The following is a 144,179-nucleotide window of genomic DNA, read 5'->3' on the forward strand; positions in this document are numbered from 1 at the left end:
GCATTTGACCCATTTTGCATTAAGTTTTGCATATGATGTGAGGAAAATGTCCAGACTTATTCTTTTGCATGTGGACATCTAGTTGTCCCAGCACCATTTGTTGAAATTTCCCCATTGAATGGTCTCATCATTTTGTCTAAACCAATTGACAATAGATATGTGGTTTTATTTCTGGATTCTTAATCCTATTTCATTATTCAATTTGTCTATCCTTATATTTATACTACATTGTCTTGACTAACGTAGCTTTGTAGTAAGATTTGAAATCCAGAAGTGTGAGACTTCCAACTTTTTTCTTTTTTTTCTGGATCACTTGTATTTCTATATAAATTTTTGGATTAACTTGCCTATTTCTGTGAAAAAAGGCAACTGGGATTCTGATAGGAATTGCCTTGAATTTGTAGATCAGTTTAGGAAATATTGCTGTCAAGTCTTTCAATCCATAAACAAAGAATATCTTTCGAACTATTTAGGTCTTTAATTACTTTCTAAGTTGTTTTGTAGTTTTCAGTGAACAAGTCTTACACTAATTTTATTCAATTTATTTCTACGTAGTTTATCTTTTTGTTGCTATAGTAAATGGAATTATTTTCTTAACTTAATATTTGCATTGTTCATTGCCAGAGTATAAAATACAATTGAGTTTGTATAATGATCTTGTTTCTTGCAAACTTGCTGACCTCATTTATTAGCTCTAACATTTTGTTTGCTTGTTTGTCTGTTTTGCAGATTCCTGCAGATTTTCTATTTAGAAGACCGTGTCATCCACAAATACAATTTTACTCTTTCCTTTCTAATCTAGGTGCCTTTATTCATTTTTCTTACCAATTGTTTTGGCTATAACCTTCAATACAATGTTGAATAGAAATGGTGAGAGTAGATCTATTTATCTTGCTCCTGATCTTAGGTGGAAAAGTTTTCAATCTTTCACCTTTAAGTATGATCTTAGTTCTGGACTTTTTGTAGATGCCCTTTACCAGGTTGAAGAAAGTCCCTCAACTCTTAGTTTGTTGAGTGTTTTTATTGTAACAGAGTGTTGGATTTTGTCAAATGTTTTTTCTCACCTATTGAGATGATCGTGTGGTTTTATTCTTTATTCTATTACTGTGGTGTATTACACTGATTGATTTTTGTATGTCCAATGAAACTTGTATTCCTGGGGTAAATTCCATTTGTTCATAGTGTTTGATTCCTTTGAATATGTTACTAGATTCAGTTTGCTAGTAGTTTATTGAGGTTTTTACACCTATATTTATAAGGGATATTGTTCTGTAATTTTCTTTTCTTGCTATGTCATTGTCCACCTTTAGTATCAATATGACACTGGCATCATAGAACTGATTGGGAAGTGTTCTTTTATCTTTCACTTTTTTAAGACTTTCTGGAGGGAGGAGTCAAGATGGCAGAATAGGAGGAGGCAAATTTGCCTCTCCTCACAAGTACATCAAGAATACATCTACAAATGGAACAGTTCTCACAGAGGACCTGCTGAACACTAGTGGAAGATCTCAGACACCTAAAAGTACAAGAAAAATTCCCACACAACTGGGTGGGATGAAAGAAAGAAAAAAAAGAAAAGAGGAAATGGGAAGGGACCAGCACCCCTGGTGGGGAAGTGAAAGTGAGGAGAGGTCCCCACACTCAGAAAAGCCCATTCACAGCAGGGAATTCAGCTGGGACAGCAAAGGACCTTCAGGGGATTGGAGGGGAACACAGCAACCGGTCTGTGGAAGGCAGGACAAAGTAAGAACTGCACATATGGTCCATGCCACAGCCCTGCACACCCCCCAGCCTAAGTCATGTGTCTCCTGGTGCGGAGGGGTGCTGGGTGCTGGAAAGTAGTATTTGGAGAGTGGACCCAGGGAGAGGACAGCTGTTGGCTGTGGAGAGACAGCCTGAAGGGACAGGAGTAAGGAGTTCCACAACCAAGAAAGTTTTTGGAAGAAGCCGGGGCCACTATCGAAGCAAGGTGCCATTGTTGAGTGGCATGTAAGGGGTGGGGCCGCTATTGCAACCCCCTCCTCCACCCACTAGCCCCACGGGCATGGGGAGGGGCACCCATCTGAGCAGCCTCGCCCACCCCTCAAGCCAAGGCCTCCTCTGACTGCACAGGCTCTGGCAGGCTTGCACGTGCCGCCCATGCCAAAGCCTCCTCCAGAATCAGACCTGGGCACCCCAGTCTGAGACGGGAAGCCACCAGTGCTGTCAGGGGCTGAGTGCTAAAGTGTGGGGTTATGAGAGCAGATCCAAGGAGAGGACCACTGTTGGCTGTGCAGAGACAACCTGAGGGGATGGGAGTGAGGGGCTCCACAGCTGGGAATGCTCCTAGAGGAAACGTGTTCTGCCTTGGAAGCGAGGTGCCATTGTTGAGTGGTGTGCAAGGGGCAGGGCCACCACTGTGACCCCCCTTCCTGACCTACCAGCCCCTGCCTTCGCGGGCACTGAGAGGCACTCCCAATGGAGTGAGTGCTCCCCAGTATGTTGCAACTTCCTGCCAGTCTGTCGCAGGCATTTCATACACACCCCAGTTGTGCCCACCTTATCCCTCCCCAGCCTGAGTGAGTACGTGCCCCAATCAGCTGCTGCTTTCGACACCTCTTGCCTGGGTGGGGAACAGAGGCCTGAGGGTGGTGCACATGCAGAGGTGGGGCCAAAGCCAAAGCTGAGCCCCAGGGGCTGTGCCACTAAGGAAGAGGAACTGAAATCTCTCTCTGCAGCTGCACAAGCCATGGATTAAATCCCCATGACCTGCTTGGTAAACCCTGTGTCTGTGGAATACTTGAATAGACAACAAGTGCTCCCACAACTGACACTGGTCTAGCTTTAGCAGCTGTGGATTTTGGGGACAAGTACACATGGGAGTTGGGTGAGGTTAGAGTCTGCGCTGCCCCCACAGTGCTCATAACAGTTCCAGAGACCTAGAGGTACTGAAGGGCCACCAGTGGATGCAAGGGTTAGCTGTGGCTCATTGTGGGTGCAAGGATATTGACAGCAGAGGCCTCAGGAAAATATTATTATTACTATTATTATTTTGTTTTGTTTTGTTTCATTTTGTTCTGTTTCCTTTCGTTCTGTTGTTGGTTTGGGGTTTTTTTTAGTTTTAAATTTTTATTTATTTTTCTTTATTTTAAAAAATTTTTATTAGATTTTTATTTTTCTATTTTTACTTTACTTTTTTGTTGTTTTGTGTTTTGTTCTTGTTTTTGTTTTCAGTCTTTGTTTTATTTTTTGCTTTTTTGGATCATTTTCTGTGTTTGTTTTATGTTTTCTGTATTTTAGTTTGCTTCTTGTTTTTGTTTTGTTTTTGGTTTTGTTAATTTTGTTTTTATTGCTTGTTTTGGTTTTGGGGTTCCTCTGTTTGTTTGGCTGTTCTCTTGTTTTTTGTTTTCTTTGCGTTTTTTGTTGTTTTTGTTGTTGTTTGATTTTGCTGTTACCATAGGTCTTGGGTTTTGTTTACCTGTTTGTTTTCTTTCTTTTTTTTTTTTTCTTTTCTTTTTGGCCACACCATGCAGCTTTCCGGGTCTTGGTTCCCTGGCCAGAGGTTGGGCCTGAGCCTCCAGGGTAAGAGCACTGAGTCCAAGATGCTGGACCTCCAGAGAATTCTCAGCCCCAGGGAATATTAATTGGTGTGCGCTCTACCAGAGGTCTCCTTCTCAACACCAAGACCTGGCTCCACCCAACTGCCTACAGGTTCCAGTGCTGGACACCTCATGCCAAACAACCAGCAAGAAAGGAACACAGCCCCACCCATCAGCAGACAGGCTGCCTAAAGTCATACTAAGCTCACAGACACCCCAAAACACACCACCTGATGCGACCCTGCCCTTCAGAGGGACAAGACTCAGCTCCCCCCCCCATAGCACAGGCACCAGTCCCTCCCACCAGCAAGCCTACACCAGCCCCTGGACCAACCCCACCCACAAGGGGGCAGACACCAGAAGCAAGAACTGCAACCCTGCAGCCTGCAGAAAGGAGACCACAAAAACAGTAAATTAGGCAAAATAAGATGACAGAGAAATATGGTGCAGACAAAGGAGCAAGGTAAAAATCCACAAGACCAAATAAATGAAGAGGAAATAAGCCATCTACCTGAAAAAGAATTCAGAGTAATGATAGTAAAGATGATCCAAGATCTCTGAAATAGAAAGGAGGCATGGATTGAGAAGACACAAGAAATGTTTAACAAGGACCTAGAAGAACTAAAGAAAAACAGTGATGAATAACCCAATAACTGAAAAGAAAAATACACTAGAAGGAATCAATAGCAGAATAATTGAGGCGGAAGAATGGATTAGTGATCTGAAACATAGAATGGTGGAAATAACTGCCATAGAGCAGAATAAAGAAAAAAGAATGAAAAGAAATGAGGACAGTCTCAGAGACCTCTGGGACAACTAAACACACCAACATTCGAATTATAGGGGTCCCAGAAGAAGAATAAGAGAAGGAGAAGGCATCTGAGAAAATATTTGAAGAGATTATAGTTGAAATCTTCTCTAACATGGGAAAGGAGATAGTCACCCAAGTCCAGGAAGCACAGAGAGTCCCATACAGGATAAACCAAGGAGAAACACATCAAGACACATATTAATCAAACTAACAAAAATTAAATACAAAGAAAAAATATTAAGAGCAGCAAGGGAAAAGCAACAAGGGAATCCCTATAAGGTTATCAGCTAATTTTTCAGAAGAAACTCTGTAGGCCAGAAGGAAGTGGCAAGATATATTTAAGTGATAAAAGGGAAAAACATACAACCAAGATGACTCTACCCATCAAGGATTTCATTCAGATTGGATGGAAAAATCAAAAGTTTTACAGACAAGGAAAAGCTAAGAGAATTAAGCACCAACAAACCAGCTTTACAGCAAATGCTAAAGGAACTTTTCTAGGTGAGAAACACAAGAGAAGAAAAAGACCTACAAAAACAAACCCAAAACAATTAAGAAAATGGTAATAGGAACATACATATTGATAATTAATTAAATGTAAGTGTATTAAATGCTCCAACCAAAATAGACTGGCTGAATGGATACAAAAACAAGACCTGTATATATGCTGTCTACAAGAGACACACTTCAGACCTAAGGACACAAAGAGACTGAAAGTGAGGGGGTGGAAAAAGCTATTCCATGCAAATGGAAAACAAAAGAAAGCTGGGGTAGAAATATTCATATCGGACAAAATAGACTTTAAAATAAAGACCATTACAAGAGACAAGAAAGGACATGACATAATGATCAAGGAATCAATCCAAGAAGAAGATATAACAATAGTAAATATGTATGCACCCAACATAGGATCACCTCAATACATAAGGGAAATGCTAGCAGCCATAAGGGAGAAATCAACAATAACACAATAATAGCAGGGGACATTAACACCCCACTTACACTAAAGGACAGGTTATCCAGACAGAAAATTAATAAGGAAACACAAGCCTTAAATGACATATTAGACCAGGTAGTCTTAATTGAAATTTATAAGACATACCATCTGAAAGCAGCAGAATACACTTTCTTCTCAAGTGCACACAGAACATTCTCCAGGATAGATCACATCTTGTCTCACAAATCAAGCCTTGGTAAATTTAAGAAAATTGAAATCGTATCAAGCATATTTTCCAACTACAATGCTATGAGGTTAGAAATCAATTACAGGAAAAAAACTGTAAAACATACAAACACAGGGCGGCTAAACAATATGCTACCAAATAACCAATAGATCACTGAAGAAATCAAAGAGGAAATCAAAAAATACCTAGAAACAAATGACAAAGAAAACACAGCAACCCAAAACCTAAGGGATGCAGCAAAAACAGTTCTAAGAGGAAAGTTTATAGTAATACAATCCCACCTGAAGAAACAAACAAACAAAAAATTACAAATAAAAAACCTAACCTTACACCTAAAACATGTAGAGAAAGAAGAGCAAACAAAACCCAACGTTAGCAGAAGGAAAGAAATCATAAAGATCAGAGCAGAAATGAATGAAATATAATTGAAGAAAACAATAGCAAAGATCAATGAAACTACAAGCTGGTTCTTTGAGAAGATAAACAAAATTGATAAACTTTTAGCCAGACTCATCAAGAAAAAAAGGGAGAGGGCTCAAATCAATCAAATTAGAAATGAAAAAGGAGAAGTTACAACTGACACCACAGAAATACAAGGCATCATAAGAGACTACTACAAGCAACTCTATGCTAATAAAATGGACAACCTGGAAGAAATAGACAAATTCTTAGAAAGGTACAACCTTCCAAAACTGAACCAGGAAGAAATAGAAAATATGAACAAACCAATAACAAGTAATGAAATTGAACCTGTGATTAAAAATCTTCCAGCAAACAAAGTCCAGGACCAGAGGGCTTCACAGGGGAATTCTGTCAAAAATTTAGAGAAGAGCTAACACCTATCCTTCTCAAACTCTTCCAAAAAATTGCAGAGGGAGGAACACTCCCAAGCTCATTCTACAAGGCCACCACCCTGATACCAAAACCAGACAAAGGTATCACACAAAAAAATGAAAATTACAGGCCGATATCACTGATGAACATAGATGCAAAAATCCTCAACAAAATACTAGCAAACAGAATCCAACAACACATTAAAAGTATCATACACTATGATCAAGTGGGATTTATCCCAGGGATGCAAGGATTCCTCAATGTATGCAAATCAATCAATGTGATACACCATATTAACAAACTGAAGAATAAAAACCATATGATCATCTCAATAGATGCAGAAAAAGCTTTAAACAAAATTCAACACCCATTTATGATAAAAACTCTCCAGAAAGTGGGCATAGAGTCAACCTACCTCAACAGAATAAAGGCCATATATGACAAACCCATAGCAAACATTATTCTCAATGGTGAAAACCTGAAACAGTTTCCTCTAAGATCAGGAACAAGACAAGGATGTCCACTCTCACCACTTTTATTCAACATAATTTTGGAAGTCCTAGCCATGGCAATCAGAGAAGAAAAGGAAATAAAAGGGATCCAAATTGGAAAAGAAGAAGTAAAACTGTCACCATTTGCAGATGACATGATACTATACATAGAAAATCCTAAAGATGCCACCAGAAAACTACTAGAGCTAATTGAATTTGTTAAAGTTGCAGGATACAAAATTAATACACAGAAATTGCTTGTATTCTTATACACTAACAATGAAAGATCAAAAAGAGAAATTAAGGAAATAATCCCATTTGCCATTGCAACAAATAGAATAAATTACCTAGGGATAAACCTACCTAAGGAGGCAAAAGACCTGTACTCAGAAATCTATAAGACACTGATGAAGGAAATCAATGATGACAAAGACAGATGGAGAGATCTACCATGTTCTTGGATGGGAAGAATCAGCATTGTGAAAATGACTATACTACCCAAAGCAGTCTACAGATTCAATGCAATCCCTATCAAATTACCAATGGCATTCTTCACAGAACTGAACAAAAACTTTCACAATTTATATGGAAACACAAGAGACCCCAAATAGCCAAAGCAACCTTGAGAAAGAAAAACGGAGATGGAGGATTCAGGCTCCCTGACTTCAGATTATACTATAAAGCTACAGTAATCAAGACAGTATGGCACTGACACAAAAACAGAAATATAGATCAATGGAACAGGTTAGAAAGCCCAGAGATAAACACATGCACCTATGGTCACCTAATCTATGACAAACGAGGAAAGAATATAAAATGGAGAAAAGACAGTCTCTTTAATAAGTGATGCTGGGAAAACTGGACAGCAACATGTAAAAGAATGAAATTAGAACATTCCGTAACACCATATACAAAAATAAGCTCAAAATGGATTAAAGACCTAAATGTAAGGCCAGATACTATAAAACTCTTAGAGGAAAACATAGGCAGAACACTCTTTGACATAAATTACAGCGAAATCTGTTTTGACCCACCTCCTAGAGTAATGAAAATAAAAACAAAAATAAACAAATGGGACCTAATGAAACTTAAAAGCTATTGCACAGCAAAGGAAACTATAAACAAGACAAAAAGACAGCCCTCAGAATTAGAGAAAATATTTGCAAACAAAGCAACTGAGAAAGGATTAATCTCCAAAATATACAAACAGCACATGCAGCTCAATATCAAAAAAATCAACAACCTATTCAAAAAATGGCAGAAGACCTAAATAGACATTTCTCCAAAGAAGACATACAGATGGCCAACAAATACATGAAAAGATGCTCAACATCACTAATCATTAGAGAAATGCAAATCAAAACTACAATGAGGTGTCACCTCACACCAGTCAGAATGGCCATCATCAAAAGATCTACAAACAGTAAATGCTGGAGAGGGTGTGGAGAAAAAGGAACCCTCTTACACAGTTGTGGGGAATATAAATTGATACAGTCACTATGGAGAACAGTATGGAGGTTCCTTAAAAACCTAAAAATAGAACTGCCATATGACCCAGCCATCCCACTCCTGGGCATATACCCTGAGAAAACCATAATTCAAAAATATACATGCACCCCAATGTTCATAGTAGCACTATTTACAATAGCCAGGACATGGAAGCAACCTAAATGTCCACCAACAGAGGAATGGATAAAGAAGATGTGGTACATATATACAATGGAATATTACTTGGCCATAAAAAGGAATGAAATTGTGCAATTTGCAGAAGCATGAATGGACTAGAGACTGTCATACAGAGTGAAGTAAGTCAGAAAGAGAAAAACAAATATCATATAATATTGCTTATATGTGAACCCCAGAAAAATGATACAGATGAACTTATTTGCAAAGCAGAAATAGAGACACAGATGTAGAGAATGGACTATGGATACCAGTGGGGGAAGGGGGTGGAATGAATTAGGAGATTGGGATTAAGATATCTACACTACTATATATAAAATAGATAACTAATGAGAACCTACTATACAGCACAGGGAACTCTATTCAATGCTCTGTGGTGACCTAAATGGGAAGGAAATCCAAAATAGAGGGGATATATGTATACGTATAGCTGATTCACTTTGCTGTACAGCAGAATCTAACACAACATTGTAAAGCAACTATACTCCAATAAAAATTAATTTAAAAAAATAGTTTCTGAAGGATTGGTGTTTATTCTTCCTTAAATATTTGATAGAATTTGACAGTGAAGTCATCTGGTCCTGGACTTTTTTTGTGGGGATTTTTTCTGAAATACTACTTCCATCTTCTTATTTCTTATAGGTCTATTCTACTTCTTGATTTGGTTTTGGCAGTCTGTGTTTTTCAAGGAATTTGCCCGTTTCATCTAAATTATCTAAATGTTGGCATAAAAGTCTTCATAGTATTCCTTTATATGCCTTTTTTATTTCTGTAAGATTATCAGTAGTTTGGAATTTGATTATATAAGTTTTAAATCTAGAAACAAAACACTGAGATATTTGTCACTTATTTATCAAGAAGAGTCATGAGATACAAAGACCTCTCTGGCAGAATCCAGGGGAGAGTAATAGTAATAATAACATATACAACTAATACTGAACACCAACAAGAATTGACATCCAGAAGGGACTTTACTCCAGTGGATGAGCATGGCAGCAGGAATTTCTAGGCACCAACACAATATAATGTGGGAGTTTAGTCTGTTTTCAAGTAGCATTTTTGATAATGATTGAGAGCATAGTAAGTGTCTGAGTAGAAGTTAAGTAGGGGCTTAGATTCTGGTCCAGACTGGGAACTTAGAATATATGCTTCTTCACTTGTAGCACTTAATGCAAGACAGAACAGCATTCAGAACTGCAACTGAGGTGAAATCACTGAGCAAGAAATCATATGAAATATAGCCTATGGGAACAGAAAGAGATGAGAAACTGGGTTCAAAATCCAGGCTCTACTAGAGGATGCAAAATTAAATTAGCAGTGTCTCTGTAACAAAAAGGATTCTCTAAGCTTAAAGATGTTATAAGCAGCAGGAAGCCAGACTCTTAGAATTGAGATCAGAGGAAGAAACTGTTAAAGAAAAAAAAAAAAAAAAGAGGTTTGGGCCTCATTTTAAAGAGTAGACTCCTTGGCCAACAGGGGCCCTTGGTTATAACAAATGTCTCTAAACTCACCTTCCTTTTTCAGTTACCATGGAGATGGTAGTTGTAAAGACAGTCTATCCTTCTGTCATGGATCAGGACCTCTATGTGCCACTAACATTTAATCAAACCTTTTTTCTCTCCCATCTTAAAACAAACAGCAAATAAACTTTATTAGACTACTCACATAATCTTCCACCTACAGTTCCTAGCTTCTCTACCCCACCATGGCCAAACTTCCTGAAGTAATTTCCTGCCTCCAGTTCTTTCTCATATATTTACTTTAGCCTATTTCAATCTTGCTTTCACTTCCCTCTTCCCAACTCCACTGAAATAGTCCTTCCCAATAATCTTATTGCTGCTAAATGCAGTGAACACTTTAGGTTTTCCTTTTCCTGGGTATCTTTTCAGAATCTCCTTGGTTACCACACCCTTCTTATTGAAGAATTCCCTTGTGTTCTCCTACTTTTCTTGTCATTCTTCTTCAGTTTCTTTTACCATTTCCTCCTCCTCTGACCTTTAAAGATGAACTTGCTCAGGGTTTGATTCTAGAATCTCTTTTCTCATCATGCTTCAATCTCTTCTAGGAACTGTATGACTTTAATTATTATCTACATACCAGTGACTCAAAAATGTATACCTCTCACCTCACCTTGCTTTTGACTACCATACCTGGACTTCTTACAATTTTCTCAACCACATCTAGAAGTGAATCATTCATTTTTCACTCTAATGTTTCACTTCTCTTCCAATGTTTACTACCTGAGTAAGTAGCAGGGCCATTTACCAAATTATTCATTCAAGAAACCACTTCCTTTCTCTTCCTTTCCATTTTTCCAACCAACTGCAAAGTTCTGTCTAAACATCATAGGTATTTTTTCAAATCTTTCCATTTCTATCTTTCATACCACCTCCCTAGACTAAGAAGCTATTATCTCACACCTACGTTACTGAAGTACCCTTATTACCAAGTCTCCTCACATCCACTTTTGTCCCCTTCAATCCATTTTCCAGAAAGCTTTTAGAGTAATCTTTTGGAACTGCAAATACCCGTCTGTAATACTCCTACTTAAAACCCTTCAGTCTTTTTCATTACACTTAGGACAAAGATCAAAAGTCATAATACAGTCTATGAGGTCCTGCACTATCTGCCTCTACCTACATCTTCCATCTTGTCCAGACCCATCTTTCTCTTAAATTAGTTTAGCCACAATGACCTTCTTTCAGTTCTTCAAAAATGTCACTACTTTCTGCCACGAGGACTTTGGACCTGCAGGGAGGCACACTCTCCTCTCTCCACTTACACACACACACACATTCCCTTTTAAGCCTCAGTTAAAATCGTCACTTCCTCAGCAAAATCTCCGATTTCCCAGACTAGGTGTGTCCTCCCATCACAGCCTCTCAGTGTGCCGTACTTTTCTGAATAGTGCCTATCTTAGCTCTAAATCGATTACTCATGTATGTTTTCGTGCATTTGTCTGTCTCCATTGCACGATAAGATTCAATATGCTTGTAAGATTTATGTTTGCCTTGTTCATAACTATATCCCCAGCAACCAGAAGAAATCCTGGCCCACAATTGTCTCCCAAAAAATATCTAATTATTAAACAAATGAATAGTTAAGAAGAATGAGTCCATTTGTAGTCCTATTTGTGCTTGGGTGCTTTCCATTAGTTTGACTAATTCAAACTCCACCTGCTAGAGGGAAGAAGACTCCTTACTATTCTAGACATAGAATAGGGCTATCTCAAGAAAGGTGGAAGGATGAGTATCTCTAAAACTAGGCAGGGCTGAGATTTCCAAATTGAGAATCTCCGTGACCAGAGGAAAAGAGGACAAGAGAAGACAAAGGCTGGCATATAGTATTCTTTGTTTTTCTCCTAAATGAGGAAATAGCTGGCACTGAGCACATGAGGTGAAGGGAAACCGAACATGACTTTGAATTAATAGGCAAACTAACTAACAATATATGAACACCTTAATGTGTATATAGACCAGGCAATAAACTATAATGGTGTTTGCTATGCTTGAGAAAGAATGTCATTATCTGTGAGGAAGAACAGTGTTGGAAACCAAGTGATGTTAGAAAAGGAAACTGGCAGGCATGCTGCAGTTCACTTAGAATCTGAATCAAAGATTCATCCAGCGGAGCTCAGGAACAAAAAGCATTTTTCTATGAGAACCTCTTCAAATGAAGAGCTTCCCTATAAGTTCTTTGCCTTTTCTCCTTGTGTGTGACTTTGGGATTTGGACTGCAGATTAATCTAAAGGTTTTGTCTGTTATAAGTGTCTGACTCAGAGTAATTCATCTATGTTCGGCCATTTTCCTGACTTTACTCTTATTAGGAACTAATCTCAGGAGTCCTATTTGCTCTTCTCTGAACCTGATTTCAGCTTTTTCCTTTCTCTTACTCTGAGAGCTGGTTTAGAACTTGCCTCACTATGCCATGGAGATAGGAGAATACTTTTAAGAGATCATTCTTTTGTTCACACAGTTCCCATTGTCTAGCAGATCCTTATCCTTCATTTAACCTACCTGGGAAAGTTACTTTAAAAAAATCAGAAGTTCAAGATTGTATTTTCCAATTAAGAATTCCAAGAACTCCTTAAGGCAGAATAAATTGCTTCTTCTTCCATATACTTATAGTACAATATAATTCTATGTGTTACTGTACTTGTGGCATCATACTGGTTACTCCTTAAGTCACTGTCTGGATTGCCCTCTAAATCTGATTTGCTTGAGGACAAGGATAGTAATTCTTATTTTTCATTGTAATATATATCTTCCAGCCTGTGGTAAGAATTAAGAGACAAAATATGAGATATAAAAAATTTAGCATGATGCATTCCACATATTTTCTCTGGGGAGGGAGAATTTAAGACAAGAATTTGGACAGAAGTATCTAGGAACATATTCTCTTTTAAAAAAAATCTCACAGTTAATTCACAAGTACCTATTTATCCCCAACCAGGTAACCATCAGTGAGCCAAGAGATATGAGGGATAAAAGCATTAAGAAGCTGTGTTCCATAATGGTTATAAATGCTGGTTAAAATGAATAATTATACCACCATTCATTATCTTTATTTAAACCATCTCTATTTACTAAGAAATTAATTTTAAGAAAACATTATTCATCATAAAATGTATTTAAAGAAATATTTTCAGTGTTATCCAACCAGGTTAAATGTGCTTTGGTCACCTACCTTAGAAAAACAAAAGTAATACATTTTGCTCTACCATATAATATTGGGACTTCCAAGCTCTGGGCTCCAGTCTCCCCCATGTAAGATGCTGAGATTAGTTATGTCTGAGATCCTTTCCCCTTAAACATTCTTTTGCAATATTCTGCTGAACACTCTTTTTTTTTTTAACATCTTTATTGGAGTATAATTGCTTTACAATGGTATGTTAGTTTCTGCTTTATAACAAATTGAATCAGCTATACATATACATATATCCCCATATCTCCTCCCTCTTGTGTCTCCCTCCCACCCTCACTATCCCATCCCTCTAAGTGGTCACAAAGAACCAAGCTGATCTCCCTGTGCTATGCGGCTGCTTCCCACTAGCTATCTATTTTACATTTGGTAGTATATATATGTCCATGCCACTCTCTCACTTCGTACCAGCTTACTCTTCCCCCTCCCCATGTCCTCACGTCCATTCTCAACGTCTGCATCTTTATTCCCGTCCTGCCCCTAGGTTCTTCAGAACCTTTTTTTTTTTTTTAGATTCCATATATGTGTTAGCATACGGTATTTGTTTTTCGCTTTCTGACTTACTTCACTCTGCATTACAGAATCTAGGTCCATCCAACTCACTACAAATAACTCAATTTTGTTTCTTATTATGGCTGAGTAATATTCCATTATATATGTGTCACACCTTCTTTATCCATTCGTCTGTCGATGGACACTTAGGTTGCTTCCATGTCCTGGCTATTGTAAACAGAGCTGCGATGAACATTGTGGTACATGACTCTTTTTGAATTATGGTTTTCTCAGGGTATATGCCCAGTAGGGGGATTGCTGGGTCATATGGTAGTTCTATTTTTAGTTCTTTAAGGAACCTCCATACTGTTCTCCATAGTGGCTGTATCAATTTACATTCCCACCAACAGTGCAAGAGGGTTCCCTTTTCTCCACACCCTCTCCAGCATTTATTGTTTGTAGATTTTTTGATGATGGCCATTCTGACTGGTGTGAGGTGATTCCTCATTGTAGTTTTGATTTGCATTTCTCTAATGATTAGTGATGCTGAGCATCCTTTCATGTGTTTGTTGGCAATCTGTACATCTTCTTTGGACAAATGTCTATTTAGGTCTTCTGCCCAATTTTGGATTGGGTTATTTGTTTTTTAGATATTGAGCTGCATGTGCTGCTTGTAAATTTTGGAGATTAATCCTTTGTCAGTTGCTTCATTTGCAAATATTTTCTCCCATTCTGAGGGTTGTCTTTTCATCTTGTTTATGGTTTCCTTTGCTGTGCAAAAGCTTTTAAGTTTCATTAGGTCCCATTTGTTTATTTTTGTTTTTATTTTCATTACTCTAGGAGGTGGGTCAAAAAGGATCTTGCTGTGATTTATGTCATAGAGGGTTCTGCCTATGTTTTCCTCTAAGAGTTTTATGGTGTCTGGCCTTACATTTAGGTCTTTAATATATTTTGAGTTTATTTTTGTGTATGGTGTTAGGCAGTGTTCTAATTTCATTCTTCTACATGTAGCTGTCCAGTTTTCCCAGCACCACTTATTGAAGAGGCTGTCTTTTCTCCATTGCATAGTCTTGCCTTCTTTATCAAAGATGAGGTGACCATATGTGCATGGGTTTATCTCTGGGCTTTCTATCCTGTTCCATTGATCTATACTTCTGTTTTTGTGCCAGTACCATACTGTCTTGATTACTGTAGCTTTGTAGTATAGTCTGAAGTCCAGGACCCTGATTCCTCCAGCTCCGTTTTTCTTTCTCAAGATTGCTTTGGCTATTCGGGGTCTTTTGTGACTCCATACAAATAATGAATTTTTTTGTTCTAGTTCTGTGAAAAATGCCTTTGGTAGTTTAATAAGTATTACATTGAATCTGTAGATTGCTTTGGGTAGTATAGTCATTTTCACAATGTTGATTGTTCCAATCCAAGAACATGGTATATCTCTCCATCTGTTTGTATCATCTTTAATTTCTTTCATCAGTGTCCTATAGTTTTCTGCATACAAGTCTTTTGTCTCCTTAGGTAGGTTTATTCCTAAGTATTTTATTCTTTTTGTTGCAATGGTAAATGGGAGTGTTTTCTTAATTTCTCTTTCAGATTTTTCATTATTAGTGTATAGGAATGCAAGTAATTTCTGTGCATTAATTTTGTATCCTGCTACTTTACCAAAATCATTGATTAGCTCTAGTGTTTTTCTGGTAGTGTCTTTAGGATTCTCTAGGTATAGTATCATGTCATCTGCAAACAGTGACAACTTTACTTTTTCTTTTCCGATTTGGATTCCTTTTATTTCTTTTTCTTCTCTGATTGCTGTGGCTAAAACTTCCAAAACTATGTTGAATAACAGTGGTGGGAGTGGGCAACCTTGTCTTTTTCCTGATCTTAGTGGAAATGGTTTCAGTTTTTCACCATTGAGAATGATGTTGACTGTGGGTTTGTCATATATGGCCTTTATTATGTTGAGGTAAGTTCCCTCTATGCCTACTTTCTGGAGGGTTTGTAACATAAATCGGTGTTGAATTTTGTTGAAAGCTTTTTCTGCATCTCTTGAGATGATCATATTGTTTTTATTCTTCAGTTTGTTAATACGGTGTCTCACATTGATTTGTGTGTATTGAAGAATGCTTGCATTCCTGGGATAAATCCCACTTGATCATGGTGTATGATCCTTTTAATGTGCTGTTGGATTCTGTTTGCTAGTATTTTGTTGAGAATGCTTGCATCTATGTTCATCAGTGATATTGGCCTGTTGTTTTCTTTCTTTGTGACATCTTTGTCTGGTTTTGGTATCAGGGTGATGGTGGCCTCGTAGAATGAGTTTGGGAGTGTTCCTCCCTCTGCTATATTTTGGAAGAATCTGAGAAGAAAATGTATTAGCTCTTCTCTAAATATTTGATAGAATTCACCTGTGAAGCCATCTGGTCCTGGGCTTTTGTTTGTTGGAAATTTTTAAATGATAGTCTCAATTTCAGTGCTTGTGATTGGTCTGTTTATATTTTCTATTTCTTCCTGGTTCAGTCTCGGAAGTTTGTGCTTTTCTGGAATTTGTCCATTTCTTCAAGGCTGTCCATTTTATTGACATATAGTTGCTTGTAGTAATCTCTCATGATCCTTTGTATTTCTGCAGTGTCAGTTGTTACTTCTCCTTTTTCATTTCTAACATTATTGATTTGAGTCTTCCCCCTTCTTTTCTTGATGAGTCTGGCTAATGGTTTATCAATTTTGTTTATCCTCTCAAAGAACCAGCTTTTAGTTTTATTAATCTTTGCTATTGTTTCCTTCGTTTCTTTTTCATTTATTTCTGATATGATCTTTATGATTTCTTTCCTTCTGCTAACTTTGGGGGTTTTTTTGTTCTTCTTTCTCTAATGAACACTTTCTTATAAGCTATTTGTAGCATGCAAAAATCATCATAAAGAAAAGATAATTCAAGGTTCTTGTCATACGTTTTCAGACCCAATGTAATACTGAACACAATAATGGATCCACAGTAGCCTCACAAAAAAATCATTGATTTAAATTATGAAATCATCACTGCTTTGTTTAACTTAGAATGGTTACTCTTTTTTCTCAGTAAATCTATTTTGTGTGTGTGTGTGTCCTAGTTTATTATTCCTTTTCTTCCATTTATATAGTAGTGACTTTCTGCTTACCCACAATATGTCACTTCCCTCTCCTTGACTGAGCAATCTCCTCTCCTTTTGGTGGATTCCAGGAAGTCTTTTTGGGTGGCTAAACAAATTTAAGAATTTATATAAGCCTTCATCAAACCAGCAAAAGAATTTGTCTCATTCTAACTGGTGACCTGAAGAGTTGAATGGAAAACAAAGTCATTTAAATATGCTTGCTTGGACAACCCATTTTGCTCAGTCTTGGCTGTTTCACAATGCTACCTTGTCAACAATAAATTTCCTTTCATTTCGCACCACGATATTTTTCAAGATTTCACTGTGAGAAATCTTCTATGTTGTCAATACAGTAAGTAACGGATGAAGTTAGATATTGAACAATTCGGTTTTATTAACTAAATTCTTGATGAACTTAATACACTTAGAGAACCTCAGTGAAAAGAGCAGTGATTTAGGGAGAAAATGCCATTATCATAATGAGATTTCTTCCTTTGACACAAACCATTAGGTGGAATCAATATTTATGAAGCTTTTATCCTGACTTGTATAATTTGTAACTCCTGCCTGTGTATGACTTTTTAGCTCAGCTGTTCTTAAGTCCACTAAGTACTATAACAGGATGAACTCAGAATTATTGCCGCTACTGGAAGCTTTGCTAGGAAATGTGAGTCGAGAGGAAAAGAGTCCCTGGAAATTGGGGGATGGAGAAACAATCAATTTTGTTGACTGCTGAGATTCAACTTCATACTTAGCTTTGTTATGAGACATCTTCATCAAGCACCCCTTACATCCCATGAACAGATTAATGTCTCTGGGGAGGGAAAATTTAAGACAAGAACTGGGACAGTAGTATCTAGGAACATATTCTCTTTTTTAAAAAAATCTCACAGTTTTTTCACAAGTACCTATTTATCCCCAACCATGTAACCATCAGTGAGCCAAGAGACATGAGGGATAAAATCATTCAAGAAGCTGTGTTCCATAATGGTAAGAACCTATTACTAAGATTCAGAATGCCTAAGTTCAATCTATGATTCACCACTTGTAAATGTCATGATAATTGGTGAGTCCTGATTTCTTTATCTTCTTCCTCATCCGCTGTTCTTCCCAGTATTTCAAGCTGATGGTACAATCAACAACTCTTCATTGTCTGTGGAGTATTATATACATGTGATTGACCCACACCCAAGCCCTCTGGAGTTGTAGTTTTCTGTGTAGCCAGACATAGAATAGTATGGGACATACTCATTTAGGTCCAACTTGGTGAAGGATATATTTCAGAAGAGAGACTTAGCTGATGACTTTAAAATGAAATCTAGTAGAGCTCCTGAAACAGCCTTCATCCAGTGAAAGAGATTTGAAAAATAATTATGTTGGCTTTCTTGGCCTTGATTGGGAAAACTCTGAAGCATGTTCTTCGCCATCATCCCAAATTCCCTAGTAGATTATAGTCCAGTTGTCCACAATGGTATCTTGCTTGATAACATACTCTATCGGCTTTCTTCCCTTCCTAGGCTCACTTCTTCTCTCCCCATCTGTCTCTTCTGGCATTTCCTCCCCAATAAACTACCTGTACTTGAATCCTTGTCTCAACGTATGCTTCTGCAGACAGCAAATTAAGACACCTCTAATAAAATATAATATTCACATATTGTTTTTAACCTCAAAACTCCATTGTACAGAAACTCAACAAACACAAGATATGTGTATATCGCTTACCTTTTCCCTCACTTACCATATAAGACAAAGAAAAAACTACATTGCTGTAAAAACATAAAGAGCACAAATTAACTTCAGAGACATATTCAACCTGCTCACTGATTTCATCATCTATAGATTAGGTAAAATGATGATTTAACTCTAGCACATTTACAATTTGCAAATAATCTATTTGGGCTAGTAGACATTTGGTGCTATCTAAAATATCCATCAGCATATTTGGTCCGTGCCAAATGGCTTTGGACAGGATCAAATAGTTCTACAAATATAAGGACATTTTGGCATAGACCAAATATCTAATGGATCAAATGTCTTATGGACATTTTGGACAGGACCAAATGTCCTGCAAGGATCTACTTGTCACGTATTTTGTTAGTTTATATCTATTCTTGTTTTATCTTGTATGCAATTCAGAAACATACAATAGCCACTAGACTCCATTGCAGTTTCAGAAATTGCCTAAAGCACCATGGAGATATTGATCATAGTTCAAAAGACCTGCTTTGGGGTTCTTTAGCTGCTTGAGCACCAAATAGTCCCCTCCAGTAAACATGGGGAAATTTCATGCTTGTAGTTGCTGCAGATTTCTCATTAACTAATTCCCTAAAGAAGCTTTGCTTCACCTCTGGCAGACCTTTCCTCTCCAGCACATGAGAGATGGGCTGCTGACAGGAACGAGAGTGCAACCCATGAAATTAAATGAACGAGAGACTCATAGGAATTACGTGAAGAGAAAGAATCAGCAATCTTCACTTCCCAGTTTAATTAGCTAATGAATGCCTGGACAGGCACTGAGTCATTTATTGAGGCAGAATTCTGTTCTGACCACTCTGTGTGAATACAGAATCATAGATTCTTGGAACCTGAGCTTGCTTTGAATGCTAAGCTTGACATTGAAGGCTCTCCATATCTAGCCTCAAACTATCCCTATAGTCTAGCCTCAACCTATCCCTATAGTCGCCTTGCTGACTACATTTACTCCATATTCTAGTATACTGTGTTTTAGCCTGAGTACTTTAGAAAAGAAAACCTGAGGCAAAATTACATGCAGATGTTTTATTGGAGGGTACTGAAGGGTGACAGAATATGCCACCTTAAAATATACCATTTTGACATAAGGATTATTTTGAGCTAAAGACACCTGAAAATAAATCGGGTGAAAGGGCACTGTGACCTCCTCTTTTTCTTCCTGAAAGTAGGAGATAAACCCACTTATGGAACATGCCCTCCTAATACCAAGAGGAAAGTAGCATTCTCAGCACTGAGAGAAATCTATAAAAATAAACCTTGTTAAACTACACTTATCTTTCTGGTCACTTTTCTACCCAATGAACTATCCTAGTTCTAGCCCCACTACCTTGCCACATTTTCACGATTTACTACTCTTTGCCCAATTCAGTATATATATGCTTTCAAATCTAGCTGCTTTATTGGGTCTTCAGTTACTTATGAGGGCTCTCTGTCATGTAAAACTCATATTAAATTCACTTTTGTGCTTTTCTCCTGTTAATCTGTTTATGTAAATTTAATTCTGAGCCGCAGCCAAAAACCCTAAGAGGTTTAGAGGTACCATTTGCCTCCTGAATGGTACAAAGGAGCACGATATGAAAAGGGAAAGTAAGGCATGGAAAGAGGGAAACCAAATACAGAGTAATGTGCTGCTGTGCTGGCCACAGTCTCCGATTACTCACCTGAGTCCTGCAGGATATATCTGGACTCTCTTCAAGGGATCACTGCACCTCAAAGGAGTCCTTGGTGGATTGGTAGGGCAAGGGGTTCTCTGTTACCTCCATCTCATCTCTTGTATCTTATTGGTCTACTCCATGGAGCGCTCCCTCTCCTGAACATTCAGGCTGTGTTATTCCCCAAGGTTTCCAGTAGGGAAGCTAGAGCCTCCTCAACTTCATTTCACCAGTAAGCCATGGCAGTTGTTTCTCCCTGTTAATCAGTATGAAACCGAGCGGGGCCTTGTGAGGCTCCTGGGCACAGAGGCCCTTTTGTCCCCCCATTTCTTGTAGGCAAGACTTCAGCCTCCGTGACCTTCCCTGAGTTCCAAAGTGCAGATTCGAACAGTTGCTTTCAAGGTAGGAACAGCCAAGAAACCACCTGAGGCAAGATTAAAAGGACCAGAGAAGCTCATCAAGATTAGGAGACTGCCCACCTGAGATGACATTTAGGGAGTACAGGCCCTGCTCACACCTTAATCTTGTCAGCAACCCCACCCTCAAACTATTGCTATAAAACCCTTCACCAAATCCACCCAGGTGAGGACATGTAGTTTTTGAGGGCAGGAACCCACTGTGTCCCCCTTTGCCTGGCAAAGAAATAAAGCTATTCTCTTCTGCTTCACCCAAACCTCTGTCTCCCAGATTAGATTCTGCAATGGTGTACAGAGGCTGAGATTTCGGCCTCAAGTACCTTATGCAGGGGGTCATTCATTTGTGTTTGTGGGAGAAGTAGAAAGAGTTGGACCTTTATCATCATGGGAATGACAAGAGCTACTACTAAAATCTCTGTGGCTTGGAAGCAAGTGCTAGGGCCAGGGATAGAGGTAAAGAGGAGCCACATGAAGATGTTCCAGGGCTTCCCTGGTGGCGCAGTGGTTGACAATCTGCCTGCCAATGCAGGGAACACGGGTTCGAGCCCTGGTCTGGGAAGATCCCACATGCCGCGGGGCAACTGGGCCCGTGAGCCACAACTACTGAGCCTGCGCGTCTGGAGCCTGTGCTCCGCAACAAGAAAGGCCGCGATAGTGAGACGCCCACGCACCGCGATGAAGAGTGGCCCCCGCTTGCCGCAACTGGAGAAAGCCCTCGCACAGAAACGAAGACCCAACACAGCCAAAAATAAAAATAAATAAATAAATAAAAATTAAAAAAAAAAAAAAAAGATGTTCCAAGTAACAGGGCAGCTTGAATTGCAACATGGACCCACTACAGAACACTCTCTTGTACAGGGCCACATGCAAAACGTGCAGCCTCTAAGTCACAGTTAAAGGTCACAGTAGTATTACCATTTGCTATAAATGTTACCCCCAAAATTTAAAGGGGCTCACACGTGCTATATCTCTTTTTGTCATGTAGGAGTTGCAAGAGGCAAAATCATATTTATTACTTTCATTTAAAGCAATCACAATCTTGCCATTACTGAGAATTAGGGTTGAATACTTCTTTGTTGGAGGAGGCTTTCTTGTGCATTGCAGCATGTTTAGTTGTTTCCATGGCTTCTACCCACTTTAGTTATTTCCCTGACTTCTACCCCTGATGCCCACTAGATGCTACCCACTCACCTTGATTTTTGAAAACCAAAAATGTCTCCAGACATTGCCAAATGTCTCTCGGGGGCAAAAATTTTCCCCGGTTGATAACCATTGCTTTAGAAGGAAGGACTCAGTGTGCCCCAGATCACCAGACCCAAAACACATGACTCCTGAATCTTTGTAGGGTTTCTTTCCACATTCTGGCATATACGTGTCTTACTAAAGTATTGAGAATACTTGTTCACTCTTGCTTACCAGGCCAATTAGAATGATTAGAATGATGTCATCTATAGAGTAGACCATTGGGGTATTCTGTAGAATGTGAGAACGACCATCATGGTCAAGACACTTGAGGACTAGATTCCAAAAGAGTATTACAGTTAACATAACCATGGAAAGGCAAACTGTGCTTGATCTTCTATGCTAAATGGATCGTTAATTTGATAAGAGCACACCAAATGTCAGAGACTGGGTTAATAAAGATAATAATCAGCTATTGGGAGTCAATTCTCAATGGGTATCCCACATATCTGCGTAACTTGTAAGCAGAGACACTGACTTTCTTTTTTTTTTTTTAACATCTTTATTGGAGTATAATTGCTTTTCATTGTTGTGTTAGTTGCTGCTGTATAACAAAGTGAATCAGCCATACATATACATATATCCCCATATCTCCTCCCTCTTGCATCTCCCTCCCACCGTCCCTATCCCATCCCTCCAGGTGGTCACAAAGCATGACTTTCTTTATTCTAAACTATCTTTCAAAGGATGATTGTATAGTAAACAGCCTTGGAAGATAGAGAAAGCATCCCCTTTCAGAGCCAACAGTAGGTGTATTTACAGTCCAGTATAAGAAAGACAGTATCTCCCATCAAGGCAAAGGTCAACCAGGCTTACTTCCCATTATAAAAGATTCAGGATCCTTAAGCTTGAGGTTCCTTTCCTATAATACACCCCATTGAGTGTGAAGGAATCACCTGGTTGTCTTTGTATCATCCTGTGTGAACTGGGGTTTGGGGAACTGGGGCAAATATTGATACTCTGTCTACTGCTATTTCTGTAAATAATACACTATTTTTGTCTCTAACCCAGGAATCTCCTATTTTCTGCCAGTGTCCAAGAAACTGTGACAGGCTAACTTATTAGCTTGCAAGTGGAGTAAAATCTCACACTTCCCAGTTCTTGATGTCTGGTAGGATAGCAATAATTGGAGTTATAATCTGGTTAAGGTTACAGCAGTCTCCCATCATCTGCCATGACCCATGGTTTTTACAGAGGTCAGACAAATTAATGGATCAGAAAAATGCTGGTGGCTAATATTGCTACATCTTTTAGATATTTGATGGTGGCTCAAATCTCTTCAATTCCTTTGGAATGTGATACTGTTTCTTACTTATTGTTTTTGGGGTGATGCTATAAGAAACTGATTTAAAATTTTTTATTCTTTAATTGTTGCTAGTATATAAAAATACAATTGATTTTTGTATATTGACGTTGTACTCTATGCCTTTGTTAAATGTATTACTTCCAATAGTTGCTTTGCTTCTAAATAGTTTCTTTGTAAACAATCAAATCAAATATAAATAAAGCTGACTTTTTTTCCAATCTGAGTGAACTTTATTTTCTATCCTTCTTATTTCACTGTGTAGTGTTGCACAGTAAAATGTTGAATAAAAATAGGGAGAATTGATATCCTTTCACTGTTCCCAACTTAGGAGAAAACAGTGCAATATTTCACCAAACTCTTTATTTTTTTCTTCTTTATTTTTCATAGATACCTTTTACAACATTGAGGAAGCTTCCTTCTATTTCTGGTCTGGTAAGAGTTGATTTTCTTAAAATTATTAATTGCTGTTCCATTTTGTCAAAATTGTTTTTGATCATTTCTATTGAGATGATCAAGCTGTTGAATTACAGTGACTGATTTTTAAATATAAAATTAATTTTACATTCCTGGGAGTAGCCTCCATTGGTGTTTATGTGTTATTCCTTTTGTATATTTCTATTGATTTACTAATATTTTGTTGAGAAATTTTGCATCTAACTTCATCAGGGATATTGGTCTATATTGCTCTTTTCATATAATATCTCTATCAGGTTTTGTATTCAGTGCTATGCAAGACACATAAAATAAATTGGGTCATGTTTTCTCCTCCTGGCTTATTCAAGTCTTTCCACACCTAAACCTCATAGCACTTTAATTGCATTTTTGCATCCATTAGTTTGTGCTTCTGTTGTCATGAATCTTACTTTTACACACTTTATAAACACTACCTTATAATGATTTTTTTTTTTTTTTTTGCTTTAAACAATAAATTGTCTTTTAGGGAAACAAAGAAAAAAAAGAAAAGAAGTTAGTCTTCAGAAAACCTATCCTCACATTTAGATCTTCTTTCTTTCCTTTAAATCTGAAATTCCATTTGTTATCCTTTCCTTCAGCCTCTTGAACTTCTTTTAGTATTTCTTGCAGTGTAGATATGGTGGTTACAAATTTTCTGAGCTTTCATTTTTCAGAAAATATCTTTATTTTATTTTTATTTTTGAAGGACAATTTTGTAAGGTATTGAATACTCATTTGACAGATATTTGTTGTTGTTATCACTTTACAGTCGTAATTTTATTATTTTCTGGCCTGTATTTTCTCTGGTTAGAAGTCAGGCAATATTTATATAATTTTTCCCTTGTAGAAAATATGCCATTTTTCTTTAGATGCTTTGAAAATTTTCTGTTCCTTTGTGGTTTTCGTCCATTTTGACTAGAGTGGTCTAAGTGCTTTTTCTGTGTATTTCTCCTTCTTGGGGTTTCCTGAGCTTCTTGGACCTGTAGACTGAGGTTTTGAAATAAAATCTGGGAAACTTTCAACCATTATTTTCTCAAGGGTTGTTTTTTTTTCCTGCCTCATTATCTTTCTCTCCTCTCCTGGGTCCTCATGTACCTGTGTTATAAACAGTATGGTATTATTCCACTGGTACCTGAGGCTCTTTTTAAAAAAAATCTGCTTTCTGTTTTTTCATATGAAATAATTTCTATTCATCTGCTCTCAAGTTCACTGAGTCTGTATGTGCCATCTCCAAAATATTATTAAGTCCATCAGTGCTTTTTTTTCACTTCATATTGTACTTTTTGTTTCCAGGATTTCCATTTATGTTTTTGGTTTTCATCTGCTAAAATTCTATATCTGTTCACTGTTTTTTGTGTAATTTCTATTTCGCTGAGAGTTTCTAGTCGTTTATTCATTATGACCATATATCTTGCTTTAAGTCCCTAAAAATATTTCTAATAACAGCTGAAAATAGCCTCCTAATGTCCTTGCCTGCTAAATTTAACATCTGGGTCATCTTGGTGTTTGTCCCCTCTGATTGCTTTTTTCTTGATTATTCATCACATTTTCCTACTCCTTTACATGTCTAGTAATTTTTGGGGGGAAAACTTTTTTTTTCCTGAATATTTTGAATGATACTTTGTAAGGAGTCTGGATTAAATTGCCTTTTTTTTTTTAATGATTGTTGAGTTTTGTCTTGGCAGGCAGTTATTTGCTAGAAGCTCTTCTTCTGTCAAAGCTTGGTTTTAGGCTGTGTTAGGTTAGCTACAGAATATCCTTCGAAAGTAGGCTATCCACAAAACTTATGGCCTCTTTGGTAGTTTACCTGAATACCAGACATGTTAATGAGGTCTCTCCACTCTGAGTGGGTCTTTAACATTTCCCAGCATCTAGTGCCCTCTAGAGTGGCCATTCCATCCTCCATTCTGTGGAAACTGCTTTCTGTTAGGCCTCATAGGGTTTCAGCTGGCAGATATGCAGTGCAGGCTTTGACAAAGGACTTGGGAACTCCTGTGTGCAGCTCCTGCTTCTTCAGTCCCCTACCCCAAAAGTTCTAATTGTATCAGCAGCCCTGTACTCTATTTTATGCCTCCCCAGAGAGACTCTGCTTGGACTCCACTCCCTTTATAAAAGTTGGAAAATTGTCCAAGCTACAAAGTTAATAAGAGCATGGGAGCTCACTTCATGTATTTCTCTTCTCTCAGGGATCATACTCCCTAATGCCCAGGACTTGTCAACATTGCCACATACATTTTCTCCAGCTTTATACTTGTTTATGGATGGAGGACATGTTTGGAACTATTTATCCTAGCAAGAAGTGCAAGTATAAATATGCTTTTAAATTTTGAATTATGAAATATGTAATATTTTGTACGTAAAGAAAAAAAATGGAAAATATCACCACACACAGACCAAGGTCAACATTTTCCATATTTGTCTCAAATATGTGGCTTTTCAAAGAACTGAAACTTTACAGATATAATTGAAACATACTTTTTTTGTTATTTATTGCTATATAATATACCACTCTACAGCTTCTTAGCTTTAAATAGTAATATTCATTTCTTTGTTCAATATTCAACAAATTGGCTCAGGTCAGTGAGGACAGCTTACCTCTGTCCCACCTGGCTTCATCTGGAATGTCTCAGCTGGGTTTTGAAGATCCATATCCAAAATGCTTGGCAATCCTCTTGGTGTTGGCTGTCAATTGGGAGCTCCACTAGGGGTTCAGGCTGGGGATCTTTATTCCCTTACAGATAGCCTCTCCACATGGCTAGTTGAGCTTCTCACTGCAAGGAGATATTAGGATAGTCAGATTTCTTACAAGGCACCTTACTTCTTTCAGAGCATCAAAACAGAAATTGCCTAGTCTTCTTAATGCCAGAGCTTTCAAGTTTCAGAATATTACTTCTGCTGCGTTTTACTGGTCAATGTAGTAACAGATCCAGCCCAGATTCAATGCGAGGAGAATTAGACTCTATGTTTTGATGGAGCTCTACAACATCATAGTGCAAGAGGGCATGTGTGATAGGAATCAATATTGTGGTCAATTTTGCAAATGTAATCTACTACTCACAGTTTCCTGCATCCCTTATTCTTTCCCCTTCTCCCACCACTCAGAGGTAGCCACTGTAATCAATGTGTAAACTTCTCATTCATATTTTTATATCTTTAATACAGCTCTCTCTAGAACTGAACAGCTTTCATACTTCAAGCATTCTCCACATAGAGCCAAGCAAAATATTGAAAAATCTCATAAATGTGTTATAGGACAGGAATTCCCTAGATGTGTTTACCCAAGAATCTACTAAGACCATTACACTGCTGACAGCTTGAGTTACACAGGTTCATCCTGTTTCCTTCTCTCAATTTGAATTTATAGTCCTGCCCTTTTAGTTATAGGTATCATGGGGAAAATAACATGTGGAAAGAAGATTCCTAAATTATGGGTCTCCTGGAGAAAAACTGACTATGTGGTTCATCTTTAAGAGTGGATTCCAATCTTTTCTAGGTTGAAGATCTCCTTTTAATTAAGACCTTCCTCCATACATAGTATTTTTTAGTCACCTTTGGTTGAAAAAAATACATACTCACAGAAAGTTATGCTGATCTTAGTAACATTTGTAAATAAATTTTTGTATATGAATCACAAATGCACTTGAGTTCATTTAAAAAATAGAAATATGGGGCTTCCCTGGTGGCGCAGTGGATAAGACTCTGTGCTCCCAATGCAGGCGGCCTGGGTTCAATCCCTGGTCAGGGAACTAGAGCCCACATACATGCTGCAACTAAGAGGTTGCATGCTGCAACTAAGGGGCCGGCAAGCCACAGCTAAGGAGCCTGCCTGCTGCAACTAAGACCCAGTGCAACCAAATAAATAAATAAATATCAAAAAAAAAAGAGAGAGTGGGAATGATTTAAAAAAAAAAATAGAAATATGCTTTATGAGAGATTTATAATTTATGCAATTTGCAGATAATTCCTAATATATATATATATATATATATATATATATAAATTAGTGGAACTTATGAAAGTAACTCCAGAATACAAGGTATTTGTCCTCCAGAGGTTAGAAACCTTTTACCATAGCTCACACTGCTGAATCTTGCTTTAGCTCTGTATTAGATCATGATCCTTCTTGCACAAGTCAGAACCTATGCCAGTGTGCTTAATATCCCTGGATATGAAGCCTGTTGACATCCTACCTTAGTCCCTGCCAAGTCTCTTGGATGAGAATCCCTTGCTCTGGCTCCATAAAGACTCACTTTCTTCATTACTGTCTCTTGCCTGCACTCTCGTGGTAGTCATGAAAAATCTCCCAAATGACAGTGGTATCCATACTTATTTTTTATTTTCCTTATTTTTTCACACTGGAAATGTATTTAAATGTAACAAATAAATGCCTTGTAAACAAAAGTTAGACTTCAGGACATGGTGGTATATAAGCTAACGTTTCCTCTTGGCAAAATGAGATTTCTGTCTTTTTAACCCAGTTGTTTCTCTAATTTTTTTTTAATGATGTCTACTATCTAGTAAGGTCTAGATTTTTTTCTTAAAACTCATTTTTGAAAAAAACATTAAAAAAATTTACTTTAAAAAATATTGTTTGATCAGCACGGTCATGATCTGCTTTAATACTTCTTTACCAAATGCTTTATTCAACAATGTATTCAATACATATTTGTGAACAGCTATTATGTGCCAACACTATTCTATGTACTTAGGATACAGTAAAAATTCACATAGGCAAAGTTCCAATCCTCTTACTAGACTGGACAGACATAATACATAAACATATAAACAAATAATATCTGAGGGAATAACTGATTTGGAGAGAAAAAAAAGACAAGATATGGAATGACAGGGATTGGATTACTATTTCAGATAAGGTCAGGAAATGTCTCTCTGAGAAGGTGGCATTTGAATAGATACTTGAATGAAACTGGGGGAGCACATCATGAGGTTGTTTGGCAAGGGGTCGGGTGGGGTGAAGGCTTTCCAGGAAGAGGGATCAGTTAAGTGAAAGGTCCTGTCGCAAGAATATGCACGGCCTAGGAGGAAAATCAAGGAGGAAGGGCAAGATGTCAGGGTGAGAGAAGACCAGTGAGTTAGGGTACAAGAGGAAGGAAATGAAATCAGAGTGGTAGGGGTGATTCTAGTAGATTATGTTAAGCACTTTGGATTGTATTCTAAAGATGAGATGCCACTAGAGATTTAAGTGCAAAGGAGTGACATTCTCTGACACGTATTATAAAATGTAGGTGATTCTGAAGATATAGAGAACAATCTAGAGATTACCAGTGGGGGGGTGAGGGGCTACATAGGGGTGGGGAATTAAGAGCTACAAACTATTAGGTATACAATAAGCTGCAAGGATATATTGTACAACAGGGGGAATATAGCCAATATTTATAATAACTATAAACGGAGTATAACCTATAAGAATTGTGAATCACTACATTGTAGACCTGTAACTTACATAATATTGTACATAAACTATAACTCAATAAAAAAATTAAAAATTGACTGATATTTCAATGGGAGTGTGGCTTTAGTGGGTTTTCAGGAGAGAATGAATTATATACATATGTTCAATCCACCATCTTTACTGAAACACCCTCATTCATTTTTTAAACTTTGTAATCTGGTTACTGGCTCTCAACTCTACAATTGCTCTTTCCTTGTAAATAACCTAGATGTCAAATCAAAAGTCCTCTTTTCCAGTCCTTGTTGCCCTAATTTTTTTCAACAGTATTTGACACCACAGCCAATTAAACCTTCGAATGAATATGAAACATATGCAGTAGGATACATGAATATGGAACTCATGGGAGAGTTTGTGATGAAAATATAAATTTTGGAGTTGTCAGAATATTAGGCTGAACCATATTAATTGTCAGTCAAAATGGTTCCATACTTCATTTACCCAAGAGTTAATAATTAAAGCAAAGAGACTGAATGAATTACCCAAAGTAGTAAGAATAGTTAGGAAGGAATAGTTTGAGAACTGAAGTGCTGTCTGAAACACTCCAGCATTTAAAGGTCTAGGAAGGGACTTCCCTGGCGGTCCAGTGGTTAGGACACCGTGCTTCCACTGCAGGGGGCTCGGGTTTGATTCCTGGTCCAGGAACTAAGATCCTGCATGCCTTATGGCGTGGCCACCAAAAAAATAAATAAATAAAGTAAAGGTCTAGGAAATTGGGAGGAACCCCCAAAGAATGTGATATAGGAGTGTGTGTGTGTGTGTGTGTGTGTGTGTGTGTGTGTGTGTTTAGTTTTGGTGTACATTCTAGGGGTGGTCAGTTGCCTAACTAGGAACACAAACTGCAGGTGTTGTAACCTAGGATTTTACCAGAAGGCTACACTCTAAAGAAAATTATGAGAACTTAAGCTAGTTTTTAAAATCTTAGATTAATAACAGAACTTTTATAGCATAATTTAATGAATATTAGAAATGCATTTAAAATCGGGGGCATTTGAAATGTGTAGATATGTGGATTGACTGAAATATTTTAAAGAAATTCCCCACTCTTGTTTGAAGAGGGTATAAGAACCAAGAGAGCCTTTCAGCCATTAATCTGTGCAACGATACCCAACGCAAGATTCCAAAATAATGTCTGTGTTTGCACAAATCTTTTATGGACTGTGTAGTTAGAGCCTATAAAAGGATAAGGAATTGGGACTGTATTAAGTTTTCAGAGCAGGTTTTATGACTTTGTACCTATTTGCTAATAAACATGTATATATATGAATTTGGACATACTGTTTTTGTAACCTAGTAGAAACAATTTGGGTGGAGTTGCTAGCCTATAACTATCTCCAATAACTGGCAGGTACCACTATCCAGAAGAACCCTCAAAATAAGCTTTCATTGGCTTGGATCATTTTTGAACAAAGTGGCTAGTGGTGTAGAACTGTCTTGGGAGCTAAATGAGATAAGCAAAAATACAAAAACCAAAACAAAAAATGTTTCAAGAAGATGAATAGAATCATATTTATTACATGGTAATAGTTAGCCAATAAGAGGAGGGCTGAGAATTGACCACTGGATTTGGCAATATGTAGGTCATCGTTAATTCTAATAAAAACAGCTGTTTTTGGAGCGGTGAGGCTAAAAAGTATGATTGGAATAGGTTCAAGAAAGAATGAGAGACTAGGAAGTGGAGATCATATGAATAGATGAATATGGCTTATGATCTTATGAAGATCGTAAGAAATGTAGATATTTTTAAGGAAAACAAAGCAATGACCCTTTGGCATATCTTAACCATATTAGTCAGAGTCTAGGCAAGAAACAGAAATCACACACAAAACGGTTTAACTGGAAAGAATAAAATGCAGGGACTACTTACAAAGGCGTGGGTATGGTTAGGGGAACAGCAGTGAAGCCATTACTATCCTAGGCCTGAAGGGGCACTGGAAAGAAATGGTATTATTAGAGACCCATGAGAGCTGGAACAATGGGAAGGAGGGCTCTAGACAGGCATTGTAGTCAGAGGGGCACAGTATGACCAAAATTTTGGCCTAGCATAAAGGAAAGGAGTGTAATACACACCCTGATATTTCTCTCCTCCCTTTTTTGATCTTCTGCCAGAGCTGTGTGTTGGTCTAACTCAAAAGGAAGAAGCCACAGGGCAAGGAGGCCCTGGTGATATATTCATAAATGTCAGCCTCCGAGGGCAGAGCATGACAGAGCAGTGAAGACAATGGGTTTTGGGGAGGGAAACAGACAATACTGCTATTACAAATATTCTCTATGACCACAGGAAGTTAAAAAAAAAAAGTCACAGGAGGCAGGCAAGTTAAAAATCCTCACAAAACTACCTTTCTAATAGTACTTCCTTTCTATTTACACATTTAATTTACTGGGTGTTCTTTCTGCCTAGTAATAGGGTTGTCTAACCTTTTCTTAAAATGGTCCAAGAGTAAATATTTTATAATTTGAGTCCTAAGAGGCAAAATTGAAAATATTATGTTGTATTTCTATAACCACTTAAATGTAATCATTTAAACACATAAAAAGCAGTCTTTCAAATCCAGTGAGCTGGATTTGGCCTATGGGCCACGGTTTGCCACCCTCTGGCCTAGAAAATCTTTCTTAATTTTTCTCTGGCCTTAGGCAATGTCAAGTCCAAATAAAACCTCCTACATGTGGCCTCTCATACTGTGACTCTGAGCTGTGAGTGACAGAAAATCAACTTTTACTAGTTTAAGATAGTAAAATTACTAGCTTAAATTGAGAGGATGCTGGGGGTAAATCCCAGAATCCAGAGCAGCAGGAATCCCAGCTGCTCCAGGGACCAGCTGGTTTGCTATGGTGGTAACATCAGAACACACCCCCTTCATCTCTGTGTCTTCTTATCTTTGCTCGTGTCTTCAGTTTGGCTTCACTGTCTACTAGGAAGAGCAAACCCTCCCCACAAGAAATAGAACGCTTATTTGTCCTTCTTTATATAATAACCCCAGAGAAGTATTCTGCTTGACCTGTCTTGGTCACACACCCATCCTTAGATGAATGTATGTGGATGAGAGAGGAAGCTTGTGGATGGTGGAAAGGTTCTTCGGTTGTACAAGCTTGTGAGAGGAGGGCCCTCCTGAGGAGGGCTTCCCATAGGGAGGGAGAATTCTGTTGCCAGGAGATGCAGACAGGAGATGCTGTCTATTTCGGGGAGATAAGAATGTCACAATTATAGACCAATGTGTGACATGCCAGAAGAGAGAGATGTCTGACACACGTTGTTACCACCCTCAGAACCTAAAATCACACTTGGTAGACATTCATGCATTTCTGATGAATGAATGACTCAGTTCCCCCGGCTGGTTGTGAGCACTCTCGTCTCCTAACTGGCCCAGATTTTGATCAGCTGCTCTTTAGTTCTGTACGTTGTAGTAGAGGTTTTTTTTAACGCCCATGTATTATCTTTCCTCTAATCCCAGGAGGCAAAGAGTGCCCGAGAGAGAGCCAGTCTCACAGCAAAGCATCCTGTGGAAACAGCTCACAGCATGGGGACTACACCGGCGACAGTAACGACTGTGTTCTGGGGAACCCGTGCGGCCTTTTTGAGGAAGCCTTCAGGACACAAAGCCCCCCACCGACAGACGCGACCCTCCGTCGGGAGGGAGGCAGGGCGCGGGGGCGGGGGCACCGCCGGGCCCCAGCCTCGGGCGCGCGTCACTCGGCACAAAGGAGACAGCAGGGAGGCGGCCGCGGGAGCCGATCTGCACTCGCCAGCCACTCGCAATTGCGGTTACAGACCTGCAGTTCCCCTCCCCCTCCCCCTCCCCCTCCCCCTCCCCACCCGGGCCCGCCCGCCCGCCCGCCGGCCTTTCTGTCTCCTCTCTCCCTCCGTACTGGCCGGCCCGGGTCCATTTCCGGGCTCTGGGTATTTGGTATCGATCAGGGCCGGGGGCGCGGGAGCAGGTGGCTGCGGCGGGGCAGCTGGGCCGCCAGCCTGCTGCGCCGGGGCCCGTCTCCCGCCGCCTTTGTCGCCAGTCCCTGCCCGGCGGCCCGCTCTGTCCTCCGGGCCCGCGCGCGCTGCCGGCCGGACTTGGCGCCGGGTCGGGCGCTGCTGCTGCTCCTGCTGCGCGCCGGGCCGAGCTCGGTGCCGACGGCCGCCGGGAAGCGGGAGGCGAAGGGCCGTCCGGAGCCCGGGCCAACATGGCTGAAGTCAGCATCGACCAATCCAAGCTGCCGGGAGTCAAGGAAGGTAGGGACCGGGCCGTGGAGCGCGCGCCGGGGCCCCTCCGGCTCCCAGCCCAGCGTCCCTCCCGGCGGGGGCGTCGTCTCGGCGGCCCCAGCGGCGCTCGCTCGGCGCTCAGCTGGTGCCGGCCCGCCCTGGCCGGGAGGGAATTGAATTCAGGCTCTGCTGTGGGACCTTGGGCAAGTCACTTTCGTTCTGAGCCTCAGTTTTCTCCTACGAAAGGAGACTGTGGGAGAGAGGTCAGCACCACCCTCATCAAAAGTGGTTGTGCAAAGGTTCTCGGGAAGAGAAATGCCCTTAGTGAATGCTCCAGAGCTGGGTACATCTGACTTATTTCTGTTCCTAGAAATTCAGGCCCAGCCTGGCTAACTTGAAGGCTAGGAAGTGGGGAGGGGTTGACGTTCAGTTCCTTGTGGAACCTTTGTTTTGAAACTTGACTCTTTCCCTCCTTCTGTCTACTTTTCCTAGCCCTGCGTCTGGCTGGCTGACTTTCCCACCTTCCTCCAGGTTTAAAAGTTTAGTCTGGGCACTGCCCAGCGCGAGCAGCGGATGGGAAGCTGCTATAAATAAGCATTTTCTCATAAAAAGCACTAAGCGAGGGGGAGCAGGGGACTCACTGTGACCTTGATTTTTACTGGCTCCGTATACTGAGGTCCAGAAAAATCAAGATTGATTAGTATTGGTCTGGCTTGGCTTCTAGCAAGTATCCCACTGACTTCTTGTTCCTCGTCTTCATCCAGACCTAGTATTTTTTTTTTTTTTTTTCAGCTGAGATCTTGGGTGCTGGATTGCCTTAATCTTTAGTGATCTTTGGCCGTTATTTTGACCCTGGGAAGCATGGAAGTCCCAGAGTGCTCTCCGGGCTTGCAGAGATTGTCTTTGTAGTGGATGTTATTTGTTTCAGCTGACTCTTGTGGTCTTAGTTGTCTTGGGAATATGGAGTTGAAAATAAGAATCTTTGCTTTCTTGGAACTGCGTGTTTCATTGCCAACCTGATTTGATTCAAAGGGGCTTGTGGGTGCTCAGGCTGACCCCAGAATTCGAAGAAAGCTTGACTGCTTTATGTCCCAGAGTTCCGAACACTAGGAGACAGTGTTGCTGATTTTATGTAGAATTTTTAATCGGGCTGGGCCTGTCCTGTTGTTCCTGAAGGATGTTAGAGCTTAGGCCTGAGATTTTTATCAAATAGTATTTTTCAACCTTTCAGTTCCTAACCTGGCTTTGGTGAAGATTCTGGCATTCATATGTAAATGAACTTTTCTTAACACTGTCAAGTCTGGAGCCTGAATGATAGGAAAGGCAAATTTACACTTTGAAAGTCCAGGTCTTTGAGATTGTCCTTAACCTTTCTGGTAAGAGAGAGAGAGAGGGAGAGGGAGAGAGAGAGAGAGAGAGAGAGAGTGTGTGTGTGTGTGTGTGTGTGTGTGTGTTGGATGTCTCTAGAGAAAAAGTGATCCTTGTGTAGTGTGTAGTGCTTCCTTGGGGGTGGGTGAGGAGTAGGATGAGAATTGGAGTTCAAACACAACCTTAATATGTAAAGTATTAGTCATGTAGTGCTAAGATTTTACCCAGCTCCCTGTATGTCCGTGACCTGAAACAAACTTGAAACTCACTTTCTGTGCATGCATTTATATTACTCTTAGGTCTTCTGGTTTCTAACCAAGACATGAATGGTTTATTCTAGTATATTCTTTCTTAAGGGTTTCAACAAACACTTTCCATCTGTAAATGCAAAATTTTTCCATTGCTAAACTCCGGAGTTTAACACATTTGGATTGCTTTTATTTTGCACAACATGGTGTTTGGCAGTCGGGTTTACATGATGTGGAAAAGTGGTAAGGAAATTTATGTGGCTGTTTCATTAAGTTAGAATTAAGTATTGATTTACTTTGAAGGTGGTCCGAAATTGTTGAGATTATTGTCTTTGTAAGCATCTGATTTTTCTAGTTCAAAGATCATCAGAGGAAGTGATACACTATACTAGGAATGTGCTAATGGTGGTGTGGTTTTTGATCTGGGAAGTATTCACATCGAATAAAGTGTATCTTTCCCTAATATAACTCTTAATTATGGCCAGTTGCTCCGTAATGATGTTTCTGGACCCTAATTAAAGAAAATAAAGTTGGTGTCCATGATTGGGTAAAACATACACAGACATTGAGACTTCTTAATACTGAAACTCCAACTCAGTTTGAAAAGAAAGTTTAGTAATAATTTGCTTAATATTCTGGCACAGATTTTTAAACTCCAGTTTTAAAAATCTGTCTTCTCTACTTCTCCTATCAATCTAAACCTTTATATACAATTACAATTTGGGATCATGGGGTAGATTCCAATAGAGATTGAGAAGAATAATGCTGTGGATGTCTGTCCCTTCCCACTGCCCTTTTCTTTAGGAGGGGATGGGGAACCCTGGGACTTTTGTTGTGAACTTCTCAACAGAGGTCATGGGTAGCAGCTGACATCAGGGAAAGAGACTATTTGAAAACTTGTTTTTTCTAGGTTAAAATCGAATGCTTGCTTATTTAGTTTTAAGATGGCCAAAGATATTCATCATTTGGACAGACCTTTGAAAAAAATAACTACAGCAGTATTTTTACGTTGGGAAATCTCTCTTAAAATAGGAGACAAAGGGACATGCGTGAGTTCTTATGCAGTGAAAAGAATTAAGTCTAACTAAATGTCAACACACATTATTATTTCTGGTTTAAAAACATATTTGGAACATCTGAATACTTTTTGTAATGGAAATACTGTTACCATTGTTTAGTAGTAATGCTTTATTTCTTCTGAAACGTTTGAGGTTCTCTGCAACAAGATTTGAAAAAATTCTCAGCCACTTTTTTATCAGTAGATGTGTAACTCAAATGCATCATGCAATTTGTGAATGCTAGACAAAGGTATTCTCAAATAGACAAAGGTTCCAACAATATTCCGAAAGTTTTTTAGTTTAGATCAGAGCTTCCCCCCCGCCAAAAAAAAGAGCACTTTTCATTAGTTAACAAGCTTAGAGTTTTGGTAAATTTTAGCTTCTACTCTGAATCTTCTTTCTGAAACTGCAATCCAGACTCCCCACTTTTTTTTGCTCTCTCCAGTCTGATTCCCATCTCTCTACTTAGTTTTAATTGCTCACCAATCACTAATCTTGCCCTTTCCCCCATCTAACAGAGGTTTCACATTATCTTCAAGTTTTGGTCTGAGTGCTGTAGCCTGTCCATCAAAGAAAAGCCATTTCTAGACCCTTTAAAGTTTATTAACTCCTTTGCAGTTTTTTAGTCATTAGTGTTTTCCCACTTCTAGCCATTGAGCACTTGTGTATCAACCCTCCCATCTTCTACCAGGGCTAACCTTTTTTCTTTCCTTTCAGCAGTAAGAAATTTTATTATGTGTTATATATCCTTACTGTCCTTCAACTGGAAGTTTCCACCGTCTCCAAAGTTATTTAACTCTGTGTGTGTGCAGGCACGTGTGCACCTGAGTGCAGTCATGATTAGCATCTGAAATTGGTGCACTTGGTAGAGACATTTCTTGAAATAAAGGTAGCTAGCTATTCTCAGAGCAAATCCTTTTTCTTTAGTGAAAGACAAAAGTTAATACAGTTTCAGAAATATGCCTAGAAAGCACTGATTCATTTTAGGTCCAGGACACCCCAGTGGCATAATGGGGTAAATTAAATTAATGGCATAAATCCAGAACTTTAAGGGGAAAGATAAAAAATTATATCTGGTGCAGTAAGTTAACCAAGTAGTCCCAGAGATCTAAAGCATATCACACGCACACTAGGTATCTAATGTGATGTTGATCTCTGAGAGGTGCATTATCTGGCTCCAGGGCAAACTCACTTTCGGTTTTCTTGAAAATTCCACAGCAGTTTTTTGTTGTTGTTGTTATTGTCTTTTAATGAGACCACGGCTAGATCTTGAGTTAGGAGGTTTGTGTCTTCTTTTCTTTACCCTCATCTGGCTTCAGGTCTTTCACATAGCCAGCAAAGAAAGATTCAGCAAATATTTGAATGTGTGAATGAATGAATGAGTAAATCATGAATACTAGATGCTCCCTTTTAGTTTAGGAATCCTATCTCTGGCATAATTTCATATTCCTTCTCAGAGCATAAGCTCTTTTTTTTGTATTTTATTTTATAAATTTATTTTTTTTAATTTATTTTTGGCCGTGTTGGGTCTTTGTTGCTGCGTGCAGGCTCTCTGTGGTTGCAGCGAGCGGGGGCTACTCTTTGTTGCTGTGCGCGGGCTTCTCATTGCAGCGGCTTCTCTTGTTGTGGAGCACGGGCTCTAGGCGCACGGGCTTCAGTAGTTGTGGCAGGCGGGCTCAGTAGTTGTGGTGCACGGGCTTAGTTGCTCCATGGCGAGTGGGACCTTCCCGGACCAGGACTCGACCCGTGTCCCCTGCATTAGCAGGCGGATTCTTAACCACTGTGCTACCAGGAAGGTCCTCAGAGCATAAGCTCTTCAAGGGCAGAGATAATGCCTTTTAACCATGGGCATCATGTATCTTAGTGCCACTATTAAATTTATAAAAAATTTTAATCTATTTTTCTAATTTTTTTTTCTTCTCTGATCTTTGCTGTGGTGGAGAGGCAGTCCTGTAGAGTTCAACGAGTTGTTGTAAAGAACCCTTGAAATTCCATACGTGCACCCAGAATGCCTCTCATATAAGGGAAAAAAACATCTTTCAGTTTATTGCTATGTGCAGGTATGCAGTACCTTCTTAAATGAATCAGTGATTTTTAAAAAATGAAATTAGCTGTTAATTGTAAAATAAAGATTATCTTAATGATTTGAGAAATGCCCTTTTTTTTTTTTTTTTTTAAACTAACAACTACATAAAGGACAACTTCTCCCTTGTGGGAAACTGTAAAGTTAATTGCCATTTTAAAAAAAGGATCTCAGAGTAGAAAGTATTAAAAACCACTGATCTAGGCCAGCCAGATTAGAGCCAGGATGGGAAAGTGAGTTGTATCAAACCGCTGAGGCTAAGTATCTAAAAATTGTCACATGGGGCCTAGAATTAGAAAAGTTCAAAACCGAGTATTCACACAGGTCAGTCTTCCCTGCTCTCTCCTTTCCCACCTTCCCCTTCCTTTCCTGTCTCCTCCCTTCCTCTCTCTTCCTTTGTTCCCTCTCCCTCTTCTTCTCTTTCTTTTAAATTATTCTGTAGATGCCTAAGAATCATTCCTCATGTATTTCATTAATACTGTCATTTAAAACAGTGGATAAAAATAATGAATGACAAAACAATTCCAGAGATTTTTCTCAACTTATTTTAGGGATAATGTTTGATATGAATGTTAATGAGTTAACATAGGTTTCATTTTATTTTTTAATTGAAAGCTTTTGTTTTTTTAGGTTTTTATTTCGATTCAGCAAATGAATTACTGGGTGAACTACAGGAGGTCATACTCCTGCCTCAGTGTTTTTTTCTACCTAGAAAATGCATTTCTTCTCTGGTACACTCAGCTGAAGGGGCTAATGTTTAGAGGCTTGGACATTTTAAGAAGTTTAAACATATTAGGGAAATAAAGAAAGCCATAGGCCATTGTCTTTTCTCTAGTTCTTTTCAGGAACATAGGAGTTTTGATTGAGATAAATGAATTTTTGCCTCAGTAACAAAAAGCAGTGTGATACCACAAAACTTAAGTAAACTCTGCTTGAAATTCCAGTTCTCTAAGTACAGGAGTGTATTTTAAAGTTAACTACCCTGACCTATAAGGGGAAAAAATAAACCTTATCACAGCTACATTTGCAGTTTCAGATGTAGCCACTGGAAGGGCTGTTGGATTAATGTTTTTAATTGATGACCTATTTAAAAGTGTCCTGTGCTTCAAACCTGTAAAATTAGGATACCCTATATCCTAAATAAGATCTACAAAGGATCATTGGTCTTATATACCTTGGGGATTATTTAGACTATTTATTCCCAGAAGTTTGAATTTAGAAACCAGTACAAAAGAGTTCCTAGATACTACTTTTAAAAGGACACGACAAACACGCATACTCAAAAGAACTATTTTTTTGGTCATTATTATCATTAAAACACATAAACACACACACATTAAGATATGTAGGTCTTCACATGATAGTTGGTAACCATACACTGACATAAAAGCATTGAAAACTTTCTGATAAACCAGAACCAATGTAAAACCAGTCTTGCTTGTTCTATATCAGTGTTTTTTTCTTTTTAGTCAAATTCATTGATGTATAATTCACGTACAGTAAAAACTCATCCTTCTTAGTATGTAGTTCTGAGTTTTGACAAATGTATAGTCTTGTACCCACCACAGCAATCAAGATACAGAACAGTTAACATAACCCCCAGACTGTTCCACCCTTTTCCCCACCTCCACCAACCGCTGATGTGTTTTCTGTCCCTATAGTTTGGCCTTTACAAAAATGTCATATACATGGGATCATCCAATAAGTTGCTTTTTGAGTTTGGCTTCTTTCGCTTAGCATAATACATCTGATATCATGTGTGTATCAGTAATTTTGTTCTTTTTTATTGTTGAGTTCCGGTGTGTGGCTGTACCACCTTTTGCTTATCCATTCACTGGTTGACGAACATTGGGGTGTTTTCACTTTTGGTGGTTATAAATAGTCTCTGTAAACATTTCTATACAGGTTTTTTTTGAGGTGAACATGTTTTCATTTCTCTTGGGTAAGCACCTAGGGTAGGATTACTGGGTCATATGGTGAATGTATGTTTAGCTTTATAAGAAACTGCCAAACTTTTTCAAAGTGGCCTGTACCATTTTGCATTCCCACAAGCAATGTATGTGAGCTCCAATTGCTCTGCATCCTTGTCTGCACTTTACATTGTCAAGATATATTTTTTTAAATTTTTAACTATTTTTTTAAGGGTTTAAATTCTGGTTTTGTTGTTTCGTAGCTGTGTGATCTGAATTTTAACAGTGTAATATTATCTTATGTGGCTTTAACTTGCATTTCTCTAATGACTAATGATTGGAGCCTCTTTTCTTGTGCTTATTTCCTATTCTCATATCGTTTGTCAAAGGAGTGTGTGTTCTAAGCTTTGCCTTTAAAAAAAAAAATCAGACTGTTTTCTTTTTATTGAGTTTTGAGGGTTCTTTACATATTCTGAATTCAAGTCTTTTATCAGATAAATATTTTGAAGATGTCGGTGGTCTTTAAACCTTGGTGCAACATTAGGATGATGTGGGGAGCTTTGCTATAAACATATTCCTGCCCTACTTGATATCAGCTGAATCTCTTGGAGATGGTCCCAGGAATCTGTAGTTTTTTATACCTAGATTATACTCTTGGACTTACAATGGACATTTGGAACATATGACTAAGAATACTGTGGCCACCCTAATGCAGGAATTGATCCTATCCTACTCTGATTTTTTAAGCTTTTGCAATGGCAACTCATTTCTTTATCAGGGTTAAAGAATGGGCAGCATTTTTTTTTTCCTTTTAGTAATTGAAATTAGTTCCTCTAAGATAGGGGTTTGCAAACTATGGCCTATGGGCCACCGCTTGTTTTTATACCAGTGAGCTAAAGATAGTCTTTACATTTTTTAATGATTAAAAAAAAAGAGGAAGAAGAATGTTTTGTGACAGGTAAAAATGGTATGAAATTCAAATTTCAATGCCTAAAGTTTTATTGGCACATAACTTTGCTCATTTGTTTACATATTGTCTGTGGCTGCATTCATGCTGTGAAGGCTGAGATGAGTGAGTCATTATAACAGAGACTATGATTAGCAAAGATTAAATTCTTTACTATCTGGTACTTTGTGGAAAAACAATAATTTCTTTGGGACCATTTCAGTGAAACCATTTAAAAAACTTCCCTATTTAATCTTTTTTGATATTTCAGTTATCAGTATGAACATTTATCAAAACTTTTCTTTAATTATAGTGGTGCGCTGTTGGGGACTATTATTGGCTGAACTCATGTAGCATGTTTTATTTTTGTAGTGACTTTTAAAAATACAGGCTTACATCCTGATTTTTATTTTACTTTTTTTTAAGAAAAAATGTGCTCTGCATATAAATTTCTAGGGACTTCACAATTGATTATCAAGGTAGAACTCTTATGTAAAGTAAGAATAATCCATATGCCAGTTCTGAGTAAGGATCTGTGGGGCTTTCATGAGTGAAGTGCGTGAGTAAACAAGTTCAACTTCTAAAAAGTTTGCTTATGATTCTTAGCTCGTTACTTGTTACTGGCTCTCTTCAAAACATGTTACGAACATTTGCGTGAACGAAGTGTCACTTTGTCTTCTTGGAAACTTGTATCAGAAGTACCTAGGTTGATTTACCACTAAACTTTGAAGGCTTAGTGTGTGATGAGCATTTCTAGTCCTGATACAGCTTCTCAGTGACCAAACACCAGGGGAGTCCCCACTGGACTTTTTTGGCTTTTATTTTTCTAATGAGTCATAAAGACTGAGTCACTTTCCATTAACATTACTCCAGGACTTTTAACTGCATATAGTAAAAGCACGAATGACTTACAAGGATATCTTTCCCTCTTCATTGCCTCCCCATCAACAAATTTTTTTGCCTGTTGACTATAGAGAGGAGTCCATGATCCACTTTAGGTATTATATTCACTAATTTTTGAGTAGCACTTCCCACCAAATACTTTAAAATATTAGCTTTGTCTTTCATATTATGAAATTTGGCAAAATACGGAATGTTAGGGTTGGCAAATACTTTCAAAACGTTTTTATTGTCTAGATGGGAAACCAGAAGTAGAGGAAGAGAAACAAGAGACTTGATTAAGATTCATATCCTCTCATCTGCACGTTGAGTTTGGCCTGACATCTGCCAGCAGCTATTTTGGAAAGGACTGTGCACTCTCAGTGTCTGCATTTACAGATCACTTTCTGGCTTTGCTTACAAACGGTTCCTTATCCTGTCAGTGATTGCTGGATTCTAACTTGCCATGTCTGCTTCTGTTGTTTTCCCAGTTTTCCATGGTCAGACCTCATTATTTGCAATTGAGCTTTAGTGTACCCATGAAGCATTTCTTCTTTTCTTTTCCCCTTGTAGTTACCCCATTAAAACTCCACAGAGCTAATGTTTGAAAGATCATTTTGGCTATGTGTGTATATTGGAGGGGACAAGCTGGAGGTTTAGAAAATGGTTAGGGGGCTATTATTGATAGACTCCAGTTTACTGTGCTTTTAACATCCCCGAATTCCAGGAACTTGGTTGCAGTGGCGCTCAAGCTCCCCAAATTAAGATAATTACTGAGGCTTAAAGGCAGCGCTGCCAAATAATTTATAGGCCAAACCCAGACACTTTGCGAGTAAAAAGGGTGATTCTAATAATTTTACCAGAATAGGTGTATGCTGGTGACCACACGACTGCAAGAGACATTGCTGAAATACCACAGGCAGTTGGATATGATGACTAAGCGAGCGCCCTGTTAAAAAACCCTTTCTAGATATGAAATGTAAAGTTTTTGTTGACACTTAAAACCTGAAGGGTACCTGTTTCCCGTAGACTGTCTTGAGATTCTTAATGTGTTCTCTATTTCATAATTGATTACTAAGTGAAGTCTGCTCAGTTGGAGGTAGTAGGAATAATTAAGATTTCATTTAGCTCTTCATATGTGGGTTTCCGAAAATTCTACTTTTAATTAGTTAGTTTTCTTTTTGTTTCCTGTTTATTGGTTCTCCCCATTTATTCCCCCTGAATGTGGAGAATGGGTGTTGAAAAGATTTGTGCAGTTGAAGGGAGGTAAGAAATGCACACATTTCTGATTCCTACTTACTTGTCAGTATGTAATATAACTATCATTTTCTTCATCTTAAATAGAGTAGGAGGCTACCATTTTACTCTGTACATTTCTGCTGTGTATCTTTTCAGTAATTGAGCTCCTCCTAGAATTATTTTGCAGTATTTGCTCTTGTTTACTGATACATTAAATAATTTGTCCAGATTGAAAGCAAGCTTGTATAAAATTTAACTTAAGCAGACTGACTTCTTTGGAAAGGGGAAGTACTTTGAACCTGGACTTGTTAAGCCTTGGTTTCACATCTCATCTTTCCTACTCATTTGATGTAAGGACTCAGAGAAAACACTCAGTATCTCTAAGCTTCAGTTTCCTTATCTGTTTATTGGAGATAATATTTACTATGTCTAATATGTGGACTTTCCATGAGAGTTAATTGAAGAAATGGATATGAAAGTATTTTGAAAAATGCGGTGTTATACATTCAGCCTCAGTGATATTACTGTTCAAGTTACCCTATAATACTCCAACTTTTCCTTTTTCCAGACCATTGTTATTTGAGCCCTAATCCTCTCCATGGTATTTCCTTCTATACTATCCAAATATAGTGTATTTCTATCCTCTCATCCTCTCACCACCTCCCCAGGCCCAGCTCAAATGCTGATTCTCTGCTAAGTCTACCCTGTTTCTTTCCTGTGTATCTCTTTAACTTACTTCCTTAAGCAACATGTCTCATCCTCTGTATTGGTCTGCAAGCTCTCTATCAAGACAAGACTGGTAGCTGACTGATCTCAGTACTTCTTGGGGATCCTTACACATAGGAGATACTCCAGAAAACTTGTCAGAGTATCTGACAGCTTATGTTCAGTGGGCAGACGGACCTGAGCTAACTGAACTAATTGACACTAGAATAAGAGCTATGATGGTTTGCATGAATTCACTGGGATAGGAATAGAGGATTAGAAGCAATCACTTTTACTTTTTGTTGCATGAAATTTCCCCATCTATCAAATGTCTGTAGGGGACTGATTGGTGTTAAGGTTAACTCAAGGCCAAAAGACATAGTAGGCTCCTTTGGAAGCAATGATCTTACCTGTTTATGGATTGATTTTAGTTAAGTAAGACCCTGTTCAAGTGTGTACATTTTCCAGGATTGTGATATGGTATCATTTTGTTGCTGTTACTAAAAGATCCAATTAGTTTCTTAGATGGTGTTGGATTCTATTCAGAATTTTTACGTTTACTGTTTTCTCCTTTAGAGTTATTTTTAGGTAAAGGGGTCAAAGTTCTTAAAAAGTTTTAACTAAACAGGTCGCATGTAACATGTATTTTTTAAGTTCTTGATTATAGAGTTCCTGATTGTGAAGAATCTGAATACTTTGAGTTGGAAACGAAAAACATGAATGTACAGATTATAAACCTGGTATGGTTTATGATCAAGAGAGGGTGGGAAAGCGTGAGCAAAAGAGCTCAAGAATTTTTGCTTTGGGGGTGGATATGTTTAATTCATACTTATTTAGGATGGTTTTCTAAATTAGGGCATACTGTTTAGTCTCTTTCAGCTTCATATGGTGTATCAGAAGTTAACACTGTTTTAAAAACATGCAGTGCTACAAAAACCAATTTATACTTCTAGGTAGATGTAGCAGTTTTTTAAAATCATCAACATGACTTTGAATTCTTAAAAAACAAGTGAGACAAGTGAATCAATCCTCTAGAGCAGAAAGGTATTTGGACAGCTTGTCTTCCTGTTCACAGATGCAGGCTGCCCCTGATTTTCTTTCACTTCCTCTTCAGGGGAATTACATGATAACCAAATATACTATAGGATAAACAAATATACTATAGGATAACCAAATATACTATAGGATAACCAAATATACTATAGGATAACCAAATATACTATAGGGTAACCAAATATACTATAGGGTAACCAAATATACTATAGGGTAACCAAATATACTATAGGGTAACCAAATATACTATAGGGTAACCAAATATACTATAGGATAACCAAATATACTATAGGATAACCAAATATACTATACTGAAGGCAGTTTCAGTAACAATACATGGAGAAATCCAAGGCATTTAGACCACATTCTAGTTGAACTTAAATTTGGTGATCTTCAAGAAGACTTCTGAATATTGAGGGTGTTCGCTTTCCCAGGCTGTACTCTGTTCATCTGGCCCCAGGTTAACCTTTTAGTAAATAGTACGGTCCACAGTTGCGTCCATCGGACAGTAAATGAATGATAACATGGTCTCATTTTACCATGACACTGAAGGCTCTGTGAGAACTGCTAGTTGAGACAGGATAAGTCTACCTTTTTATAAGTCACTAGATTGAACAAAAGGTTATTTTAAGATTTATTGGTGGTGAAGGCTACTATACATAAAATATGATGGATAAAAGCAGATGTTTGCCATTTTGTACGGTAGAACTAGTAAAACCAACAACAGCAATGAAGAAAGCAATATTTGGTACAGGAGAAAGTTAGCATAACAGTCGTCCTGTATGGATGGTCTTTTACATAGCTGTGGTTATGACGTTTTAGATGATGTGCTTGTATCCAGGAGACAAATATATATTACTTATACTGAATCAACTAAATTTCATACTACCCTATATCTAAGTTGGAGGAGCTCTTAAAAATAATTTGGACTGTTTCCTTATAGATCAAGACACTGAGGTTCTGATTTGGAAAGTGACTTGTCAAAGGTCACTTGGTGAGCTGCTGACAGAGCCAGAACTAAAATTCTGACTGGTATCTGGAATGAAGAACTGGGCTGTTTGTACTTCAACCTGTTTGTTCCTTATATGCTACAATAAGGCCATTATATTTCTATAAATTGGGAAAGAGATATCTACATTTCTCATAGGAAGATACCAAAGTGCCATGTGGATTTGGCAGAAAGCTTTTACTAGCGTATTCAAGGAACAGAAATTAGGAAAATTCATCTGATTTTAGGCATGCTGTATTTTAAATTTACATGTTAATATTTTGTTTAGGTTTTGATGGCTTAACTTCTTCTCAACAGTCTACTCTTCTACCATTGTTGATGGTGATACTTTGATGATTCTTCTATTTTAGTAAACTATAATTACATGACTTTCACATAGAATTCTACTTTGCTTTCTAATCCTGGACGTTCAACTGAAAAAAGTTTGGAGTGGTGGAGCTTATTAAACATTCTAGACACATTGATTTCCTTTTAACTCAGGCCCACAATGCGTATGTATAGGAAACATGTTCTCCCTCATGAGAAAACATGAAGTTAGAAAGAGCTATTGAAATGTAGTCAACTGTTGATTATATTGTAATTCCTTGCCAGGAAACATTTCCATACATTCATAAGAGGAAGTAGTGATTGCTTATTCCATTATAGATTCTATACTACAGAAGTGATAGATCTGTGTTAATCAGGGACTTAGTGAGACCTGACTAAAAGAAGTACTTAATAGAAAATAACTAACTATAAGAATTCATTAACTCTGATGATGCCAGTAGTAATTGGAAGTTCCGTTTATTGAACTTCCTTTTACTGAGTGACAGATGTTTTCTTTGGCCCTTCACTTACCTAATTTAGTCCTCACAACATTTATCCTCATTTTGCAGATGAGGAACCTGAGGCTCAAAGAGATCAAATAACTTGCCTAAGATCTTTTAGCCAATAAGAAAGCAATATTTGAATCCTGATCTGTATAGCTCCAAAGTTGTTTTTTCTTCTCTGAAATACTCTTTAAACATTAGGCAAAATCCAAATCAGAACCATGATGCCATTTTATGTACTCTGTTCACTTTTGTATCGTTGAAGAAATCTCAGCTTCGTTCTTATTGGAGTTTATTACTAAACTTCAGTTTTTGCTTCTCTCTTCCCATAGCACTAACTGAGTGTCCAGCCTTCTTTGGTAATAGAGAACCATCAAAAGTTCACATCTAACTTAAATACCACTAAGGTGAATACAGGTTTCCTTCTCAAAAAGAAAAGAAATAAAGTAAAGTTCATCCCCTCTGATGAACTATATGGAGAACCAAAGTGGTTGACAGAATCCCTTCTTAAAATCGATGCACAACTCCCTGTTATCTGCTTAGGAAGTTTCTGGCTATGCTTTGGAACACAGGCTTGTTTTTTCCAGTTTTCTGTTGGGTCATTACCTTCTTCTGTATAGAGTATTTCTAGGAGACGAAATCTGCTTTTAATGTAAGCCTGCTTGTAAGAGAATTCTCCTGGTCTTCTGGGGAGGCATTCCCCTAGTAAGTGTAAAAACTGAGTTGATCCTAGGAATGTACCCATGATCTCAAGATACCTTTTAGAAAAACACAATCTAGTCAGTAAACGTGACCAATTATTGAGCATATGGCAGCATATCAGAGTAGAATTCCAGAAATCTCAAGACTTGTCCATTTATTTTATGTCCATACTTTCAGATTTACATTATCCAAGATTACTGGAAATGAGTGTAGAGTTCTGACAAATGGTTACCACAGTGGAACTGTGAGTGTTGCAATTTGCTTTATGGGAACAAGATTGTAAGAGAATATTTTTCCCATGCCAACTTATCCCATGAGCAATTTTTTAAGTTTGTTTTTTTTTAAATTTTGAGTATTACTGTACTCTCAATCTTTTGAAATTGAAATGAGTTTACTAATCCTAATAAGAAAGAAAGTGCTAGCTAAAGTATCTACTTGCAGAAGAGAAGTTGAAAGTTCAAAGATAAATAGAACTTGCAGTAGCTAGTACTTAAGGAAACTTGTCATATGAAGCCAATAAACCAAAATGGTTTTTCTTCCCTTGGTGTAAACTTGTACTTAAGTTGGCTTGATGTGATCTTTTGGGTTTTAATGGGCATGACTGGGTTTATCCTACAGAGGTTTAAGGAGATGGGTGGCTTTTCTTTCTAGGCTAAGGCAAACAGAGAAACCAAACCATTTGAGGGCTGCCAAACCATTTGAGGGCTTAAGTGCCAGGAAAAGTGCCATTCAAATAGAGGAACAGAAGGTTGGAGTTCTTTAGGGATACATGGGGTGAAAATAAAAGAAATAAATTTTTACTACCAGGATATTCATAGTGGAAAATTACTTTGAAAAAATTGTCTGCTACTGCTTGTCTAAGGGTATTTACCCTTTTGAGGACTCCTGTGGTTATCAGTGGTCTATTGTTTTCTACATAGAAGGTTTATCTCCGTCAGAATATTTTGTGAGTACTTTTTTTAAAAAAGAAAATTTCCTGCAATGCTTAAGTACTTACAGTTGTTATTATTACTCTCATATTACAGGGGAGCAAATATAAGTGATATTAATTTGTTCAAGATTATTCATCTAGTGAGTGTTAGAGCTAGGATTAGAATCTAGGTAAGCGTACTCTTGGTTATACCGTAGTGCCTCTGTATGCAGTAAGTATTCACTGAATATCTCATTACCAATGCTCTGTGCAGTGTACTACACAATTCTAACACTGTTTAAGAGTTTCATTTTTTCCTAAGTGTAATTTTGATAGTCATCTTTCTATGTTTAATTATGAAATTTTATAAATCTATTTAGAAATCAACTGAATCATTTTAAAGCAGGAGTGCTTCCTTTTTAATCATTTTTATGATAGTAAGAGTAATTATGTATTTAGCTGCTGTGTAAATTCATATATTCCTGAATTGTTCTGAAGTGGAACACCCATGTAGAATGTAATTGTTCTTTAAGGAAGGCACCAAAGACAGTACATTTAGGAGAAGGCTCCTCTGATTATGATCAGTTTAATTTTACAAGCCAGTTGAAATTCACAAATGCATAATTTGCTAATGAGAATCCACAGTTCTTTGGTAAATGATCTGTAAGGTATTAGAGATCTGGTAGGTTATTCAGTAGTAGTTGTATTTCACAGAATCGAATTCCCTTAACTATATTGAATTAACAGCTCACTTTCCCTTCCAAGAGGATATTTGTTCACTTTGTTTCTGTGACTGTATCTGCACAGTGGTTACTTGATAGATGTACAACAAGTCTTAATTCTTTTCAACTGGCTGAGGTTAGCAAAACTACCACCACCTTAAGGCTGAGGAAAAAGAAGCATAGGAGAAATAATGCACTCTGAAGTTAAATCAGTAGCTACTACAAGACTAAAAATATATTCAGGACCCTTGGTTGTCCATACTGGCAAAGCGAGTTATATCTGTTGGTTAAAATATAAATATGCATTCTCTCTCTCTCACACACACACACGATTAAAATGGTTTTAAATGCTGCTGAGTGGTCCGGTTGTCTAAATTGACACTGTCCTTTCTGTCATACTGTGATTATTGTTTAGGGCAGTGTGGTCCAACAGAACTTTTGTGAAGGTGGACATACTCTGTATCCCTCACTGTCCAAAATGGTAAGCACTAGCCCCATAAGGCTATTTAGCACTGAAAATGTTTTTAGTGAGACTGAGGAACTGAATTTTTATAATTTAATTTTGGTTAATTTAAAGAAATAGCTATGTGTGACTAGTGGCTACCATATATAGTGTGAAAAAAATTTTTGTGACCCTAGTGGATAGAATAATGATGGATGGATAGAATATACAGATTTGGTTCAGTTTAGGGCAGTCTTTTCTAATGCCTGTTCCATCCAACATTGGACCATGTGAATGCACCTCACTTGGGGTTTTGGAGAGTTGTAATTTTTCTTGGGTAACTTTTTTCTTCTGTTACTGCCAACACAAAAAGGTTTGGCTTCAAAGCACCAGTCCATAAAGTTTATGCCTGTAGCCCAGGAAGCTTGTGAGGTTGTTTGTGTTTGTGGGTATTTTTAATCATTTATGAAAACTTGAGTCAGTTATTTCCTAATGGAAAGTCTTATCTCTATCCAGCAGTTCTACCAGGATGAGTAAAAACTGCTGTTTCCACCCTGCTACCTTCCTTCCCTTTTTCAGTATTCCTCTCACCCTCAGTCTTTTACCCTGTCAGATGGAAATTTCTGACCTAGCCATTTTCACTTTTCCAATAAGTTACCCAGTTACTCTGTGGTCTCTGATAATGATGCAGATGGTCTGTGATATTAAAGTAGTACTTCTGATTTGAGGACTTATCTCAGCGTTTTCAAAACCCACTTGCCTGCAATCTAGTGTGTCTGTGGTTAGCTATATCTCCTTGCCAAACAAGTGGTTTGGGTTACTGGGGCTTTCATTTAACTTTGAATTGGGGGCATTAGGGGAAAAAAAAAGCTCAGGAACCTATTTTGATAAATTGCATCAGAGTTAAATGTTGGGATTAAATCAGTTGTTTTGCTTTTTAAAATGTCTCCTTAGTGAGCTCAGTCTTGTTCTTTTGTTGAAGGTGTGTGCATATGTTTGTGTGTATGTAGACACATGTTTAAAACTCATGCTTGAACTATTGAGGAGTACATTATATAACTCAGTGTTTCCTACTTAAGTTCCAACATGGTGGCTGAACTTGCTTTCGTGTTTGGTACTAGTAAGACATTTCTCTCCAGTCAGGAACTGGTGTTATTTCTCCTTTACAATAATGAGAACTGAACAGCTTTCCATATTTCCCTGATTGCTTTGGTTCTCAGGAAGATCAGATGCAAATTTGGGGTCTTACGTAGACTTTGTTTTTGTTAGCATACATTTTTCCTTAAAAACAAACAAACAAACAAAAAAACTTATTCTCTAACCTTAAGGAAACAGTATAATTAAATTGAATCCATAAACATTGCTACTGCAACTTATTTTTTCCTGTGGTAAATATTTGCTGCTTCACTGTTTAGATGCTTAAATTAGATTAAAAACATGTATTTTTTTATTATAAAATATTATACAAGGGATTATAAATAATAAGATTCCATTTCATGGTAGATAAATTGGAAAATATAGAAATGTTTTAGAAGGAAAATAAGCTACATTATAGTCCTACAGTACATGATCAATGTTAGGATTTTGATGTTTATCTTTTCTAGTATTTTCTAAATAAAATTTAACTTGAAAAATCAAGTATTTCAGCTATAGTCAGTGTACACTATAGAAAGGCTCAGAAATCAGCCCTGGGCTCTGCCCATATCATGGCGAGTACCTTCAGGACTTCACCTGTGCATAGCCCATATAATATGCCATGTGGATGGTCACCTATCGTGTGTATGAAACAGCAGACCGAAGAGTGCCAGTGGTTTGTACAAAACACCCACATACACTGTAGGGAATGTGAGTGCACTCTGAGGCTGGAACTAGGACCAGGGATGATATCTATAGATTGGCAGGTTTCGTCCTGCCACAGACCATTTTATAGTTACCCGAAAGGGAACTGTGTTGAAAGGAAGTGGGCTTCCTGTGGTTAAATATTTATGAGGAGTCCAGATGATTATTTGGACAGGATAAAGCTGGACTTAACAACTACTCAGACCCTTTCTGATAATCAATTTCTATAATTTTAAGAAAGTGATGAATCAGCACCTTTTTATGAAGAGTGACTGAAATTTAGAAATATTTGAGGAAACTTGGGAACCCAACCTGTCATCCAGGGCCTTTATTATTTTCAGAGGTATTTTGGATTAAAGCCTCTTGATGCTCTAAGACATTTTGGACTTCTAACCAAGGTGGTGACTTTAGCAGATCAGATATTTGGTAGAACTTTGCAGAAAATCCTGGGTTATACTGTTCTGGTCTTTGTGGAGCTTTTTATGAAAAGGGTAGCTTTCTATCGTTTTGTAATGTTGATGGAAGGATAATTAACCCTGAAAATGTCTTTCTGTTACTAGATTTCTCAGGACTTTTCTCTCCTCCCACTTTTATTTTATTTATTTTTTTGGTTCTGTCATCCTTGACTTGTTTTTCATTCACCTTATACTTAATTTATTAACATTTTCTAATTTTCAGGACTATTTGGCAGCCTGCAACTATAGAGGACTTCTGAGGACATGAGACAGTTTTATCAAACAAATAGCTCAGGGGACTAGCTCCAGATTCTGAAAATTCATGCCAGCACCTTAGCACACAGTGCATTCTGCTTTAAAATGCCACATACATCCTATGTACCCTGTCAGGCTGTTTAGCTTAATAAGCATGTCGTCATGTATACAGACATTTTTCATAGCCCTGGGGTCTAATCTTAGAAATGCCATATATTTAACTATGTGATCCTTGGCATGTTATTCTAACTTTCAGAGCCATTTTGAGTGATGTACTTAATTGTCATCTAAAGGAACCAAGAATTGACCACCTGCCTGAGTGTACAACTTTTCTAGGTGTTCTAGGAGTCTATCAGGTAATTATCCTTTCCATTATAATACATCTGAAATTTGGGGTGTTGGGAACAGAAACCCTTTACTGTCATTTAAGGCATTGTGGGTAGATGTGCAGCTTCTTAGCTTCGTTTAGGTAAGCTGGAGAATGTGGAAATGCAAGATTTCATGGTGCATCATTTATACTAGTCATCATTTTTCTCAGGAGCCCTCCTTTCCACAAGGATTTATTTGAAAGTCATCATCCCAGGCATTGAGATAAATATTGGAGAGAAAATGATCCATAAGATTTTTCCTACCTTTCAGGATCTTGAATGTATAATGGGGAAACAAATGAGTACATGTATTTATATGATTAGTTCTCCAGTGTTATATTTACTACATGTTGTGAAATCACTGGGGGGAAAAAAAGCATAAGTAAATCTGCTGGGTGTGTGAGAGTATCAGTTGTGATGGTTTTGGTTCTGTGTCCTATAGGATTGGATTAATAGAGAAGTAACATTTGAATGAGGTTTCTGAAGGTTGATTATGAATTTTTTAGAGAGTACAGAGGAACCGCTGGCAGGTAGAAAAGGGTTCTTATGCCCATCATCTGTGTAATGGTGACTAAACTTCCCTCAGACTTGCAAGACTCCCCCATTCTCTGTGTTTCACGCCCACACCAACCACCCAAGAAAAACATAAACCAAAACCAATAACCATAAAAATCCCCAAACAATTGAAACAGTGGTTAATGATACTTAATGCCCCAATCATTTGTGCAATATGTGGAATGAAAGCCTTTGTCTTTCACAAAGGAATTGCAGAAGTCTGTGTGTACTTTGTGGGTAGTTTAGTAAGGGGGGATAATTATACTAAGGACGATAAATACAGGAAGGTGGATCTGATTTAATTATTTTATAGATCTCTGCTCAGAAGCCTCTTCTATCTCCCAGACGGATGGAGTAACCATAGTATATTGGAAAGAACAGGACATTTGGAGACTTGATCAGAAAAGTAGCCCTCCCATTGGCTACTTTAACTAGGAACAAAGTAAATGAGTATAGAACACCTGTGTTGTTTACCTCTTTAGCATCAGCCAAAATGAGGTGCCACTCTATTTCCTCTGTCGTACTGTACTTCAGTTTTGTTCATTTCAACAAGATGGAAATTATAGACACTAAAAGTCAGAGAAGGATCAAAGGTTACCTTTCAGTTACCCTTTATCCCTAATAAATTAATTGCTCAAACATTACTTGGGTATTATTCTCATTGTTTTCAGCTTTCTGCCTGAAAGTGGGAAATTTCAGTTGTCAGAGGGACCAGGGGCTCCAAGCTGTGTTTGTTGTTTTGGGGCTCATAATTGGGGCAGGTGGTTAGGAGAGTGTCTCCATTCCATAGCTGAGCATCTCTAAGAAGCTCCCACTGATGGTGGTGGTGATGGGGTTGGAGACTGGTTTTGGTGTTGGTATTAGTGGTGGTGATGTTGATGTCATCTTAGTCCCTGTATATAAACTTTGCTGGGGCTGAGAATGTGGAAGATTTGGCATTAGGATGAGGTCTATTCACAGTTTACCTGCATCCCATTTCTCTTCTACTGATGCAGTTTTATTAAAGCTTTTAATAAAGGGAAGAGACTTCTTTAATCGATTAGAGAGACATTTCTCTTGTAGGGTGGCAGACAAAGGCTTAGGGGTTTTACCTATGTTATCATTTCTTAGTTAAAATTGTCTTTAACAACTCTGAGACACATTAGTCTGAATTCATTAATACTCTCTTACCAAAGGGAAGAAAAGCCATTGATTTTGGATGGAGATGGGGGAAAGTGGTTAGATCCCAAAGGGAGATTTTCCTTGGACTTTCCCACTGCAGTTACTACCTAGGGTTTTTCTTATAGGTCATCTATGAAATACTGTGCAAAATTTTTTTGTCCTTGCTTTTCAGAAGTGAACACAGGCCAACCATGATAGCTAGAGACTTCTTCTTGGGAGATAGTGAGACAAAGTAAACTATGTCCATTTTTATTGCTCTGTTTTAGGACCTGGAACCCACCTTCTGAACACATGTACCACCCTTACCTAAATTTTATTTCATCCTCAATTTCAAAGAACCTAATGCATATTTGTCTTATTTTAATTAGTATTTAATAATATCACTCTTTTCTGACATACTTAAACATAGACCCATTTCTTCTAGGAGTTCTTTGAGCAGAAATATTGGAGGCCAGAAGAGTTCAGGTTGGTTTGCAGTTCATTTGCTCATTTGTTGGGTTATCTTGGTCAAGCCAGTTTATTTCTCTGAGCCTAGTTTCCTCATAAATAAAATGAGGATATTGATAAAACCTTTAGACCCTCAGACAGTTAGGAGGAATAAGTGTGAAAGTGCATTGTAATCTACAAAGTATTATATCAATGTCAATTGCACTTGCCTGTCCTTACCAAACTTTTCAAGACAAAATGTGTGTCTGGAACATCTTCCTCATTCATAGAGGGCGTTTCCATGTGTACAGAACAAAAGAAAGTAAGCATAAACCCAGCTCTCGAAGCAGTGAGTATGTATTCCATCTGCTACTAATAGCATTTACACTAAAACAGAATAATTCACAAAATTATACCAGAACGTAAAAGGCAGTACAGACACAGTTGAAAGAAATAGTTTCTAGTGAATGCATTAGTAATCCAGGCATTTTTATGTGGGAGGACGCTTGCTAAGTTTTCATAGCAATTTATTTTCAGAAAGTTTGGGGATGTGGGTAAAAAAATGACAAAACAGGAATGACTTCTTCACTCATCTTCTAGTTTGTATAGAGTTAATTGGTCCCTCTGCTAAGAACGCTTACCACTTCTGCCCTAGGAGTTTTAACCTTTCTTTGAGGTTGGTTTTGTACGTTAACTTCTTTAAGGTTTCCTGATACAGCTCTGCCAAGTCACCCCCACTCCTTACACCTACCCCCAGTTCATAACAAGCACAACTGCTCCACTTTTATGCCTTCAAGGAATTTTCTATAGGTCTTTATAACCTTTATTAAATTTTAAATTATGCTTATTTACCTTTCTGTCAACTCCACCTCCTTGATGGCTTGTAAATGACTTATTCCTCCTAATAATAGAATTCAGCAAATGTTTGTTGAATAACTGTGTTTACTAGGTGCATACTATGCCATTTGTTTATTTAGGGGGGTCCACAGATGAATGAGAATCATCTTTCTCTTCAAGGAAAATAGGTGGGAGATATATAAATCCTACTTCCCATTCCTGAGACTTGCTTGCCTTAATATAAACTAATCCACTGTATATATGTACATATCTGGATTTTAAAAATCACTAAAGCTCCGTTCTTTTCACAGGAAAGGGAGAGGTTTCTAGTTTTTATTTGAAGGTCTGAAAAATTTTACAAGTCTCTGTGATGCTGTCATTAACGACAGAGCTTAATTCTATTCATAACATTGTTTTCCTCCTGTCTGTGGAACTCTGTTCTTTGACTTTATTGACCAGTATTTCTTCATTTTTTCTATTAATGAGCATCTCCTGAAGTCCTACTTTATGCTACATCCAGCACTAACTGTGTGGAAGGTGTAGAGATTGCAGGGCTGGATGGGAATGGAGAATGATGGGGTTGGCTTAATGACAAGAAGATAACCTGAGATTAGGGTGAATGAAAGTGAACATAGGAGGGAAAAAGTTTGAGAAGTGGCAGGATAATAGCCCAGGGTCCAGTAGTTCCTCTTAAATGTGCCTGCCTGGAAACGTAGTGAGATGAGTTTATGCTGTTTAGTCTCAGTACTGTTTATAGCTGTTTGCTTCAAAGTAGAGTGGATTAGAGGAGGAGCAAAGCTCCTGGCTTTGAACTTGTCCTGGCTGAGAATTGTTTTCTGTAATTCCCAAACTGGTTACTGATTTGCAAGGTGGCTGGAGGTGTGACTTTCCCAGCTTGCATTAGATTAGCGTTGCAAAGAATACAGAGGCTGACTTTGAAAGCAACTAGAGTGGATGCATAGGAAATTATGGATTAAGTAAGTAATATCTCTGCATAAATGAGACGATACATTTGGAAGTTTTTAGTAAACTTTGAAGGGCTAAATCTGTGTATTGACAATACAACCCTGTGCATGTATGAGTGTGTGTACATCTTTGTAGTCATGGAAGATCTTCTAGGTTCTTTTCTAGCGCAGACCTTACCCATATTTTGTGGGTACCAATTCAGCCTCTACTGTAATAAGATTCAGGGTCAAATCACAATAATTAAATATACTTCAGCCTTGCTTTTTACATATTAAGAAATGATTAAAAAGAGTCGTTATTAAGGTAATCATAAATTCATAAATTCCTTGGTGTATTATGATATGTCAAATGTGTCATCATGTTTATGGTTTATATGTGCTGCTGATGAAATAAAGATGTGAATTTTAAAAGTTTTTATATTTAGCTGTAGAATTTAAGTGCAGTATATGTAAAACATTACAAAAAGCACAGAAAATATAGAAACCCAGGAACCTATCACCTAAATTTAATAGATGCTAATATTTTGCCTCACTTCCTTCAGTCTTCTCTAGTTTGTTTGTAAAGCAGTGGAACAGCATATATATGGTAAAGGCACACCTGCCCCTTTGCTTGTGTCTCTAGGGGTCACTATGTCAGTGCCAGATATTAAAAACATATATTTTTAGTACAGGTATATGTATCCATAAACATTATATTTTTAATGTCATGCTGACTGAAATAAAAAACATGAAATTATTGCAGTTATTCACATGGTTATCCACATGGAAAACTGTAGTAATTTTATAATTTTTATTTTATTCAGCATAATATTAAAAGCATATAGAATATATTGTTTTGGCATACCTTTCTGCTCTAATAACATAAATTGAAGTGGCTTTTAAACTTTTTTAAATATTCATTCTGAATATTTGTTTTCTATGAACTAAATCCATACATGTCTTAGACATTTAATTAATTAATGTTAACCAGCTAAGTGTTTTAGAGAATGCATGTTGGTCAGTATAGAATATCTTCTTTCAGTCTGTTCCGACTGTGGTTTACCAGAGTCCAGGAGGGCTGGTTGTCAGGAGCAGAAACAGCTCTTGCTTGCTGAGAAACTGACTCCCAGCCTTGCCACCGGCAAACTATGTATATAGCCTTAATAAGCCCTTTCTTCCTTCTGGCCCTTATTTTCCTCACCTATTAAATAAGAGGTTTAACTAGCTCTTCTTGAAAGCACTTTCATTCTGTGAAATATTGGGGAACTTTGACCTCGGCCTCAAGTTGTTAGAATTTGCTGAGAATATATTGGATGTAAAAGAACAGGACTTTCTATTGAAATTGCTGGTTTTGTAGTTGCATTTGAGCCAGGGCTAAGTAGGTCATATTCGGTTTAATATGATTTTGGGGCAGAAATGATTTTTCCATCTTAAAACCTTTTCAGAGTAATCTTGACGTCTCCAAGCTCTGCCTGCTTTTTAGTTGCATTATCTCTCAGCGAGGGACAGGGCTGTGTGAATGTGTATGTGAACATACATAAATGCTAAGAATGACAAAGGAATGTCTTTTCATTCTGTTTTAATTAAATGTCTTCACAGACAAAGTCAGAGCTGCAGAAAGAAATCTGTAAACTCTGGTAAGCCCTAGAGGACAGTTTCATGAGTCCTACACATTGTAATAGTCTGAGGCTTTGGGAACTTTCCTCTTTAATGTGAGGTACATGTTTGGAATAGAGTAAGGATATATCACCTAAACTGCACGTCCTTAAAACAAACAAAACAGCATTTTTCATGATAAGAGTCCTTCATATGTATGTTTGTTTTAAGAAGCAGAAGTTTAAATTACAGTTTGGGGTGGAATGGACCTTTAAGACTATCTCTTCTTATTTGTGTCTAAGAAAGTAGTCCAGGAAACGCTCTTGCCTGGCTCTCCAGATGGAGGCAAAGTTAGGGGCATATGCCTGGTACCCTGCAAGGTTCCCACTGTGTTTTGGTTTGCAGGCTCTCTTTAGGCAGCTCTATATTTAGAGAGACCTAGAGAACCAGTTCTAACTCGTGTCTGAGGGTGTGGACCCATTGAAGAATGTGACTACACTTAAAGTAGAGATCTGCTCCTGCCTAAGGGACTAATAAAGGTGTGTTTTTCCTTAAGAGCACCAGGATACACATAAGTCTCTGGGAAAGGATCCTCTGAATCCCAGATGGCTTAACTCCTCTGACCATGCAAAAATTCAGATTTTTCTCAGCTGCAGTATGTGAAACATTCTTGTCTCTTATTATTACAGCAGTCCTTGCCCTCTTTTTATAGAAGTGGATTAGAATTTCTGGGCCTCTGGGTTCTGATTCTGTGATTAATTTCCTTAGGCTAGGGACCTAACCATTATTTTGTGACAGCTTGTTCTTGGCCCTGAGCAGGTACTATGTGGGTTTTTGTGGATGAAGACTTTATACTAACTAGTCACTGTTTTGTGCATTGCGAGTTATAAAGTTGGTCATCCTAAAGTATTAGGATGGAGTCTTTGAAGTCCTGAACAAGATCTTTTTCTTTTTATGTTAAAGTCTACTAATGAGGCTTCCTGTCTGCTCTTCTCCCTCATCCTCTGCAGTGTGCCGAGATTTTGCTGTCCTGGAGGACCACACCCTGGCCCACAGCCTGCAGGAACAAGAGAGTGAGTAATAGCCCTCTGCGTGCTCCTTCAGTTTTCTTTTCTAGTGGTAGCTTGAGGCAGATTCCTCAGGGTGAGGCAGGGAGAAAAGAGAGTCATCGGGCTATATCACCCACCCATCCTGAGAGATCTGTCTAGGCAAATGACACCTCAGTGAAGAATGAAATTCTGGGTGTTTTGAAGTCAGATAGCTGCTAGGGATGAGAAGGCTGTTGGGTGTATCGGAGGAAAAGAGGGACTTGAACCATTTCCTTTGCCTTAGTGCTGTAGGAGGGAGATAGTGGTTATACATGCATCGGGGGCGTGTGGAAGGCTGGCAGAGGGATGGGTTCCTTCCCCTAGGAGTCCTGAACATCTTTTCCCAGGCGAGGGCAGTGTCTAGATTGTAGATTTTTCTGAATTTTTATGTATGTACTCATGAAAAGTAAATCTAAGTTATATGTGTTATACAGAAGTACGTAAGTATGGCTTTGTAATTTGTGAATCATTAATTCGTGTGTCAATATAAAAATTCAGTATTGAAATAGTATTTTATAAATAAGGTGGCAACTTGTGGAGCAGAAAGAACACTGGCCCTGGTTTTAGATTATTTCAGTAGAAGTCCTGGCACTGCCACTATTTTATCTTGTGCCCAACACAAATTACTTAACCTTTCTGATTCTCTTTTTCTGCAATGAAAAGATGAAAATAATAACCCCTGTGCTGAGTATTATATAGCGTTACTTAGAGCATAAGATGAAATGATGGATGTGAAGCCCTTTTTAATGGAAAGGCTCTTCTTAAGTTTATTCTCAGGTTTATCATTAATAAGCCAAAGCCTTATAATTCCTCTCTCCAATTTTACTATCCAGTTGAGCATCATTTGGCATCGAATGTTCAGCGGAACCGTTTGGTCCAGCATGATCTCCAGGTGGCTAAGCAGCTTCAAGAGGAAGATCTGAAAGCTCAGGCTCAGCTGCAGAAGCGCTACAAAGACCTGTGAGGACTTGGGGATTGGGAGGGCATCATGCCCGGACTGGTTTTCTCTGTGGTGTCAGCAACCAGGGCAGGGAAGAGGACTCTCCCTCCATCTGTTCCTCTGATTCCTTTCACTATTAGATTACAAATCCTACAGTGACTATCCCATAGTTTCCTTTGAATTAAAAAAATTGTCTTTGTTGTTGGAATACTTTACTAGGTTTTGGGACATGTGGTTTCTGGTGTGGACTCAGCACTCTTCACTGATGACTTTGAGTCATTTGGTCCACCTCTCTGACTCAGTTTTCCTTACCTGTACAGGGGGGAGATGATCTCTGTCCCCTTTGCCTCCTGGGCTTTTGTGGGGAATCCAGTGAAATACTGGATGTCAAAGAACTTTATGAGGTCTGTTGGGTTCCTTTATTGTTTCCTAGCAGTGTTTGCTACTCCTATTTTCCTCGAACCCCTGGCTTTTCTTTTTTTGTGGCTGCGCCGCACAGCTTGCGGGGTCTTAGTTCCCCGACCAGGGATCAAACCTGTGCCCCAGCAGTAAAAGCACCACGTCCTAACCACTGGACCACAGGGAAGTCCCAAACCCCTTGCTTTTTTTTTTTTTGTTTGTTTGTTTGTTTGTTTTTTAACCCCTTGCTTTTTAAGTAGAGGCAGAATCTTTTGGAAAGCTCTGAATCGTACCCGTAGTTCTCTTCATAACTTCAGTGTCTGACCAAAGTTATTTCTCTGTCTCCTCCTAAATGGAGAGATCATGTCTAAAGTCTCTTCCAGCAAAATGACTTTTTATTCTTTTTAATGTCTTAAAGGCTCACAGAGTACATTTCTTCTATGAGAGAGGCTCCTATACCTAAATCTCTAATGGTGGATTTAACCACAAAATTGTTTTGAGGAGGAAGGGGTAAAGGAGGAAGTGAAGGGACCCTTCTATTTACTTTAGTTGTCATGTTTAAATAAACAGGATAGCCTATTATTTTTGCTGCCTTTGAGGAAGGGTTTTGCTATTTTATTATTTTCAGAGAGGACTTCATTCATGATTTTATTCAGCTTCCTTATTTTGTACATAAACATTCTTACTGGCTCTTGCTAATAACTCTGCCACCATGAAAGGCACCAGAGAGCACAGATATGAATAAAACATAGCCATTGCCTTTAAGGGACTCAGGGAAAAAAAACTCTGAGCGTTTGCCAAAGCGACACACAAATTTGTGAAGCATTCCATATTTTTAAAACTAGATTAATAAACACTTTTTGGTAAGTTTAAAAAAAAAAAGTAAGTGAATGAAAAGAAGGTATGGAAATAAAAAATGAGTAGATTTTTATTTTCAATTCTGTGGTTTGAATGGTTCAGAATCCTTGAATGTTAGACCTGTAATATGAAGTCATTAAGTCCAAAAACTTTTATAGCTGATAAGACGACATAAGAGGGCATGATTCACTGGTTAACAGTGGCAGGACTGGAAATCAGGTCTCCAGGCATCTTGTCCAGTGATTTTTCTACTGATTCTAAAAAAGCTTGCCATTTCTGCTTCTGGCCTGTGCTCTCTGTCTTGTATTCCCTTCCTCCCTTTCTGTCCTGTATGTGCGTTATACACATACATACATACCCCCATGTGCTCACACATCTACTTTCATCTACACCTATTTCCAAACATGTTGAAAGTGACCAGTTCTTTATACAAATGAGAATAGTCTTCATCCCCTCAGTTTTGTTAGAATAGAATGTATGGATTTCGATTCCTCCAGAGAAGTTAGGCTATTGCCCCCCACACCCAACACTTTTCAGTTACAAGAGACTGCCATTAAACATGGAATATACAACCAAGACTAGATTAACTGAGTACTTTAAGTTCAACTGGCAGGGGGAGAATAAGAGGAAATATTTGTGTAGCAAACGAACTGCATACATAAACCACAACTGTAATTTTGCTCCAGCATCTTTTAAGATAGTGAACTCTAAACATGCCTGTATCTCTCTCCTAGTTAGCAGTTAGATAGTGAACTCTAAACATGCCTGTATCTCTCTCCTAGTTAGCGGTTAGATAGTGAACTCTAAACATGCCTGTATCTCTCTCCTAGTTGCACTTAAAGGTTGTAAAGGCTGTGTAAAGGCTGGCTCCCCAGCACTGTCACACTCTAGAGTTATAAGCTGCCCAGTGACTTTTCTTAAAATCTGCAACCAGAAGACTTGTGTACCTGTAGCCATCTCTGAGAGATCCAAACCCCATTTTCTGTTGGAACCACTGTTTCATAGGTGCTGTTTTAAAGGATCTATTTCTCCCACCAAAATGATTTGTCTTGTTTCTCCCACCAAAATGTACTGTGGGCTTCCGAGTGCAGGATGGAGATTTGTTTATTTTCGTATCCTCAGTGTTGAGCGTGGTGCCTGGATGATAGCAGGTGTTGTTTGAATCTTTTTGAATGCACAAATGCCAAAACAAAACAAAACTGTGGTAGCAGCAGTATTACAACATTTGGGTTTTTTAGTGGCCAGAGTATTAAGAAAGCTGGCATCAGCCACTGAGGTTTCTCCTGGGACCTAAAGCTAGGGAATATACATTGGGTTTTTTTCCCCCCTTTTTAAAAGTTTTATTGAAACTGAAAAAAAATGCCTCTAATTAAAAAATTTATAAAAATCATTTTAAAGTCATACCACCACCTTTAGGTGGCCACAGTATTATTGACATTTTAGTGAACTCACTCCCAATTTTTTTCTGCATACTCTGTACGTATTAGGTTATTTGTGGACCTTATTCTCATAGTATACATCTCCTTTGAGGGAACATGCCTGTCTCTGTAAAGCGACCCCAGTAGGGTGAGGTGATATGGTAGTATAGAAAAAGCCTGGAGCTTTCCACTGTAGTGTCTGGGTATTGCATTTTGATTCTACCACTTATTTTCTCTGCAATCTTAGGGAAATGATTCCACTACTCTGGGCCTCAAGTTTTTTCATCTGTAGGATATGACAATACCAACCTCTTTGCATCATTATTGTGAAGATTAAGTGAGATAAAAATATGCACTGGCTCATAGTGAGTATTCAGGAAATTGTGTTTAGGAAAAAGTCACTCCTTATGTTCTTTATTCATGTTGTTTTCACCTTTGTGTTTTAGTGAACAACAAGACTGTGAAATTGCTCAGGAGATTCAGGAGAAGCTGGCTATTGAGGCCGAGAGACGACGCATTCAGGAGAAGAAGGATGAGGTACAACTTAGTGAATGCCCCCCCACCCCACAGGGGAGGACTGCTGAGCTCCAGAGCTGTGACTTTCTGTATTCACGGGCTCACTGTAGGGTTGCTGGGTGGGCAGCAAAACTCTCCCCTTTTGGGGTGCATAGTCCAAGTGTCGCCCTCCATGAACCACTGTTTATTGCCCTTTGACCAGTTATTTAAGTGGTGCAGTCTTAAAAGATGATAATGGATAATTTGACGTAAATTGTGAATTCGTTTCCGTAGGGCTGCTGTAACAAATTACCACAAACGTGGCTTAAAACAATAGAACTTTATTCTCTCACAGTTCTGAAGGCTGCAAATCGAAATTAAGATGTTCGCAGGGCCATGCTACCTATTAGGAAAGACCCTTCTTTGCCTCCTCCTAGCTTCTGGTGGCTCTTGGCTGTCTGGCATTCCTTGGCTTGTAGTTGCATCGTGTCAGTCTCTACCTTTATTGTCACATGGCCTTCTTCCCTGTATCTTTTTGTCCTTTTGTTTTCTTATAAGGACACCAGTCATTGGATTGAGGACCCACCGTAATCCAGTATGATCTCCTCTTAATTATATCTGCAAAGATCCTATTTCCGAATAAGATCATGTTCTGAAGTTCTTGGTATAAATGAATTTTTAAGGGACGCTTCAGCTCAGTACTGGGTGTCTGTCTGCGGGTTATTCCCACAACTTTAGGGAGAGCAGACCTTGAGTGTAGCCTGAACAGGAGTCAGGGACTGTTCATTGCTCTCATTCTTTTTTGTTAATGGTTTCACTCTCCTGTGATACGCTGCCTCAACACAATGATCTGTTTGATTCTGTATATATTTTTAAACTGTGTTGTTTTTAAAGCTGAAAATGGCTAAAATTAGCAGTAGTATATGGTTTGTGAGAAGACTTGAATTTGCACTTAATGATCACTTGCTTTTGTGTTATGTTTTCAGCATTTCAGACGGTTCCTTTTCAATTTGCATTGATTCTCTGCTTTTTTTACACCTATTGTGCTGTTCTTGGCCATTGTCTTGATTAATAAGGAAAAAATGATTTATTATTTTTGATAGTAGAACAACCATATCGTATTTTGCATACTCAGAAATACTTTTCAGGGTTAAAGGGGGTGCTGTTAATAAGTACATAAACTGGGACTCTCCTGGGCAAACTGGCACATACGATCACCCTATTAAATAGATACAATCAGGGTTATCAGTGAACCAGCCTGCATCTCCTGTTCCTACACTGAGCCATCCTTGTTCCTCTGGAACACCTTGTTCAATGCCAGGTGAGTGTGAGACGCCTGGTGTGAGTGTATTTAGCTATTTCTTTAAGAAACAAACCATGATTACGTGATGATCAGAGTTGTAAGTAGGAATTAAGGATTCCTTTTCATCCTTCCTGTTGGCAACACAGGAGCTCTTTCTTACTACAGGATGTGTTGCATCTCTATAGTCAAGACTGCCTTGGAGATGAAACTGGCAACTGAAAGAAGGGATTATGTTTTGTAGACAGGAAAGCTTCTATTTTAAAAATCACAGAGTAATGAAGTTGGCTTCTTATAAATGCTACTGGTGTCCTGTAATTACCCCCCCCCACCCCATTTGGGGAAAAACGGTATTCGGGAAACCAAAATACTTTATTTTACGCATGTGGAATCTAAATAGCAATCACAATAATCTCATTGTTATACTATATAAAGTGTGTAGTGTAGTGAATAGCTGCATTTTTCAGATGAAGAAATTAAGTCTTGAAGAAGTAAATTACTGGTCCCAAGCTACAATAAGATGCCAGAGAAATGTCTGTACAGTTCAGTCTCCTGACTGACTGCCTCTGACCTGGATATACTGTGACACAACATAGAACACAGAGACTTTGGAGTTAGACTATCCTGGGTTTGAATCTTACCCATTTAACTTTTAGCTGAGACTTTCAGCATCTCACTTAACCATGTAGAACCTCAGGTTCCAAATTGAAGAAGTCAATGATAACTCCACACTTACCCCAAAGGGCTGTTGTGAAGTTTAAATAAAATTATGTATAAAAAGTCTCTGCCACATATTAAATTAATAGTTGCTCTTTCCTTTTTGCTTCCTTGCCAGGTGTTTTCCCCACCATTCTGCCCCTTACAACAACTCTGATTTCTCTTATAGGGAGATAAGCGTGAAATTAGAAAGGGGAAACAATACACAGGCTTAGGTGTGTTCTAGTATGGTCTGATCTGAGGGATCTTCAGGAGTTTATGCCTTTACTGCCCTCCTACTACATTGCCTTCCACTACTGTTTGACCTACTGAAATGTTCCCCCTTCCCCAGTGCAGTGGAATGAGAGATGAGAAATCCAGTTGTGGACGTTTAGTGAGACTAGCCTTTAAAAAACTGCTTTCAGACTTTTTTTGACTTTTCACTGATGCCTTAGATTAGATGGCTGTCCTGCCAAGATGTTCTTCTGTTGTAGAAAAATGTGACTTCCAGCTGACTAGTATGTTGTTATATTAAGTAAACAAAATCTGCATTAGTAAAGTTTGATGTTGAAGGATGTATGATAATGCTTATTTATTTTAGTCCAGGGTGCCTAATAGGGGAAACTAAGACAACTGTGCTAATTTTTCTGGCCAACTTTGCATTGCCTGTTACTCGTCAACTATCTGAATTCTCCCCCTCCTCACCCCGCCCCGTGCTCTTCTGCTTCCTTGTAGAGTCTGCTTAGCTAATGAGTTCTTACTGAACGGCAAGGCTGTGGAAAATTCCTCTCTGGATTTTCACCCAAATCTCTTTTAGAGATTTTTGGGGTCAACTCTCTTGGGTAGTTCATAGTCCCCCAAAACAACCAGATGTAGAATCCAAGGCCCCTTTCCTCTTGGGACAGATTTTTTTCTGAACAACATTGTTCATGAGTAGAGTTATATGACTTTGTGGGGGTGAATTAGCATGTCTAGCTTTGTTATGGTATAATTTTGTTGTGTTTTTTAACAGAGCACAGATGTAAGGAAGGTAGCATTTCCACTGGGGAGACAGATGTAGAAAAGTTTAAAAAAGGTCTTTTGTATTCTTACCAGCATTGTGGCCTCTCCCTCCTTCCTTTCCCTCCCTCTTTTCTCTCTTTCCCTCTTCCTTCCTTCCTTCCTCTTGGTGCCCTGTTGAAGGGGCTTGTAGCCTTTGGTAATACTGGACTGTATGAGTTTGTGATTAATATGGGGGGATTAATTTTATTGGGATCTTTCTCTTTGGTCACAGCTTTAGCATTTGTCAGTGTTGTTTAATGAAGCCAAGAAATGTGTGTTTGGTTGATTTAACTCAGTTATTCTTAAATAAAACTCTTAACTAATTGTGCGTGAATGTATACATATGTGTGTCTTTGAACCTAGGTCCAAATATATGTGAATGTGAAACTATTTTAGCGAAAACCTTTTTTTTTTTTTTTTTTTGCGTAAATAAACAGTAGCATGGCCAACCATGTTATGAAAAGTCTGTGGCACTAGTCCAACAATTTGGAGCCATTTATAATGTGAACTGTTCAGGGATAAACTTAGTAACCAATTTACATTAAAAATTAATCTAGTGTGAGCCATGGTACTTTTTCATAGCATTCTTAAGGTCATTAGAAATTTGTGTTCTAAAAAAATATTTATATAAGTGGTAATATCTAGAGAATAGCTCAGATAATAATAATTTTAGCAATTGAAATTTTTTCCTATGTTTTGGCACTTTAGAAATAGGTTTATACATATATAGCCAGACAGGGGGAGTGAGTGGGTGGCTTCTGGTTGAGAAAATTCTTCTCTCTTTTTATCCTAGTTATATTGATGTTTTTATAACAATGGAATTGGTGTTACCCTCTTATTCTGGTCTTATAGAGTAACCCTTTTGGGTTTATTCCTGCTTTGAGTTCCCTACTGAGTTAGATGTTAATATATTAATTGCTAGTTAATAAAAGAAATTTAGCAATCTAATGGAATGGCTTCCTTTTTTTTGTTCTTCTGACAGTCATTTGACAATCACATTTTCAGATCTCCTTTAGATTGTCTTTATACCCAAGATTTTCTCATTTTGAATCCCAGTACTATTGTATGATAGAGGTGAAAACTTTAAGGGGGAAGTAACCCTGATATAAAATCAAATAAACCATAAAAATACCCTAAGGGATCCAGCACCACAGTTCAGTAATTTGTCTTCTACTTGAGAAAGATGCTCGGGGTTCCTCTGGGTTCCATTGCACCTCGTTTGTATGAATGCTTCTCTTAGAGCACTCATCTTTGCGTGTCTTACATTAGGTTAATCATTTTTCTTCTAGCACTTAATAGATAGGAACATTAACGATATTGACCACGTATCTTGTTTCCCTATAGGAGGTCTCTAGCAGAATGTTTGACCCATTGAAGGGAATCAGTAAATCTATGTTTCTCTTAAAATAACTTTCCTCTAGCATTCCAGGGATCCTTACCTGTGCCCTTACTTATGCTCACAGCTTCCAGTTTTCCAGAGTTGAGTGTTATTTCAATAAATGTATTTACTAGAAAGTCTTCTATGCAACAGAGTTGTTTCTACATATTAACCCAAAGTAAGTCTACCTGATTAATTAAAAAATAATTGAATGTGACTTCAAAAGGGCTTATGAGTTCTTTTAGATTTTTTTCCCCCAAGTTATGTTTTATTGAACACTAGTTTCATAAGGTTTATATTTTTTTATGTAACAAAAAGGCATCCGTCACAAAATAAATTTGGAAATTCCTGGGTTACAGGAAGATAACAGGTTACTTTTCTTTTATCAAAGTGTCAAAATGAGCTAATGTGTTTAAAGAGTTAGATATAATACATGTTTTCTATTGAATGCTTTCTGGTTTTTTTGGAGAAACTTTTGATACCAGTGTTCTCAGAAACAGAGCTTGGGAAATGCTGTTCTAGACTAACCTTTAACAGGAAGGAAGCTGAAGACTAAGGAGGTTGTTTATGTCAGGGGTGACTAAGCTGCATCCAAGCATTGTGACTAATAATTGCCATCTTCAGCTTGTTTCAGGGGAATTTTTTTATATTGAAATCACCTAACTAAACCCATTGTGCAGTAATGTTGGAAAGCAGGGAAGAAAACTGACTTGGGCTAAACCACGGTTTATAATACAGCAGCAATTTTCCTTTCCCTCCTTTATCCTTTCCCTCCTCAAGTCTAGCTAGCTGTTCTTGTTCTTCTCAGACAGAAGAAGCTTACTCAGAAAAGAGCTGAGAGGTTAGAAGAGCAAAAGGTTTGGGTGCTAAGGTGCATGACACATTATGATTATTATTATTCTACTTGGTTAAGAGCCCTCCTTTTGACTAGCTAACGCATTGTACAAAAGGGGCATCACCTTAGTTTCTCTATGGTTCATCTTTGGCTCTTCACATTGAGAAGGCTTATTACTATGTATTCATTAGGACTAAATTCAATAGCAGCAAAGCAACTATGAAGTCCCTGGAGTACAGTTGAATAATTTCTACTGGCAGTTGGACCTGGTAATTTTCCTTTATATTTTTATTCAGTTATATCAAGGGAAACTTTTTGTTTTCAGTAAAACAAACCACTTAGGAAAATGAGTGTTGGGTGCTTAGTAAACATGACAACTCAGGGAAGTGTTTACATTTTTCTTCCTACTTTTACAATAAAATAAATAGGGATTTGGGAAACTCTGTAACAGATGTTACTTTGGGGAGAATAAATTATCTTGTCACGCCTCTCTCTTTTCCTAACTGACTGGTATATTGCTTTGCAAGACATCAAATACAATGAACCTGGCACAGGGGATGGCACCTGGTAACACTCCCAGATTTATTAAAATGGTGCATTAGGGTGTCAAGACATTTGACTTTAAGGTTGAGTAGTTCAGACCTTTTATTTTACAGATAAAGAATTCAGGCCCAAAGAAATCCATTTTAGTAGTTAATGTTTCTCTCCCAGTGTCTCTAAAGCATCTCTGACTTGAACTGGAAGGGAAAAAGAAAATCATCATATTCTTTAGGTTTAGGGGATTTTTTTCCATCAAAGTATTAGATATTCAGATTTCTTTGCATGAAAATTATACTTGTGTTTTAAGTGGGTTTGTGTTCTTTACCTTTCATTCTGAGCTGCAGTATTTTGTGAGTGCTTTTACATGGTTTACTTATCAATATATATGTATATATTTTACAGACTTATGAGAAATTTCCAGCATAGAAATCAGTTAAAGGATATATGTTAATAGTATATTTATAAGTTTGAATTTAGGCATGTACTTAACATAAAGTCAGATTTGTAAGGCTTTTTTTTTGTGAACATTAAAAGCCAAGTATATGGATAACATTTGCTAATTAACCTAGCCTTAGTATCCAACTTATTTCTACACTGATATAAGAGAAATTGAGTCATTCAGATGAATTTTATTTGCCTTGCAGTCTTAGTATATTCTTCACTTTGACTTATTCAGAAAATTGCAAAAAGAAGAATAGTGATTAATTCTTGCCTCAAAATTTGCACCATTTACATCTGAGCACATCTTATATTCCTCATTGTACATATAAGGAAGTTAGCCCCTCAAACTACCTATGGCTGTTATTACCGTTTGCATCGGTGAGTATTGTTGCCGTATTTGTAAGATCTTTAAGAATCTGATGATGGCTAGGGATCTTCTTTCCAAAAAAGTGTACGTGAACAAAGTCTATGTGCTATTTTATTGGGCCTTTCATAGAAATAATCTTTAAATTCAGAACATTGTCACTTTCTAGCGCAAAACCTTTAGGAACCCCTCATCCCTTACACTACAGACGCCAGACTTCTTAAGATTGTCTGTAAAGGGCGCCTATGACCCAGGTGAGGTTTTTTAGCCTCACCTTTCTCTGTAACACCCCACATCCAGTGTTCTAATTGGACTATTGGTTGTTCCCTAGATTGACGCCCATTAAAATATTTATAACTTTGCTGATGTTGTTCTCTGTTCTTCCCTTGCCTGTTGGAATCCAGTTCTTTGTTCAAAACCTAACATTAATGCAAAGCCTTGAACTAATCCGTTTGAGTAGAAATAATATTCCCTCTTTTGTGCTCCCATAGACATTTTACCCTCTTTTTTGAGGCATTTATAATTTAGTTGTATTGCAGTTATTTGTATATACCTTTGTTTTCATGGGGGGCGGTAATCGTTTAGGGGACGCAGTCAGAATGTTATTATTCGTCACTCAGTAACTGCTAAAAACTTGCCTGGAGATAGAGCAGAGAGGAGACAGGAGGAAGACTGTTTTCTCTTTTTTATTGATAGTTAAGACAGTGGTCCTCTAATGCAAAGCTAAATCAGAATCAACTGAAAAATTCTTTTAAAAACGTTTTTAAATTACATTGTAAATACAGTTTATAAAAGTTTAGAGATTATGGTACTCTTCCTCATTCAGACTTAGTGAATCATCATCTTGGAAAAAGGGCCCATAAATATGTATTTAAAAAATTCTGTTCTATAACCAGCTTTAGGAACATTACATTTGAATGTCTTCAAGTTGAGTTAGATTTAAACTCAATTAAAAAAACCTTTCCCTCTCATCTGGATCTTGTGCCCTTCCTATTGAGCAATCATCTGTGGCATTTGGACAGAATGAGCTTAACAGCAGAACGTCTAGAGAGCCTAGCTGGAGGCAGAGCCACAAAAGCCTGGCAGTGGAATGTCAGACCATTGACCTGTAGGGTCACTGTATGGAGTTTGTTCATTCTCTGGTCATATTTATTTCCCTTTTCTTTGTATTTGCAGGACATAGCTCGACTCTTGCAAGAAAAAGAGTTACAGGAAGAGAAAAAGCGAAAAAAACACTTTCCAGAGTCCCCTGGAGCCAATGCTTATGGTGATAGTTACTATTATGAAGATGGAGGTAAGTTCTTACATCATGACCTACTCTATCCTTAGACTCAGTTGCAAGACACCCCTTTAAATTTGTCTGTAAAGTGACCCTAGGGCCCCTTTAGATTTGTGGTGGAATTTTATCTTATCTAATAAATTCATCTGTTCTTTAGTTGGATGACCAGAGCCATTTTTATGGCTGTTAACACTTGAATATAGTTTAGGAAAATTTGGCATGCATTCTTTTGCACTGTTGCTACTTGGAATGTTGTATTACATTCTAAGCACATAAACTGGGGTGTGGAAAAGTGACATATGAGTCTCTGGGCTTGATCTTTCTCAAGGAAATCTGGGCAGTACTGTTTGAAGCAGCAAAGTGGCACAAATAATAAAGGAGGTACAGGATTTATCAGTTACTGGATACCAAAGCTTTTTTTCCATGCTTCTTATCTTTTAAACCTAGGCCAATGGGTTAGCCTGCTGATGACAAAATTGAATTTTAAGATTCTCTGTTCATTTTTTGCTCTTGATGCTTTCTTTGCTATTTGATTACCATATAGAAAAATTTCTGAGATAGAGAGATCCCTTCTCTAGTGCTTGCTTTTGCAATGTGGTGGTGGTGGTGATGGTGTGGTGGTGGCACTTGTGGTGGTGGTGATTCTTTATCTTAAAAGTGTGTTGGGAAATGAGTATTGGCAAATATTGTTCAGTCCTTTTTAAAGATCTGTCAAAGGAAAGACATTTCCTATAGTTTTTAGTGTCAGTATTTATTGTAGTTCAGCTTGGAGACCATACTTAGGATACCAGCTAAATAAAATCTAAAAGCAGCTTCTAGAGAGTAAAGATTTTAAGGTCAGTAATCCCCAAGTTCCTTGAAAATTAATTGTCAATTGCTTTTCTATAATTTCATTATAAAAGGTAAGTAGGTATTTGTCTTTGATGAGTAGAATGAAAGATACATATATGTAGGTGATAGGATTATTATAGTTTGAGTCTTGCAGTCACATTGTTCTAAATCTATCCTAATCAGTAGAGCTCAGCTTTATAACACAATCAGTAAGCAGGTTGATTCTCTACTTATTGCTTGGTGTGCTGTTCTTCCATATGTAAAATGCTCAGCTCTTTTTTGATAGCCATTTTTCTTATGCTGGTTTTTCTAATCAAATGTGATACATCATTTAAAAAGAAAAATTATTGCCGTATTTTTCTGTACTAGAGGTCAGAAGGTAAAGAGTTACTCGTCAGCTTTAATTAAAATCTTAGAAATGTGGTCTGGCATAAAACATTAGGGTGGTAAGTAAATTAAGTACACTAAAGTACTAATTTTAGCATTCCTCTATTAAAACCTTATACTAACTTGAATTGGGACTCAAACCTGGTGGTTTTGACCAGAGTGCTGACATACTGATTCATCTCTCTAGACTGTGTTAAGAATTCAGTGGATTTTCAGGGACACCTAAAATTTTTACAAATCTCTATTTAACTGCTTTTGTAAAGTTATGGAGAATGGCATATATGCTACTTTTTTGGAGCTGGGGGCGGATTGGTTAGAGAAAACAGTGACCTTCTGAGAATGTGCCTGTAAAGTACTGTTGGAATTTCTCTTCAGTTGTGTTGTTGTCGGGAGACGATGTATCGCTGAACACGTGATCTTCATTTATATGCCTTTGAGTTAGACTAAGTTGAGTTCCACAGAAACCATATTGCAGTCCAGCTCACATTTACAAAGCAGCCTTATGTTCTTTGCAGTGGTCCTTTCCCAACACATAAGGGATATTCTTTAATTGTACTTCTTTGCGTGCAATATGATTTTTGTCTGTCTTATAATAATCACAGCAAATCATTACAGAAGTGGTCGTTTTAGCTTTCATTTTACTTAAACTTTAATAAATTAACCTTTTAAGAATAATCATTTATAGATTTTCTACAAATCTTAAATTATCCAAAACATCTGTCAGATTTATATCGATTGAAATGGTATATCTTATTCATTTATGAATCCATGTTTTTTTTTCAAAGCCACTTACCTGTATTGCAAGCATATTAGAGACTTTAAGTCATGGTCTTTGGAGTCATTAGACCTTGATTCACGTTTCATCCATTCCTTAGAAAAATTGTAATGTTAAGGAAGTTGTCTACTGTAATCACTCTAAGCCTTTTTCTCATCTCTAAAATGGAGATTCTAAAAATAAATCCTTCACATGGATGTTGAGAAGATTAAACAATGTAATTTTTCTGAAGACTTATAAACTCTAAAGTACTATTATTTATACATATATTAATGTAATGTGTGTACTACATAGTATTTTGTCTATTTAAACAAAAATCATTTTATTTTGAAAGACAAACATGGAAGCACACAAATCAAATGTTTGCATACATATATATGCAAACATATATATATATGCAAACATATGTGTGGGTGTATACATATGTATACATATATACATATATATGCATGTATGTATTGGCTATAAGGAAATTAATTATATTTGCCAAATAACTTGGTCTCAAGAAACATAAAAGTCTCAGTCCTTAACTGGACTGGGTTTTAAAGGATTCAGACAGATTCCTCCACCGCTGTCTTTTTTTTTTTTTCTTTCCCAGGTTTAAAGATATCACAAGTGATCACAATAAATATTTTTTCCTCTCAACTCTGTGAAAACGTAGTGACAGCTCTGTTCTAATTCTTGCAACACACTTCCCTAAAGTAAAACTACTAATATTTGTTAACTTTTTAGAAAGAAGTAAAAATAAAAAACAAAACAGTCATAACTTGACACATCCATGTTGAAAACAAAACCTTTCTTGTCTCTTTTTGGGCTTAAAGGCAGACTTCACTCCTGCAATTTTCTGTGGGAACATAGGTATTAACACTAAACCATTGTCTCCTAGTTGTGGTCACCATTTATGTAGCTGGTCAGTATTATGTTAATTCACGGCAGTAGTGAATTGATTCTTTCTCAGCTGTCAAGATACTCCTAAAATAACAGTTTGGTTAAAAGAGTAGATACTTTATTTTATTACAGAGAGTAATTGTTCTGTTTCACTTCTGCTTTTGTAAAAAATAAGTTTTACCATAAATTATGAAGATAAATACCTCTACAGGCTTTTTAGAAGACAGATTTTAATTTAGATGTCATCTCTGAGGCAAATGTTCTTTTCTTCTGGAAAGCTCAAGAGGAAACAATTTGGAGTTTTTAGTGGAAGCTTATGGCATAAGAGATACATTTAACACATCTCCCCTACCTCTGTTCCTTCACCATAACACACTTTAACAAAAACAAAACAAGCAAACAAAACCCCTAATAACTAAGGAAATTTATGGTCGTTTATTTTTTCTACATCCCACCCAATTACAGTAGCTGTTTCAAAAGCAGTTCAGCAAGTGACTAATTCCAACAGGGAATCTTGGCTATCTTAGCAATTTTCCACAGAATTAGGATTTCTTTTTGTTACTTCCCAATTAAAGTAAAAGTCTTAGAAAATGTTAAAATAAATATGCTCTTGCAATGTGCATTGTTAACTTACTTCCTTTGTTTTCACAGTTTGCTTGTTCTTAAATGAGACCTGACAAAAAAACACCCATCTGTGTGCTGTTTCTGCAGTTTGTGTTAAACTTAGGGACTTGTATATTTAGCACATATTGTATTTTTATAGCCAGAAAACAATATCATAAAGTTTTTTGAAATGTATTTAGGAAGTGACTCTTTTTTTATGTATTCTGTTATGGCATCTCTTTTTAATTTTTTTCCTCTGAAGAATTTCAAGTAAGATTAGGAACAGAGTTATCCGAAGATAATACGGTCATTTACTCACTTAAAATTCTCCTTTACTCCCTCTTCTTCCACACTGAACTGTAACATGGCTGGGAGTGTTGGCTTTGGCCACCTATGGGGAGAGGACAGAGGAACATGAAAATCTGTGGATCATCACTCTAGTGGACTAAGTAGAAATTAGCAATATTCTGACATAGATTTATTGTTATTTCCAATAAGAATATTTGAAAGTCTCTGACTGGAATCACAAAGTTAGTTCTTTTTCTGTTTTATAAGACTCCTTCAACTCTCACTTTTCCCCCATATACTAGTTCCAAATTGGTTTTATAAATAGAATTAAACATTTAATGACTAGAAATTTTGTTATTGGCAAATATTAAAGTATGTGTTAACTCTTCGCTAATCATGATCAAGCTCTTCTTTCGGATTTACTTTTTTTCACTTACTTTCATTTTAGTTTTTTACCTTTCTTGCTATGTACCCAGAATCCTTCATGTATGCATGGACCATTCCAGCAAATTGCTCATCTCTTCGTTTCAGATTGTTAAGTTGAAAAAGTAATCTTCTTCATTTTAAAATATGTTAAACTTGGGCCCTGCCTCTGTCCTGTAGTGAGTTCATACTCTCATTAAGTTAACTTGCATTTCTATTTTTCACACTCCTCCACCTCCGCTCAGACCAGCCACGGTCAAGGAGGGCAAGGGAGTTGGGTTCTGGATTCTCAAAGTCTTATAGACCCCAAAGTGAGGAAAAGACTGTGAAGCAGAGAAAGGAGAAATCGAAACATCCACAGGAGAACTTGGAAGAACTGGAAGAGCATTGTTCATCAGAGAAACCTCTTTCATCCTCTAGCTTGGGTAAAGTGAGGGACGATCCCCAAATTAACACTGAGCAGCCTGAAAGGAAACAATCTGGTCACGAGAGGCCCCGAAGACCTCCTCTCCCCAAGATCAGTGGTGAGGTGTTTCTGAGCACTGAATCGGAAGACTGGGAGACTAACCATAGCCATCGAACTCGGAATTGGGAAAAACAGTCCAGGCACCAAGACCAACTTTCTCCCGAGGCCTCACAGAAAGCGGGGCTTCACTGCAAGGAAGCTGTATATAGAAGCGACCATGGGCAAGGTGAGCACAGAGAGAGGAAGCACAGGCCCAGGGCTCCTCCCTTCTCAGAGAGCGAGGAACGGCACCAACTCCGTGACGCAGGTAATAAAGGGCAGCCTCGTTGGAAGTTCTGGTATCATGTATATACATACAAACAAATGTATTTAATAAGCATCGTAAACAACCTGTCCTTTCTCTCTGGTTTGTGCTCCTGGCTTGGAAATAAATCCTGGAGCCAAATATTACAAAAAGGTATTTACTTAATCTCAAATCTCTGCCTTCTAAGAGAATACACTCATTCCTTACAACATTCTTCCAGCTCCAGATTGCAGTGGAGGTACCCATCCCAGATACAATTTTTAATTTGCCAAGACCATATATCAGAGATTCTGATACCAAATCAATGCTCTTGAGTTTCTGGTTTTGATTCAGTGAACCCAGAAGGTTTAGTAACACCACCTTCATAGTATTTGCCTAACTAGAAGACCTGCGGGGCTGGAAGTACTGGATTTTCTTGACCTCATCTTTCCCATGTGTAAAGTGAGAGATGGGATAGGCAGTCTCTTAAGATAGCGTTTTTCAAATAGTGAGCCTCAAGTTTGTTTTCATCAGAATCAGCTGGGCTATTTCCTAAAAATTCAGATTTCTGGGTCTTACATATGTTATCATCTCTGGAGTGCAGCATGGCAATTCGGGTTTGTTTTAGACCAGGAGGTGATTCTTATGTACTTAAAGTTTGAAAACAATTGCCTTGAGTTCCTTCCTGTGCTTTAACCATCTTCAACTCTAACTCTACAATTGGTGTTCTGAAGTGCCAATATGAGGTAAGTTCTTGGTACTTACATAAGAACGAGGTGAACATTAGTCTTAAGCCTCAAATTTCTGGCATCCATGAGGCCTAACTCTGAAGTCCGTCACTGACATAGCAATGGTTCTCTCTATTCTTGTCTGGAAACTGCCGCTGTGATGTCTTCCGTGTGACTGTACCACTGCAAGTCATAGTACTGCCCTGTCTGGTGTTTTAAGTAGACCACACTCATCTCCCTAGTTCTGTTTTGCTCTTACGGAAGTTTTACAGAGACGCGAGGATTATTGGGAAAAAAGTACCAAGGAGATGACCGTTCTTACTTACTTCCATTACTGTTGCCCAGCCAACCTCTACTCCTGGTCTGGAAAGTGGTTTCTAGATTACAGGTTCAGGTTGATTCTTTTGGTTCTTCCTTTCATGTTATCTCTTTCTATCACGTTAGTCCTTTAAGTTTTTAAAGGACTTGGTGATAAAGAAAATGAAAATTCAGTTCAGCAAGCCAGATGAGTGTCTGCCACAAATATTCTTGCCTCAGGCTTTATGTTTGGGGATGGATGCTTGGATCTGAGCCTCAGAAGTTTCATGAGTCAAGCCAAAAAGATGGATATGAAGACAAACAATTGCAAATTTGATATACTTTTAACAAAGAGCTGTGGGGCAGTAGAGGAGGAAGTGATAAAATCTACCTGGAGGAGGCTTTATGAGTAAGTTACACTGGATCCAGATTTAGAAAGACATGTTGGAGTCCAAAAGATACTGGGGAGGAATGGTGATTACATCGACCTCCACATTTCTGACTCTGTGACTCCAACCTTCTAAGTGTGCTCTGAGGGCTGGTTAAATCTTTATGGCTTTTAGTATACTTGAGGGTATCTTAAACAGGCTTAGAAAGGGTGGAACTAATATGAAACAAACACTGACTCACAGGCCCTAGTACTGGAGTTGTAGGCAAATGTTTTGTTTCTTTTATTTTAATAGCATAAGGGTTTAAAAACAGTGTGACTAGGCAGCTACTAAAATGGCTACAACATAGCTGCCAGCGTCTGTCATTTTATATTCAACTTACTTTGCAAACTTTACCTACGTGGGCCCTGTAGGCGGCTGAATTTGCGATGCCCCTCCCCCCCAGCTACCCAGAATAAGTCAGAAGATACATTAAAATATAATTATTAGATACTGGTGTCTATTCTTGCTGTTGTGAAAGCACAGTTCTTAAAGTTGTTAGCATAGGACAAAGTTGTATTTAACTTAATAATGAAGAAACTGGCAGGACAACAGAGAGCCAGTTCTAAGAGCATTGATCTGAAGGACATGGTTTTATAATCAGTTGAAAATGGAATACAGAATAAAATTGCTAAATTAAATATAAGATTGGTTAATTTTCTAAAGGGCAGTAAATCCATACCACCTTTGAGGGTAAACATCTCTGTTGAGCTATTAAATTACAACAGCTTATTAATTTTCTGCCAGTCAACTTCTAACCTCTCAGAGCCATTAAACACCATTCTGCTATGATATTCCCCAAGTGTCAGAATGGCTTATTACAAAATACTGTTGAATGGTATCAGGATCCATGTGTCATCATATTACCATATTCCATAGTTTGGGATAAGTTTATCTTGAGTACAAGTACTTTTAACAGTTTTATTTTATCAGAATTTCTTGAAAGGTAAGCTTTGTTTGTGTTCATTGAGGGAGGTTCTTGTGTCCTCAGACTGGAGAATGATGAACAGAGAAAGATAAGCAAGAATTTGATTAAGAAATGAACGTGGAACTCTTGAAAGTATGGTTCACCTGGTGTTTTGAAAGCTAGTTTCCAAATTATGTTTAGGTTTCCACAGTGAAGGCAGCCATTTTGGTAATTTCTTTGAATTAACTATGTTTAATAACATTTTAGAGCATCTCTGTTTTCTATAATGACAACCTTACACTGTACTATCTGAAGTTCCTCATTACATACTTACAAAAGCTCTTTTCACCTTTGCTATGGAGTATACTGCATTTAATGGGCAGTCCTGTCAGTCCAGAAATCTAGTATTCCAGGCTGTAGAAATTGTCTACTTATGAGGCATGCAAGTTCCAAAGATATATCAAGAGTTCAAATAAACTCTTCTTTTTCCCTCTAAATATTTGACCTAGAGAGATATTACCTCAAAATATAGCTGTTTGTTTTTATTGGGGTATAGTTGACATATAACATTATATTACTTTCAAGTGTATATTTGTATATATTGCAAAATGATCACCACAATAAGTCTAGTTAACATCCGTCACCATACATAATTACAAATTTTTTTTCTTGTGTTGAGAACTTTTAGGATCTATCCTCTTAGCAACTTTCAGATATGCAATGCAGTACTTATAGTCTCCATGCTATACATTGCATCCCCGTGACTTACTTATTTTATAACTGGAAGTTTGTGTCTTATGACTCTCATCACCCATTTTGCCCACCCCCTACTCTGGCAACCACAAATCTATTCTTTGTATCTCTGAGCTCAGGATTTTTTATTTTGTTTTAGATTCCACATATAAGTGAAATCGTACAGTATTTGCCTTTCTCTTTCCGATTTATTTCACCTATCGTGGTGCCCTCAGGGTCCACCCCTCTTGTCATAAATGGCAAGATTTAATTCTTTTTTATGGCTGAATAATATTCCTGTGTGTGTGTGTGTGTGTGTGTGTATGTAACATTTTCTTTATCCATTCATCCATCAATGGACACTTAGGTTGTTTCCATGTCTTGGCTATTGTAAATAATAATAATGCAGTAAGCACAGGGTGCATATATCTTTTCAAGTTTGTGTTTTCATTTCCTTCAGATAAATTCCCAGAAGTGAAAGTACTGGATTGTATGGTAGTTCTAACTTTTTTAAATTTTTTGAGGGACTTTTGAACTGTGTTTCATAGTGGCTGTACCAATTTACATTCCCACCAACAGTGCACAGGGGTTTCCTTTTCTTCACATCCTTGCCAACACTTATTTCTTGTCTTTTTGATAATAGTTATTCTAGCCGGCGTGAGGTGTGATACCTCACTGTGGTTTTGATTTGCATTTCCCTGATGATTAGTGATGTTCACCTTTTCGTATGTGGTGGCCATCTGTATGTCTTCTTTGGAAAAACGTCTATTCAGATCCTCTGCCCATATTTTTAATCAGATTGTGTTTTTGCTGTTGAGTTGTATGAGTTCTTTATATATTTTGGATGTTAGCTCCTTATCAGATATGTGATTAGTGAATGTTTTCTCCCATTCTGTAGGTTGCCTTTTTATTTTGTTGATGGTTTCCTTTGCTGTGAAGAAGATTTTAGTTTGTTGTAGTCCCACTTGCTTATTTTTGTTTTTGTTGAGTTTACTTTTGGTGTCAAATCCAAAAAATCATCTCCAAAACCAGTGTCAAGAAGCTTACTGCCTATGTTTTCTTCTAGGAGTTTTGTTGTTGTGGGTCTTATGTTCAAGTCTTTAAACCATTTTGAATTAATTTTTGTGTATGGTATAGGTTGGTGGTCAAATTTCACTCTTTTGCATGTGGCTGTCCAGTTTTCCCAGCACTATTTACTGAAGAGACTGTCCTTTCTCCATTGTGTATTCTTGTCTTCTTTGCCATAAATTAATTGAACATATACGCATGGGCTTATTTCTGGGCTCTCTGTTTTGTTCCATCGATCTGTATGTCATTCTCTCTCTCTCTCTTTTTTTTTTTTTTCCTTGGCCATGCTGCGTGGCTTGCGGGATCTTAGTTCCCTGACCAGGGATTGAACCCGAGCCCTTGGCAGTGAAAACGCGGAGTCCTAACCAGTGCACCGCCAGGGAATTCCCATGTGTAATTCTCTTTTTAACTGCCAAGAAGTCACACTCTTAACACCTTTCAAACCAAATAAGACTCCTTGTTTGACTATTTCATTTGAATGCCTTCCAAGCATCTTTGATTGGTATTAAAACAAAATATTTTCTCAGTTAATTTTGTGGTGTAGAGTAGGAGGCATAGTAGTGGAGAAAGTTTAGTTCTCCAAATCTGAGCATATTTCCATTGTACTTCTTTTCCCAGATGGCAAAATTGAAAGAGCAGGGCATAAGTGTGATCTCCCCTGTCGTCCTCAGCTAGGCTTTGGGTTGCTCGTGGAAGTGCCATTTCTGTAGAAGGGCATATGGTATAGCAACCTATCTTGTCCACTGACTTTTCCCAATGCCAACCTCCCTATCTAATTTTACTTATTTTTCCCTGAAATCTTCCCTTCTAGTTATGACTAAGCTAATCATAACTCAAGGAGTTTTATCTACTCTTGGGAGTGAGTATACCACTGTTTCCTGACTGTCCCAGACCACTCAGAAACCTGCGTTAAAACCAGCCCAGCTTAGCATAAGATTCAGTAGCTCTAGAGATAATGTGAAGTTGAAGTAGATTCTGTATTCTGGGTAATCAGGTGCTAATAGACCTGAAGGTAAGAAAGCCAGGTTTAATAGTCTTTATTTGTGGAAAGGCAGATGAGTTTGTGGCTTTTGGATTTACCACAAAGCTAGGTTTAAAGTTCAAAAAGAGGCTTCACCAGATAATTTAAACTCTTCATTTGCCCAGAATTTAGTTGTATTTTTTTCTTTCCTTTTTCCTCTTTTGTTTAAAGCAAGTGAATCATGTGCTGAGGCATTTTGATAAAAATTATTTTCATGTACAGTTAATTTGATGGACATAATACACCAAACTAGTAGTTCTAATGGTAATTGCAATTAAGAATCAACTGGTAAGATTTAAAATAAACTAACAAAGGCCAGATCTCACCCAGGCTACTTATATTGGAATCTCAGGGGTTTGGATCAAAAATTTTCATGTGTATATAAAGTACTCCAAGTGATTCTAATATATAGACATGATTGAGAACCTCTAATGTAAAGAAATAGGCAACTAGGAGTAAATTTTCTTTCTCCCTTTAGTAATCCATTTACTGAGAGTCACTATTCCAGATGGTTAATCTTATTCACTGCATTAAAATTTTTTATTATTTTTGAATGTAATACAGTCACATTTTTGAATAATTGTAATTTATAAAGGATACAAAGAAGGATACCCACAATTTTAGAATAACCATTAGCATTTACCACTTAATTGAAAGTTATAAAAAGAATATATGCTGCTTATAAAATTTCAAAGTAAAAAGCCAAAATTCTCTACCAGTCCCCGTGTTCCTTTCTCCTCAGAACAATAGAACTCTAAGGTCATTGTGCCCTCTGACATTTCACTTATGTTACATCTTCCCTAAAATTTAGCAACATTAAGCTGATCAGAGCTATGGGAAAGCTCTAAAGCAAGTGGGTTTGGAGGCCATAAGAGCAGAAGCCACGGCAGGGCCACAGATTGGTTAATAGGGACTGTCACATAACTCCCAGGTGACGCTGTTTCTGTTCCCTCTGAAGTAAGGTGTGCAGGGCCAAGGTAGAAAGATGGAAAGCCTCTCACCTCCTCCAGCCTTGACAGTTTAGTCTCTTTAAAACTCCTAATAACTTGCTTTTCTCTAAATTCTTTTTATTTCAGGGACTTAATCTTTTTTCACTTCCTGTTTTGCAAAAGTCTCACTTATAGTTCCTTGTATGATTTTCTACTGCTGGAGAAGCTATGTGAGAGGGCAGTTTTTACCAAGCAGGTTTGGGTGGGTAACTTTGTTTTAAATGTGTGGATTACCTGTATCACCTCTTGCATGCCTAGGGGAAACAATTATTTCCAGCACACCCTACGTTGAATTTTAGAGTGGAGGCAGTATTGTCACTGTTAGATACTGAAGAAGAATTTCTTTATCATAAATTTTGCAACTTTTCAGAAAACACACTCAGTAGCCTTACTGCACTGAGTTTTTTCTAGGAACGAAGCCCAGAGTGATGAAAGAAGCGGTCTCTACTCCATCACGAGTGACCAACAGGAATCAGGAATGGTATGATGCTGAAATTGCCAGAAAACTGCAAGAAGAAGAAATTTTGGTGAGCAAACTTTAATACAGAATTTTAGATGAATTAGTGGGTTTTTGGTGAATTGAATCAATCTTGATATTATATAACAGACATTATAGTCCTCTCTCTGTCAAGAAACTGATACCTTTTTTATGGGTGGGAAAATCAAGACAATAGGAATAACGTGTCCAGTTGTACTCACTGCGTAAGCATTAGCAACAGAATTCCATATCCCTGTCTCTCCTTTATTGAGTTCTGATAATTCTCTAAGAATCCACTGTAGAATTTGATAAAAATAGACCCTGCTCTGGCTAACAAAAGTATACCAACTGATTATCATCTTCAGGGGTGTTAATCACCACTAGTTTCAAATACCAATTTATTTTTATGTAAGATTTTTTTTTTAAATGAACAACATAGATTCCAATTAAATTATACTTTTTTGTATTTTCTATACCATAGGCTACCCAGGTGGACATGAGAGCAGCTCAGGTAGCTCAGGATGAGGTGAGTTCGTGTTAGTTAATTTGTTTAGCCAATATTCTTTGGAAATATCCCAGTTTTTATCCCAATTTATCCCAATTTTCTACCTGCAACTTTGCAGTCAATGATATTGACTGGATTTTGTTTAGGAAATCGCTAGACTTCTAATGGCTGAAGAAAAGAAAGCTTACAAGAAAGCCAGGGAACGGGAGAAATCCTCTGTGGACAAAAGAAAGCATGACCCCGAGTGGAAGGTAGGGTCTGTCTGTTTGTTTTTAATTAGAAATACAATTAGAACTGAATTGGGGAGTCCTCTTTTAGGGTAAGCTCACAAATATATTTAGGGTATACAAATTATCTGTATCGCATATGTGAATCTGACTTGTAAAAGTTGATTCACCATGAAAAATCATATTGAATTCTTGAAAGTAACTATGTAAAAAGTTACTGCTAAGGTTGAAAAACTCATTTCCTTCATTTTAAGACCAACTGAGATGCAGGTAGGTGCCTCTGGCCATGAGCAATCTTAGTTTTACTATGCTTGCCTTACAGGAGAATGTAGTGTTTTCACTTGCTCTTAAATTTCCACAGTACCCTTCTCTTCTTCTCTCAACTTTCCCTGTTTGCGTATATTGTCCTTCCTCCTTGATCATGTGCCAGCTGTCTCTTGTTTCCTCTGACATCACTTGACCCATGGCAGACTGACGGCCATTCTTATCACCAGCAATCATTGCTTATGAAACCCTCTAGCATGAGCTTGAACTGTAAGCATCTCCTCGTTAATCAGAAATAGTAGACAAAATAGTCAGCGACTGCTGTTCATTCTCCTGTAATCTAATTGTTGTATATGGTGATTGCAAGTTTAGTTGAACAGATCTTACTCATTAGCTACTGTGTGCAAAGGACCACTCTGGACTTACAGGGAAAGACAAAGATAGATTTTCCCCAGAATAATGTGTAATGTAGAGAGGAAGACAAACTATAGACAGCTAACAAATACACGGTCAAGCTGGCCGAAAAATGCAAAAGAGGAGCGGGGGTGAGAATTCATATAGTAAAGGCTTTTAGGGAGGGAGTTTGTACCAGGCTGGAAGGATGCAGCCAGGGTGTGTGTCCATGATATGGTTGATGTTTAGCACTGTTCTTCCCCTCCCCCCTTCCCTCCCTCTCTCAAACAAAATCCTCCCTTGGGTCTCTGATCCTGCCACAGTCTCAGCATGTTTTGAGGAAAACAAAGACAGAGAAAGCATGATAACAGTATCGCTCTACTATTGCCTGTTGCTCAGCTACCTAGTTGTGAGTCTGAAAGCAGATGAAAATATTATTTGCATGTTAATTATTTAATTTATCTCCCTCCTGTACACTCTTAGTAATTCAGGATTTTTCCTAACAGACGTATTTCATTTTGGTGGAAGGGTTCCCAAATGCTTCTGTTACGTAAATTAAGCCATAAGTAGTTGACCAGGAGTTACTCAGGTTCTTTGTTAACTATGAGGGAGTAGGTATTTTTAAAGATTGCAAATCAGGAAAGGAAGAAGGGGTAGACCACATTTCTAGCAGTATCAGGACTTCTGTCATTTCTAGATTCTGTAACTGGTGCTGAAATTGTTTCTCTCCTGGAAAAGTTGGCATGAATATGCCTTAGTTTCTGAGCTTGAAAATTAGCATCCCTAAGTCAGATGTTCAGAAATAAGCTTAAGAGCATGAAGCTAGATTCCACAGACTCTGGGAGTCCGCCAGTTCTGTTACTGAACCAAACTTGGGTCCGCTCACCCATGTGCAGTAAAGCCACTCTACTGACATCGGGTTGTGGGGAAGGAAAGTGCAGCGTTTACTGTAAGGCTTCATACTAGTAGTCTGGGACTGCTAGTACTCAAGAAGCCCGAACTCCCCGGTGGGTTTCAAGAAAGCATTTTTAGAAGGCCTGGGGGCTGTGTGCTCATGGTCATCAAGAAGTTAACATCTTCCATTTGGCGGGGGTTTTCACATCTGTAAGACCACTCAGGAAATATGCACCAGATACTATTACCTAGGTACTTCAGAGAGGAGCTAAGGCAGAGAATATGGGGGAGGGCGTCTGTCCCTGGAAGGCCCGATAGGGTCCTGATCAGTTACAGTTCTCGTCAGCTGCTGTGCAGCTGTTTTGTTAATAATGGGTGGCCAAGCGCATCTCTATGGGGGATCGTGTTTGTGTGTGTTTAGCCCACTCATCTGGCTGTACTGAAAACCTGCAACACACTTTCATGATGATATTTTTTTTTTGTCTCCGAGTGGCTGTATTTAAAAATATTTTAAGTTGCTCAACTGGATGTAAGTAACCTGAAATTACTAAAGGAGAGTTTCACATCATTTAGATAATTAATAAATCTAATCTTTCTCTGTTTGTTTGCTGTTTTCCATATGTGTGTGTGTTTTTCTTTTCTTGTTTTTCCCCCATAGCCCAAGACAGCGAAATCAGCATACTCAAAGTCAAAAGACAGTGATGAACCTCACCATTCTAAGAATGATAGGCCAGCACGGTAAGATGACACCTGAAAAGGGGAGTGAGGAACTTGACCTTGGGGTGAGTAAGGAGATGTTGGCTGCCTGAAAAGAGCATTTGTTCCTTGGAGAGGAGATCCAGAAATCTGCAGTTGTAAGGTGGTATCAAGTCTTGCAGGGTTATTTTCAAGCTTTGTTTTCAGTTTTTAATTGGGTTGAACAAGTCAAATCAGGAGGACGGAGAATTTTACAGAAGCTGAGGTATAGAAGGAAAGATGTACTTTTGGTTAGGACCAAGTTCTTGTCTCTGGAGTCACTGAATTGACTGCCCTCAGCTAGGAAGGGAAGAGATTAACCATTTTCCTAAGTAAAATCTCAGGTTTTAAATTTTTACTGAGTTTCATGGTCACATTAGTGTGTGCATGACATTTACATACACCTAAATTCATTTCTATGTGAGTCTCAATGTCCTAGGCAAACACTCATTTGAGTCATTGCAGATTGTTCTAAATCCCACTAGATCAAATAGCTGTGGCTATGCTATGTATACTTTCTGACTTCTCTCAAGCAGTCTTGGGTCATGGTTATGGAGTGTCTGCTGTTTTTCCACTGCAGATTCTCAACATTTAAGTCTCTGGGGAAGCAACCTTTATTTTTTCTTTATTTCTTTCTGCTGCTTTTCAAAGGGAAATTGATTGGAAGAGGAAGAGAGAACATTAAATAGAAAAAGACAAAAGTAACACTAAATCTAATATTTTGAAAACTCTAAATTATTGAAACTGTGTATTTTGGTCCTGATTATTAATAATATATTTATTAATTATTAAAACATAAGTTTTATCACACTGAAAAATATACACTGTTGTTGCCACTCATTGCTCACACTTAAACTACCAGACTTGTTTCCTTAAAGAGAATATAGTGTCCTTAAAATGCCATACTCTACTTTTAAATCCGTGGGCTTTCAGAAGATAAATACCTTTCAGAAAATTATATCAGGTTGTAAAGCTTTTAGGGCAACAGTAGTGTAGTTTGTCTAATTGTATAAAATTGGTTCCTCTTCCAGCTTTTAGTTATGCACATGCCAAATGCCTTTTAAAGCAAATTTTAGAACTACATACTTCAGCTTTATTTACATCCCTGCAACAGCCAAGTAAAATAAGAAGTAACTAAACTGTTCTCAGTAGGTAAATAGGTGTGGCATATTATGCTTTTTTTAATAAAGGGAATTAAAATCACCTTTAGAGTTAGTTATTTTGCAGTCTTCAAAGTCCTTGGGCTTTTTAGAACACCAGTAACTTTGACAGCATATGATAGAACAGTCTGGAATGTCTATTTAAAGGATTTATTAAAGTTGAAAATAAGTTTCTGGAATGTAATCGGTACTCTTTAAAATATTTGATATATTTGATTATGAATAATCAAATGATCCTGCGTTAAAAATGGCTATTGTAAATGAGTGAAAAGTGGCCTATGACTAGTAGAACTGAAGTCTTTTTTGAATTAAGAGGAATATTTGTCTTTAAATAGCTTTTGCAGAAAGATTATATATATGGCCAAACAAAAATGAGTAAGAATTTTATGGAACCTATATTTTCATAGTTAAAACTTAAAGCCTATCATCTTATTATAGGTATCTTACACAATTAACATCAGAATGTATGCTTTCTGGTTAGAGTCTGTGGTTTCCTCTTTCACATTTAATCATGGTGGAAGTTGAGTTAACCATTTGTACAGAAAGAGATGGTTTCAAGGATTGAGAAACATGGAGCTTACTCGTTCAAGACGTTTACTTCAGTGTAACAGTCATGGTTAAAAGTCATTTTCATTGTCTATTATAAGATTTCTAGTCTAAAAAAATAGAGAACCAGTTGGCAATCTGAGTTGATTCCAATTCTTTGTAATTGGAAAAAGTTTCAACCCAAGTTCCAAATTGTTTTAACTATAGGATTGTATGTTAATAATACTACTTGGTATTTTATTTTTGCATTTTTCCCTTAGAAAAACTTAAGGATTTTATAAATCTCATTTAGTTCCTACAGTATTCTTTTTTTTTTTTTTTTTTTTTTTTTTATAAATTTTATTTACTTATTTATTATTATTATTATTACTTTTTTTTTGGCTTTGTTGGGTCTTCGTTTCTGTGTGAGGGCTTTCTTTAGTTGCGGCGAGCTGGGGCCACTCTTCATCGCGGTGCGCAGGCCTCTCACTGTCATGGCCTTTCGTTGCGGAGCACAGGCTCCAGATGCGCAGGCTCAGTAGTTGTGGCTCACGGGCCCAGCTGCTCCGCGGCATGTGGGATCTTCCCAGACCAGGGCTCGAACCCGTGTCCCCTGCATTGGCAGGCAGATTCTCAACCACTGCGCCACCAGGGAAGCCCCACAGTATTCTTATGAATATGAAATATATTTGTCTCCCTTTACTCATTTATCAAGTATTTATTGAGCACCCTAATAAATTGTCCAGAACTAAAGTAAGCAGCAGTCAAAAAAAGTTGTTTCCTGCTCTTATGAAATTTATAATCTAAACAGATAATTATACAAATAACTATTATGATTGTGTTAAATGCTAAGGATGAAAAATACAGGTTGTTAGCAGAGCATAAGGAGACACTTAAACTAGTCTAGGTGTCTAGGAGGGCTTCTTGAAGAAATGAATTTTGAGTGAATTCTGAAGCATATTTGGCTTTATCACTAGCTTAAAGATACACATCATTTCATAAGAGCAGTTGGAAACAAGTAATCCTAATACATCAAAAACTGTAAAACAAACTATTCGTTAACAGGATTTTTCCAACTTTGGATATGAATACCCTTAACTGAAATAACTGTCTCCAGTGCAACAAATAATTTGGTAGGACCCCTGGAAGCAATAAGCCAAGATTTGTTCTCCGTGTAATCAAAAATTGAACAAAACAGCACACCAAGAGAACTGAGGGCATTCTAGATTGATTTGTTTATCCTTATAGGGGGGATCCTAGAGAATTCCTTGGTGTCCTATACTTTGTTTCACTCTTTAGCATCCCTTTCCTTGATGATGAGTTGATGGTGAGGCAATAAACATAGAGTTTTTTTGACAGTACCAGTTGGCTTGTGTTTCTCCAGTTTCCAGTCACCTAATGAGGGTGTTAAAAAGAGTAAAAAATAGACCCTGCCACCCTGATTACCAATCCTGTTTCCTTGAGCCTAAGTTACTTCTTTAGTTAACTTTCTTAATTCTGGAGTCAGATTGCTTTGTCTCAACTGTTCGTGCTAAGTCTTATGTTACTTTTTAAAGACGAATGTTATAAATATCCATGAATAATGAAAGGAAAGCACTTATTTAATTTCTAATATTTGTAAACAAATGGTTCAAAAAGAAAAACAAGAAAAATGCCACGTTATTTGTTATGCTCATATTTATCATATGTGTATAAACATGTATGAAAGTATAAAAACATATGCCACATACCATTTGAAAGTATAAGGAGTATGTGTGCTTGTGTGTATGTGTGTGCGTGTTTGTATAATCTTGAATGTAGATAATGCTGATGATAAAAATACACACCTATGTAGCAGAGCATAGTATAGTAGTTAAGAGCACTGGTTTCAAAGTCCAGTTGAGTTTGAGCCCTGGCTCTACCACTAAACAACTGTGTGAACTTAGATCACTAACCTGATCTAACCTAATCTAACTCTAAAATATGTAGATGAGAGCTACCATGCAAACTCATCCTGAAAGTTGAGATCGTCTCTGTAGAGCCCATAGCATAGTCCTCAATGTATACACAAATTTACATCCGATGCTGACCTCTTCCAGACACTGACTACCCAGGGAGATACCTACCGCTTGGGTCAGGGTGAGAAATTTGAACACTTACTTGTCCTTATTCTTATATGACAGAACCCATTATACCCAAACCGACCATAACTTTCCAAACTTCAAAATATTTATGTTTTCCATATTGCATATATAATTACACGAAGCATCCTACAACATGGCTGTATATTTGGCAGGTCTTAATGTCATCTGGTTCCATGCTTTAACGCAAACGTTGAGCACACCTTTAGGAAACAACAACCAAAAAAAGGGAGAGATTTTGTTCTATCTTAATCAGTGCCAAATGTTTGCAAAAATCTATGTTATATAAGTAAAATAATACAAAGTTTGAAGTATTAAAAATTTCCCAATTTTTTTTTACTGTTTGTCTTGTTTTGACATGAAAAGTTGCACACGTATTGATATTACTGCCCTTTCCTTCTCTAAGTTCTACTCTGCCACCTAGTGGTTTAAGGAACTTTGCTCTAAATTTTCTATGTTGGCCAGCGTCCCCTCTCTTTCCTCCCTTCTTACCTGCCACCCTCTCTCCCTTAATTACTTTCTTCCCTTCTATCCTTTCCTTTCTTTCTCTTTTTCTTCGTAATACCTACCAAAACAAAGTATACTTCTCATTAATGGCAGTGATAACATTAATCTTTGTTTCTCTAGCCCTTAGCACAATGCCTCACACATATTAGGCGTTCAGAAAATATTTGTTTTTATTGAATTATGTGCATCAGAACAAAGGAACAGTAAGACTAAATAATTTATCCAAGGTCATGTAACTGGCCAGGAACTAACATGAGGATTCTAAAATATTCTGGCTTTGTATTTCTACTGAAAATGTTTTTGCCAAGTGATCCAGTGAGAGGTGGAATTGTTGTCATTACGCCTTAGAGTATCTCTTTAAATTCTAACTTTTTTTCAGGCCACTACCACCTACCATGACAGAGGCTGAAGATTTGGATTACACTCATTTTACAAACCAGCATAATTCCACACGTCATTTCTCAAAGTCAGAGTCTTCTCATAAAGGTAAGAAAAGTATATATGGTCAGGTTTAAGGTCCGTTTTAATAATCCTCATGCTGTGGTGGAAAAGCCAGATGCTGTCTTATAGATCACTAGAGTGGAAAAATATGTTATTCTTCCTCTTGGCAGATCATTATAGTAGTCTTCGTTTATTGGAAAACAAACAAAAATGATTAAAAAACAGAAAGCAAACACCTTAAGCTGAATATAGGACTTTCTATGTACAGTTAGTTGACCCTTGAACAACACAGGTTTGAACTGCACAGGGGTTCATTTATACATGGATTTTTTTCGGTAATAAATCTTTCAGTACTACACCATCCATATTGGCTGAGTCTGCAGATGTGTATACAGAGGGCCAACTATAAATTATACATGGATTTTCAACTGTGCAGAGAATCAGCACCCCTAAACCCCACATTGTTCAAGGGTCCAGAGAGAGTTCGTTCATAGCTTTTATCAGATTCTTAAAGGGTGACTCTGTCCCCCACTTAGATCTACTGGGCTTTGCCTGTCTTGGCTCTTGTTTCTCATCTGCCTGTGATTCTCTTAACTAGATTAAAATACGCACATACATACACACATCACACAAAACACATCACATGGAAGAAAAATGGGACAAAGAAAATGAAGAAAAAATATGAGATCTAAGTTGGACCAGATCTTTAAAATGAAAGGAATAATCGGGTCTAGTTCCTCTACTAACCATATGCGTTCACTTATATGTATTTTTATGACAGTCATAAAAAGAGTGATAAAAATGTAGTTTCTCATATTAATTTGCTCATCTAAAAATGGAGGTGATTTTAATGGTATCAGCATTGTCAGGATTACATGAGTAAAATATATGAAAGCAGATTGCAACAGACTTTACAAAGATTAGGCCTTATCAATTGATGTTTAGGTTTTTTTACGGTTTTTGAAGATTTATTAGATGATGTTTTCATTATCCTTTCCCAAATCTAATGATTGCCTTCCCAGACTTACTTAAATTTTCCTTTCTGCGGTGATTACAAGATACCATTGCACAGGTGACACTCTAGACTAATTAAATTAGAATTTCTGGGGGCAGGTTTTGCCAGGCATCTGTATTTTTTAAAAAGCTCTCCTTCTCCTGCTTCCCTATCATTCTGTCATTCATCCAATGTTGACATTAAGACAAAAAACATTATTTAAAAGGTGAGATTAGTTGAATATTATCAAAACAACCCATACACTACAATTTTCATCAATTGGTGGCCTTTTTACCATCCCTTGTTTAACTGGAGGAAGTTCATAATGTTCTTTCTCAAATTATATACGTGCATCACTTTTAGGAGGTGCCTTCCTGTCCTTGACATACATTTGATACATAATATTAAAATAACACATTGATTCTGAATGTAAATACAACCTGGGTATCTGCAGGAGACTGGCTCCAGGACCCCTGAGGATCTCAGAATCCTCGGATACTCAAGACCCTTGTATAAAATGGCATAGCATTTGCCATGCGTCCTCCCCTAAACTGTAAATCATCTCTAGATTACTTACAATACGTAATACAGTATAAATGCTCTGTAAATACTTGCAAACATATGGCAAATTCAAGTTTTGCTTTTTGGAACTTTCTGGAAATTTTTTTTCTGAATATTTTCAGTCCATGGTGGATGGGGAACCTGCAGATATGGAGAGCCAATTGTATTCTTACAAGCAAAAACAAACAAAATAACCACTTGAAATGCATATAAATATAGGTATTTAAAATATTTGCAAAATATTAAAATATTTAAAATATTTGCAAAAAACATATTTGCAAATGAAGCAACTGACAAAGGATTAATCTCCAAGATTTACAAGCAGCTCATGCAGCTCAATAACAAAAAAACAAACAACCCAATCCAAAAATGGGCGGAAGACCTAAACAGACATTTCTCCAAAGAAGATATACAGATTGCCAACAGACACATGAAAGAATGCTCCACATCACTAATCATTAGAGAAATGCAAATCAAAACTACAATGAGATATCATCTCACACCAGTCAGAATGGCCATCATCAAAAAATCTAGAAACAATAAATGCTGGAGAGGGTGTGGAGAAAAGGGGACACTCTTGCACTGTTGGTGGGAATGTAAATTGATACAGCCACTATGGAGAACAGTATGGAGGTTCCTTAAAAAACTACAAATAGAACTACCATACGACCCAGCAATCCCACTACTGGGCATATACCCTGAGAAAACCATAATTCAAAAAGAGTCGTGTACCAAAATGTTCACTGCAGCTCTATTTACAATAGCCAGGACATGGAAGCAACCTAAGTGTCCATCAACAGATGAATGGATAAAGAAGATGTGGCACATATATACAATGGAATATTACTCAGCCATAAAAAGAAACGAAATGGAGGTGTTTGTAGTGAGGTGGATGGAGTTAGAGTCTGTCATACAGAGTGAAGTAAGTCAGAAAGAGAAAAACAAATACAGTATGCTAACACATATACATGGAATCTAAGGAAAAAAAAAAAAAAGTCATGAAGAACCTAGTGGCAAGACGGGAATAAAGACACAGACCTACTAGGGAATGGACTTGGGGATATGGGGAGGGGGAAGGGTAAGATCTGACAGGGTGAGAGAGTGCCATGGACATATATACACTACTAAATGTAAAATAGATAGCTAATGGGAAGCAGTCGCATAGCACAGGGAAATCAGCTCGGTGCTTTGTGACCACCTAGAGGGGTGGGATAGGGAGGGAGACGCAAGAGGGAAGAGATATGGGAACATATGTATATGTATAACTGATTCACTTTGTTATAAAGCAGAAACTAACACACCATTGTAAAGCAATTATACTCCAATAAAGATGTTAAAAAATATATATATATAGGTAAATTATTTTACCTGAGCAGGGAGAAAAACAGTGTCTCAGAGATTTTTCCTTCATGGTTTTTCTTCTTTTTTCCTTCTCTCTTCAGGTTTCCATTATAAGCCGTAAAAACCTAGGAATCTGCCTTGAAAACGGACTCACTGTAGCAAAATTACTGGATGATACAGAATGCATTCCATGCTTATTTTTTTCTCCTGTATTTTGTATTCCTCAGATTTATCCTCAAGTGTTTTTAGACCATAAATAATTTTCATTCATTTAAAATGTTTTGGTTATTCCTGATCACTTGGGCAGTACAAGAAAATCTAGCTTCTGAATATTGGCCACCTTTATGCTGCATATGCTTTCTGGGATATAGTATCTAAGAGCTCTATAAAATGCCATTTTCGTTAGGTATGGAGTATTGATATCTAGGGAATAGGCTTTATTTAGCAATTAGAATTTCGTGGAGATAATGATCAAAGTAACACAATGTTTGGATGCAATGCAGAATAAAAGAATATAAGAAATAGCTTTTTTTTGGTTCATTAGTGTATGATATATTAAAAGACAGAGACGTTTGCTTTTTTTTTACTACTCAAGGAAAGGAAAAAAAATCACAACCATAAAATATATTAAAAAAAAACAAAACCTCGAACAGTTGAAATATGTAACAGACTACCAGCACTGTAGAGGTTTTACGTATCCTTACACGCCCTCCTGGGAAGATTGGCCTAGATGTCGTTCACTAACACCGTCGCTGCCATTGCCTCCTCAATAGCAAGGCTTTCTGAAGCCTCTGGGCATTGGACCATTTACTAGTATTTACTGGCAAAAATTTAATTCTGTGAAGTCTTAACTAAAGTCTGTGCAAAATCAACTGAAAATCGGAAAACTGAAAATGAAAAATTTTGTATCCCTTCTCTTATTTTACATTTACTTATAAAGCCGAGGGGAATGGAAATGGAAAGATGTTTATATACGTGATACTGCCATCATTTTCTCTAGCTGTAAGATTGATCATAGCAGCATTTGTTGGCAACCTCTCAAAATTATTTTGTATATCTGTCAATAAGTAGATTAATTGGGCATGAAGTTGATAAAGGGGTTCTTCATCCAACTATTTGGTTCTACACATTTGTTAATGACACATGGGCATTGGATTCCTTTTGTGCCAGACCTTTAAACCCCTCTTCAAGAAATATGGAATTTTTTTCCATCTTCTAACCTCATGGAAATGCCTCTTTTCCCATACTAGTTAGTTAACATAAATATCAGTCATGCTATATATATAAATAATATCCTTTCAGCCTGACTTCCTGTTATTTTTCATTGTATGAATCTGACGTTTTTGGCATTTTAGTGTGATGTTTGTTTAGGAAAGAAATCTGTGGGTGACTTGAGAAGAATTGTTAATCCATTCTTTTCTGGCTTCTGTTTGCCTTATCTTTTGAGATAGTCTTTAAAGTTGGGCAATATTCAGGAAGCTTTTTAGACTAGTTTCTCAGAGCAGATTTGGGTTTTCCATTTTGAGAAAGATCTTTAGTTTCATAAAGTTTTTGGACTGTATGAACTTAAGTAAAAGATATCTAAGAATTAAGTTTTGGGAAAATGATAATCTAGAAAGAAACAAAACCCTTATGAATGTAGTCATTTCGGAAAATTGGGGAAAGGAAGAATAACAGGACTTTGAATGTCCAGGATGAAATGAATGAGAAAAAGTCTTTATTTAAGTAGACAAGGGCAGACCAAATGGAGATCCTAGCCTTAAATCAAATTCCAGAGGGTGGTTTCAATATCCAAGGTTTAGGTATTATTGATTTACAGTAATGCTGTATTTTTCTTTGTCTGCCCTGTGATTTTGCTTCATGTTTTAAAGTTTTTTATGGTAGCTTTAAAGAAAAAAATACAGTATATTTTTATTTGAAAATCAGGCAAATGGGCAACAACATTTGCCATATTTTTATTTTATAAATGTTTATTTTTCTATCTCATACAATGATCAGTTCTTTTCAAATTCTCCATTTCTCTTGCCTCTCATGTATTACTTCATCCAGTCATATTTATTATTGTAAAATGCTAACTGGATATATTTTACTCAAAAAATGTCAGGTCAGTTAACACGTGACCAGGATGTTAGTGTTTCAGCTGTCTTAGTGAGTGACCAAAGGTGGTATTTCCCTCGTGACACGCAAATTCAGCATCTGTATTGAAAATGTGTTGTTTTTTTTAAGGTTTTTAAAAGACTAGAATTTTAAAATATTTTAATTTAATTTAATTTTTTTTGTAAAGCAAACACTTTAAGGAGTATCAGAATAATTCTTTCCCTGTGAGTAAGGAGACAGATCAAATTCAACCAGTTGAATTCCTCTTACTCTCATTCAAATAGTGTAATTGTTATCTTTGAGACTATAGAAGCAACTAACAATTGTATTTTAAGGAACTGCCAGACATTCTTCACTGTGTTCTCTGCTTTTCACTTTGTCATTTTTATATAAATATGGAAGCATTTATTTTGTTTCTGTTCCTACTGCTGGAACACACACAATTTAATTTTTAGGCCCACAATGTATTATGCTTTAATGTTGTGATGTAAACTAATACTTCTGGCCTTGGAAAATCTCTCTGTTGCCATACATACCTCTGTTCTGTGGAGGCCAGGCCTCATTAACATCAGTGTCACTGAATAAGCACAGTGTGTTGTGAAGGCTACTGGACATGCACACCCCATTGCCCCAGCCTAACTTTTTGTAAGTCATCGCCTGGAAGCAAGGTTAGATAAGGGTAAGATTAAGTGTTCTGAGTTGAAAATAATGTGACTCTACTGTCTAACCATTGTTAGACATAATTTTATTGGGAGACCGGACGGTTGCTACACATGCTTTAAAGTAACACTGCGATTTTTAGAAGGTGACTTTGCATACAAAGTCTTGGACTTACTATTTCCCAAGTGACTTTACAACAACCAGCAACAGACTAATGAACTGCAGAAAAGACTATATGGTTTTTGATCATAGAGAAACATCTAAATTAGAAAAGATACGGATAGATGCTCCCAGGAGGAAAACCTTTTTAGAATGGCAGTGGCCACTTGGATCTAGATCAACGTATTCCAAAATGTGTGAACTTGGGCCTTGTGTTCCACTGGACTCACGAGGAAATTAGGAACCAGACCTGTTTTCCCCCTTTCTTCTCTACTGTGGCCCACAGCGGGACTGGACCGTGAATTAATCCGTTGCTGACTTTGTCCGTACCTTTCGCACAATCTTGGGACTTTCAGTATAAAACTAATTAACTTTTAACTGATTATTATTTTTCTTTAAATGTTCTCTGAATTTTGTCTTGTACCAAATTGCTCTTTGGAAACACCTGGTATAATATGGTGCGTTCAGTTTACCACATAAGTGGTTAACACTCTAGGGCCTTGATTTTTAATGAGTGTCGTCTTTATATAAAAATTACATTGGGGAGTACCAAGATTATTCATTTATTCAGTGATGATTTTCTTGAAAGATAACTGTGGTGGTTGGCTGTAATATCCTCAGCCAAATAAAGGCGCAAGACCCCTGTGTAAGCAGCTTTCTGAAGGACTGAGAACAAAATAGAACTTGAACTCAAAGGCTTTTTTCCCTTTTGGGAAAGCACTATTTGTGTTGGGGACGTTAATACAGAAAAGGGTACCCTTCAGGTAGATTTCACTGTTACATGGTGTGCCATATTCTGATAATACTGGCTTTTTAGAAACAAGCATACAAAAATCAAAACCTGCTCTTTGAGCGAAAAGAAAAAGAAACAAAGACAAAAACAGATTTTTAGAGTACTTTGTCCATTGCTTACTGCTCAGAGTCAGAGAAAAGTTAGATAAAATGATCCCATTTTTCCTCCTATCTGGTGGTGCCTGTGAGTCTTAAAGCCATAACTGCTTATCTTACTGGTGATAGGATCCTTTTTTCTCCCTAGTCCATAGTAGGTCATCTGGGCAGGGAGAAGCAACCTGGAGACTGGCCTGATAATGCTGCACGGGGCACAGTGTCACCCAGAGTTCTCCGGGAAGAGTCTCTTTTATCCCTGAGGATGCATAAGACTGTTAAAGGGAAGAGTTGAGGCTGTTGTCACTCCTGCCATTTAACTCTCATTAGAGATGCTGAATTTATTTCTAGAGAAATCAAGAAGGAAAGGGTAAAGTAGGAAATCCTCACTTCTACAGAGTCACTTTTCTTATGAGACCTGCACTTTATGCCAGCAACGTCTGTGAGGAACAGTATTGCCTTAAATTAGTTTGATTCTGACCAAGGTCAGTGTGCTATATTTCCTACATGTGAACGACTGTCAACTCTCCATTGAGATATAAAATTCACAGGTGAGCCCCAGACATCCTCATCATCAGAAGCTTTGGACGTCCTCACACCAAGCTGTGAGTGACGTCCACACTGATAGGTATGTCATTCCATTTCAAATCGCCTCTCAATCTATGAATGAGCAGTGGCATGACCAAGAAGGCTGGTAGTAGGAGAGGGAGAATTTCCTGACTGGATTCTTCAGGTGATAACTTCCTAAATAATTGAGAGTTGACTGTCCTCCTTTTCTATGGCGACTCTGTAGAAGATATTTCCAAATGTTCTCTTATGCAGTGTGAAGTCAGTCATTATTGTTTTGTAAGAATTTCACCAACACTCTTATGTATTAAAATGCATACATTAACAAAAAAAGGAAACCAAACAAAACAGAGACATTTACTCAAATGGGAGATTTGTTGATATGAAGAGTGTTTCTATTTTATTACTTTTAAGAGAAAATCAATCAGAAACTTTTGCTATGGTAGGGGAGACACCAGAGTGTTTTTTAGGGTTGTATTTGATGCTACAGACTAACACAGTCATCTAAGTAATCATGTTGATTTGTGGAAATGTCTGGTCCTAAAAATCATTCTCTTTGCCCTTAAATATGTGTGAACACTGCTTAGATATATGTTCCTAATAGACTTAAATGTTTTTGTGTATTCTCAGCAAACTAGAAAATTTTTCTCTCATCTTGAGTAACTTTTTCATAGCATAAGCCATTTCAGATAAGAACAGAATTAATTGTGTAACTTAGTGCCCCATGATTCATTGCTGAGTTTCATATAGAAAGAATGGAGGAATTGAAAGACAGGGGTCAAGTGACATTTCCTTCACAAAAGAGCAAGGATTAAGGACAGCAAAGAGAAGACAGTTGAGAGAATATACTATTACACATCATATACTTAGGATAAGTTTTTGTTGCACTGAGTTTCAGACCATAATTGCTAAAAGAGTTTCTAACTGTTAAATTTAGTGAGAGGGTTTTTGATATCAGAATTTCTAAAATTTCTTATTGAATTAGCCTCTGAAATCCCTGTAGGCTATACCTTCAGCTTTGCCATAAACTGAAAGCCAAATGCCCTTTCTCAGATATAGCTATATTTTTCACCTGCCTCTTAAAGGCAACCCAATATTTAGTTCATGAAGTATTGTGATAGCATATAAAATGATGTTCCAAAATGAGAATTCTCTGTAATGTGGTTTTCCTTAAGAAGAATCCATCCCAACACACTATTGTATTTTGAAAGGTGCCGAATTATAAAGTACAGGAGTTTGTTCATATAAATCAAGTTGCTCAGGAAATTTGAGGTGGTGCTGTCATTTGTCTCAAGATTTGGAAAAGTATCCTCTTGAGAGAGGTAACTGCACAGTGCCCAGAGGTTTTGGATGCTTTGGTAAGAAGCCCTTTGACATTTGGAAGGTAGATGTTTAAAAAACAAGTGACATGTTATCTCAAGTGCTCATCAGTTTGTAGCCAAGCCCCAGAGGGAAAGGCAGCTTTGAAATAGTTACTTCATGGAACTGAACAGAACCTTAATGGAATAGAGTTGCCAGTCTGAGGACAGGAAACAAGGAGGCCACCTCAAATCACATGCCTATCTAGAGATTAAGTGAAACTGTGAGGGACACTGGATGCCTTAAGGTGACTGATGTTGGGTACCCGTGGGTATGTGTGCACGCTTCTGGAAGAGGCTGATGGAAACAGTCTGCTTCAATCCACCTTCATCCAGCACAGGTTTCTGCTCATGACCTCATTGGGGAAAGTGAGAAACGTGGTGCTGGAGACGTTCTTGTGTCTTGGGCGGCCGAGGTGCTAACGTCATTCGGACTCCAGTGCTCAAGCCCCCCTTCAGTGCCGGTTACACATCTTCATTCATTCATCTATGCAAGCTTGTGTTTCAGTGGTTCGGTTTTTACACCTTGTGACCCATTGGATTCTTTCAATATCAGGTTTAACATTGATATTATGAATCATTTTTAAACCAAAGTATTGTATAAGTCCGTGTGCTTGTTTTCCTGAATGGATGGAGGCAAACACCAATCTTGTTCTTTTCTCTTAATACAGTCATCCATTTGTTACGTTAATGGTCTCTGTCTCATGTTTTCTTTACCACATTCAAGGACTTGGGAAGATCTGGGAATATTCATTTGTTTTTTCTTCTTTACAGAGTTAACCCTAGTGTATCTTTGTTTAATAACAGTAGCTTTTTATCTTATTCTGGTTACTGTAACCATGTATAACACTATACTGCCTAGTACATTAAAATTCTCAACAAGTACTCCCAAGTCTAAATCCATTAGGAAAAAAAAAAAAAAAAAAAAATCCGTTAGAGAAGTGGCTTTGTTTTGTGTGTGGTGATTGGTGGCTTGGTTGATGTATTTGAAAGAAAAACAGGTAAGTGGATCTTCACACAATAATCCGAATGATTAAAGGCTCCATGAGGCCAAAAACCAAGTTTGCACCACACATGCACTCCATGGATGTTAAAAATAGACATTAATAATAACTACCATTTAACATTTTACCTTTATGAGGTGTTTATCTAATTTTCTTTACTAGACTAGCCATGATGTGGAAACTGATTCTGCAGAAATTTAGCAGGTTACTTAAAAATAAGATACTATTTTCAATGACTGTTAAACTGATTTTTAAAGAGGTAACTATTGGGTTGGCCACAAAGTTCGTTCGGGTTTTTCATGACGTTACGGAAAAACCTGAATGAACTTTTTTGCCAACCCAATATTTAGTTTCCCTCGGCCAGACTCAAGACCTCACTTCCTTCTCTGGCAAATATTACAGGGAATCTAAGTGATCTCTGTTATATATCTATACTGTTGTGAAAACGTGTTAAGGAAACCTAATCCAAAATTGGAGTGGGGAAGCCACGAAGGGAGGGCTCTCGCACGTGCCATTCATTGCAGCTTGTATAGTTCAGCAGGAAGAAGGAAGATTTCCTCTCTCACCTGGCAACAGTAAGCTGCCCTAGTCTTCAGCCAATGAGAAGCCGCCACCACTTCAAAATCTCATTCTCCTCCAGTGAACTTTTGTTCAAAACAATCCCTCCCCATTTGTTCTCCAGACTTGCTTATGGTTCAACGTAGTTTGCTTGTCCCAAATTGCAAGTCCTTTGCTTTTCCCATATAAACTAATTTTTGCTTAAGGAAAATTGCTCTTTGCTCTGTTTAAGGTTTACACTGTGTATCACTACCAGACACCTAAGGAGCACCGGTGATATGCAGACGTTACAGTATTTTTTAGTTGAAGAAATTTGATGTGTTGATTTCAGCCTTCAGTTTCTAAAGAATGGGTGAAAGTTGCCAGGGATAAAAGTTTGCATACCTAGAAGTCAATTAAAAAATTAAATATGTAATTAAGGCAGCTCCTCTTAATCTGTGGCAGGAGGTACCCAATATGCTTGGGTGGGTTTTGTGGGTATGGCTGGGTCAGAGTGTCAGGCTGTGGCCATGTGGTGTGGAGAGGTAGCACACTAGAAAGCTCCTCAAAGACAGCCGGGAGAACGTTAGCTGCCTTCTACTCCTTGGAAATTGGGAGAAATCTCAGAGGGCTTTGGACTACTACATGTCACAGGGTAGGGATTTAAAGAAACTTCACCCACATATCAAGGGGCAAAAAGATCACGTGTTTCCTCCCCATTATATCTGAGTTACGTGCTTAAACAAACATGAACACTGCAGTAGAGCCAATGACTAAAGAAATCGACAGGAATAAGGAGGTCTGAGTCCTAGTCCTGGCTTTGCTGTGAACTTGGTTCAGGACCTTGGGGCACCACTGATCCTTTCTACTAATAAGCTCATTGCAGTGAGAGTTGGCAATCTGTAAGTACTCCTTCAGGTCTAATATTCTAGGATCCTGGCTGGCAAGATGTGCTGGGTTCCTTTAAGATACCCCAAAAAGAGAAGAGCCTCATGCAATACTGGGAGCCTGGAAAATCACAAACTCTTCTTAGGCATTCATTTGAAAGGCCTCATTCCTGACCTTGTGTCCTTTAAAAATTTTTTTTTGTTTATTTTTGACAAAAATTGTATATATTTAAGGTGTACAATGTGATGTCTTGATGTATGTATACCCTGAAATGATTACCACAATCAAAGCTGCATACCCATTGCCTCTCATAGTTACCTGTGTGCGCAGGTGTGTGTGGTGAGAACACTTGGGACCTACTCGCTTAGCAAATCTCAAGTATATACCACATTACTATTAACTGCAGTCACCATGTTGTACATTAGTCTCCAGAACTTATAACGGAGTGTTTGTTCCCTTTGCTGATCTTGTGTTCCTGACTGCATTGTTCTGCTGCTCCTAGCTCCGCACCCAGCACATTGCCCTCAACTTAACATGTGTTCCTCTAACCAAATCTGTCTTTCTATCCCCAAGCTTCAAATATGAGCCTCTTTCATTGAAAGGTCTTTAGATATTCTTGTGAACTCTTGAACCTCCTGCTAGTATACCTTACTTTTCATACTCCCGAAACATATATTTCTGACCGATTCCTGAGACTTTGGTCATGTGAATTGTGATGTGCATCTGCCACACTTGATGATTTTGTGTCATTCCTTTCCTGATCTGTGCCCTCACGAGCAGTGCTCTCAGTGTCTGCCTGACTTTAAGGAAGATTTTCCAGCTGACCCACCAAGCACCTGCCCTCAAATCCCTGACCAGGCCTTGGGGGCTCTCAGACACAGAGCTGGGGGCAGGGTGTGTGTGTGAGTGTGTGTGTCTGCAGGTATATCTGCCATTGGCAGATGTGTGTGTAAACGGCAGTGGACTTTTCTGGCCTGGAGAGGTGGGTACCAAGTGATATATCTCAATTTTTCCTTTTATGGATCATGCTTTTGGTGTCAAGTCTTAAGAACTCTGCCTAGTCCTACATACTGAAGATTTTCTTTTGTATTTTTTTCTACAGGTTTGTAGTTTTAAGTTTTATATTTAAATCTTTGATCCATTTTGAGTTAATTTTTACATAAAGTGTGATGTTTAGGTCAAGGTTTATTGAAAGTCGTGACTAACTGAGATTAGGCCTCCTTTTATGTCATTCTAACAAGAAAGGGGAGGGATGCCTTGTTGCTGCCTGGTGCGGAGAAGGTCCAGACTCCTCACATGGTCCCCACTGACACTGTGTATGTGTGTGGCCAGGGAGAGGGCGTGGTGGATGGCTCATCACCTTGGGGATGTAAGTCCCCTCTCCCTAGTCTGCCTTCTCTGACGCCACCCTAGTATGATAGGGGGTCGAGGGTCCTCCCTACAGCCTAAGAAGGCTGAAGGTCTAAGCTTCCCACCAGGCCGTTGCTGGCAAGGGTAGTCATGGAGACATGCCTCTTCTCTGTTGTGTTTGGCTGGAGTAGAACTGTGGTTGTCTAAACATATCTGTCTTGCCAGATTGTCCCTTTCCCAGTTCTCTGGCTAGAGATAGCAGGCCCTTGGTTGGTGCCTTTTGTTTTCTGGGCCTCTTGGTTGGTGTTTCCAGGTTCCTGGCTTCTTCAGATCCAAGTCTGATATATACAAGGCAAAAAGAAAACCCAAGGAACTCAAAACCGTGTTGTTCCTGGGGTCCCCAAATCCCGCATCTTTTTTTTTCTCTACCATTTTAAGTCTTCTTGTGTTTGTTTTCTATATAACATTAAAGGTTTTTTTGTTTGTTTGTTTTTTCTTGCATTTAATGGGAAGAATAGGGAGAAGTATGTTTATTTCATCTTCCTACAAGTGGAAAACTCCACTATTTACTTATATATTAATCTAGCATTTTTATACTTTGTTTAGGTTTTGATGTTTAGTTCACCTGGAGTTTGTTTTGATATAATTTAGCTTTATTTTATTTTCTCACTTTGTTGGTCCTTTCTTTCTATGTCATTTATTAAACAACACACTCATGTCCTGTGGATTTGAAATGCCACTATTGTAATGATTCAAATTCTGTATTTCCTCATTTAAAACAAATTTTGTCTTAGTTCCTAGTCTAGTACTACATTTTAAATCATGAAATTAACATCTAGTGAGGCATTTCCCCTTGATTACTCTTTCAAAATATGTCTATGGCTATTCTTTCATATTTATTCCTCCAGGGGAAACTTAAGATCACTTTGGCAATTTTCCTTTTCTTTTTTTTTTTCATCATTTCATTGATTTATTTATTTTGTTGGTGTATTCTTTTATTGTTAAAATGGCATATTTTATGTTATGTGTATTTCTTGTGTTTGATGGAGATTTTCTTGAACATCAGAGGTGAAAAAAAAAGAAAAGGAAAAAATCTCTCCTAGTCTTTGCAGATTGACTCTGTTCTGAAGCCCTCCTTTAACACTTAGCCAGACTTTCACTGAGTCTAAGATCTACCCAAGGTCAAAGCTTAAGTTCTTCTGAGGTCTTTTCTGAGCATGCATCTTGCCCTGGGCATGTGTATGGTTTTCTAAATTTCTCCATAAATATGGGTGCTTTTGATTGCTCCAGTTTCACAAAAAAACTCTCTCCCCGGTTTTTTCTCCTAAGAAAGGCTATCTGTTGTCTCAACTGTAATCTCTTGCCCCAGTTGCCTGTGAATTGTTTATCTACTTTGCAATGTTTTCAAATGATGCCCACTGCTCCTCTAGCCTCAGTGACTTCCAATTTAGGCAAAACAGAGATGAGCATTCTGCATCACTCCTTCAGGTAGCCCCCCAGTCAAGTTATAAAGATTTACACAATAATCTGCAAATAAATTCTGCTCTGCTTCCTTTGGAACCAGGGACTAGGGTCCCCCAAGTGGGAATGGAGGCTGCTGTCTCCAACTGTGGCTGAGCCAGGGAGGGGGGTGGGGCGATGGCGAGTAAAATGCCTAGAAACTTTTCTACTGTTTTTAAGTTAATTTTTTCTGGATTCTGTGTTCACTTGGTTAATGTAAACCTATGACTATCTTCCAGAGTTCTGACAAAGTTTCTGCTTATTTCTTGTTATTTCTGTGGCGGAATTCAGAGCTTGGAGGTGCCTACATAGTCACTTTGCTGCCATCACTCTGGGCACTTTCTTAAAAAGCAAATTTGAGTCATTTTATAGGTTAATGTTGGAAAATTTATCTTACTATGCTTTTCATGAGTAACAAGAGGAGTAATAAACAATGGAGTACAATTTAGCTGTCAAAAGGAACGAGGGAAATCTCAGCCATGGAGTCATTTCCAGGATATATTTTTAAGTGAGAAAAGCAAGGTGGTGAAAGCATGAAGGTTTTGCATCGTGTATCTGGAAAACGGGGTGGGTGGGGAAGTGATGCTACTATGTATGCATGTTTCCTTATAATAAGAAAAAATGGAATGTTTATAAAAATTTTCAAAGTTAGCTATAGGGAGGGAGGAAATACATGTGTAGGGGATATGTAGAAGCTAGACATAATGGTATATACCTTATCTTGTAGATTTGATGTTATAACCAGATACTTATTTTAAATCACTATGAAATAAAATTTTACAAGTAAAAGGAAAACTATAAAAGTGAAAGTAAAATAAAGCAAATAAACCTAGAAACAAAGAGCACCCTGGTAGCGATTAACATCCTTCATGCACAGATTGTGGTCTTTTTTTCTACCAAAAAAAAAAAAAAAAAAAATCAGATTTTCATAGAGAAATGGCTAATTTTAGATATAGATTTAAATTTGCAAGATGAAACTGCAATATCTTGTACTACCAGATAGCAAAGAAGCTATCAAAGAAAAAAAGGTTTTGTCAAAATATCCCCAGTCAGCCAAAGACAGGATAATTTGTGCATCAATAGGGATAATAACTGAAATGGATAGAAAGACATCAAATATGTTTAAACCCATGTATTTAAAATGATCTTTATCCCCTTAAAATAACCCTCACTGATCACCTGTGTCAGATGCTATGGACCAGCTCATTATTTTGAAAACTGGTGAAAATGGGGAATAATCAAGCATTTATCCTGCCTGTTGTTTTGTTTTGTTTTTTTAATAAGATCTCTACCTTACTGATGAATAAATGAATAGTTGATTATGATAAATTTCCCTTTATAGAATATTTTAGTTAATAGTCAAATTTAAAAAATGATAGAATGATAGAATCATTTTGCAACCCTCAGAGAATTAATAGATCTACACAATGATCACCAACAGTTGGTATCATAAAAAGAGAGAGAATTAGATATTCTGTCCCTCCAAATGAAAGTAACAATATTATCAACAAAATTATCAAGTTTCTAGATTTATCGACTAATATATAGGAAGTATAGGGCATTAAGGACAATTTTAAATAGCAACATAAGATTGCAATCTGCAAAATCCAGACTCTGAGAAACTTTACAAAACAAACAACAAAAAGTCTTCAAAATAAAATATATTTGTAAAGAAAATGGAGAAAGGGAACAGTATAAGATACAAGCAATACTTTTAACTAGTTGAAAACAGACTGAAATCTATAAGGTGATTAGGTGAAATGTGAACACTGATTGGATATTTGTTGATATTAAGAATTTAGTGTTAATTTTTTAGGTCTGATAATGAAATTGGGGTTGTGTTGTAAACAAAAATTTCTTATATTTCAGAGGTACACACTGAAATATTTATAGATGAAATGATACGGTGTCAGGGAGTAGGACATAAATGAGTATAAAAAAGAAAAGATAGGCCATATATCAATAACTGGGGATGGGTAAATCAGATTTATTATGCTTTTCTCTCTACTTTTATATGTTTGAAAATGTCCATCATAAAGTTTTTAAAATGACAGGGAAATAAATTTTCAAACAAAAACTATGAAAAGCCACACTAAAGATGTATGTGTACTTCAGGCAAAAGCTAAAAGATCTTGGATGAAAGGTCTGAAATACAGAAAGGAATAAACATAAATGAAAAGAATATATTTGTTGGTAAATATAAATGAATATTGACTGTCTAAAACAATGATTAGGTATCTTGTGGGTTTAAAACATAAATAAAATACACCAAAATGGTATATGAATTATGAAAAAGTAAATGGAGTTAAAGTGCCATAAAGCAGTATTTCTCAAATTTTTAATATATGAGTCATCTAGGGATCTTGTTAAATTGTAGATTTTGACCAAAAGGTCTGGAGTGGGGCTGGAGATTTTAAATTTTAACAAGCTCCCAGGTGATTTTTATGCCGCTGGTCTAACAACACACTGAGTAGCAAGGTAAAGGAAGAGGTAAAAATACTAACTTTTATTAGACTTTGATATGTCAAATATGCTTGCTGTAATTTTTATTATATCAACAAAAAGAGTGGTAAAATAATGTAAAACTACTAAATAGATAATAGTGAGAGAAATAGAATAATAAAATATAATCAATCTAAAAGGAACATAGAAAAAGTGAAACAAGTAGAAAGCCAGTAGTTAGATGGTAAATTCAAACCTAAACATTTCAGTAGTTATATTAAGTGTTTGTGGACTAAATGTTCCAATTAAAAGACATAGATTGTCAGACTGAGAAAACCCAATTATAAGAAATATTTAAAATACATGATACAGAAATGTTGAAAGTAAAAAAAAAAACCCCACAAAAGACAAAAGTGTTCCATGAAAACACTAACCAAAATAAAGCTGTGATAAATACCAGAAAACTCAAACTTTAGTAAAAATATTACTAGCGAAAAAGAGGAACATTTTATAAACTTGCAAACTTCATCTTACCAGGATGATTTTGACAAAGTGGACAAGTGAACTTTTCTAACAGTTAAAGCTGTTAGGCTGCCTCAGGAAGTAGCAAGTTATTCATTAAACTATGCTCCAACCACTATAAACTCACTTTCTCCAAACATACAGGCTCCTTTGTAATTCTATTTAGATGTAAACAGAATCTTTCTAATATGAAATATTTTTCAAGGTGAAGTGGGCTACACTGGGAAATAGTGATTTCTAACCACATATAACCCTGGTTAGGACTACATCTTATTCTTGCCTAGCATAGTGCCTGACACATAGTAGGAGCTCAATGTAGAAGTTTCTATGTTGAATAAATTGATGGATGGAAAGAAAAGAGGGCTCCTAAAGCCCTCTCCAACCTTGACATTCTTGGGATCCCCATTTACTATGCAGAGTGTTAAAAAATGATTAAAGAAGACAATTTAGGTGATACTAACAAACTAAGTGGACAAACTATGAAGTGGAGTCTTCTTCCAGAGAACTGCAGAATGGGGTGGAAGGCAGGAAGCTTTTATAGGATAAAGAATAAAAGAACAAGGGAGAGCAAAGTCAGCATCATGGTAGAGTGAGATGTTTCCCTTGTCCCTCCCTTTCAATCTACAGCCAGTAAAACATCCACAACTCAACAAAGGCGCCTCTGTCCAACACACCAGGATGCCAGAGAATTCCACATATCTGTACATTTAAAGATGGGTGGAACAGATAGAGGAGACAAAACCAGGGGAACAGTGGAGGCTGTGCCTGCAATCCTGGTCCCCTGGCCATGGCAGCTGAGCCTGAAGCCCCAGAGAACCCGTGATCAGCAGGAGAGGCGGTGCACACAACTCCAGCCCCATGACGGTTGCCTGCAGTGGTGGCATCCAGGAACCCAATAACACCGGACAAGGCAGAGGCACCCATGACCCTGGCTTCCCCTCTCCCCATTTCTCTCTCTCTCTGGCAGCAGAGCCTGCAACTCAGAAGATCTTGAATGCTGCAGAAGTGCCCACCATCCTAGTGCCCCAGGCAGCAATGCCAGCAACACCAGCCGCAGCAAGGCACCAACAACCCCAGGGGCACAAAAGCAGTGATAATAAGAGCACTTGGTGAAACCTCTGACAGAGGTGGTGGAGGGTTGGAAAGTGCGGGCTTTCAAATACAACCAGAGACAGCTCAGATAAGGGAAACCAGAATGTTATGCTATAGTACCACTTACTGAGAAATAAAAGAAAGCCCTCTAATTTCTAATCTGTTGAATCTTTAGATTCAAGTTAGAAAAAAAGCTTTATCTAAAGTAAAAACATGTTCACTACTTAAAAGGCACCAGCAAAGGAACAACTCGTCAAACACCATGAAGCACCACAATAACACTGTATCACTAAGAGAAAATGACAATTCTTCAGAATCCAAACTTAAAGTCATGGAATATCTGACTTTTTGAATCTGTTAGAGAATTCAAAATAGCTGTCATGAAGAAACTTGACAAACTACAAGAAAACTAAGAGAGGCAATTTCATGAGCTCAGGAATAAAATTAGTGAACAGAAGTAATACTTTACCAAATAAATTGAAATTCTAAAAAAGAACCAAACAGATATTCTGGAGCTAAAGAACTCAATAAATGAGATGAAGAATGCATTAAAAAGCATTGGAAATAAAGCAGGGCATATGGAAGAGAGAAATAGTGAGCTTGAAATAGAAATCTAGAAATGAGACAGGTAGAAGGGAAAAGATAATTAAGATCTAAAAACATGAGGAAATTCTCTAAAAACAATCTTGACTCTTTTAGAAAGGGCAACATTAGGGTAATGGGTATCACAGAAGGAGAAGAGAGCAGAGAGTTCATTTCACGAAAAAGTAGCTGAGAACCTCCCAAACCTTAATTTTTTTAAGCTTAATTTTTTCCCGCAATAACTTCTGAAAGAAGGTGTGTATTTTACACTCACAAGGCCTGTCAGTTCAAACTAGGTATATTTCAAGTGCTCAGGAGTCACAAGTGGCTAGTGGCTCCTCTTAACAGACAGCACAGATCTATTACATACCTCAGTTCAAACGGAGACAGGGGGGAGTCCCATTTTAACATGTTAACTAGCTCTTATACAATAATGCAAGTGAAAACAAAATGATTGATCAATACGAATTGGTGTTTTCTAACCTTCACCAAACTGTAAATTCAGCTTATTTGACTGTTGTACCCACATTTCACCAGCAGAGGGCGCTCGGAGCTGGCAAGACGGCTTAAACCTTGAAGTACTAGAGACGTGGCACTCATCAACTGAATTGGCTGGATATAAAAACAAATACACTGGTTTAGTTAGGAAAAGTCATACTCTTTACAAAAACAATACCTTATGAAAGTATTAAATGCTAATTATAGAATTTTTTAGAATTGTGATAAGTAGAATTTAAATCAATTAATGCAGCACCCATAGTCCTACCAAAACACAATGACAAACACTTTTTACTACATTCTGTTCCAGGCTCTTTTCTGTACATAGGATTTAATTCCATGTAATTGTAGTCACATTAAGGAGAATGTAGGGTTCAGAGAGATTTGAGCATGTTTCAAAGCTAGTGAGATTGATCAACCAGGGTGAAAAAATGTTTGAAGAATTTGCACTATTAATAAAGAAATTCCACTACTGATAGAATAAATTTCTGATAAAGTGAGGAGCCAGAGACACATAGTCATATGCAGTCTATGTATAACATATACACACACACACACATATACATATGTATGTTTGTATTTGGCCTTGGAGATCACATTATATAATAGGTTATATATAATATGAAGGCCAAAGAAAACGGAGTGTAGATGACTTAGATTTGGTGGTAGGAAGTGGATGGAGTTTCTATCTTTCATTTCTTCCTTCCTTCCTTCTTTCCCTCCTTCCTTCCTTCCTTTCTTTCTTTCTTTCTTTCTTTTTTTTTTTTCCTCCTTTGTAGTAGGAGAGAATTTCCTGTGCTGAGAATGAGGGGGTAAGCTTGGAAGTCTGAGGAGTGTGAAATAAGAAGCAAAGTTCTACTCTACAACAAAAAAGTGGGATTTAGAAGCCAGTGGAGAATGGTGACAGTTTGGAAAAATGGCCAAGGGAAATGATGAAGGGGACTGACTAGGAACTGCTGAGTACTGTGGATTGAGAGAGCAGCTGGGATTGGATTCTCTACATTTATGGTGGCATCAATCTTCACAAATGCTTGCTTTTCAGCAGCTGCATCAGCAACCCATATGTAGAGGCAGAAGATCTGAGTGGTTGGAAGTGATCCATTGTTGGAGTTTAGATGGGCATGTGTAGCAGAGTCAAAGGGCCAGAAAGAAAGAGAATAAGTGAGGTACCATGACATCTTGGGATGAGGCCCAGGGGTAAGGGAGTAACATTCTTGAAGAAGAGGGAAAAGTTTTCCAAGAGATCATAGTGATCAGGGTGCAGGGATCAGGAAATGAGGGAGTGAGTGTAAAGAATAAAAGCTTTTGGTCAGAAGGAGGATATTTTAGATATGGAAAAGGACTTAAGCCCAAGGAGCAGATGAGAAGTGCAGTGCAAAGAAAGATGACTTTCTTTTTAGGGTCAAGGACATTGAACACTTGGTGGTTTGAAGTGTCACTTTTATGGGCCTTGAGTCCCAGAACATGACCGAAGGCGTTGTTGTGGAGGTTTACATTAATAGCAAAGAAAACAGATCTGGAAAGGGCAAAGATCTTATGATGCTAATCTCGAAGGAATCCTTGAGTAACCAGGAATTTGTGTCAATTTCTAGGCATAGAATTTGGTAATGCAACAAAGACTCCTAGAGCAAAATGAGAAAAAGTATTCTTTCAAGGTAATAAATTTGAACTGTTTTCAGGCCTCGCACCCTGGGATTTAAGTGCATCAGATAGATTTGGGTTAGAAATAAGTTTTTGACTCTCTTGCTAGCTGTGTGGCTTGAACAAATTACCTATCAACTCTGAAACTTAGTTTCCCTATCTGTAAAATGGGGATAATAATATAATCTATTTCAAAAATTTACAGTACCTTTTTCATAGAAAATATTCGATAAATAATAGTTGTTATAGTCAAAACTAAGGGGAGAAAAAAAAAAAACAAACTCAGACATGTTTATTGATAAAAGGCAGAACATATTCAGACCGGAAGGATGTTCTGAGTTCATCAACAATAACAACTTCAATTATGGGCAAAGAAAACCAGAAAGAAGCCAGGAGATGTTCCAGATCAAACTGCAGGATTATCAGGATCTCTAACTCCTTGCTAGAACATGTAGCGTCCTCCCCTTTCCTTCCCTTCCCCTCCCCTCCTTTCTTCTCTTCTCTTCTCTTTTCCTTTTCTCTTGACAGGTTTAAGGGTTAACAGTTTTCTCTTTATGCAGCATAAATCTGGTTTCCTTATTTCCAATTTGACCTTCTTATGCCCTCTAGCAGTTTTGCTTTCTCTTCTCATGACAGCTCTTCAGACATTTGGAGACAGTGACTATCTCCCTGATGGTCCATTTCTCCTACATAGTCGTCCCTGGGTCTTCAGTGTCCTTTTACGACACAGCCCAGGGCCTTGGCACTTCCAATCACCTCTTTGCCAGTCTTAGTCTGTCTCTGTTCCTATGGGCACCTCACCTCCAGGCATGGTCTGAGTTCCACAAAACTGAGTAGTATGGACCATCTGAAGTATGGACGCAGTTCACGCAGTTAAAATCCGCATTGATCTTTTATTAAGCTTTCCGTTTGTTTCTCATGCACCATTTTTATGGGCTTCCCCAGAAGTGCAGATGGATTTTACAACAGAAGGCAGGGTTTGCTCTTTTTCCAAGTTACGTTTCATTTCGTAGATTTACCTATCATTTACCTTTGATGATTTTGGGGATCCTGATTCTGGCAAATTGAGTGTATGTGCAGATTTGAAGAACACTGGCTAAGGCTCAGGTGATTGGCAGCTGCATCATTTAGAAACCTGGAAGCTGACTTCACAGTCAGAGCCCCTGAGGCTTGCAGTGGGAAGGTGGGAGGGAAGGGGGCTATAGACAGCAACGAGCTTCCTCCTTAGAGAAGATGAGCTGGAGAAGAGGGGCATGCGAGCTCCATGGTTTGTCCTAACACTGACCCTGACAATGTTTTTCTCATCAGAAGCAAAAGTATTGTTCCTTTTTGAGAAGGATTGTTTTTACTTTTCAAATTGTACCCTTTCTACTACTTTGAATTTAAGCATTCTTTAGTTTGCAAGATAGATGTGCTAATAAGTGGATTTATTTTTTAATCTGCTTACTGGGAGAAGAAAATTTGGCAATCTGTTGATCTACCAAATTTGAGCGCATTGGTCTCTAACTTATTTAGATACATTAAATACATTGAGTGAACAATAAATTTACTTTGTAAGGAAGGGAAAACTTTTCCTCTACCCTCTTCAGGTCTCTGGCAGGGTCTGAAAATTAATCTGACAAAGATAGATTTAACAGGAGAAAAGCATACACGTTTCATTGAATTTTCACATGTCCAAGGGAGCGTTCACAAGAGAATGAAGACCTGAAGAAATGACCAGAGCCAAAAGCTTTTATACCTTTTAGACAAAGAAACAATAAATCCGTGAAAAATTGACAAGAAGAAGGTGTTTGGGCCTGAAGTACTAAATGGTGAAGAAGTAACTGGGAAGATAAGGGCGAGTTTAACAAGGTTTGTTTATACAGATTTCTCAGCTCCAAACTCCCCATCTCTAGGGATAAGAATATCTCCCTTCCTCCTGATACAGGGAGGGAACCTTCACATGAGAGTTTTATGACCTGTTTCAGGGAAGAAGGGCAACAGGGGAAGGTGGGGAGAATTTTCTAATTCTGCTCTTTTCTCGAACTCCTACAGCCTCAGATATTCAATACGCCCAGGTGCCATATTTTGGGGTTTGTCCTGAACCCATCAACCTCCTCTGAAAACTAATTTCCACATAAGAAAGAGTCTGTAAGTAGAACTCACTGTGTGTTCAGACCAGAGAGCTTTGTCAACACTGACTGTCTTACTGCTGTAACTTCCCAGCTTACAGAGGAGGAAACTAGTAAGTGGCAGGACCAATGAGGCATAGTAGGCTTGGCTTTCAGCCCCTCATGTGATTGCCTCTCTAGATCTTAGACCTGGTTCTTGAGACACGGAGAGCCTGGGAACGTAGCTGTGCAATGAAAGTGTGCATCGCCTAGAAAGCCAGGTAGGAAGGAGAGTGTCTGTGTAGCCTGGCGCAAGTCAGTTCAGCTCTCTGGGCCTCTGTTCACTCATCCTTTAGACTGTATGTAGTGAAGCCCCCTTGCAGCTCTAAAAATCAAGGTTTTAGCCATGTCAATAGAATGTTAATAGGAAGGAGCAAAGGACAAATAGGTGAATGAAAAGAAATAAGGCTTCTTCTTTTCTGATATCTGTGTGTGTAGTTTGGGGAGCTCGCCTCTCCTGGAAATATGTAGGTAGTTCTAGGGACAAACCCTTTTGCTAAAGAACAGAACAAATTATAGGAGAGGGAAAAGTCTGCTAGAGCAGGGCAAAGGAGACAGATGCTGCCATCAGTTGGCTGTATTCGTAGTGTTGGTGGGAAATGACCTGCCCATTAATCAAGCAGGACCATGACGCATAAGGAAAGCCATCAGCCCAGCAGGAAATGGGTTGTCCTCATAAATGCCAGATCTTTTCTGCCCTCTTCCACTCTATTTTAATTGACATGTTCAGTACTTTTTGATCTATAGCAATTAAGAGGCAGCTTCTGCCAGTGGAAGCTGGTCAGGGCTTTGAATCTGACCCCGAACGAGACGGAGAAGTGCCGTGGGAGTCTGGGCTGTCAGGAGATGACAGCGGCCTGTGGCAGGACTAAGTGCTTTTCACCCAGAGGCAGCACTGCTAGTGAGATGAGAGCAGGGTGCCCCAAGTTTGCAGACGCAGGGGAATGAGCTGGCAGAAAGAATCACATCACATCTGCCGGAGAAAGTGATCAAAAGCAACAGGACTCAGGCAACTGGCAAAAGGTGACCCCGGATACTCGTCTGCTTCAAGAGCACAGATGATCCTGAAGATTGTGAGCAAGTGAATGAATGTGCCAGGATAAGCCTCGACCAAGTTAAACGATCTCTCTGTCTGTCTCTGAGTTTAAAAACTCCATCCTTGTTATTTGACCACTTGCAGATTATTAGGAAATAATGTTTTGTACAATGTCTGTAATTTTGGATTTTCAGTGTTCCAGTTTCATTCCTCGGGGAGCTCTGCCAATACTCATCTGAACACTTCTTCAAGCAAGAGACCCGACACATGATTTTTGCTTACCTCCCATCAGTTCCGAGCCAGATGTTGAAATGAAATAAAGGAAAATCTGCTTCATTCCAAATTCAAAGTGTGTATATTGCTGAAAGCCATGCCTGAGGCAGAAAAGTAGTGTATCCATTTCTATATTTTAATCTCCTGGATCATGGTTTTTTTGGCCACGTTCTTTGTTTACTGTTTCATTCAGCCTGTGACTTCGTAAAAAGAAAGGGTCAGTTTCTCATGGAGGTAATTTAGTTTTTCATTTTCTTTATAATCACATGGTAACTATTTGAGATTGTACTCTCAGCAGGAAAACATTTACCATTTTTAAATAAATATGTTTACTGCAATTAAATCAACTTTAGCTTGTTCATCCTGAAGCCTTGAAGTTTGATAAATTTTTATTGAAAACATACCTTATGTCCTAGAAAACAACTCACTCTTCTAATGCAGATTTCTACATTGCGGAAACCGAGGCCCCAAATGATTAAAGGATCTATCCATGTTACCTAGCTCGTTGATGGCAGACAAGTCTTAGATTTCTTATCCTGACCCCACCCTTGTGCCCTTTCCCACCTGCTGTTCCACATCCATTTTCAAGGAGAAAAATCTATTATCCAGCGGTAAGCAATCGATTTCTACGTTCTTATTCAAAATGTGATCTGGGAACCAGCGCCATGGATCCCCCACCACTGGCAGAATGTTCAAATGCAAAATCCAGCCCAAACCCATGGAATCAGAATCTGCATTTTAACTCAATTCTTGGAAGAGTCATGTGCACATTGAAATCTGTGATGTGCTAAGCTCTCAGGTTGGACTTTCACATTTAATTGATGGATCTATTTGGTTAGGGTAGCCTCTCAGGCTTTACAGGATTGGAAAACAATATATGAGCATATGTTTTCATTTCAACTAATAAGGCTGTTGCTTATTCTTTAATTTAGCTTGTTACATGACAAAAGTTTAGCATTATAAAAAAAAAGTTTAGCATTATAGATAACTAAAGAGATGATTACTTAAAATCAAGTACAAATCTAGGGATGATCTCTAATATTACTCTGACTATGGGATAAAGTAAAGCATTTAGGGCCTGTCTTAATTTGGTGTATAATAATAGAGACTGTGATAGTATAAAAAGAATTTTAGAAATAAAATGGGAAACTGGCCTATCTCCTTCCACAAAGAAATAAGCCACCCATTACAAACTCGATCTTTTTTTTTTTTTTAACATCTTTATTGGAGTATAATTGCTTTACAGTGTTGTGTTAATTTCTGCTGTATAACAAAGTGAATCACCTATATGTATACATATATCCCCATATCCTCTCCCTCTTGCATCTCCCTCCCACCCTCCCTATCCCACCCCTCTAGGTGGTCACAAAGCACCGAGCTGATCTCCCCATGCGATGCAGCTGAGAAAACCATAATTCAAAAAGAGTCATGTACTACAATGTTCATTGCAGACTCGATCTTAAAACATCCTTTGCAAGCATAGGTTAAAAACAGGGAACATTTCTTGTCCTGTTTCTTATGTGTGAATTTTCATACCAGTGATAAGAGAAGGTCTGGCATCACAAACTTAAACTGTTTTATTCCTATTGTGGAATGTAGGAGTGGCGCTTACCTTTACACACTGGATTTTGGTCCATCTCTTGTTTTTCCTCCTCTTCATCCATATAGTCTCCACCTTGTCCTCTTTCCTCTCATGATTCCAGGAATTTATTAGAGTGCCTTTTTCTGTAAAACCATTTTCTGTAATATTTCACCAACAGAAATGCCTTTTAAAAAACAAAACGAAACAATCTCAGAATCTTCCCTCCTCCTTAAAACCCCCAATTTTTATAAGATTAAGTAAAAACTTCTTAATAGATCATCTTTTTGAAAAATATTTATTTATTTATTTTTTAAATTGAAATAGAGTTGGTTTACAATGTTTCAGGTGTACAGAAAAGTGATTCAGTCATACACACACACATATGTATGTGTATATATATGTGTATATATGTATGTGTCTTTTTCAGTTTCTTTTCCATTACATGTTATTATGAGATATTGAGTATAGTTCCCTGTGCTATACAGTAGGTCCTTCTTGTTTATCTGTTTTATATACAGCAGTGTGTATCTGTTAATCCTAAATTCTCAGTTTATCCCTCCCCCACCCCTTACCCCTTTTGTAACCATAAGTCTGTTTTCTGTGTCTGTAAGTCTGTTTCTATTTTGTAAATAAGTTCATTTGTATCATTTTTTTAAGATTCTGCATATAAGTGATATCATAGGATATTTGTCTTTCTCTGAATAGGCCTACATCTTAATGTTCACCCTGATCTGGTTCTTACTCAATTCACTAACACAATATGTGATCCTTGATTGGTCCCAGATAAGAAAAAGAAAATTCCTATTCTATAAAAGATTTTAAGGGACAACTGGAGAAATCTGAATAAAGTCTGTATATCAGAAGTATCATATCAGTGTTAATTTCCTGCTTTTAATCATGGTACTGTTTATGTAAGATAATGTCCTTCATTTTAGAAAGGACACTAGTGTTTAGAGGTAAAGGGGTATCACCCTATCTGCAGCTTACTCTTAAATGGTTCAGGAAAAAAAGTGTAATTCACAAACATACACACACACACACACACACACACACACACAGAAAGAGTGAGAGAGACATACACACAGATAAACAAGTGCAGTAAAATAATATTTAGGGAAATTAGGTGAAAGGATTTTAGGATTTCTTTGTACAGTACTATCATTGCAACTATTCTGTGAGTCTAAAATTTCAAAATGAAAAAAAGAAAAAAATTGGACAGATGGTCATGTAGATCATCCTGTTGCTATTACATTTACATTATAAAAGCTTAATCTGTAAAATATTTTCATGATTTATTTTTTAATGAAATGAAGGCTTATAAAACAATAGGCATACTATGATCAAAGTTATATAAGCTATGTGTACACATATATTTTAGAATAGAAAACAGACTGAAACAATAAGCTTATAAATGTGAAGGATAGTCATTCCTTAGCAGTGAGATTTATGGGTGATTTTAATATATTTTTCCTTTTGCTTGTCTATTTTTTCTTAATTTATTCAAATGGCTGTTTTATTTGTTAAAATGAGAAAACAATAGAATTATTATACTTGCAAATTCTTCATTAGATTTTATTCCATCTTGTTTAGGAATTAAGATTACAAGTAACAAATTTATTTTGCATCTTAATTTGCAAAACATTAGTGCCTGTTTTAATCTTGCTGAAATCAGAAATACAATGGTTTCCATTGTATTTGGTTTTTCTTACTTGTTGACATGGAAAAAAATTGAAAACATCTCTTGTTCTTTCTCATACTTTAACCAATAGTTTTCACCTATTTTAACACTTGAATTTTAATGGAAACAAGGACAAACTAAACAAGGACAAACTGAGTCATTTGGATAAGTATATGTACACTTGTCTTGAACCCACTTGGCAAAGGCGCTAAAAAGTGCCAAGTCAGGCACAGGAGAAAATATAAAGAAACAAAGGCCCTAGATACTGTTTCTATTGAAGGGATAAGTTTAGTTACATTTTTATTTAATGAACAATCAGAGCAGCAAGATTTCTCCTCCTGCCCACCTCTGCTTCTATGGCTCGGAGTCACCTTGTCTTCTTCCAGCTGACTTTACATTTTCGAAGTTGAGAGAGAAGGCGTCTAAAGCCTTCAAATGCCATAGAAAACTTCTGCCATATTGTTCAGCAGCAAGCTTAGCAGTAATTTCTCATCTCTTCCAGAAAATAACTGTCAATCAGTTAGTAGAAAAACATTTAAAATTTAATTAAATTATTGAGGGGGCACCTTCAAGATGGCAGAGGAGTAAGACGTGGAGATCACCTTCCTCCCCACAAATACATCAAAACTACATCTACACGTGGAACAACTCCTACAGAACACCTACTGAATGCTGGCAGAAGACCTCAGACTTCCCAAAAGACACCCTCAGGCGACCTGCACACAGAGGCAGGGCAAAATCCAAAGCTGAACCCCAGGAGCTATATGAACAAAGAAGAGAAAGGGAAATTTCTCCCAGCAGCCTCAGAAACAGTGGATTAAATCTCCACAATCAACTTGATGTACCCTGCATCTGTGGAATACCTGAATAGATAACGAATCACCCCAAAATTGAGGTGGTGGACTTTGGGAGCAACTGTAGACTTGGGGATTGCTTTCTGCATCTAATTTGTTTCTGGTTTTATGTTTATCTTAGTTTAGTATTTACAGCTTATTATCATTGGTAGATTTGTTTATTGATTTGGTTGCTCTCTTCCTTTTTTTATTTTATATATATATATATTTTTTTTTTTTCTTTTTTCTCTTCTTATGAGTGTGTATGTGTATACTTCTTTATGTGATTTTGTCTGTATAGCTTTGCTTTTGCCATTTCTCCTAGGGTTCAGACTGTCTGTTTTTATTTTTTTTTAGTATAGTTTTAGCACTTGTTATCATTGGTGGATTTGTTTTTTGGTTTGGTTGCTCTCTTCTTTCTTTCTCTATTGTTTTATTACTTTTCTATTTTTAATTTTTAATAATTTTTTTATATTTTAATAACTTTATTTTATTTTATTTATTATTATTTTCTTTCTTTCTTTCTTTCTTTCTTTCTTTCTTTCTTTCTTTCTTTCTTTCTTTCTTTTTTTTTCTCCCTTTTCTTCTGAGCTGTGTGGCTGACAGGGTCTTGGTGCTCTGGACAGGTGTCAGGCCTGAGTCTCTGAGGTGTGAGAGCCATGTTTAGGACATTGGTCCAACAGAGACCTCCCGGCCCCACATAATAGCAAATGGCGAAAGCTCTCCCTGAGATCCCCATCTCAACGTTAAGACCCAGCTCCACTCAATGACCAGCAAGCTACACTGCTGGACACCCTATGTCAAACAACAAGCAAGACAGGAACACAAACCCACCCATTAGCAGAGAGGCTGCCTAAAATCATAATAAGTTCACAGGCACCCCAAAACACACCACCCAATGCAGTCCTGCCCACAAGAAAGACAAGATCCAGCCTCATTCATCAGAACACAGGCACCAGTCCCCTCCACCAGGAAGCCTACACAAACCACTGAACCAACCTTACCCACTGGGAGCAGACACCAAAAACATTGGGAACTACAAACCTGCAGAGTGCAAACCAGAGATCCCAAACACAGTAAGTTAAGCAAAATGAGGAGACAGAGAAATACATAGCAGAAGAAGGAGCAAGGTAAAACCCACCATACCAAACAAATGAAGAGGAAATAGGCAGTCTACCTGAAAAAGAATTCAGAGCATGATAGTAAAGATGATCCAAAATCTTGGAAATAGAATGGAGAAAACAAGAGATGTTTCACAAGGACCTAGAAGAACTAAAGAGCAAACAAACAATGATGAACACCACAATAAATGAAATTAAAAATTCTCTAGAAGGAATCAATAGCAGAATAACTGAGGCAGAAGAATGGATAAGTGACCTGGAAGATGAAATAGTGGAAACAGCTACCACAGAGCAGAATAAAGTAAAAAGAATGAAAAGAATTGAGGACAGTCTCAGAGACCTCTGGGACAACATTAAATGCACCAACCATCGAATTATAGGGGTCCCAGAAGAAGAAGAGCAAAAGAAAGGGACTGAGAAAATATTTGAAGACATGATAGTTGAAAACTTCCCTAACATGGGAAAGCAAATAGTCAGTCAAGTCCAGGAAGCACAGAGAGTCCCATACAGGATAAATCCAAGGAGAAACACACCAAGACACATATTAATCAAACTATCAAAAATTAAATACAAAGAAAAAATATTAAAAGCAGCAAGGGAAAAGCAACAATTAACATACAAGGGAAACCCCATAAGGTTAACAACTGAGCTTTCAGCAGAAACTCTGTAAGCCAGAAGGGAGTGGCAGGATATATTTAAAGTGATGAAAGGGAAAACCCTATAACCAAGATTACTCTACCCAGCAAGGATCTCATTCAGATTCAATGGAGAAATTAAAACCTTTATAGACAAGCAAACATTAAGAGAATTCAGCACTATCAAACCAACTTTACAACAAATGCTAAAGGAACTTCTCTAGGCAGGAAACACAAGAGAAGGACAAGACCTACAAAAACAAATCCAAAACAATTAAGAAAATGGTAAGAGGAACACACATATTGATAATTACCTTAAATGTAAATGGATTAAGTGCTCCAACCAAAAGACATAGACTGGCTGAATGGATACAAAACCAAGACCCGTATATACGCTGTCTACAAGAGAACCACATCAGACCTAGGGACACATACAGACTGAAAGTGAGGGGATGGAAAAAGTTATTCCATGCAAATGGAAATCAAAAGAAAGTTGGAATAGCAATTCTCATATCAGACAAAATAGACTTTAAAATAAAGACTATTACAACAGACAAAGAAGTACACTACATAATGATTAAGGGATCAATCCAAGAAGAAGATATAACAATTGTAAATATTTATGCACCCAACATAGGAGAACCTCAAAACATAAGGCAAATGCTGACAGCCATAAAATGGGAAATCAACAGTAACACAATAATATTAGGGAACTTTAACACCCCACTTTCACCAATGGACAGATCATCCAAAATGAAAATAAATAAAGAAACACAAGCTTTAAATGATACATTAAACAAGATGGACTTAATTGACATTTATGGGACATTCCATCCAAAAACAGCAGATCACACTTTGTTCTCAAGTGCTCATGGAACATTCTCCAGGATAGATCATATCTTGGGTCACAAATCAAACCTTGGTAAATTTAAGAAAATTGAAATCATATCAAGCATCTTTTCTGACTGCAACACTATGAGACTAGATATCAATTATAGGAAAAAAAACTGTAAAAAATACAAATACATGGAGGCTAAATAATACACTATTTAATAACCAAGAGATCACTGAAGAAATCAAAGAGGACATGTACTCATGCAAGCTACCAGGACAATGACAGCTCTATTCACCACGAACTGGGAAAATTCCAAGTAAACCTGATTACTGCTTTCTCCCTCCCTGTTACTAACTCTTTAGAGAAGGTCTTAAAATTTGGAGCAGGTTCCCAGACTTAATTCAGTCTGACATGTAGGAAAAAATCAGGGAAACCAGGATTATAGTTTAATTACTGACTTCTGTATGGCTAGAGTTGCAGAGATATAAGAGAACACTTAGTTCAGTGCTTCTCAGACTCAAATATGCAAACCAGCCCTACGACACCAATTAAAAATGCAGGTCTGAGGTGGGGACTTATGTTCTGCCTTTCTAGTATTGTCCCCAGGAGTGTCCAGGCTTCTGCTCTAGGGAGCACATTGAGGAGCAAAATCTGGTTCAACTCCCTTATTTCAGAGACAAATTCCTTGAGACATAGAGATGTGAGGACTTCTATTTTATTTACCTGTATGGCAGACTATACGACCAGAGCCCCACCTCCACAACACACACACACACACACACACACACACACACACACACACACAACTACCTGGGATGCCGGATGAAAGGTAATTGATATCCTACTGAAAGCACACAACTGAGCTTGAAGTAAGAAATCTTCAGGAACACCAAAGAAAAAGAACAGAAAACTGGAGAGTAAGTACATGAACTGCCATGGGACACACTGAGAACTACTCACCTAATTTTCTAAATGTGTTCCAGAGAGGGACAGTGACCTACTCAAAATTACATTTTTGTAGGACCATGACTTGCTCAAAATTACATTTTTGCAAACCCCGTGTAAGCGCTTTATCATTAGCTAATAGACACTAAAGAAGATACTTTGTATTATTTTTCAATTAAAAAAATTATGCAATTTTTAAACGTTACACTCCATTTACAGTTATTACAAAATATTGGCTATATTTCCATGTTGCCCAATACATTCCTGTAGCCTATCTCATACTCAGCAGAAACTGAAGAAGGCTTTGACAAATAATAATGAAGACCTACATATCAGATTTAAAACTTACTATAATGCTGGTATGATTTAAGAAGAAAAACAGGAATAGGCAAATACATCAGTACATCAGCATAGAGAGTAGAAACAGAATTAAGTATAAATGTAAATATATATTTTCTTAGTATCTGAGTAGGCTGCATTTCAATTCAAGGGGAAAAACAAGGTAGATCATTTAATAAATGGTAATGGGACAGCTGACTTTCCTTTGAAGGAAATCAAGATTGGTATACAGTATACAATGGTACATGGTACATTGTAGTCTAAATTTAAAAAGATCAAATAAATTATGTAATAAATTTAAAACACGGCTGTGAGAAGAAAATAAAACGCAACTGTGAGAAGAAAATAAAGGATACTATTTGTGTAAATCTTAGGAATCCAGAAGCCCCAAATAACAACAAGAGGACAGATTTAATCACATACAAATAAAAACTTATGCACAGCCAAAGGCCCTCTTTAAAACAAAAACAAAGGCCCTCTTTAAAACAAAGTCACAAAACAAACAATCATCTGGGAGAAACAATCTAACACTTATTGATAAAGGGTTACCACACCTAATATAAAAAAGTTTCCTAACAACTTAATTAGAAAAACACAACAACCCATAGAAAAAGTTTAAAAAATACCAACAGATAGTCTGGAGAAGAAATGCAGACAGGAACTTAATGGTAATCAGAGAGATGCAAATTAAGACTGCAGTGCCCACTCTGCCTGATCAGTGGTGTTGATCTTAGGTTTGAACTGATATACTCACGAGAGCAGGAATAGGCTTTACTCAGCACCAAGTTTATTTCACTCTATGACAGGATAAATGAAAGGCAACAACAAATCATGCACGACACCAACAGAGTGGGGTCTTCTGACTATTAGGCAGAGCTTGCAGTATCCCCAAATCACTACACGCTCAGGACATGTGTGATCACAGAGACAGAGCTGCGCTCTTGGAAGCCATCAGCCCTGGATTTGAATACCTTGCTAATTGTACCACTGTCTGGTACTGCAGTATCTCATCAATATCATTTATTTTTTACTTGAAAAAGCCTTTTGATGATAATGTGCAGGTGCTTGGCCAAGTACATACACCTCAGGCTGCTTACCATTTATCTTGGATAGGCTATGGGTATAGTTCTAGTGTTAGTGTCACAAGAAAGATTTAACCAACAGTCAAATACATATGTCCATGTATGTATGTATTTATATATATATGTATATATATATATGAAAGAGTATGAATAAATATATACCAGATTGTTCCAGAAAGAATGGAAGAAAGGAAGAAAATTTTATTCTATAAATGAGTATATTTTCTTTTAAATTACTATAGCAAACATATATTACTCATGAGTTTTATTTAAAAAAATAGTTGGCTTCAGGGACATTTGTTAAGGAAGTAACACTATCAGCTAATGCTAAATCTGACCCCAATGTAATAACCTGTGAAATGGACTACAGAATGGCTTACCAGAGTCCCTGATTCTTAGAGGACATTTGGGTCTTACTAAGTGAAGGCCATTCCTACTATTAGGGAGTTTCTGTGACTTGCAGAGGTGTTTCTTCTATGGGTGTCCCACTGCAAGGAGAATGAGGGTTTTTAGTAACTGTCAGACTTCCCTGGCAGCTGGGCCCCTAAACACTTGGATTAGCCTGCGTTTATTTTGTTGTTTTTGTTATTTTGTTTTGTTTTGGGTAGTAAAAACCTCTAACACCTGGCTCCTGAGGCTGAGATATTCAGTCATATCGTGTCTCTTCACATAAAGCCAACATTCCCCAAGAATCTGGTCAAGTTCACGTAGAAGCTTCTCTAGTCCAGTAATATTAACTGTCCAAGCCTAAGATAAGTTTCCAGAGGTCTCAGAACTGAGGTTCTCTGGATGTTGTCAGAACGCAATCTCTAATTGCAGGTTTAAGCCAAGTTCTTGATGGCGTCAACTTCACCAGGGTTGACTTGTGGCTCCTGGTGTGACTTTGAGACCTTCACAGGCAGCTCTGATAGATTTCCAATAAGCTTCATCTAGAATCTCGATAGGAATGCTGGCTAATGACTGCTGACATTTGCTCTGAGCTGAGAGGTCAAGTGACAGTCCCTGCTTGCTCCAGAAGATGGGGGAGAATCTTTGAGATCTTCATCTTGGATTCCAATACTCCCAGTGGCCTTTAGGGCCATGTTCTCCCTGGGGAGGGGGTGGGGGGGGGATTGCCTCATGAGAGCATCAGGAAAAAGGTTCCTGGAGGTTCCCAGGGCCCAGCTCAACCCTGTGTGATCAGGGAGACCCGTTGGAATTGTGTGCATAAGGTTCTAGGAAGTTAGATTTCTGAAGCTAGACACTAGCTAGACTCTGTTCTGGAAGCAGTTGGGAAGACCCACAGTGAGGTTCTGAGGCCCTCCAGACTCAGTGGGAAGAGAATGAGAAAATCTCCCATCTCCAGGGATAAGATTAGTCCTGGTATGCCAGCCATTCCATTACTGGCTCTGGCTCTCACTAAAGAACAGATTTTGCTGCTGGGGATAAGCTGTCTTTCTCTGGCAAATTTTCACAGTTTTTGGCCTATTTAAAAGGACAGCCCTAATACTCAGAAGATCCGTGGGTATTTAGGTAAATTATTTATGGTCTGAAATCTTGTACATCCACTTTTCAAAGGAGTAATGCAATATGGATGAGAAATGAGTTCTGCCTCAGTGCATACACCATGCTCAGCATTCTTGCAGAATGGTCTTCGCCGTGTGGAGTCTTTTGGCAACCTCTGTGGGTTTTAAACTTTTATGGCCCAAGCATTGCTCAAGGTGAAGCAGGTGTCCATGGAATTTTATTTTAGTAGTAACTTCCTTGTGGAATGGTTATTTGATTGTCTTCTTTATTAGGATATTTCTGGGCTGAGTTTTCAGCATGAGAGCACTGGCTATTATGATTATTTCAAATTCTAAAATAATACAGTAAGAAGGTGTTTTTTTTTCATTTTGCCAGAGAATAAATTTAGGCCATGAAAAATTGGATTATTTACCCTAGATGACACAGTGGACACTTACAAATTCAAATTTGACCTTAAATTTAATTATTCCATTAGACCTAAAGTTCTGAAACTTCAGCATGCATCAGAATTACCTGGAGGCATTTGTAAAAGGCAGATTTCTGGGTTCCATCACCAGAGTTTATGATTCAGTGGGGTCCAAGAATTTGCTCTTCTCACAAATTCCCCAGTGATGCTGATGTTACTGGTCCAGGGACCACAGAGAACCATTGCTCTAGACTATGCTGAGGTTTTGGAAACTCTCATCTGCTATAGTTTATTCCTTAGACGCATATAGGTGCTTTCTAGCTTGTAGAGTGCCATCAACATCTTTTATATTGTTATGCACAAGAGTCATTCAAGGACAGTTCTAGGTTGTGTTAGACCAAAGTTTTTATTCTTTGGACTTTCCTTTATGAAAGAAAGACTTTAGCTCCAACGGAATGCTTTGTCACTCCATAATTTGTTTTTATTTCCTTGTGAATACAGGATAAAATCTTGCTTGGGTCTGGGTGAAATAATTCATCCTCCGATACCTCTGAAACAGGTCTGAAATGAAACATTTATTTTTTCCTTTGAAAAAAATGAAAGTTAAACCCCGAGTATATCCTCTCTGTTTGAGAGTACTGAGAACCACGTTCCCCAGCTCTGTGATGATTATGACTCTTAGTCTTGGCTCCCGACTCCACATTGTGTGATCAGGCCTAAGGCGCCCCCCCACCCCAGGAACATTCATGTTTTTCATTTGTCAAGTCAGAGTGATACTTCTACGAGGATCAGATTAGTTAAGAGATATGAAAGAATTTGTACATTCTAAAAATACGAAATGGCACTATTTTATTTTTAAAAGACAGAAATGACCAAGGACAAAACTATCTTGCTAGGATAGTCTGTCTCTAGAAACATCAGTATAATGAACTAACTGTTCTGCCGGAATAGTCACAGATGAGTAGGAAAGCCCAGCTGGCTCTTAACACCTGTGGGCCATACATGTCTCTCTATTTCAGAGGTCTTGAAGGTCCTTGGTTACTTTCAATAGGTTATATGTTATTTCTGCTGGCAGCAGTCAGTGGGGTATCAATGTAACTTACTGAAATCCTTAGAACAACTCTACCATGATTCACATATAATTTGGCTGTAGCCATAAAATTATGTCTCAAGTATATCTTAATGGGTGGCCTACTAGCGCTATTTATTGCCTTCATTCTAAAAGACATTTAAGTGCTGTGCTGTTTTCTTGAACTAAAATATTTAACCTTTAACATAACATTACCTTTATCCCCAAGATTACATTAAAATGATGGTTTCAGGTTTCATTTAATTATTCACTAAATGAGAGTGTGATAGCTGAAAGACAACAAAATTTCTGGGGTTCCTTCTGAGAGGAATCAGAAATTAGTTGCTAACAGAGAAAACCCCTGAACTCAAAAACTCATTGTATATTCTGTATTGCTTTGCAGAAAATACCTAAATTACTCATAAAACTTTTATGAATGAGGCCATTTTTGAAGCTGAAAAGCATAAAATAATGTTGAAACTCTTGAAGTGAAGATAAAAATGTTCCTCAAACCACCTCCCCTCCCTTTTGTGACCCAGTTTCTAGTGGAAAGCTCTCTTACAAAACTGTTCTCCTTTTACTTCCTCTTTTCTCAGTGATTGATGTGTAGGGAATTTTGTTTTGACTGGGGTAACTTCGGAGGAAAATACATCTTTTACTCACTGGATTCAGCACATGTTTGTTTCTGTTTGGCTCCAAAGGGCAGGACGCTGTCATTGACTTTTTTTTTTCTTTTTCCTTTTTTTGGCCAATATTCTCATCATACCCATCTATGGTCATTGTAGGAGATGGTAAAGTGTTTACAGACTGGCATTCAATTGGAAATCCTTTATCGCATCAGTTGGAATCCTGATGGGAAAATGAAAACTGCATTAGTCATTGAAAATAAAATAGAATTGATTTGGGATATCACTACACAGTAGTTAAAGAGTTGAAAGAGCAAAAAGGAAACACTGTGGCCTAGAATAATAGCTATAGGAAGGACCTGGGATAAAGAGGAAACAGTGAAGATAAGGGACACATTGTGGCTGGTTTGGAGAAGCAGAAAGAAGCTGCAGGCTTGGTCAAGTGTCATTGCTACAGCAGCTACAGTGGTAGGGGCCTAGGCTGAAAGGAAATTCTTTGTCCCCTCCTCCTACTTTCCAGGTTTGCTCTCAGAGTGCTGCTTATTGGTGGGAGGTCACAGTCAGCCAACCAGCATGGGAATCTGGGAAATAGAGTTGGTGTATTTTGAGCCCCAGCATCTCAGAGTATAGAATGAATGTGGAGGCGTGAGCAAACTGATAACTAATCAACATAGTCACAGTAATTTTTAATACAAAGAGAGTAATTTCTTAGCATACTTTTTCCTTATTAATATACTACCATCACTTCAGGGTCCTGTACTTAAATATATAATGAAGTTTTCATCAAATAGCATTTTAGATTTCTAATTTTCAACTCTATATGTTTGTCATTCTGTAATTCATGGATTTCTGTCTGTCTCTCTGTATCGTTGATAAGCAGTATTTTAAATTACCATAGTATATTTTACACATACATACTTATACATACATATATACTCATATAGGGTAATTTGGAATATGGGATTTTCACCTTCTGTGCTGATCTGAGAACTTAATTAATCCCTATATATGGTGCAACTTCATGGTATCTAATAACCTATGACAATTTCAAACATGTTAAAGCAATTTAAAAATAACTGAAGTATATGAAAGTTTATTTCCTCTAAAGAAAAAGAATTTGAGAACATAAAATAATAGCATTTTTAGAAAAGGACTTTAGAGCTCATCTAACTGATGAACCTTAAGTTTCTAAAATTAGTTCCACACGATAGTCAATTCTTTCTTAAAGATTTTAGTGCTGGACTGAGATAGTAATGAAAAAGCTGAAATAAATTTACTCTCAACACATGTGACTTCAATTAACCCAGTTTTCTTGAATTGTATGAACTGGAAGGATGAGAAAAAGGAACTCAAAAAGAAATGAGCATGGGCTAGATTGGGATGTTAGCTCATTCCAAAGAGTTATAATTAGGATCTACACTATCCAAAAGGCAAATATGCTTTGAGGTCTGCTCTGTCTATATACCTAGGGGAAAATATTTGATTTCTTTGGTGGGAAAAATTGCCAAGTGGTTTACGAGAGTGAGGCAGGAAGCATACATAGTGTAACAAGCACTAACTGAGCCTTCCTGTAATGGAGTAGATCTGAGGCTTGTCCTTTATAAATAAGAACTAAGAGAAAGTGCAGAGCTGGAAACCAGGTTTAGGGCTCACGTTTCTCCTCTGTAAATTAAAGAAGGGAAAACAAACCATCTTTTTCAGGTCAGAGACTCTGGTGTTATTATTCTTACTGAAGCTAACATAAACTGCTTTCAAAACAAGAAAATAAACTTGTTGCCCTTCCTGAAGCACTCCAGCCCACCAGACCCCTAAACACGATCTAAGTTCTTGTTATGTTACAATCATCTGCATTTTCCCAAACATACATTTTTCTTCCATATCTTTGCTCCTACTTTTCTCTTAGCAAGAAATGTCCTCTCCTCTTTTGCCCTTCCTGTGGAAATTCAACCTATCTTTCAGATTCCATGAGTGTCAATAAGCCCCTCCAAGATTCCCTTTGCTTCATTCAGTTGCCTCTTCCTTACGCTTAGAACTTTCTGCCGTATTATTTTCTGTCTCCTACACAAACAGTTCCTTATTTTAGGAGATACACTCCTCTGATAATACTACAACAGACTACTAGGCATGAAAGACTTACACTCTTTTCTCCAGAAAGTCATACACATTTATATACAAAGAGCTGTATATAGAGTTTGTTAAAAGAGCTAAAGATTTAAAAGGTGGAATCTTTTAGACTCCTAATGTACCTTTTTTTCTTTAAAATGAAGTATCTGGTGTTTCTTTTCCTTCCCTTTCCTTTCCCTCCCTTCCTCCCTTTACACTTCCTTCCCTCCTCCCTCCCTCCCTCCCTCTTTCTTTTTCTTTCTTTCCTTCCTTCCTTTTTTTTCTTTTCTTTTCTTTCCCTTCCTTCCTTCTTTCTTTCTTTCTTTCTTTCTTTCTTTCTTTCTTTCTTTCTTTTCTTTCTTTCTTTCTTTCTTTCTTTCATCTTTACAGAATAGTGGTTTCTACTTTTTATTTAGAGAATCAAATGTTTGGGTACTTTTCTTCTTGGACAGGAAGCATATCTCAATAAACCAAGTACAGTTGAAACCTTATATACTTATAACCCAATATACTTACTCTGAAAAACTTTGTTGAAGAAAAACTATATTACACTCTAATATTATGTCTTTAAGGACATTATAGAATTAAGTAGTGGAAAGAACATTGGACTTCATGTCTAAAGATGTGGGATCAATTTTATGATCCACCAGTTAGTATGTATGTGAACTTCCAAAGTAATGTAATATCCCCGAGCCTACTACAACTCTGTAAAGTAAAAAATAAAAATACTTACATGACTGTAGAGATCAGATGAAACACAAATGAAAACATGTGTGAACTGTGTATTACATTAGCTAAGTTGTAGAAGTTGTTTTTCTTGTCATGAATGAATAAGAATACTTATAATGTAAAATCACATTTAAACATAAGCATCAAGTTGCTCTTGGGATATGAAACATTTCAGGGAAATAAAGAAGAATACTACTTTATCTAAAATGCCTCATGTATCGCTCATTGTATAGCTAATTTTTAAGAAAACTAAATGTGAGATCTAAAACTCATTTGCATCATATGCACTGAATTAATACCAGTGAAAGGAACTATAGTGTAGTAAGAATGGCAGTGGTTTTACCTCAGACACATCTGTGTCCTTCTCTTAACGTCTCTTAGCCTCACGTCTGTGTGGCAGATGTGGTATAACCAGTTTGGTAGGGTAAAGAGCCCCTTTAGTAGTGGGGCTGGATATGAAAGGGGAAGCTTTGCTTTTCTGGGGACTTTTTCTTGTGACCTGATGGTTTCCTTCTCCTCAGAATGGTTAAGCCACAGCTGGCATTATCTAACTTTAGATTTCTCCATTGATCAGGGACCCTGATGATTTAATGACGCATAAATTGTATTCCCTGAGATTCTGCTTGTCAGGAGTTTAATGGTGGAAGCAGATGTCCCTGTGGTACCATCACATTTACATAAAAGAGTCCCATCATGAGTGGGTACCACATAGAATCACTATTCTTTTCATTTTTGTCTTAAGACTCTAAATGAGACTTTAAAATTACAGAAGAGACCTTAGAGGCTACAATATTTTCAATTAAACCAATCATTTCCAATAAAGGAATGAGATATACTTAATTTTTAAAATGCCAACATTTCATGACTTTTTCATTTACAAGCTATATGCTTTTATGCAAGATATTTTTCCCTGAGTCTTACTGTTATTTTTAATATTCTTTGAAGTCTCAGAGATGCAGTTGATTATTTAAAATAATGTTTTAAAGATAGCCATATATAATGTTTCTCTTTAGAAGAATATTATATAAAAGAGAATTATAATCTCAAAAATGCCAATGGAATATTTTTTACTTGCATTAGACTTTTTTCATCTGCCTGTTCTAGTTACATAAAACTAATTACAATAAGTCTTTCCCATTCACAGAAGCATTATTAATCATTTTCTTTACCAGTGATCCCTAAAATAATAATTTGTATTTCTGCAGAGTGAGAAGATTTTGTGCATGTATGTTTGTGTGTGGGCACACATGTAAAATTATGGATGAGGATATTAACGTCTACAGTAGGAAAGATCAGTTTACAAATTCCTGGTTTATTTTTGTTTTATACATCTATCTATACATCTGTATACAGTAAAATGCTTATAAGTTTAACTGAGACCATATGATTTTATCATATGACTAACCACAAAGGAGTATTGGTAAGTAGCGCTTATATTCATTCATTTGACATTGATGGAGTACATAGTGTGTGCCAGTCATTGAGAAGAACAATGGGGACATGAAGAAGATAGGATCCACGCCCTCAAGGACCATGGAATCTGCGGCCTAGAGAATATACACGTAAATACATTGACTATCATAAAACAAGACAGTCTTGTAGCTGAGATTAGTTCAATGAGCTATGAGAATACACAGCAGCAGAATTTCCCCAGTCCCTTGGGAGAGAGCAAAGTTTCCTGGGTGATGCTCCAGCTGAGTCAAGAAAGGATGACGTGCAGAGGTGCGGATGCTTGAAAGAGCATGTTTTATCAGGGATTCGTTCAAAGCATGTATTTCAATATGATTGAAATGTCAGTATTTGGTATACACATTTCAGTATAACTAAAATGTAGTCCGCAAAGCAAATGTGGTTAAGCGAGGAGGCTGCAGAGATTGGCAGTGCCAGACTGGGGAGGGCCACGGCTCAGGGGTTGATATTTTATTTTGAAGGCTGTAGGAATCCAACGAGCGGTTTTAAGTAGTGTTGGAAATGAGAAGTAGCTTCATCAGTTCTTCATTTTACAAAGATCATCCTGGTAGGATTGTGGTAGAAATACTGAAGGTCATTAAACTGAGGGCAGGGAGAAGAGGGAGGCAGGTAATGTAAATGGCAAGGTTTTAAACATCAGGAACTGTGCAAGGGAAAAGCATCTGACAGAACCAAGAGACCTTTGTGGGTAGACTCAAGAGGCTTGAGGACCAGTTATATGTGAGGAGTAGGGGAGAGGGAAGGACCAAGCATAATTCCTGGATTCTCAAGTAGGCAAGGTGGTGGTTCCATTGACAGAAAAGGGAGGCGGTTTGGAGAGATGATGAAAAGTACTGAGTGATCCCATGGGGACTAAGATGACCCCTGAAGAAGTAGATAGGGAAGTGCAAAAGGCATTTGTTGGGGCCAGGTACTTTGGAGAAACACCTAGGTTGGAAGAATAGATCTGTGCTTTAGCAACCCAGTGTTAATTGAAATCCAAAGAGTAGATGGGGCCACCCAGGGAGATCAAATACAGTAAGAGGAAAAGAAGGACAAAGATGGAACTCTGAGAAACACTGTCTTTTAAGGGGCAGCTGAGAGAAGATGAATTTGTGCAGGAGGTTAAGTGGCTAGAGATGTAGATGGAAAAATAGGTGAGAATTGCATCATGGAAGTCTTCCAGGAGAAAATTTCAAGAGGTTTGGTCCAGACTTCTATATATTTCAGAGGAATTAAGTAAGATCAAGGCTGAAATGTGTTTATTTTATTAGGAAAAATGGGATAACTGATCACCCTTGTGAGAAAAATTTCCCTGGAGAGATAGGGATAGAAATCACATAGTAGTAGGGTGAGGGCAGAATGGAAAGGAGAAAATGTAGACTACTTTTAAAGTAGTTGGTTACAGAGGAAATCAAGGAGATTAAAGGATGGCTAGAAGACCCTGGAAATCAGACTGAACATTTAATTCTTAATAATGGGAGAGAGATTCATATGTACCTATGTATGAAGAGAAAGGAAGCAGTAGAGAGAGTTGCTGAAAGTACAGAAAAGAAGAAAGATATTGTGAGGTCCCTAAGGAAGAAAATGTGATTTAGGGCACAGCTTGAAGGATTATGTTTGACTTGATATAAGATCAACTTACTTGTGAAACTGGAGAGAGATGATAAGAGCCAGTGGAGATACAGCTATTTATTGATGGACAGGGATGAGGTAAAAGCAGGAAATTGAATGATGACCTATATCTTGGGAAGTAAGAGAAATCTCCTCTGTGATAAAAAATAAAATAAAATGGCAATATTTCTGTGGATGTTTTCGTAGGAATTCTGATGGTCTCCATGAAATTGAAATGGTATACTAAAAATATAAAATGATTTGTCCTAAAAAATGTTGTGTGGAACAAGATATTGATAAATTTTTTTCAATCATTTTTTTTTTATTGCTGTGGATGTCAATGTTTGGTACTTTATTGTGGCACATTTTTAATTACAAATATGACAAAAAAGCCACAGTGACCAATTGAAAATAGTTTATGGGAGTTGGAGATGATAGGGGAATCAAAAGTTTATGTATTTCGCAAAGCGAATGTGTGATTGGCAGGACTTAAGAGAGACCAGAGTCTCTCATAATGTTGAGCCTTAAAAATATATTTTTGATGTTATCTCTAAGATGTCACATACACAGTGACTGAATTTTCTAGAGCATAAACATAATTAATTTGTTAAATGTAAACCTTTAACGTACATCAGTTTCGTAGCCATATTTTGGCATTTCTTTATTCTGCAACTGGGAACCTCAAAAAATAGAAATGGCCTTGACTTTACTTGCCCACTGAGATGCCCTGGTGGTCAGATGGTAATGACGGGTCTTAGAAGCATAACTGAGGAAACTTCCATCCCAAGATCATATATTTGGGTTTTTAAAAATTATTATTTTGGGAGGATAGTAGAAACAGAAGAAAAGGGAATGTTTGTTGATAGAGTCTGTCCACTTATTTACTAATGTATCAGCTGATTGGAAATTAAGACTAATCCATTCTGAATCTGGTTAGCATAGTAAATCTATATAATAATTTAATAGAGGTTATGCTAAACCAATGTTGCACATTTCTGGGTTAGCTTATTGTTTACTATCAACTGAACAAGGAATAGTTTATATAAGCAGAAAAACTCTACCCATACAGAATTCTACTGTCTAGATATCTTACTTATGGAAAATCCTATTGAAACCTAGAAGTAGGCAAAATATTAATTCTGAACAACTTAAAATAGGAATATACAACATACTTTCAGCACTAGAGTTGCCAGACAATTTCAATTAAATATTCTGTGATACTTGATAGAAAACTGTTTAGTCAAAAATAAATAACATGGTAAATTTGATAATCTCCGTTGTACTCTATATTGGGTATCGTGTGGCTTTTAATATCCAATTTTTCCCAAAAATCTCATTTTTTTGCTTCAACATAAATGAAAAGCATAATAAGAAATATGCAGTGTTCCCGTCTTACTATCTTGAACATTCAATTTTTTTTTGTTCTTTAGTCTATACACTTCTCTCAAGTCTGTACATTTCTTTTCCCATACCAGTAATAAACCATTTTATACAATAACGGTACAGCAAGTTCTTTGTTGAAAAAGAATATTTTAATTCATTGAGAAATGCTATTCTTTCCAAGATGTGAACATCATATTCAAAGCACCAACTCCTCTCTAAAGAAAATATGAAAGGAACTATTTTTAAAGTAGCAGCAGGAAGATTAGAATATTTCATCAAAATAAGGAAGTTACTCACAATTAGCCAAACCCAAAACACTCAGGGGACATGACATTGAACTTTCAAAAGGCAGTGCTTCTCCAGATATCTGGAACTTCTGGTGTACATATGTATTTCTCCAGAGAGCAATTTCGTTCTGTTGCAATTCAAAAGTTAAATTTAGAAATGACCTTCTATTAGGGGTGGGATAAGGAGGATGGGAGGGAGAGGCAAGAGGGCAGGGATATGGGGATATATGTATACGTACAGCTGATTCACTTTGTGATACAGCAGAAACTAACACATCATTGTAAAGCAATTATACTCCAATAAAGATGTTAAAAAAAAAAAAAAGAAATGACCTTCTATTTATTCTTACATCTGAAAGATAAGAAACTCAGTAAAAAAATTAATATAGATTCCAGGTGGGCAAATCTTTTGATAAGGTTGCTAATTATTTCCCACCTTAAAAAAGTTCCACAAGATAAAAACAGGATGAAACAAAATGAACACCAATGCCTTAAAAGATAAAGGGGGGCAGGTTTAAAACAAAATAAATTTGTCCCTACTGAGTAGTTGGTACACAGTGCTAATAATAATAAAAATTTTAGTCAAATGCAATGCATGAAACTTGATTGAATGCTGGTTTAAAAAAAAACTATAAAAGACATTTGGAGAAGTTGAATATAGAGTGGATATTAGATGACATTATGGAATTATTGTCCATTTTCTGAGATGTAATAAGAGTACCACAATTTTATAAGAGAATGTCCTTATTCCTAAGAGAGCATGCTGAAGTATTAGGGTAACAGGACAAAAACAAAAACAAAAACGAACAAGTGGACATTTACCCTATTTAATTCTATCCATTGATTGTAAGATGTACCACTGTTGTTTAATAACTAAGAGAGAGAAATGCTGTCAATAAAAATAATACTACATGCTTTCATACCACTTTGCATTTTATTTTTTATTGATAGAGCTTTTTAAGTCATTCGTGAAAGTTTGCATAATTATACATCTCTTTGTACATACCTAAAAAATGAAAACATAAAAAAGATTCATTAAATTTTCCTGACACTTCTCCACACTCAGAATCTGACTCTTTTGGATCTTGTTTGGCCTCACTGCCACCCACATCCATGTCATTTCTTCCAGTATCATCCTCTGTACCACTAGGAAAACTGATGTTGCAGAATTTCTTCAAAGAGTGCTTCACCCTTTACTTTGGGACTTTTTTCCAAGCTGCAGACACCATTTTGCAAGGGTTGAGGGTGGTGCTTTTGATGCTTGTCCTTGGGCAGGTAATGACCACATCCCCAGTGCCATCTGGCAGCAGCAATTACAAGACACCATCGGTTCAGGACACATCCCAACTTTAGAAATATTGAAACTGTGGAACAATCTGTATGTCTTAGAACAGATGAAACTTGGTATGTTTAGTTTAATTCAGGCAACACTTAAAGCTCATTTACTAGATTTCATTTTACTCTTCATTATACTTAGTATGTTTAATCTGGTTTTTAAAGCCATAGCTTATTATTAAAAGCAACAGATATAGAATTGAAAAGAATAAAATCATTGGCATATTGCTTTATAATTTGAAAGCTGCTTTCACGTGTCCCAACTAATTCAATTTTCCAACACATTAAATGCTTGCTAGGTACTATTATTGTTGGGTTACTATTTGGGTTGTTGTGGACTATTATTTATTTGCATGCCCACTTTACAGATGATTAAATGGTTAGATCATGAACACTAGTAAATGCTCAAATGTGAATTCAAATGCAACCTGCATGGTGCCAACATGCATGCTCTTTCCACCCACTCTTCTACCAGGGAGGAGAGAATGAGGGCAAGAGAAAGCAATGCTGGCTTTAGGGGGGCAATGACCACAGCTACACAGCCCCACAGAAATGCAGACCAGAGGACAATATATAAATAAAAGAGCTCAGAAATAGAGTAGTTTAGAGATGCTAAGTGTTGCAGTAAAAAATATTAGGCCCGAATTTCCCTGGCGATCCAGTGGTTAGGATTTGGCACTTTCACTGCCGAAGGCCTGGGTTCAATCCCTGGTGGGGGAACTAAAATCTCACAAGCCATGTGGAGCAGCAAAAAAAAAAAAAAAAAATCAGGCCCCTTCTTAGTATTAGTCAATGTCCATGATAGTATCAGTTGATTTGAGGCCTTGAGAAAAAGTTAACTAGTGTTTCTTATGCTTGCTGTTTCTTTTTCAATAGGGAAGCAGTCCAGTTTAGAAAGTTAAACTTCCCAAACAGTTAATTAAAATTATTTTATTTCAAAAACAAGTTTCTGGGGATAACATATATTCAAAACATTAATAAATTGTCATGTATTTTACATTGTACTCAAATAATCATGACCTTGACATCCTAAACTAAGCCTTTGCTATTATTCTTCTGATTATTAACGTAATATGTATGTTTTATAGATGATCTGGAATATCCAGGATGGTAAGAAGGTATAAAGAAAGAAAGAGTAAAATTCAAATTAAAAATGCCCCACAAAATTCAAACACTGAAATACAATCATTGCCAAAATTTGGCATATCCTTGCTGGTTTTTTTCTGTGCATTCAAAAATATAACTAATATATTGAAAATATTTAGTACCCTGCATTTTTCCACAGACATAATTGTAATCATTACATAGTATTCCATTTAAAATAACTAATATTCTTTTTGACTGAGTGAATTTCAAAAAATAATAAAACTATCATGTAAATGATGTATGTTAGACATTCGGAAAGCAAGGGTATGGTCTGTTTTCCTACTGCCTCTTTGAACCCCCCAATATAAAAATGTTTAAATGCACTAGGAGCTGGCTGGGTGAACAGTCCACCTGGAAGTTAGTCATTTTGGGGGGAAGGCACAGGCTAGAGTGTTAGTGAGGATTGCTCAGGGATTTTGTCCTGTGACCTGGTGTCATATACAATGCCCTGGAGGACACTATGATTATGAAACCTGCCTCTCCTTTGGTAGAGTCTGGCCTGTTTCTCTAATGCTCTGCTTGTCATACATTTAAAGCAAGGATGAAAGATTTCTTTAGAACCAGCTTTATGTTAGCTCAGGGCTATCATAAATCAGCTCTTTGGGGATCACTTCAAAAAGTTGAATGTGAACTGCTTTGCTTGCCTCATCATTAGACTTTGAGATGTTAATCTTCCATTCTGGAGTTTTGTTTTATTCATTTGCCAAATTATTTCAGTATACTTGGATTCCGTTTAGAGTTTGACGTCTGTGAATTTTATGTTTGAGACCATGGGGGGAACAGTTTACATTTTAGTATTATTGTCTCTATAAAGGCACCTTGAAAGCTTCAAAACCATCTTTAGTGACTTTATCTGAGATATCCAAGGAGTGAAGAGCAAAGCATTTTGTGAAGGGATTAGAATAATTAGGGCGCTAGAAGTCCACCTTTGCTGCCTAAGCTCTGTTTCAAGTACAGTCTTTCTCAAAATCATTACCTCCAAGTCTCTCTGCCATGTCTTCCATCAGAAGATGTAAGATATAAGATGTAAGATGCTAGAAACTGTCCTTTGTATTTCCTCCAATCTATCTTGTAGACATGTATATGTTTAGAAAATGTCAGGAGCCCTTTAATATCCTTTCTATGTTTGAGAAATTTCCCTCAATTAAATGCGTGACCCTATTCTCAATTCAGAATCCAGATATTTGTCCTCCTTGTCTTCCTTGCAGCAGGGACACAGGCATGTGACCTAGACCCTCTCAAACAGAAACACCCTCACAAGAGAGCTACCTGAGGGAGAATTCGCCCCATGGGAGCCATTTGCAGGAAAGCCTGGTGGCCAAGGTGTCTGGCCTCTGAACAGCTGCTGTGTGTGTCTCCATTGGTACTAAGAATGGGGTCTGCAAGAGCAGTCCCCGGACTCTGTTCTTGGTTGCACACAACCAGCTCTGACTGTCTCCACCTCAGGTATATTTTAAGCCACCTAACATGCAAAGCAGACTCTTTTTCCCCTTAAAATGGAAGGAATTTTGTGGTTTGCAACTCTAAAGCCCGAGAAACACACCCTGTCCCCTTACCCACTATGCTGCACTCATTGTCTCCCCAGCACAGGAGCCGTGTCTTATTCCTCTTGATCATTTTCCTCATCTTTATCCACCGTCACAACTAGCACCATTTCACAGGGTTTACAAATGCATCAACTCTGTAAATTGTTTTTGTGTCAAATTAAATTATCTTAAGGCAGCCCCAGGCAGCTCTGTAGGAACTGTTTACTTTCCTGTAATGAACGAAAGAGGCTTTCCCCTACACTCTTCATAAATAATACTTAAAAAATAATTCCTTGGTGAGCAAAATCAATATCTCTGTATAATGTGAACACAGATTTTCTGAACAGGACCAGTAGAGGAAAAACTGACCAGAAAGATTTACTGATTTGCAGATGTAAAAGAGGAAATCCATTTGATTTCCAGAACCCAAGTGAAAATGAACAGTTGCAATTGAGAATAAATCCTTCATTTGAACAGTCAGATTTTGTTTGTCCTGATCTAAGTCAATGTGGTGGAATGGACATACGAAGAATAAATTGGGATATTTGTGTTCGACTCTTGTTCCCTTCCTTAGCTCTGTGATTTGGATAAGTTAGGGCTTTTGAAACTTGGCTTTGGTCATTTTCAAAACAGTTAACACGCCGTCCCCCTTAAAGGCTTGTTATGGGGGTAGGAGAATGAAATTGTTAGCATATGATGGTACTTTATAACTTGTAATAAGGATTATAAAAATTATTCCTAGTGGTTTTTTTTTTTTCTCTCCAGTGTATTGTTTTTCTATTGAAAAATGTCTAACTGCTCCAGAGAATTTGAGATTAAAGTAAGGAATATATGTTGAATATCTGCTTTCTTAAATATAATCTTTCCATTTTCATGGGGATTTTATTGGAAAGAATAAATAATATACTTATACTCTGGAGAGCATTAAAACCTTAAAAATGTATCTATATCTTATAATTAAATAAGAAAAGTTTTCTGTTAGGATTTTTGAGCTGCAAGAGACAGATAGTCAAACCTAGCCTAAATAACCACCAATAAAAAGAATCTTATTTTTCCCTTTTCATAGAACTGGGAAGTTCAAGGAAAAAATTTAAGGCATAGCTGGATTCAGGTACTTTAAGTACTGTCATCAGGAGTCTTTCAGATTCTGATTTCTCTATGTTGAGTTGCTTCTGGGCTCTTTACTGGAATCTCTAGACTTGTGTTCTTTCAGTTTAGCAACCCCAAGAGAAAGGGAAGGCCTTTCGGGACAGGACCAGCAAAGTTCCATATGTTCTCATTGGTCCAGGCTGAGTTATGTGCCTATGCATGATCTAATCACTGTGGTCAGGAGGATGGGGTTCTCTGTTGGGCCACATCTGGATCACATGCCTAATCCTGTAGCTGGTTCAGTCAACAATCTTTGAACCACAGGGACTGAGAGTGGGCGGGAGAAAAGATTCACAGGGAGAGACTGTATAATGAAAAATTATGCCCACTTCATACATTTTGAGAAGCAGCCAGGGCTAATGTATTAAGAAATATCTGTAGAAAGTGCTAAAATTTACTTGCCTTCAGGAAGTCTTGCTCTCTATAGCTTTTATCTCTAATTTAGTAATCAATAACTTAGACACTCTCCCTATTACCTAGACAGGTTGTTTTGCAGCATTACTGAGGATATGAATGACGATAAGGTGCCCATGCTATCATCAAGGTGGACAGATGCCTAAAGAGTATTTCTAAGATGGCCAAAAAGAGAAAAACAATAAAGTGGTCTGAAGAACAAAATGCTGTGGAATGTGGCCATTTGGAGCCTGCTTCTGTGAATTTTTAATAAAAGTCTCCCCTACTCTTTGACCTAAAGTCACCTCTGTCTGATATGTAGATTATAACCCATGTTTTTCTTGATTTGACATTTGTTTAATATACCTTTGCACACCCTTTAATTTAAACGTTTCTGAATCATTTTTTTTAGGTGTCACTTTTTATGTGCATGTGCTCACATTACTACTTTGTGCTTCAATGTGAAATCTTTTCTTTGAATAGGTGAATAAGCTTATTTACATTTATTGGTATTGCAGATATATTTGTTTTTTGTCTGCAATAATTTTATATTATGTTTTCTGTTACATATTTTTAAATATTCTGAATTCTTTTCTGTGTTTATTTGCAGTTCTCCTGATATTTAAGATGATTGTTATTATTTTTCTCATAATTAATTTATAACTGTACCACTGTGTAATACTCATAGTTCTGTAAGCCCCTACAAAATATCTGTTATAGTTTATAATCTTTCTTTATAATTTTTATAATTCTTTATAATCTTTCTTCTCACCCAATTTTAGTCAACACTATTAACTTTCTTTACCTTTATATGGTAAAAGATGTCTTATTCTGTTGCTTTTCTTGTCACTCTAGATGTTATCCTTTGAGTCCCAGTTACTGCTGGAGAGGCATCTCCTAGTTTTATTCAACTTCTAATCTCTTTCACCTTCCGCCTCTCAAGTTATATTAATTACATTTTCCCTACATCATCAGCTCTTATAATTAAATTCTTTCCTGTCACTTACTCCTAACATTTTTAAAGTGTCTTTGTTTTGCAATCAAATATCTTCTATTTTCACTGCCACTCCTTTTGCATTTCTCTAGTCATCTCTTGGTTGACTCAAGTTTTCCCTCCAGGGGCTAGGGTTGGATCCTTGGTCGGGGAACTGCAAACTGAGCAGAGGCCAAAAAAAAGAAAGGAAATACACTTTGCTTCTGTTTTTGTTTTTCTTTTTTCCCTAGAAAGACTCGGGATCAGCTGTCAAACTATTTCCTTTCTACTTGAAACTCAGCTTGGTTTGATGGAAATTCCTTGGATTACATTTTATTTCCTAGAATAAGAGATATTTCTTTATCATCTTCTGCCTTTGAAAGCTGCTATGGGATAATCTGAGACCAATAAAATATTTTCACTTTACTAGTGATATGAAGTGTTTGCTTAGCTGCCCAAATAATTCTTTGTCTAAAGTCAAATAACTTCTGTAGGAAATAGCTCAATGTTGACAGGTCTGAGTCACTTTTCCCTGGTACATGATTTACTCTTTTAATATGCAAATTTAAGCCTTTTTTTTATGCCAGAAAAATTTCCTTCAGTTATATTTTTAAATATTTGTTCCGTCTTATTATCTTGGTTTTTTTCTTCAGAGACCATGTTATGTCTATATTTGCTCTGCTTCGCCAGTCTTCTATATCTGTTATTTTTACTCTATTTCATCCATTGTTTTATTCCATTTTCACCCCATTTCATATCTATCATTTTCCACTAATTATGTATTTCAATTCCATTTTTTAATTTAATTTGTTTATTTCTATTCTCAGTTTTCCTTACTGTGTTTTCCACAATGTCCACTCTTTCTTGTGCTTCTTCCAATTTGGCCACTTATATTTCACTTCCTCCTCTTATCTCCCCTCTTTCCTCAATTCTTGTATTTTCATTTTGCCATCTTCCTTTGGGCCATGATTGCTTTATTAAACTTATGAATTTAATGATAGATTTATGGTTATAATTTTCATACGTTATATGGCAATATATTCTGTGTGTCTTCTTTTTTCTGACAGTAAGTTTTGTTTCTTTCACCTTTTTTTTTTTATAGTATCTTTTATCAAGTCTGTGTTAGATCCTCCTTTATGGTATATGGTTGAAAGAATTGAATTTTCCTGGAGTAGCTCTTCAAAGGTTTGGGAAGGGGAAAAAGAGGACAAGGGATACTATGGTCTCCCAGGATTTGTCCTCTGCTGCAAATGATACCAACTGTTTTCTTCAAATAGATCCGCACTGTGAGTTTTGCTGTGAGGATGTACCTACTCCACATCCCTCAACCAAACCGAGCATAGGAGGGTTTCTTCCTGTCCTGGGCTCCCCACCTCCCTTGTTGGTTAATACAACCAAGGAACACAGTTCTTGTTCAAGGGACATGGCTGGGCCTCTTACTATCAGAAGCTGTGTTTTTATGGATCTTTCTGAATTTATAAAGGCTTAACTCTCATCCTTTGACATTTGTTCCATTTTACCCCATATGCTGGCTCAGTCTGATCTTAGTCTAGTTCATCTCATCCCTGCTCAAAATACTTACTTCTCCAAATTTCTTTCCCATGGGCCCCTGACCTCCAAGAAACACATTTTTTTTTCTGGCTCTTTCTGCTGCTTATCAGCCCCCCTGGAAACTTGATTTCTCTGCAGTGCACCACTGCTCCCTATGCCACTGCATCCCAAGGGGTTAAGGGCAAGTTTCTGCTGCTTTGGACTGTATTTTTGAATTTGTGGATTTTTTTTTTCTGCATCCTAGTTAAAATGAAAATGGAATTTGCTTGCTTCCTTCCTCCCTCCCTTTCTTTCCCTTCCTTCCTTTTTTTCCTCCCTCCCTCCTTTCCTCCGTTCCTCCCTTCCTTCCTCTTTCTTGATAGAGATTCAGGATGAAAAGGGAGGAATATTCAGACTAAAGCTAGATCCATATTCATAGTGTGATGTCCAATGATTCAGTATAAACAGCAAATTAAATCTTGAAGTTTTAAATGTCTTTTCACTATTCAGTGCATGAAAATGTAGCCTTTACATCAAGTCTAGAGATTTATTACTAATTTTAGTGTGGCTTCATGAGCCTGTAACTAGTTCAGCTGTACGGGGCCCTGCACTTAATGTTTAATGTTCTGTGGTTGGTTACCATCTTGAAATTCTTAATAATTTGATGTTTATGTTTTGTAAGCTAAGTCTGATGGGACAATGGAGCATATGCAGTGGGTTTGGGACCTGGGCACATGCACTGTCCTGTCTCCCACCGCCTCTCCACCTCCCTGGGACAAGTTCTTGCCAGCTTCCTTCTTCCCTGTGACAAACTGCTGCTCTTTGCCCAAGGAGTTGACCAGGTTGCTTGGGGCGCTGTGTTTCACCATTGCTCTCTGGCCATAGACCATTGGACAGGCAATTTGGCAAAGACCTCTCACCTATCTCCAATCTAGGTATTAAACTCATTCCAGTATGAAAATTTCAATTCCTTTGGAGGTGATCCATTCACTATAGGTCAGGAGGCAAGCCCATGGGAAGAGGACACTGACCAGTCCCTCCTTCACACCTGGGGGCTCTGCATTTGCATTTTCCACCAGCCTTCCAGATTATGTGCCAGCCCTGTTATTTACATTTTCAGTTTAGAATATTGAGGCATGCATAGAGCCACAGTTCTAGTAAGATCCTGGGTTAGGATTCTGGAGCTCTTAGCCTTTGTACTCTACTTCTGTCTAATGCTACTGGACTGTTTGCACAATTGTGATAGAGCAATTGGAAGGTAAGTGCTGAAATTCCATTGAGTTTGTCCTCTGCAATTTATGTACTTTAGATTTATCAATGTTTACTGACCCACAGATATGTACTTGGCAATGCCTCAGGTAATGTGAGAACTACAGAGATGAAACACACTTGGTCTTTGACCTCAAAGAGACTAAGTATTGTGTGTGTGGAGGGTCG

At 37.6% G+C, this 144,179-nt stretch overlaps 1 protein-coding gene across 6 annotated transcripts; it reads left to right on the forward strand.

The window, feature by feature from the left end:
* The first annotated feature begins 33,021 nt into the window (after window positions 1-33,021).
* On the forward strand, window positions 33,022-99,644 carry CCDC50 (coiled-coil domain containing 50). 6 transcript variants are annotated; one of them, XM_036849800.1, is made up of 12 exons: window positions 33,022-33,407; window positions 58,907-58,969; window positions 59,818-59,944; window positions 63,046-63,136; window positions 70,866-70,983; window positions 75,409-75,936; window positions 82,494-82,609; window positions 83,042-83,086; window positions 83,212-83,316; window positions 85,502-85,581; window positions 90,270-90,376; window positions 93,329-99,644. In XM_036849800.1, the coding sequence occupies exons 1-12, from the start codon at window positions 33,359-33,361 to the stop codon at window positions 93,346-93,348; spliced, it is 1,449 nt and encodes a 482-aa protein (XP_036705695.1). In that variant the 5' UTR covers window positions 33,022-33,358; the 3' UTR covers window positions 93,349-99,644. The 6 variants fall into 6 exon arrangements, with proteins under 6 accessions (XP_036705695.1, XP_036705700.1, XP_036705694.1 ...); XM_036849799.1 differs by lacking the exon at window positions 33,022-33,407 and adding an exon at window positions 54,749-54,841; XM_036849802.1 differs by lacking the exon at window positions 33,022-33,407 and adding an exon at window positions 54,749-54,841 and having other exon boundaries at window positions 75,409-75,855.
* The last annotated feature ends 44,535 nt before the right edge of the window (window positions 99,645-144,179 follow it).

This window comes from Balaenoptera musculus, chromosome 4, assembly GCF_009873245.2.
Source record: "Balaenoptera musculus isolate JJ_BM4_2016_0621 chromosome 4, mBalMus1.pri.v3, whole genome shotgun sequence".
Taxonomy (NCBI): Eukaryota; Metazoa; Chordata; class Mammalia; order Artiodactyla; family Balaenopteridae; genus Balaenoptera; species Balaenoptera musculus.

Bases quoted from the DNA above. Each gene is read 5' to 3' on its own strand.
- CCDC50 (XM_036849799.1), top strand. From the start codon at position 54,778: ATGTGTGTCTGGAACATCTTCCTCATTCATAGAGGGCGTTTCCATGTG. The intron at 58,970-59,817 runs GTGAGTAATAGC...TTTACTATCCAG, and splicing joins CAGCCTGCAGGAACAAGAGA to TTGAGCATCATTTGGCATCG. The intron at 83,087-83,211 runs GTGAGTTCGTGT...GATTTTGTTTAG, and splicing joins CTCAGGTAGCTCAGGATGAG to GAAATCGCTAGACTTCTAAT.